The following is a 144179-nucleotide window of genomic DNA, read 5'->3' on the forward strand; positions in this document are numbered from 1 at the left end:
GTTGTACATGAAGGAGTGCTTGAAAGGTATCAGTCACCTCCTCAAGTTCTCCGATGGAACCGTCTGGAGAATGTCCCCAAGTGCTATGCTGCAACTATATAGTTTGTTTTTTTCTCTGCTTTTTTGCACTACAGCCAACCAGTATTGGCTAACGAAAGGGAAATAAGCTTACGCACTATTCAAAGCGTTCAGACTGAGGAGCTCAGGATTTTTTCTAGGTACTCCTCGTAGTGCGTCAACGGCGGCAACCATTGTAATTGGCAAAGACCATCTCATCAAGACCCGCGTCACAGTTGAAGCACTAAGAGTGCACATAAGGCGCCTTTCCCGCACTCCTCGTCATGATCTAGCCTCTACCTGCGGAGAGACCATGTGCTCGTTCTACCGAACGGTATCCGCACATCGTGAGGCTATATCATCTTGATTTGCACCTGCCGCGAGACCTTCGACTCCTCGTTGGTGCCTCATTGAACCAAAGATCAACCCAATAATACCTGGAGTCCGGCAAAAACCAGATATGCCATCACCAACTCTCAAACAGCTTACCCTACTCTTATGAAATAAAGAGTACCGGTATTACACCCACATATGCACCGACGACTCCGTCCTGCCGAAGAGTGCTACAGCAGCTGTCGTCATTCCAGAAAAAGCCATCACTATCAAGTTGAAAACATTTCTCTTGACAACGTCGAGGGCAGCAGAACTCGCAGCGCTTCGAGTCGCACTACAGTTTATTAATGACGAACCAACCCAGAAATGGCCGATTAGTTCGTGACTCGAAGGCGGTACTACAGTGTGTATTGCCAGCCTTACGGCGCGGTCCACATGAAGAGTTATTTGAAATCACAGAAGCCATACACCACTTGATTGAGAATGGACATGAAATAATTTTCAGTGGCTACCAAGTCACGGTGGTGTCATCAGCAATGAACGTGCTGTTCAAGCTGCTCGATCAGCTCATGTAAAAGAGAACCCCCTGTCTAGGACACATGCTGCAAGGCTTCTCCGCCTACTTCTACGCCAATGCATTGCATCAGGATGGAATGAACCACAATTTATGTACGCGCGTTTTTACACTCTGTATCCAAGCTTAAGCCCCGGGCTTCAACCATTTTTCCCCAAAGAGGCGCGATCTTTTTGTGCAGGCTATGGGGTGGCATCGCGTTTTACAATGCCTACGCATTCCGTATACGGTTGGCCGACACTGTAGCATGGGGTGACAGTGGCGACGCGGGAACAATCACCATGCTCTGCGCTAGTGCCCGCAGTACAGTGTGCCGAGACAATCGTTTTCTGTCGTGCTGAACCAGTTGAACGATCAGCCTCTGTTATCAAAATAATTTTACAACATCGATGCCACTTAACATGGTATGAGAAGCCGTGCGAGCGCTACTACGCTTCTTGAGATCGACCGGCCTGTGTGAGCGCGTGTTATTGGAAGGCCTTTTCTGTTACCTGTTTTTTTTCTCTCTCGCTTTTTGTCTACAGAACCCCTATGTCCCCCACCCCAGTGCAGGCTAGCAAACCGGAAACTCGCCTCTGGTTAACCTCCTTGTCTTTCCTCTCTCTCTTTTTGGTGCCCATGCTGAACCTATTCGGATGCCATCGACATATACAGAATAAAACAGTATGTGGTGTGACAGCAACGAGCTAGTTCATTTTGACAATAAAAAAGAGCACAGCTCAGCACACCACCTTTTGGACCACCCGCCTCTTGCGTAAAAGGACGAGAAAGAACGTTACCAATTCTAATACATTCATTAAGTTGCCTCGGATCCCATTTCAGACAGATCACGGATGATTTTAAAGCGCCATGCTGTGTCGTACGCCGTCATCATATCTATAAATACTGACAAGAAAAACTGGTTCTGCATAAACCCATCGCGGATATTTCTTTCGTTGCGGACAAGGTGATGTAATGTGGATCTACCTTCCCTAAAACCACAGAGTAAAACATCGAGTATTTTGTTGCTTTTAAGAAAACGGACAATGCACCGATTAATCATTTTCTCAAAGAGTTTGCCTAGGCCACTTCTCAGAGCTATAGGCCTGTAACTACTGGGTGAGGAAGGGTCGCCATCTTTTTTGAAAATAGGAATTACGATTGGTTCTTTCCAGGTGGATGGAATGCAGCTGGCAGAGAACGTGGAGTTAAAGAGCGACAGTAGCATTCTGTGGCTTCCAGGGCGCAAGTGTTTGATATCATACACTATTCTGTCACTTCCTGAAGCGGACTTGTTGCAACGATTCAGTGAGGCCATGAATTCCGCAGTGGTTAATGGGCGATTGTGTACTTCATTGTATGTGCCTTTCCGACTCAGGCGCAGTCGCTCTGCTTATCGCTGGTATTTGAGAAACGTATCTGTGTAATGTGATGTACTATAAATCTGTTCGAAATGTGCTACTAGACAACCTACCTGGTTCTGAAGAGCGCTGCCTCCTGCATTTATGACTTATAGACATAGGTTTCGCGACCTTTTATTTTCTTCACCCTGTTCCAGGCTTTTCGTTCATCTGTGTAAGAAGTAATGGTAACCACGTATTTTTGACAACTTTCCCGTTTAGTACGGCAGCGTGTTCTTCTTCCTTGTGACTTAGTTGTATTGAACCTAATTAGGTTCTCTGTGGTTGGGGATTTAAACAGAAGATTTCGAGCAGTCTTTTGCTTCTTCCACGCTTCCTGGCTCTCATCCTTCCACGATAGAATACGTCGTTTCGAAGTGGAGACTGCATATTAATGCAGCATAATTGCAAACGCTGTTAAGTATGCTACTGTATGGTCTATACTATGTGCGCGGACATCATCCCAGGGCAGAAGTGTTAGTTCACGAAACCGCGTCCAGTCGGCTGAGTCAACTTTCAAGGAACGTGTGTAGGGCACTCTCCCTGTTTTGTAAGGTTTAAAATGGCACGAAAATGGTGACTTCCATAAAGATTGCTAATCACTTCCCACTGCAGATAGGGAACACTTGTACTAAACACTGTGCTTCAATCAATGGAGGAACATGTTTTGTGTGCACGGCTGTAAACTATTGGTCCCTTCTTGTTAAACTCAAGCATGCCCTTGAGGATAGAAAGAAGTTTTCTGTTAGCAGTTCTCGCATCACAACGATAGTTGCCCCACAGTGTACTATGGGGCTTTGATCTCAGACGACTGTGTTAGGATGAGGAAGTTCATCAATAAACGTCAGAAACATTTCACCAGGGAGCTGATAGCTCGGGGGGATGTATGTAGATGTGATGGTGACTACCTTACTGAACATCACTCCTTGAATAGCAACTAGATCAAAGGAGCTCCGCAGAGGAGGCTAACGATAGGCAACACCTCTCTCGAATGCTGTAGCTACGCCTCCGGACAACATGACAACGTCTTCTAGGTCTCTCCGGAAAATGGCGTATTGCCTGGGAAAATTCGATTGCCTAGATTTAGGACCTGTCTCTTAAACACAAAGCACATTTGGATTGTACTTGTGTAAAGGTTTCTTAATGTCATCGAAGTTGTGGTAAAGAGATTTCACATTCCAGTATATTATTTGTTTATCCATATTCTTTGTTTTTTTGTGCTGTGTGTGAAGAAAAGTCAAGTTGGTTTAACGATTATTTCCAGGCCCCGTGATCGAGGCTTTCTCATCCTTGGAGCGGTCGCGAGATTCACGCCGCTCTTGAAACGCTGGATGCGCCGCCAGGCTTGGGGTTGTGTCCATCGACTCCTGGGAGCCGCTCGACTTCCTCTCACACAAGCGGGGTGTTGTCGGAGTAGCCCTCACCTGAAGAGATGAACGTTTGGAGGCCAGCAATCCAGACGTCGATGGGACGTCCTACAGGGACAGCGAAGCAGCGCTGGATGTTGCCGCCGGGGGGATTGATGGCACGGCCGTGGCCACACTCCTTGTGGACCGGGCAGATGCCGGAGTCTACTGCGGCGTTGTGCCCTTACTCTGTGGTATAAAAGACTAAACAAGCTTCTGCGCTTGTCGGAATTATATTTTTCGTTTACTATTAGTGCAATGATGTCTTTTTCTTTTGTCTATGGAGGGCAAAGATGAGAATATGCTGCATGGTCGCGATCGCAGTTTGGACAGTTTTCGCCGACAGTAGAGTTATCAGAAGTGTGTTTACGGTAGGCACACCTTGCGCATGTCAGTGGGGCTCTGCAGCTTTGCGAGCCATGGCTGAATCTTTGGCATTTTAAACATTTACGTGCTTTTGGAATATGTGGTATTACTCGAATTCTCGTATACATATACATGTGCTTTGACGGTCTCGGTCTCTGGTAGAGTACTGGAGCCAAACTTGGGGATTAGATGCTTCGTGAGAATTTCGACATTGTCTCGTTTGATCGTGATTCGTTGTACTCACGTTACGATTTCTTCTTTCCAGCCCTCAGTGAGCTCCATTTCGGTCATATTCAAGAGGTCTCCACCAGAAATTGCCCCTTTGGATGTGTTCATCGATCTGTGATAGATGACTGTGATTTGAACATCACCGAGTATTACGAGACAGGGGAGTTTTCCATGCTGGTGCTGTACGCGAACCTTGAGAAGGAGGTCGCCACTGGCCATTTTCGTTAGCTTGTCGCCGGGGCCTAGTGCATCAGTTAGACATTCTCACGGTGTTTTCAGGGTTTTCACTATGCAGGATGTGAAATCGTGGCAGACGGGGGACAGAGGGCAAAAGGAGGACAAATCCATAACTATTTCCTTAAAATAGGCGGCTATGCCAGCCACCCACAACCAAGCCCAACAAAGGGTCGCTACGACACCAGAAGGAAGCGCAGACAGCAGGTGTACATAACTACGACAACCTACAGTAATAGACCCAAGGTTGGATAGGCTACACTAGGTTAACCCTGCCTGAAAAATTGGAAGTAAAACGCAGTGAAGAGCAGACATGAGAGATGGGAAGTGAGAGAGAAAGACTAAGGTTGGAGGGACAGATAGTCAGGAAAAGGCAACTACCGATTTCCCCCGGGCGGGTCTGTCCGAGGGGGCCGTCTACGTGAAGCGGAGGCCAGAGGACCGAGAGGTCCTAAAGGTTCAAACTCCCGGCATCGGCTCAATCCCCAGGATCCCCTTTTCCCCGAACCTTGCTTAGCCACACACGATTAGGCGCGGGAGGTTCCAAACCTCGTGTACGTGGTGTCGCCGCACACCAAACGCCTGCTCACGTAGACGCCCCTGCGTGGTGCTTTGTTCGAATGTCGTCATAGTTTTGTTCTCAGAAGCATACATAATTTGTGCGCTTCACTTCAATTGCTAGCACTGTAACGAAGTTTCTTTTTTGTGTCTATACAGACTCTCAGCCAACTTTAATGCCTGAATCGTAAACAGACGACTCACATCACATATGCCCATTCGGGCTTGTATACCTTCAGGGCTGGGAAAATACGCTTTTAATTGAATCATCATACATATGTAATATAATGCGGCCGTATGTCTTTCAGGTTTATAGACATATAACATATTATTATTTACCTCCATTAAAATACTCACCATTGCCATCTTATGATACCTTGAGCCAAGTTATCGTTATAGCTCTAATGTAGGAGCCGTTGGAAGTTTACAATTGTTGCATTGCAAATTTCTGGACTCATAACCCCCCCCCCCCCCCACACACACACACACACATATTATTGTTTTCAACTTTTCTATGAACACGCACGAACGTCCTTGAAAGTATTGATAAAGTAATATATTCCAATGGTATACTTGTTTAGCGGGTGACCGCGTTTCATCGTCTAATGTATCTTATTGCTTAGCGCAAGATGCACTTGTATGTATCGGAAGTTTCTCGAATGTTATGGATGATTCTATCCGCGGTCTCCTGTCATCGACCGTTGCGCGATCCAATTGCACGCACTTCATGGAACACACGCGGGCACCAGTGAATACGCAGGAACCTTCCATGAATCGATGGCGATCGTCGAAAATCTGATCAGTGCTTTGCCCACTGATCAGATTTTCAACGATCGCCGAATGTGTTCTCCGCTATCATTGTTCTTTGAGTGTAGCTTGCTTTTGAGTGCACAGGTTGCCCAACAAAACGTTAGTTTCAACATTCGCAGTTTGCTAGCTTCTTCACAGTCATTACTACGTGACAAAATCACCATTTTCAGACAGTATGCGGGGCAGGCTAGTCGTATTGAAGTCTGCACATGCGCACTTCGCGATTGGAATATTTTTAAAGCTATTATGATCACAAATACAAGGCACCACTTACTGGTCTCATAAAACGTATAGACGTGTTAACGCCGTACCCGTTGGTGTATACAGTGTTTGATGATCCCATGCCAAGCTGCATTTCTTTGTAATCCACAACATTGTAATATTCCGTAAAGAAAGACACGTTAAAGAATGTAAGATTGATTGACTGATTACCTTAGATTTTCAGTATTGTATAAAGTATTCATCACTTTATTTCCTATAGAATGAAGGCAATACATGACATCAGTCAACGAAGAGAACAAGCTGGCTACAGGAAGAGGTATGTTCCAATGAACCACATCCATGTCGTGGTCATATGTGAATACGTCCAGAAATCGAGAAATCGGCGCAGTACATTCCACCTCTCTAATGGCTCTCATAGATTATAACGAAAATTCACCGACGATTACGATACTCCCCAATGCGAATATTGAGCCTAGCTGTTTAGGGGTTTTGAGCGCGCGATATTTTGTGGCAAATATTTAGAGTCTGGACGAGAGGGTCCTGGCGGTGGCGGCGCTCAGCCTCTGATGGCACAGCTCGTTTAACAGCAGCGGCAGGCGAAGTATTTCCATCGGTTGCATCGTTCATTGTTCAGAAAGAAAGCGTGAACACCGGAACGCACGACTCGCACGGAGCGCGTTTTCCTGCGGCGACGGCGCAGACGAACTAGCGCATGCGCAGTGGGTCTGAAGCACAGTGGAAGCGCAGTGGAAGTTACGAACATCAGGAACATGACGGGGACGTACGTGTGCAAACTACCAACTTGTTTATTACTCTTAAAGAACACGCTTATATAAAAGGTGACGTGGTGGGAGGGGATGCAAAAAGATATGACGAGGTGACGACACGTGATGATATGGTTGGCCGCAAAACATGGTTCACTTGCACCCGTTCGCTCTGGCAAACTCGACCTCAGCTTCGATAAGCATGATGGACGGACTGCTTATGCACTTATCCTTTTTTTTTGCTATCCCAAGTACTTCCAATGTTTCTCGATCCGTTTTGTTTTTGATGTGCCAATGACTGTAGTGTTTTCTAGTAGTGGAGAGCATTTGCACTGTTTGCAGTGAGCAGCCAACTTGCTAGGTACAGTCAAGTGCTGGCACGTGTATTTGTGCTCCCGTAACCTGTCGTTTGGACAGCCTATGGTTTGCCCAATGTACACTTTCCCGCAATCTAGTGGGATTGGTAAACCAGTGAACTAGCGCATTCCACATACTTTTCCGCATGCTTAGTCCGACAGAATGTAGCACTTGTTTTCCCTTCTTTTGATCCTGCGTTCACCCTCTTGCAAATGCCTTTTAGTTTTTGCGGAGCGGAGAACAGTACTTGAACGTCATGGCGTTGGACTGTCCTTTTTATTCTATGTCACAATCCATGCATAGAAAGCAACACCAACCGTTTTTTGAATTTTTTCTCCCGACGTTTTTTGCCTTTTTTTGGTGGCTCTCATTTCCGGCAACATGTTTTCACAGATTTGCACTACCATACTTTTCGGTTGCCCACTGTTCTTTAAGCGGCTTACTTGTAAATCAGTGCTCTCCCGCACATCAGAGCGGCATGATCTTTCAACTGCTTGACTGATGCAAGCATTGGCGATGCCTCTTTTTATGATTTTAGAATGGCATTAGTCATATCTCAGGAATTCTTTCTTCCCTCTACTTTTGTAGCCCCAGCACATGTGGGGGCCGCTGAGTCTTGCGTTTATTTCAAGGTACCGCAACCGACCTTCGGTAGGAGTCTCGTACGAGAATTGTAGACCTTCATGCGCTTTGTTGAACATGCAGATAACATTGTCTACGCTAACTGGTTCGCTTTGCTTTTCTTCCATGCACCACCAATAATCACAACAAAAGACAGGTAGTTATGTTAGTTTTCTCAAAAAAGACCGCAAGTTATCTGTATCGCACATTCAAAAATAGGTCGTAAAGCACGGTATCTATACACGAACCAATAGCGATACCACGCTTCTGCTCATGCACACTATCACCGTATTCGATAAACGAACCCTGTACAGCTTTAGCAGGTTCACAAAACTACAGATACTGCACTTGCACACGTGCTGAAATTTGGCGATAGTTAATATTTTGCTGCAACCACTGCGATTGAGAGTGTTCAGTGCGCGGATGGAAGACTAAGAAGGCAACGATGTGGCACACGTCAGCGCTAATTTCCAACTGCCTTTAATTTCGCAAGCGCCGCATTTGCATAGTATATTTTTTAAGGAATTTAGAAAAAAACATAGGCAACAAAATGATGCAATGGTCCAGAATTGCAAAAACGTGGCCACTGCTTAAGAACGGCTGCTTTCCTTCCTTTCCTACCATATTTACGTGGAAATCGCCGCTCTTTTCCTCTTATTGCTAGAGGCGCTTCTTTGAGGCATGGACCCAGTTTTCATTATATTTCAGGACACGTATACGAAATTGCGAACGTTCAGGGGTACAGCCGCTAAATGTTAGCTTATTCTTACGCTGTCTTCAGGCACGCTTCAGATGAAAACAGTTGGATTTTTCGGCCACGGTGGCCGCATTTCGATGGGGGCGAAATGCGAATACAGGCGTATACTTAGATTTAGGTGTAAATTAAAGAACCCTAGGCGGTGAAAATAACCGGAGTCCCCCAGTACGGCGTGCGCCATATTCAGATCGTGGTTTTGTCACGTAAAAACCACGTAATTTATTTCTGCAATTTGCATTTTACTGCTGGAGTCAAAAAGCAAGCCAAGTTACAATGCAGGTGATGCCGTGCCTTCTGTGACATGGAAGCTGTTTTATTCCTCAGCAGATCTTCATTTTACCGGTGGTATTGTATTCGAGCAATTGCATAAACTCCACACTGCTGCCTCGTTTTAAAGCACTTGATACTGCCTGGGATATGGCAATGTTCGGCCCTGCTTACAAAAAAAAAGAATCGCATGCTTTGTCCCATCGTCTGTGGTTTTAATTTTGTTTTCATTTTATGTCGACGTTTGAGAATTGCCGACTAAGACTGAGCAGAAGCGGCTATCTTTCTCCAGACAACCCTAACCTATATGTTGCGAATGGTAGTAGAGACTTGAAGGCCTCGTTTCAGCAGGCGAGACCTTTCAGGCCACCCGCCCGGAGATCGATGGTGTCTTCTTCTGGGGTGGTGGAACAGCACAAGCTGTAGCCACCAGGGGGCCGGATGGCGTCACTGCCGGCACACTGAGTGTGGGTCGGACAGCCTCCGGAAGCCATTGTGTCGCCGACCCCTGACGCATCACATCGGCAAATGTGTTCTTGGGCAGGTAGGACACCCGCCTGCGTGCCTCCTTGAAAATTATGTTTTCCTTTACTTTTATCGTCACAATTTCTTTTTCTTTTCTCCAAGATGGGCACGAACACGAGTGTGCGACGTGCTTCCCTTCACAGTTTACACAGTGGAGAGTGTTCTCGCAAGCTTCAGAGGTATGTTCATGGGCACTGCATTTAGCACAGGTATGACGGCCTCGGCAGCTCTGCGAACTGTGGCCGAAACGTTGGCATTTGAAATATCTGAGGGGATTGGGCACGCATGGCCTAACACGGAGCTTGATGTACCCTGCCTCTATTGACTCGGGCAGGGCACTCGAACCGAAGGTGATTATCAAGTGCTTGGTTTGGATTTTTTTGCCATCTTGCCACATCTTAATTATTTTGACATTCATAACATTCTGTTCACCGATGCCCTCCAAGAGTTCAGCCTCAGTGAGATCCAGCAAATCATCATCGGAGACAACTCCGCGAGTGGTGTTCATCGTGCAGTGCGGGGTTAATACTACTTGGGTCTTCCCAAATGACACTAGTTTACGCAGCTTCTCAAATTCGTTCCGATCGCGGAGCTCCAAGAGGAGGTCACCGCTAGCCACTCTCGACGCCTTATAACCTCGACCGAAAACTTCGGTAAGAGACTTCGATACAAGGAGTGGTGAGATTGTTCGCACGGGTTTATCTGGATTTCCCGAATGAATCACGTGGAAACAAGGGCAAGATTCTTTTTACCGACCAAAAAGCTCGAATACTTCATTTGTGCACCCTCTTCTCTGAGGGCGATCAGGGAGCGGGAGGACGGAGCTAGCCATAAAGATATGTGGATATTTCGGCAGTAACACCGGCCACCCACCATGGAGTCCTACAAGGAGACGCTGCAGGACCTGTGAAACACGGCCTGCAAACGCCAGCTGTATATTACCACTACAACCAAAAATGAAATAACCTAGGTTGGCTATTCACACAAGGTTAACCCTTGCTGCCTGAAAACAATTGGAAGTAAAGTGAAGCCAGGAGAAGACAGGAAAGATGGAAAGTGACAGTAAGACTAAGGTTGGAGGGAGAGAGACAGGTAAAGGCAACTACCGATTTCCCTCGTGTGGGTCAGTCCGGGGGTGCCGTCTATGTGAACCAGAGGCCAAAGAGGTGTGTTGCCTCCTCTGGGGGGCCTGAAAGGTCCTAACACCCGGCATCAGCTCAACCCCTAGGATCCCCGTTTCCCAAGACACGACTAAGCCACGCACGGCTACACGCCGGAGGGTCCAGCCCTCATGTGCTCGGGTACATGGTGTCGCAACACACCAAACGCCTGCTGACGCAGATGCGCCTGCGGGGGACTGCAGGATGTCATTTTGCATGAGAGGACGCGTAGCACCTCATCGACAGCGTTCTGCTGCACAGAATGTCATGAGCTATCGTGTGCAGTGGTCACCATCTCAAAAACCTGCTGCTACTTTCTTATTTGGAATGTAGCAATAATGTAAAGCACCTTTGATATTCTAACAAAACAATTGTGCCCTCTGATTCCCTGACCCTCCCTACTTGATGCGTAGTGCTCTAATAGCATGATACCATGAGAGTCAGTGTGTTGTATAATTGTGTGTGGTAAGGCGGGATGGGCGGGGGGGGGGGGGTACAAGAATTTTAGCAACTTTTCTGCATGACTTGAATCGGTATTGTGGAATGTTGTTTGTTTTACACTTGCTTAAAAATGACCCATTTCTTTGTTCAAGTAAGGCAAAGGTTACACAGGAAGACCGAAACCTAAAGCCATCAATAGCGGCATGAATATAAACAGCGCTCAACGTTTCGCATTCTTGCACCTGGTCATCATATTGTTCATCTCATTTTTTAACAGGCTGTTCTTTACTGTTTTATGATCATGTCCCGTTTAATTTTGATGCCCCTATTTTTTAATACTTACTAAATATATTTTCTATTCATCGGCTTTCAACAAAATGTGTATTAATAGTGTGCCTTCATTTACAGTTTACACTTATCTTAACCAGCTGCATCCTGATGCAAAATATATTTTCCTTAATGCTTCGTTCCTTTTTCCAAACGTGCAAGAACTTTATCTTATTTCCTTTTGTTACTTCTGGGAAGACTAAGTCTGCTGGAAAAATGATTGCTTACATTTGAAGACCGTTTTCTGTTTTGCTAACTCCTACTCTTTTCGAGAACTGACAGCAGTGATCCTACGTGCTCCTTCACGATCAACACTGCTAAGCACGCCCTTCCTTCCTTCCTTTATTTTAGCACTTTAGCTTCTCTTGACCTATTATACGCACCAGCTTCTCCTCCCACAATGAGGGTAGGAACCAGTGAGCTATGCCTAAAAAACGCTGCCAAGGAAAACGTTTGCTTTCCTGATGACAAGCACCTTTGTTGAAATGTCGGCAGCATCGACATCCCTTATTCCAACAATGTTGGTCTACGAACGAGTTTTCCTAACACGGAAGTTACTGCTCGTTTTGAACCGTGATTATACTTTTTGCAGCTTTCTTTAGGATGCAAATTCACGAATACTATTTGTTGCTCCTAAAAGCAGCAAGTTTCTCCTTGCAAGGCATGTAAGGTCAAGAACACCTTTCACCAGCAAAAAGTGCAAGACGAGTGATTGAGGAAAATAATGTTGCTTCTGTAATCTAAAGAACTTGAGGACTGAAAGTTTGCACCTGTTTTATATACACTATGCAATGCATTCATAACACAATGTGCGAAGTGTTTTATCTTTTCAGCTATGTCAATGTCTTGGCAAGATAACTTTCCCAATGGTGACATGCTGCTTCGGATATGAGCTGCCTCGACGACATTTGCATTTAAGGAGATGTACTATCGTGGGAAAACATGCCCAGGAAGTGTAAGCGTCGACCGAATTGCGTCTCCGAACTCAACACCGCTGGAAACAGTGAGTCGCGTATGCACAATTCGAACGCAGACGTTAGCGCTGCTGATCCCAGCAGATAGCACACCAATAAAAATCGGTTGATGATCCTGCGTCCTGGGCAATTTTGTCCCCAGTGGCAAATTCTCCAAACAATGAATATGCTCTGTCAGACGAAATACAGGAAGCACCTGTGCTTTAATGGTTGTAGTACAAATTCAGCATACAGAGTCTTCAGTTTTCTAGACACAAAAGTACTTCTGTATTGTATTACGGTCTCTATTTTACCGCTGACCGTTCTACCGAAATGGCTGTTCTTTATTTACAGAAAAACGCTCAGTCAGACATTACCAGCAGATTCGCCGTAAAACGAGGAAATTTTTTTACAATTAAAAGTGTTCTTTTATATGACGTTTAAATTTCATAAATCTTCCTATTGTCTTTATTTATTAGCTTTTATTCGACAGAAGTTCCTGCTGTTTTGTTATTTTGAGTGGTTTAAGAGGATCTGTTAATCTCGAATGCGGATCGCACAAACCTGACTGAAACTTACGTAACTTCTCATTGTAATTTCAGACAGACTACCGACTACAATTCGTAAATTGCCATGTGTGCTGTAAAGTAAAAAGAGTTGTTAGTTCACTAAATTGTATTATCTAGCCTTTGGAAAATTCTAAAATCTTCAGTTTCATTTCGAATGCAAATGATACCCGCTTTTTAAAGTAATTCACCTCAAGTTGTGTAGTTGTCTTTCATACCACGTGTGACTTCAAATTTTGGTTAGCAGTAACAAACACTCGGTAAACATTGCCTGGGAGCAGCCCGGGCAATCGCTATATCTGCATTTTTATACTGTGATTACTTTAAACAATTCAAGACATCTACAAAATTACAACTGGCATGGCATAATTCAAAATGTGAAGTAGGGGGTGCAGAGAATATGTCTATGTTGATTTACTCAGTTTTACTGCCATACCATCGTCTGCAACTGCTTTCTTAATGCGCAGATTTCAAACGGCAGCCGCATCTTCCACACATTTATTACATCTAAAAGGGAAGCTGGTGTCAATGGCTCATACAGAAGAAGGAGGAGGATGTGAATATGAATTGCTTCAAAATCGCATCTGCTATATCCCCTAGATGAAGTATTGAGTATTTCACCAGACATCCGTCAAAATTTCAACGGCAGTAACGTATCTGCTTTTTTAATTAGGCCTACTGTTTTTCTTATCATGCTGTAGCAATCATTTTTCCCTGTAAACAAAACTAGTGAAATACCTTCAATTTCTGCGTCATTGCAACAGACCAATTACGACAGCATTTTAATTGTTTTTCACAGTGTGTAACCGACATCATTTTGATGTGTGTTAGAGTACATTTATTTTTTAACATCTCTAATGTGTCCTATCAATACCAAGTTGGAAAAGTAGAATTCCACTTAAAAATATTGGCGAATCTCTCTAATAACAACACCTGATGAAATAATTCAACCTATCACATACTGTAATATCACAAACTTCAGACGACGAAAAGTCGTCTCGTCAGGAATAACTACAGTCAACGTGAGCCGCTCACATGACTAAAAAACAACATGACTTTTCAGCATCCGTGCAGGAGCGTTGAGCATAATCATTATTAAGAACGCACCCATATATCAGTTGAATCGTCTTTTCTTTACCATTTCGTATTTCTGATCAACGCCCTGATCTTTACCTGACTAGAAAATAATTTAGTCACATTTAACATGGCTTTCTACTAGGCTATTCCTGCGAAACTCAGTTACCCCTCTTTTTTTTACAACCTGCAGCAGAAGCTCAACACCATTCAGTTTGTGCTATCTTCTTAAATACACACTGAATTATTCCCTAGATTACTTATTCATGTTTATTACTAAACTCCATATGTTTGAACTGGAAGATGAATATTTTGGAATGGTGAGAATATCTCTTTCCTACAAGGATACTTATCCCTGACTTTTAACAGTGAGCTTTTGCCTCACTACTGGTAATCTGCAGTACCCTGCACTGATGTGGAATGAGTTACCTTGACAGCAATCAGTTACCCTTGAATTTGAACGTTGTAGCCTCGCCATCCCAGTGACTGTTGAAATTCGTACTTTTTTTTGCGCGAAAGTTCCAACATCTCACCCAACAATTTTTTTTGAAACAAGTTACGGGTGGGCCTAACGATTCTGATGGATTTTTTTTTTTCGTGATTCATACTGAAGCCTGCCGCTACCAATAAATTCGCAGCCATGAAGGCGTTTCCCAAGCCTACTAGAAATTTCAAGCCCCCAATGTGCCGGAAAACTGGCATGCTGTCGTCACCTGTTGTTCATTTGACACCGTGAGGGATCTCTTTAAATAATAAGTTTGATCTGCACAGTAAACAAAAATAATGCACGTCCAGCGCACTGTGGGAGCAGGTGTACTCAAAGTGTCTATGAGCTACCAAGCCAAAGTGGCGCATTATTACAACAGACGCGCTACAAATTTTAATAAAAAACTCGTACCTCTGGTAATATGGTCGACCTAGTAAAGGAAACGGAACATCTATTCGGCGCTGAAGAAGTGTTTAGCAAGCGCGGTGTATTTTGGCGGCATCGTAGAATTTAATTATAACCTATAATTTCTGTTTTCTTTGAACTTTAACTAGTATAACTGTAGTGCGGCCGACAGACGCCACAAACTTCAAGGGAACTGTAGGAACAGTTCGATTCCTATTGCTAGTATTCATTCACATTGTTCATTTGTTTATCTCTGGTAAGTTGTCTCAAAGATGCGATGGCCGTCAGACATATTTTCAATTGCTCAAGCGCTTTGGACAATTTGGACGTGTAACTCTCATGATATTGCAGTATTTCTCGGAAAATTTCGCAAAACTTTTTGAATGATATCGTGAATTGTTCTCTGGAGCATGATGGCTCTTCAGCGATCGCCAAATACACCTGTGGTACGTCTATGCTATTCCTGTATATTCGGTAAGCTCTTCCCACCACCTAAAGCTTAAGCATCTGCCGTGTGCAAGTGCGTCTTGCTCACGTTTGCGCCCATCGGGTTAGTTAAATATGTTGCTTCCTTTTGATGGTAAACATCATCAGTAAGGTAATTACTGTTTCAATAGATAACAATTGATTTAAATGAACTTTGGGAATATAATGGTATTAGGACAACATGATGAAAATTTAAATACATATGTCTATTAAATAACGTAGTTGAGCTTTCCCATTGGAATGCAATTATTAAACAAGAACATCTGTGAAATGAAATCAACTTCTGAAAAAGCAATTCATAGGGGACTAAATGGAACTTCGATCACTTAATCTAGATGTGACAGGACCTTTAGATTTAACAGTATTATTCACAATAATCATTTTTCATGGACCCTCGAACAACCTAACGCGTGAGTAGTGATGAACAGAGAATAACTACAGTAAAACAACTATGACCATTTGCCATGAGATAAATATAGAATGAAAATAAAAAACATCATAAGCCAGTATGCATGTATATTGAGCAGAAAATAACGAACGATTGAGCAACAGAGTAAATTCATTTATACACGATAGGTAACACGGTGAATAACAAATTTAAATATCAGTCTGTGGCTAAAAGTGCCCATTAGACAAGGTAGAATATGCGAAAGAGGAGACCAACAGTGACAGGAAATGAAAGGAGGGCAGCTAGAAAGAATATTCGAGAAGCAGCGCAAACTTAGAAAGAGGAAGAACAAAACAGGTTTTGAAAGCTATCTACACATAGAAGATGAGTGTTGTGTAGACTATTCGTTTATCGACAGACGTATATTTCCTCAAGCTGGAAATTAGAAGAATCTCTTTCTGGCTAGTTTTCTGCGGAACCCGCATCAAATCTTACTATTGCGACTCCGTTCATGGAATAATTACGTGAGATAACAAAAGAAAGGATGACTCTATAACTCCGTTTGCCGATAAGTAACGGAAGAGACGGACAATTATACGCATGCTGCGTAATATCAGTACGATATTTATTGTGTCTTCTTTCGATTCATTAGCAAGAAAAGACCATATTGGGAAAACAGTAATATCAAAATACTGATAAATTATACTGATGAAAGCCTGAATGAGATTTTCTTGACTTTCTCTGAGGCTATCATCGTATAGATGTTTTGTCTTCGCAGAATGACTTCTGTGCCGGCTAAGCAATGCTGAAATAACGCTCTTCCGTTCGAAACAAGATTGATTAGTTATCGTTCCGAATTGGGTATCACACGCCTCTGGAGGAATAAACTTCCCGCTATAAGAACGCATTTTCCACCGTTGAAGTGGCCAAGGTTTTACTGTTTTCTAATAAGCAATTAAAATGGCGTATGTAACTCGGCCACATCACAAAATGTCCAGAAACGCCCGTAGAGTGCCATGAAGGCGCTTTATCTCAGTCCAGTTATGATTTCCGCAAAAGCCTCGTAAGCACGTCTGTGAAGAAAATAAAGAAAAAAGGTAAGTGCTACTATTTCAACTTAGAATGACTTGTAAGCTTCTACAAAACGCACTGTTGGCGAATATATGAGGACGGCAATATTAAGTTCGTTGATTTATGCAAAATATATGTGCTGCGAAATGCGTTGAGACTAACGATGCGGGAAGGACAAAATAAGGTATGCCGAATACAAACGATTCAACGATCGCGTAGTTAAGGTGAAAATCAAACAGTCGAAAATAAAACATTTGGGAACAGATATGTTGTTTTTCTTTGCCCTGGTTTGGTGCCATCTTGTGAGACTTTAGTGCTCTTTAGCGGCATGAGGTCAATGACAGCTAAACAACAAATTATCGCTCTACACATGCTTCGAGAAAAAATTACGTGCATCATTTTTTTCACGGCTACAACCCCACTCGCTACTGAGATTAGTGCTACATAGATTGCTCACTGCTGTTTATAAACCCTTAAAATCGTTACCTTTTATAACCATCACTTTATGCAAATAGTTCAACCAAGCCAACAACCACCGTATGCAGAAGCACGCTGCCGTAAATAACCATTGACGGTAATCTTCAAAGTGAATTCCTAAATCTATATAGAGGCAAATGTTTTAAAGTGTTATTGTTGCACCTCAAAACGTATGTGTAGATCACTCGTTGCTAGTTAGCATGCGATACATAGACACTTAGCCAGGTGCTGCTATGCTAATTTTGCTGAACAATAAAATAGAACTACGTAGGTTGCAGTACTCAAAACGGGAAGGAGGTTACCTACTTGAAAATTTTGACAAATATTCAGCATAAGTAGGAACTTATGTCCGAACCATAAAAACACTCTACTTACATAATATCATCGCATTTTATAGTGGTCTGTAAGCTGACGCATGATTAACCAACACTATCATACGTAGAATGGACAAGCGAATACACTAGCACAGAAGATGAAAGAGACAGTGCATTGACTGCAATAACCAAAGTGAAACGTCTACCGAATCAAGATAACTGATCGTTCATTTTTGCCGTGACATTATTTAAAAGCCGACATAAAAAGAAAAATATAAAGTTTTCAATTCAGCGCATCCTCATGTGATGTGCTAGGGCTCACCATGCACGCCTCTTATAGAGAGCTACCTCTGGGCGTCAGCTCGACTATCTCCGGTTAGGAACCCACATTTTCGTCGCAATAACTAGGGGTTTCCTGCCTTCATTGCTGCACGTTTTAAATAAACCTTGTTTTGCCGACTACAACAACCTCGTTCCTGATTGGCACAACTAACCTGCCACAGTTGCATACACGCTAAGCGTTCTCCTTCTGAGTGTCATGACGCGTATTTAACTTCCAGACGCGGCAGCCGAATCTTGATGGCAGTAGAATGCACAAAAACTATTGCACTATAATTCAGGTGAAGCTTTATTGGGTGATTGAAATATAGGGCGTTTTTTATCTGAACCAAACTTTTAAAATTGTTTTTTTAATTTGTTTCGTTTGCGGCACAAGTCGTAGCAAGTGAGTTTGCAAGGGACATTGATTGGGAACAAATTCTGATGATGGCACTCCTTTAGAAATATGCTCCGTCAAAATTGCGGTGAAAATGCACTGCTGTTCCACGTATTTTTGTAAGAAAACGCCGTTTATGCATTGGAGCACAAAACGAACCAGAACGCCAATGCATGTCGTCGGACACATTCAAAATTATTATCTTAAAACTCTTGGAGTCCTAAGAACTTGCTTTAAGTGGATATGTCTTGCGAACTCATCGACTACGATTGTTAGATTGAGGTATGTGCCAAAAAGTAATCAAATAATTAATTAGCTTTCTAGGCTAATTATTTAAATAAGCATTTAGATTTTTTGTACGAGCAGTGACCGTCTCCTCGAGTAATTTCATGAAAGGCTATATTGCATGACCCACCAAAGAAACTTTGGGATCCAAAAAAAATTTGGAGATCCAAAAAAAATTTCACATAGAAACTCATCTAGAATTTCTTTAAGCATGCGTAAGCATTGTGCCACTTGCACATCTTCACGCAGCCCGGTGTCATTATTCATGCAGTGAAACTTAATCCAACCAGTGTAAACCGTTATCAACCCATATCGGTCGTTATCTTATCGGACTACATGATACCCATATAAACCCTTATCGGTAGGTATCAACCTTACCGCAATCGATCAGATTGTTATCATACTTATATGATCTTATGAACCATATCGGACAAGATGGGACCCTAATCACAACCAACGTTTTTTCATTACGAAGTTATATCGCTTTTACGTTAACTCCCTTAAAGCGATTCGTATTACACGACAGACAGACCAATGGGCGGCTTTTCTAGTTGGGCAAGCATAGGTATGCTTCCGCATTTACAGTACCCTGTAGATTCTCTATCAACCGCAGCTCACTTTGCGCTAAGCTGTTACTTCTAGAGAAGCGTGTACGCGACATGGAAATAAGTAACTTATACAATTAAACAAAGATTATAATACCAAAACTAATTTGTGGGAGTTACACGCTAATGAATGCACGTACGTAACTGAAAACTTTATTACGCTTTTCGACTCAGATATACAGGTGCTTCATCTTCCTTGTTCACAAACATACCATTCATTATGCGTCCACACATTTCTCATAGAAAAATTGTTCACAATTAAAATTTATGCACATTATTTGTCAACGTCAGCGGGAGTAGCAGAAGTTATTGACTCAATTTCATTATCTACAGGTAAACTGTGTTCAACGTTACGATGGCTCATAATATTCAAAAATGCACTCTCATATGTCACCATTACACGACTGCAAGTTCAAATATCACGCTGTCTTGGGTAGGAGGGATCCGCCGTGGTGACGTAGTGGCCTTGGCATTGCGCTGCTAAGTCTGCAGGCACGGCATCAAATGTCTGCCATGGCGACCGCATTTCGATGGGGGCGAAATTCAAAAACGCCACTTTTCCCGTGAATTGTGGGCACGCTAACGATCCCCTGGCGGTCAAAATGAATCCGCAGCCTCATATTTAAAATCGTTGTTTGGGTACGTAAAACACCAGAAATTCAATCAATTCATGTGGCCCTCGCAATTTAAATGGTGACTGATTCCTTTGATGTTTATATGCAGCCACAAATCTGAATAAATATTTCACAAAAGTGAGGTAATCCCCGTAACATAATTGTACCGCAAATCGCCGTTCTCTGCAATACCTAATAAATTTAAACTTCTCTCCCCGTATTCCTGTTGAAATAAAAGATGTGCCAGTTGTATCTGGGCAGTCATTTAAATATCTCCCTATGACGTTATACAGACCCGTCTCCATGCGCCATATTTTGAAAAAAATTATTCCATCATTTAACCTAATCCAGATTCAAAAACGACCCTACACTACCCTTATAAGTACGAGAAGTCTAAGGTACACAAACAAGAATACGCTTCGTTCCTCAGGAACACATCATGAATAAAGCGACGTATAGACCAACTTCAACAATGCGCTGATTAATAGTGGGCTTCTAGACACACTTTCAAAACACAAGGAGTATAACGCCTTTCTGAACGACGCCGTACTGCCAGCTTATGTCTGATGCTAAATACTTTCTACCGCTCCCTGCATTATATCGCTTAGATTGTGCACATGTTCTCCTCCCTCTGCAGCCATGTTATTTAACCACTCGCCCATGCTAAACCATTTCGGGCATCGTGATTTTTCCCAAGCTGCACTTCACCTGACTGAAATGATTTTTCCACAGTGCTGCCGCAAAAAAAGAAAATACCCATCAATGCTTTTCAGGAAGGTAAGATTTGTTTGTTGAAGTAAAATAAAGAGCGCAGAGTCACTTTTTTGTAAACGCGTAATTTATCTTTGAATATCAATTCGGGGCTTCTAAGTACCGAAACCACAATATAGTTGTGATGCCGTAGAAGTGAGTGACTACAAAATAATTTTTGATACCTGTGTTTTTTTTCCTCCCTCAGGGTACATGTCAATTTTTGCATTGACCCCCCATCAGTGTAATCCGTAACCACAAGAATAGAATCACCACGCTATAGCCACTAATCTACCATGGCTGGTGCGCATAATTTACGTGATGCTCGCAAAGTTGGCATTTTGAGGGGCATGGAGAGAAGTGAATTTTCTGTGCTTTTGGATATGCTTTTACACAAGCCCAAATAAAATTACTGCTTTGTGGACAAACGTTTTATATGCTGGAGATAATTTTTTGACGAATGCATTTGTCTTACCCTTGTGATATTACAGATCGTATACGGATGGTGCGGTACATAGCTGAAAAAAATTTTCAAGAGCACACAGTTTCCGCACAATACAATTAATGAAAAAATTATGGTATTTTACGCACCAAAACCACGTTCTGATTATGAGGCACGCCGTAGAGGAGGACTCGAGAAATTTCGACCACCTGGGGTTCTTTATTGTGCGCCTAAATCTAAGCACACGGGTGTTTTCGCATTTCGCCCCCATCGAAATGCGGCCGCCGTGGCCCGGATTCGATCCCGCGACCTCGTGCTCAGCAGCCCAACACCAACATTTAATGAGGCCTAAACGAATAGGCGATAGAGGCATGACCATTGAGGAAGCGATCAGACGAAAAGGTTGCGCCAAGTGTACGCGATTAAAAAAAAAAATAATTTTCATAATTTTCAAGGTGATGTAAGCAGGCACTGCGTGGATTATGGGGATTATTATGGGGATTATGGGGATTATTCGACTAACGTCGAATGAAGTTATCACGACATATCTCGCAATCCGATCCTGGAAGCTTTTAATATATTACCAGGTAAATTAAAGCATACATGTTATAGCACAACGCGATTTTATCTGTGGTGATTTATTGTAGTAAACTATCGTTCATTGTGTGCTAACATTTTCCTCTATAAATATATTCATATTCTGTCATAGGAAGGAAGTTATATACGCCGCTATTTACCTTATTTGCGTCACACGACATTCCATCTAGCATGCTGTAAAGTGAACAAAGAGTATTTGCTCCGTCGCTATATGGGTAGTCATATTCAGTGCTCGTCTCCGCACCATCGCGAACCTCGGAATCACTGGAACTGTCTCCATCTTCAAAGGTTAGGGTCACATTCCAGCAACATTGAATATCACATTCTTGCATATCCTCCTGTTAATGACATGGCAAAAAACACGCACTTAGGCGCACAAATACACAATATAATTTTTCATCGCGCACAAAATTGTCCCTCTGTCTGTGGGATCGGCTGCGCCAGAATTCCTTACAATTATTGAATAAGTATGCCAGGAAGAATAGAAGACTGCGGAAATGTATTCGCTTGTACAGGGTGTCGTAACTATCATGCGCCTAGATTTAGATATACGGGAATTCCTCGCAGCTGGATAGAGTCAAGGTAATGTTGTTTGCCGTCGCTTGGAGATACATTATTTGTTGCATTCCGTCTGCTTACATGATTAGTGTTAATTAATTATTCACCTTCTCAAATACTATAATTAGGTGAAAAGTGTCACTGGCAATATTGTAGCGCAACAAGAAAAACTCCCGATGCAGCTCTCTGTTGCTCAATACGCGCTACATAAAAGGCGCTTTTCCGACTGCGAAAGAAGCCCGCGAATGCACGCAAAATTGTCGCTTGACTCGCCGCTCGAGACACTATCTATTGTGGCTTATTAGCTTCCTGGTTGCATAAACATTTTCTTTTAAAACCTTTCTGGATCGTTGACGTTCTGAGTCCTTGTATTTTGTCTAAGTTTTCCTTTAAATGCGTGCTACTGTCACTACAATTTTTCCTTGCATAGCCAGCATTACACTTCTGCTGGCCTAATCAAAAATGGCTGTGGCTTAGGTAAGGTTAAGCCCAGGATGCGAAGCATACTAGCCTTTATTTTAGTTCTTGAACCACTGTTTAGCCTGGTGAACTGCTGTTGCTTGGCTATATTTGGTTCGGCTAGACGAAGAAACAACTCATGCGTTACTCTGCTTCGCCTTCAAGAGTGGAACGCGACAGCGTTCCCGTCGACCCGCCAAGGGGTGTAAGACAATGAGCTACGGCGCAGCGACTACGCGCCCCGCATTGGACGCGGTGAGCGTCGAGCAACGCAGCGTTCGGCGCGGCAACGAAATGTGCGCCTGAGCAAGCGACGCACGCCTGAGCCTTAGAAACAGCTCGTTTCTAAGGCAACACCGCATTCACTAGAGGCGCTTTTGTACCGCTTTGAAGCATCGTACTCGTGGCTCAGTGGTAGTGTCTCCGTCTCACACTCCGGAGACCCTGGTTCGATTCCCACCCAGCCCATCTTGCAAGAGTTGAGCCAAAGCCACTTCTCTGTCGTGACGTCACCGTGTCACGTGGTATTGAAGGCGACACCACCGCGCCTGAGGAGCTGGGTTGAGCTCTCGTAATATGCTTCGCATGAAACACTAACGTGCTTAGGATAGCAGCATTTGTACCTAAGCGCGCAACTGGTTATATATTCTTAGTAACATCATTATTGCTATTACTAATTTCAGGGCAGTTTCCCTCTCTTTCAACAGCAAACACGGCATGGACATTGTTCCAACTGATAATCTAGAAATTTGAAGCAAACAGCTGGTGCGAAATACTTCACGTGCATTTGTAATACGCAAGAAAACTGACACCTTTATGTTTTCTTTAGCAGAAAGCAAATACTAGAAAGTAAAAATAAAATAAACATGCATAAACCGGCGTACAAAAGCAACACGGATTTAAACAAAACATGGAAACATGACTCATTTCAAGCTTTGTTTATACACGTCCATTGTTCATGAAAGAAATTTGCTCTTAGCGTACATGAGAAAACACGTTTGATCTCTGGTATGACACGAAACTTACCGTGGAAGCCTCTACATCTTCCTCCTCAGGGTGCATCAGCTTACAAAAGGCCACGTGAGTGAGGTTCTCTCCTGGATAGAAGTTGTTCGTGAAATTTGCTGTTGTGTTGACGTGTATACATGACGGTGGTAGTTCGCTGCATAAGAGAAGCGTCAGGGCATTAGGCACAAATAAACTTGGCCATTTCGGCACTATCTGACATAGCTACCGTTAAGATAACTTTTGTCACATATGCCTATAAACTCAAATGGAGGGGCTGTAGTTGCAACGCATAATGTTCTGCAGAGCGATGAGTAAACAGAGAAAAGATCGTTTATGTACCTCTCTTGTATGCGTAGTGTGTTTCATTTCTTCCCATCGCGTGACCACCAATGTGTTGTAATAGAAGCTAGCATGCTCAAAGAAAAGACGTAGGCAGAAGGTTTATTTCCCTCGAAAATCCTACATCATCATCATCATCATCATCATCATCATCATTATCGTCGTCGTCGTCGTCGTCGTCGTGGCCGATTTTATGCCCACGGCAGGACGAAGGCCTCTCCCTGCGATCACCAATTACTCCTGTCCTGCGCCAACCGATTCCAACTAGCATCCGCAAATTTCCTAATTTCATCGCACCACCTAATCTACTGCGCTTCCCTTCTCTTGGTACCTAATCAGTCACCCTAATGGTCCAACGGTTATCTAATCTGCGCATTACATGACCTGCCCAGCTCCGTTTTTTTTCTGTCAATGTCTATGAGAATATTGTCTATAACCGTTTGCTCTCTGATCCAAACCGCTCTCTCTCGGTCTCCTAAGGTTATGCTTACCATTCTTCGTTCCATGGCTCTTTGCGCAGTCCTTAACTTGTTCTCAAGCATCCCTGTCTTATATATATATATATATATATATATATATATATACACATGATAAAGCATAAGTGTGTGCAACTATAACCGCGCCTGGCCATTTGCCAAGAATTACATGCATTTGCGGCATTTCGGCTACTGACACAACTGTTCGGCAAGTATTGCAGATGTATCTGTAATAAACCACAATGGGTGTCACACAATTGCACTTAAGGCATAGGAAACTTGATATTTCAACCATAATGAATAGTCACAAATATCTACGCGCACGTAGTTGTCTGAGCGGTAATCCCTTACAATTATCACATATCAGCAAACAACTTTCAAATATGCAGCGCGCGCTCATGCAATATAATGGAACTATGTTCCTTCCTTGTGGTAACTGTGCTGCGTATGAGATAATCAGTACACGCTGCACTTCATCTTGCTGTGAACTGATTTGTCCAACACCAACAAATTTTCGCAGTGGAAAGCACCAGCTTCTCGTTCATTATGGGGCTTAGAATGTTGCCTTCGTTGGCTAAAGCCTCCCCTCTTGTGGCCTTTACAGACGCCAAAAATCTCAGAGTCGGTATGGCGCCGGGGTGCATGACAGCGCAAAAAATTACCAAGCATCATGCCACGCGAAGGCACCGTGTACAGCGCATGAAGGCGCACTGCAGTACAACCAGCTCTTGACTTGACATTGTTTCAGGGGCTTGACTTCCAATGGTAGCTGATGCGTCAACGGTATAATTTTCTACGCGTACGTCGAAGAAGAAATTTCTTTAAGTGACGAGGCGATCAGACAACGAAGCGGCACCGACGACGGCTTGACGGTCGTGGTGACGGCCGTCGTCTATAAGGAAATATAACGGTTCCACGAACATAGGGATGGGCAAAAGACAAGTGACCTTTTATTTCTTTAAGTGATTCGGCGAACAATTCATCACTACCAGAGATGAAACAAACACATTTTCGTATCTAAATACAAGCAGCCACTTGTACCTTAGTGAAATAAATAAACTTCACCGGATACATTTGCTGAATATAGTTAAGGTTAGAATAAACGCAAATCATGCAATTTTAGAAATCCTAAGGTAGCATACGTTTTATATTCAAATCCTGGATACAGTAAACGCGTGTACATGACAGGAAGGTCTGGCCGATGTTAGAAGCCTGCAGACAACCACTGTTCGATACACTGCCCGTTCGACATCTCGTATAGATCAATTTTAGGTTGTTTTTCAGCAAGTTCTTTACAACCATAAGACTACCCAGTAATATATACAGCGCTTCGACGACAATATGGCCTTCAGATTCCCGAAGATGAGCAAAAGCGTTTCGGATCCTGGGGTTCGTGTGTCCAGTACTGCTCTCTCTTTGTCCACGACTTCTAGCGCATAAACCATTTCACAATCTGTAGGGCTCTCTATTGTGCGAGTGGATTTTTTTTTTCGTCAACACGTTTTTTTAATTAATTTTATTGAGTTTCCGTGTCACAAAGGGTAGGCTGTAGGTAGTCATTTATTTTCTGCTGCTCGAAAGCCGCCCCGCACGCACTGTTCCAATGAAACTCGGACAAACACTCTCTGCAGACAAACGATAGAAGAAGGCCACACCGACATTCGCCAGAGGCAGTTACGATTGCAACAAGGTCATCATCATCGCAATCATCACCATCATCATCATCTCAATCATCATCAACCCCACTCAAGAGCGAGAACGCTCCTTGATTGCCTATGCGAATATTACCGAAACAATTGCGTGGGAGCAGAGAAAAGTGTGCATGACCACCTACAAAATAAGGGCCCGTGTTAAAGGGACACTAAAGGTTAACATTAAGTCAGAGTGTACTCTTGAAAGACCATCCCAGAAACCTCTCAACGCATGTTTCGTGCGAAGAAGAGACTTAATTTAGGAGAAAATGCGTTCTGAACCGTCCGCGCATCTCTAGCGCAGTTCAAATCGCTCGCCCTACGATCGAGGAGAATTGACGTCATGGTCTCATAGTGACGTTGCGCCATCGGTGAGCAAAACGGCGAGCCCGTAGACGGCACTACGGCTTTTCTGCACAAAACGCAAATGCGGGGCCAGAAACAGAGCCAAGATAGACCCGACAGCAGCGCGAAAGCGGAATTATGGTGGCTAGCGGAAGGGAAAGCGCATGACGATAAGCTGTTTCTTTATTTTATGACGCCAACTTCGACGCTCATTGCAATGGATGACCTTGACAACAACACATTAGCTCGCGATGCTGGGCTCGAGTTCAGGGATTTAGGCACTGATGAACGTGACCTGCTGTTGAGGGCTCGCGCTGCTGGCGTCGTTGCGTACTACTACGACGACGGCCTGCTTTGAAAGGCACTTCACGCGACTTGAGTTAGTCAGCGTTGAACGCGTAATCCTCTGGACTAAAGTTCAGCGAGCACACTACGTGATTTTTAGGCTCTTTGCCAGCGCACTGTGGCACAGGTACGGCACTTAACCGCTTCGAACGGAGAAGTTCACTCGATGGCACACAGTGATAAGTAACGTTGGATTCGCCGCTGCAACTGCCCTTGGCCAAGTTCCGCGGACCGTTCGCGCATCCCACGACATCACATGGACATGGCATTCTCGCAGCTTGTTCCAAATGCAAGTTTCGCGAGCCACCAGGAGCACTGCAGCCCGACGCGATAAAGAAATAACTGAAACTCCAAAGCGCGCGCGGCGCAAAGTCGAGAGAAAACGAAACCTTTCGATCACCCATACTACTCAAGGGTAACATCAAAATCTTATTTTTTTCTTAGAATGGAATAGAAGTAGACAAGTAGCATTTTCTTCCGTCTTATAATCTAATGAAAAGATCTTTTTATTACGAGTATTTCGTCATCGGGCTAGTACCGGAATGTCGCTGGGGGGTCTCAAATCGTGTCATGAGTTTACCTTAATTTCTCGGTTACTAAAGCTCTGTTCGCGATTATATTGACGCCTTAGACGTTCTAGAGCGTTGCTTTATCACTTTAACTTCACTTTCTGGCAACCTTTAGTGTCCCTTTAAGAAAAAACTTCTTTATACCTGTTCACCAAAACAGAGACCACTCGGTGTTGATGCTGGACATATTACTGATTTTCGATTCATATTATTATTAAGTATTGAATTTATAATGACGCTGGACAATAAGAGAGCAGAGAAATTGCGATGAGCACTTACGAATGAAAAGCGCGGTGCATTCGGCTCGTTTTGTCCGAACATGCGTCACTGACCAGCGTGAGCGATTGATATTTGGAAGGTATGGAAGTCTAAAAGGATGCTCTGAGAAATTCTTTTCTTGAAGATATTATTGTCAGGACAACACAGAACTTTTCTTTATTATTATTCCATGATTCATTACACCTAAATTGCGTCGCGAGTTTTCAGTGCTATGAATTCTTTTTGGAAACGTGAACACGCATACATTATGGCATTTACATTATAATGTGAACTTCGACGGCAAGAGTTTGTTTTCTTACTTGACTCTACGACGTATCTGTTCTTGGCTGCAATTCGAAAGCCTCGACTTGTTTTGCATGCCTCTGTATATGCCGGTCATTAGGTTTCCGTATACCGCTGGACAATCCTCGGCACCTGGACATCCATCATGCTCGCTTCCTAGTCTGGGAAATATATTTAATTGGTTAGGCAGTATCAGGAACGCAATCACAAGATGTGCATCCAATGACTCGTGCATGCTGCAAAGTGTGTACGACCACTAGGGTAGACATGATGTAATATAATGCACGTGCTACATTTACTCATGAATTTGAAAGCATAGATGCGTAACCCGTATAACAGCTAGCGTAGTTCCTACAGTATCATTTCGAGATCGTGCTTGCTCACTATTCGTACTAATGTCATCTGTTTTGAAGAGGCTGTTTGGGCACTACGCTAAAGAAATGACCCTCCTATTGTTGGTGCCCGAGACTGCCCTGGGCTGCTCAGGTCTTCAACACTGGTAGATATTTGGGGCTCCCACATTTGCCTCCATCTCCTGTGCTTGTGCTCAGTACGAAGACAGGCACGTTGCGCGTGGTCAAAAAAATAGTTGTCCTTTGCTGCCTCCGTCTCTTTGCGCCCTCTCTGGAAACCACGTGGGCACTTGAGCGCCACAACGGAAGCAGTTTGAAATATCTGGAACAAATTGTGCACCTGAACACTGATAGCTGCCCATGTCCTGCAGTTTGAATCTTATGAGATATATCCAACTATGGTACAAAAACCAAAACAATTTATGACGAGATAATGCAATACAATATATTTGATGGTCTTCTGTGTGTCCTAGTCTGCGTCCCTAGTTCTAGATCAATAACATAATGTCAGCATCAATTTCATGTAAACATTAAAAATAGGTAATCTGATATACATACTTCAACGTAATTTTTTTTAACTACAAATAAAATTGTGCAGCTTTCTAATGAAGCTGCTGTATTTATTTCCAGACTTGTGCACCTACAAATAATAAGGAATCTTTACCTTAAACATCTTGAATTTCGGGAAACTTGAACCAATCTTGAGTCTGCCTAGTATTTCTTGTAGGCATAAGAAACATTGTTGAGAAACTTTGATTGGGCGTGGATAGCGTTTCTTGGATTAGTAAAGGTACTGTATTAGCCAGAACTTGCATAATTTAATTATGTTTAACTGAGCGAAAAGCTTTTCAGGGGTTGCGTATTAATTATACACTTCCACATACATAAATCTGCCGTTTATGAATCTACATTACAGGATCAGTGAATGAAGCATAAGTCAAATCCTATATACTATAATATATCGGAAACAGAATATTTTTTAAGCCATTGCGACCCTGGTGAGTACGTTTAAGCATGGAAATATTTATGTGGCTATAAAACGTGTAAGATTCAAAACAATTTTATTGCGATAGCAATGATATCGATACTCCAGGCACATTTCTGCCGTCGGCGTCGCCATCGCCGTGGTGTTCCGTATAGAATACAAGGGTGATAAAATCGTCACCGCGTGCCGTATACTGTATGAGCGAGCGGAAGCATGCGAAGGTGAGGCGGCGAACTCGACTCAATCCAGCATGTACGAGCGAGGAAGGCAGACCCGAAACACGCCCTCTCCTTTCGCGTGCGAGGCATCGGGGTAAGGCGAGGGATGGGGTGGGGGAGGCGTTTTGTCCGGTGGCTGCTGCTTACGGCGCGGCTGTGTGGCTGCGCCGTAAGCAGCAGCCACCGTGAGTGTGTGGCGCGGCTACGCGGCTGTGTGGGCGCCGTATGGTGAAAGAGATCTGTGTCGAGGCCAAAACGCGCGCCCGTGCGGGCCGCACCTTCAAAGCGATATGCGATGTTTTCGATGCTTGCAGATGCGTATGCGCTGCGCATTCGACGTTTCGTTTGCGTTGAAGCGACAGATACATGAAGATCAATTCGATCACTGCTGCTTCCGCGATTCCTCACTCCAGCATTTTGACAGAGAGGTTTCGCACTCATCGAGCGAGATGTGTTCACCTTATCCTGTGCGCGTGTAACACCGTGCTTGTTAACTTGGTTAAATACGTTGGCGGGCTATTTGGTCTAAATACATGACAGAATGCGTAAGCGTGACTGAACGAGGACGTAGAAACACACACACAGGCAGCGCTCTCTCTCTGTGTGTCTGCTTCCTTCTACGTCCTCATTTAGTGGCGCTTACTCTTTATGCCGTTTTTAATTTTGTTAGTAAGCGAATCTTTACAAATTTATACGGCGAATAAAACTGCTATCCTTACTTCGTATAGTTATCTAGTAATTCGCTATCGCTATCGGTACTTCGCCTTTGGTGCGAAACTTCAACGTTTTATTGTAACCTATTCAAGGACATTTGTCATGCTCATGACCCCGTGGAAAATGTAGTACTTCTACAGCCCGTTCTCTCCCAACATTCTCTCTCTTCCGCCGTAAGTAGTTGAAGTTGCAGAACGCCCGCCCTAAGTCGCTAGTAGAAACAGAACATTCGCCAATTCATTCCGCGGCGCTACAACATGAGAAAAGTTTTTTTTTTTGTAGAGAAATAAGCTAACACCTGATTGCGTGTAAGATGTGACAATAAGATGGAGCCACCGAATGCTGTGAGTTCCAGGTAGAATGCAAAGATTGAACTCACTCAAGCGCGTCCAGCTCTGTTTGTATGGACAAACGTACTGCCAAGGTACGCCTCTCTGTACGACACGACTCAAACAAAATTTACCTCCGACTACAGATTATAGGGTTTTACGTACCAAAACCACTTTCTGATTATGAGGCACCTCGTAGTAGAGGACTCCGGAAATGTTGACCATCTGGGGTCCTTTAACGTGCACCTAAATCTAAGTACAGGGCTCTTTTCGCATTTCGCCCCCATTGAAATGAGGCCGCCGTGGCCAGGATTCGATCCCGAGACCTCGTGCTCAGTAGCCCAACACCATAGCCACTGAGCAACCACTGCCTGTTACCTCCGACTACATCATGCATGGACCGACAGCGGCACCACCTCCACGTGTGACACATGCATCGTTAAACATTGCCTATTTTTTCTGCACAACTATAATATACTAAAGCGCATCGCATTTGTCCACGCATCAGAAAGCTTGCATTCTTTACCAATGAGACAGCTAGTGGGCGCCCTGTGCTCTAATCTTGCAATCGCGCTCGCTCCCTTCTTCGTGTTAGGCCCTTTATTGCGAAACGTGGCGGGCATGAATTCTCGTCCCTCGATCTGGCTGCGCGATCCTTTTTACGCCATTTCTGATCCCTACATGCCGAACGCGAAAGGGCACCTTAGTTAAGCAAGCGTAATTTCTTTGCACGCAATTGCAGGCTTGCGGGCATTATAACTTCTGATGAGCACTGGTCTGTAGCACTGGTCTGTTTGATAGATAACACCTACTATAGGTAAGTAGGCTGCTTCAAACGCCATCACTGCTGCTCGAATCGGCAAAAGTACAGCCATCTATGGATGTCTGAATGTCGAACGAAAGGATGCATTCTGCTCCGATTTCGTCATGCGTGGCGAATTTGTGAACAGCGGCATTTGAGGACGGAGCACGTGCGTGATCGAGGAACGGGTTCAATCACCCACACAACGACATTAACGCAACGCGTCTGAGTTGTATGTTAGTCCATATATAATAGACTACAGCATTACGCGTTTTCGTTAAATACGCTTTAGCAAGCAACATCCTCTGGCCGACTTTGAAAGCATTTCTCATTAAAAAAAGGAGATGTGGTACCAAATAAAATTAAAAACTACATCTTGTTTTAAAACAAAAATTATACATGGAACTCACAAACTCAGTTGCCATGGATTGCCCCTGTTTTTTTTTTCGATAAGCAGATAGTGTTGCGCAAGCTTCGTTCATATTGTCGGTCATTTGGATCTAGTCTGCAGCTTTGTAATCGTGTTTCTGATGTCAAGGGAGAAAGCACTCGCTATCATGTAATCGTGAAAACTTGAAAATTGCTTCCACAAGAAAGACGGAATTGCAGCACATGTCCATGCGTGTTTGTGTCACGCCCACTAGTTTGCCTGGTGACGACGAGCGCCTAGAGAAAAGGTAGCGATGTTGTCTAAAAGCGGCCCAATAGAAACAAAATACTTGGTTTCTAAATCCGCTGACCGCACTCTTAACAGACAACTGGACAAACCTGTGTTGTGCCTTTCACCTGATATAGCTCTGCGGTAGTTTATGGAGCAAACTCCATAAACTTGCGCAGAACTGTTTCAGCTCAAAGACACAGGATTGCGTAATTCATTGCTTACACCTAATTTTTTTCCCAGCCTGCTTGTTTGCATGTGTTTTCGACTGAAACAAAACGACAACACTATTAGTGCTGACAGCCTATTAGAAACTGTCAGCAAGGAGCTACGCTCGATCACAGCGACGCAACACTGCTACTCAGCATAACTACGCATACCATGAAGACGTGCAGAGGGTGTACGTTTACTGTAGTCGTTGGTAATAGCGTTGCTGCATTAAACGTCATCACAGGCAGTGCTAATCATTAACTATGCCAACGCGGTGCGCCCTCAACGGCATCCTGTGAGACCTCGCCCCCTTCGCTCGAATAGTCACGCTTACACACCGAATGTAAAATAAAGCCAAGAAGCCCCTTTTATTTTCGACTTGTCTCGCCGAGGAAGACAAAGATGGAGTAAACGGCCTATCGACGCCTTATATTCTTCCACTTGCGGGGAAACCGGTCCACTTCATCATAAATCTAGCTATGACTGGCTCTACGCACCTTCGCTATCGAAACCCATGTAATCTGCTGGCAGTGTGAATTCAATTTTTTTCACGATTGCAACAAATAATGCATCAGCCACATACGCATTTGCTCTCTGACGTACACATCGGGATTATAATTCCTTAAATTGTGAACAAAACGACAACAACGTAAAAGCGAGAGCCAACGTTTCGAAAAGTGTAGTTATCTTTTTGAAGGACTTGAAAAAGACAAGTCGACTTGTCGAAACGTTGGCTTCGGCTTTTGCTTCTTCTCGTATTGCTCTTTGTATTCAGTTTCCATCTCCCGCCTTCCCCGTGGTTCATCTGTATTCCTTAAATTCTGTATTTCCATCTCCCGCCTTCCTCGTGTTTCCCCTGTGTTCTCTAAATTCTGTTTCCTTCTGGCCGTCTTGGCCAGAAATCATCACGGTCGTCAACCGCAAGGAAGCGAGTTGGCTCTCCCAGTGACACCGAAAACACCGAGCTGTACTCTTTCGGGGAAGACGACTCATCCGACGACGGCTTCATACCCGTCCGGAGTAAGAGGGCGAAGAGAATCATCGTCAACATAGCGCCGTCAACTCCTGCGAGTACAGCGACTATGAAGTCAAGGATTGCGCGCTGGCCGCACGTCATCATCTTTATGCCAGAATAACCGTCAAGAAACCCTACGATTGCTGAACATTTTTCTGGAATGTGCGGTGCCGGATGAAATTAAATACATCAGAATGAATCCCCGCAAGAATATACTCGCCATAGACGTGTACAACGCGAGTGCGCTTGGAAAACGTCAAGAAATCACGGAGCTAGGCGGAATCAAAATGCGCCCCTTTATCCCGATCGGCGACACATCCATAGCCGGTGTGATTTACGACATTGACATTGCCATTCCCAATGATGACTTACCTAGCCTCATCAAGGCGGCAAATGACGGCACGATAATTACGCAAGTGCGCCACCTTGAGAATACGCGCTGCGTAAAAGTAATTTTCAAGGGGGATTGTATACCATCCCGCGTTAAACTCGGACATTTCCTACATCCGGTTCGACCATTGATCCGGAAGCCGCTTCAATGCCATCAGTGTTTCAGGCTAGGACACCTCAAGGGCGTGTGTCCCAACTCGCTACTGTGTCCCTGTTGCGCTGAACTTCCCGCAGAAGAGACCTGCGGTGCCACGGTTCTGAAGTGCGCCAACTGTAGCGGCCCTCACATGGCCTCGTCGAAAGGCTGTCCCCGCATCAAGAGGGAGGGCGCGGTTCTGAAGCAAATGGCCATAGACAATACGGCCATCATGGAGGCAGCCGAAGTAGTCCGCCGTCGGCGTTGACGCCGACACCATCGTAATTCCTCAAAGAAGGCGCATGCCCGAAGTGATATTACCCAGTCCACTGCGGTACCACTTAGTCGCGCCGCGAAAGGGCCCACGACTTCCACGAATGAAGCAGATAAGGCTCTTTCTTTAGATGAATGGCCTACGCTACCGAGCCACCCTCTTGCAAAGGAACCTCAGAAGGTCGTGGCCCCACCGGAGCCTTCTCCGGCCATGGATTACTCACCTAAAACAGACCGTTAAGCCATCCCGGTGCTACGTTCCCTCATGGAGGCCATCCGAGCAATTTTAGTGGACATGGGGACACCGTCTGCTCGAAGCGCACTTAAAATGCTGGACGCCTTAAGCCCAGTGCTTGAATCCCTCAACATAGAAAGATGGCTACCCATACCCCATCCTTCCGAAAAGAAGTCAAGGCAGCGTCCGTCATCCAGTGGAACGCCAGAGGGCTGAAGTAACGAATTTAAGATTTTCGTCAGTATGTGTACACCAATGTGTTTCCAGTCATCGTCATTTGTGAGCCCAACTTGTCGAACCAATCAGACTGTCAATGCACGTATTTATCATGTCATCAACAAATGGTGCATGCAGCAATATCGTCGTTTTTGTTCGTCGTGAACTCACCTATGTTTTGCAACCAATTGCGCCCCACGACGAAAATCAATATATATGAATCACAGTGAAAAAGAACAAACTCTTGTTTACTCTCATAGGTGTGTATATATCGCCTTTCAGATATTTCGATACTAAAAGATTGCCGGATAGCTTGAGTGTTTGTACCGCCCCATGGGCCATCATAGATTTCAATGTACGCCATCGAGAATGGGGAAGTACAAGGACAAATGCAAGAGGACGAAGATTAGCAAGCATCGCCTACAACTATGGCCTTAATCTCCGGAACGATGGTAGCCCCACTTTTCGTCGAGGCATGAAAACGGCATCTGCCTCTACCTTGCTTTCGTCTCCAACTCTCTCGCCAGGTGTGTTCAGTTCAGTTCAGTTCAGTTTGTTTATTCAGACATACATTGCCTGGGTTGAAAGGACTAAAAGGCAGATGAGCTCTGCCTGACTCCCTCCACCCATGCATTTGCTCAGAAGCAGTGAGAAAAAAAAAGGAAAAACAATGCCTTTGTACATTAAAGCGCCACAAAAAGATTTTCATGAACAGAGGTAATATCGTGATTAGGCATTTTAAATTGGGTAACGGAAACTCACAATAATGCAACAGCAACAAACCCATAAGAAGCACAAACGCGTACATAAATGGCAACATATTAAAAACTACAAAGTTTGTGCAAGCGTTATACAAAATGTAACATAATTCCATACAATGTATAACTATTAGAAAACGCAGCAGAACACAGAGGTTATAGAACAATAAAAAGGTTTTTTTTTAACTCAAGAACTTATTTAGGACAGAGCACCAGACAGTAAGTAAATTGTAACATTTTTCTTTAAGCTGTGGATAGAAGTACAGTTTTCAATAAGTTCGTGGATATGACTATTGTTGCGGAGAAAGTTAGGTATAAGGTAGAGCAATGTTTGATTACCGTAAATGGTTCTGAATAACGGTATTCTAAATCGCTCGTGTCGGAGACCATAGGGAACATTAGTAGGGTAGCACTGAGCCATATAACTAGTCAATTGATTTCCAATTTCCTTGCGAATATACAAGGCGAGCTTCAGATTAAAAAGTTGGTTAACAGTAAGCAATTTAAGCTTGATAAAATATGGCGCAGTGTGTTCAGTTGGTTCCAGATTTTCTATGCAGCGAACAGCTCTCTTTTGTATAATTTTTAACCTTTCAAGGTTCGTTCCTGAAGTCGTACCCCATATTAAGAGACAGTAATTGAGATGGGAATGAACTAGTGAATAATATAACTGGAGCTTTAGCCAGTTTGGTACTAGAGACCTAAGTTTATATAAGACAGAAATTGATCTAGACATACTGGCATGTACTTTGTTGATTTGCGGTGTCCAACTGAGATTTTCATGAAAAAGTACACCTAAGAACTTAAACAACGGGACACGCTCGATGTCATTATTTTTAAATCTAACAGAAATGGTGTAATCTTCGCGTTTATTTCTGCCTTTGAATAAAATATATTTACTTTTACTAACATTTAATTCTAGCTGGTTACACTCAAGCCAGTAAGAAAGCGATACCAACCATTCGTTCGCCGCGATTTCTAAATCTCTTAAACGGCTTCCAGAGAAAAACAAGCTGGTGTCATCCGCATACAAAACTATAGAGGAAGATTGTGGTACCGGCACGATATCATTTATGTAGATAGTAAAAAAGAGTGTACCGAGTATAGAACCTTGTGGTACACCGAATTTCAAAGGCTGAGCTGAGATTTATACCCGTGAAGAAACGTATACTGTAGCCTGTCTGTTAAGTAACTGCGCACTAATTGTAGAGCTACCCCTCGAATGCCGTAATGTGGTAATTTTTCAAACAGTATATTATGCTTGACCGAGTCAAATGCTTTTCGGAAGTCTAAAAAAATTCCTAGGGTGAACACCTTGCTATCAATATTCTTTGCTAATTTTTCTTTGATACTAAGTAAAGCTGTTTCAGTAGATTTTTTCTCGCGAAAGCCGAATTGTTCCTTGATAAGCAATTCATGTTCATCAAGAAACTTGGTTATTCTTGTTTTTATTATGTGCTCTAAAACCTTTGAGAATAAAGGTAACACCGAAATCGGTCGATAATTGTTAAGATTATTCAAAGGACCACCTTTGTGCAAGACCGAAACCCTAGCTATTTTCATATTAACTGGAAAAATGCCTGTTGATAATGCTCTGTTGCAAATATGCTGCAAAGGTGCTGATAAAAGGTTAGCAACGAAAATAATTGGAGTAGCTTTAATGTCGTCATTACCGGCAGCAGTAATTTTATTTAGCTTCTTAAGAAAAGAGTTTATCTCTAATTCACTGCAAGGAGACATAAATATAGAATTCGTAATGCAAGAGGATATATATTTCTGTGCATCTAGCTGAGTGCTGGAAGATGAATATGCGCCTGAAGATAAAAAGTGGGAATTGAATTTATCTGACAAAGTCTCTTTACTGTATTCGACACCATCAGTAATTAGTGTACCAGGGATGCTGTTCTGTTGTTGACCAATAAGCAATCGTAATGTGTTCCAAATTTTTTTAGGGTCATGAGAAACAGCAATAAACCTATTCTTGTAATATTCACATCGAGCTTTCTTGAGATCAGAGTTTAACCTGTTTCGAATTTTCTTATACTCAATTAGAAGAGAGATATCTTTTAGATTAATAAATTGACGGTACATCATATCACGGGCTTTTATTCTTTGAAGTAACTCTTTTGTTACCCATGGTTTTCTACATTTTTATGTGCTTTTTTCGCATAACGCAAAGGAAAAGCTTCTTCATAGCAACATTTAACTTTTTGCAGAAAGATGTCGTATGAAATGCTTGCGTTTTCTTCCTCATAAACATCCGACCAGTCAACACACTCGATCATCGAGTGAAAAGCAGAGAGACTCATTTGATTAAAACTACGATAAGGTACTGGGCGAATGCGAGCAGGATGTATTTTGTTTTTTGGAACAGGAAAGATACAAAACACAGGTAAGTGATCACTCAAATCGACTGAAAAAATGCCAGGTATAACATCACTTACATCATGACTAATTACACACAGATCAATCAAAGTTTGACTTAATCCTGTTATTCTTGTTGGCGAGCGTATAACATTTGTACAAGAGAATGACTCAATTATGTCTAAAAATTGTCCAGACTGTGAACTGTCTATTAGTAAGTCAATGTTGAAATCACCAACCAGGACAATGGGAAGCATTGCAGAGGACACATATTCAAGTGGTTTCCAGATATTGAGACACACGGGAGTGATCACATTCCCACCTATCTGAACACCAAACGCTTGTCGTCTAGATCTGGCCCACGGAATATCATTTGGACGATTTAATGGACCAACTTCAAGTATGATATGGAAGATGCCTGCCGCGAGGGCCTACCCTCTGGGTTAGAGCAAACAATTAAAAATACGATGCAAAGCGCCGCTCGCATGATGATTGTCTCTTCCACGCAAAACGACTTCGACGTAGAATTAGAGCGACTTCGAGCACTTCGTCACTGGGCGGAACGTCGATATCGGCGTACGAAATCAATCCATGACCTTAGGGTAGCCAGGAGGATACAAAAGAAGATTCAGCGTCATATGGATATATTAGCGTCAGAACGTTGGGCAGCGTTTTGCCAGACACTCGACGCCCGCAAGCCACGGTCTCACATTTGGAAAATGGTGCAAGGTTTGTATTGCCTTCCGGAAGAGCGTCTTCCATTCAAGGCGCTCGCGCTTTTCCAAGGGCGGCAAGACAGCGATGTCGCAAAAGACTTTTGTGCGCGGATCGCAGACCAAGCGACTCGTCCAGATCGTCCACCCCGAGAGGACGTCCCCCATTCCCGCGATTGCCGCATGGATCTTCCTTTTACAATGGAGGAGCTCGAGGCGGCGCTAGCTCTCTGCAGGCGCTCATCATCTCCGGGTCCAGATGGTATATCATACCGAGCCTTCTGCACTCTCGAAGAATCTGCACGGATAGAATTGTTGCGTTTTTACAAATCCGCATAGCAAGAGGGAAATCTTCCTGTCGATTTCAAAGTAAGCCGCCTGTTGACACTCTTGAAGCAGGGCAAATGCCCACTAGATCTCAGCTCTTACCGCCCAACAGCGCTGGCCAGCTGTGTAGGAAAGATAATGGAACGGACGATCCTTGGCCGCCTGTAATGGTACCTGGAACACTACAAGATTTATCCTAATTCCATGGCTGGTTTCCGACGTGACTGCTCTTCCATCGAAAATGTGGTTGATCTCGTTTCATAAGTCCAGCACGAATGGTCCCGCAAGCGTTTATTGGCACCTTTATTCTTAGATGTGAAAGGGGCATGCAATACCGTATTACATGAAGCCATTCTCGATGCTCTTTCGACGTTGGCCTGGGTGGTCCAGTGTTTTTGCGGATTGCAAGTTACCTGTCTGCAAAATCATTCTATGTTTAAACTGACGATGGCCCAACTACACGATGCTATACCAGCAGGGGTGCTCCTCAAGCCGGTGCACTCAGCCCGACGCTATTCAACCTCGCTTTTGTGGGACATGCTGAATACTTGCCAACCACCACCACAATTTCAATATACGCAGACGACATCTGTGTCTGGACTTCAGCAGTCACACGTCTTCAGATATGAGCGCGGCTTCAAAGCGCGGCAACTTTGACAGCGAGCTACTTGTGTAAACGAGGTCTCAGCATATCACCAGAAAAATGCGCACTAGTGGCATTTACTCGTGAACCAATGACGCCTTATGTAATATCAATCAATGGGCGGACCAATTTCTATGTCAGAGCCCACAGATTCCTTGAGGTAATTATTGACCGAGACCTCTTTTGGAGCCCTCACGGGGCCTACATGAAACGACGCGTGACAGCAACTTTCCAGTTGTTTAAATACTTGACAGGAAAGACGTGGGGGATGTCAGTAAAAGCCATTCTGAAACTCCGCAGAGCTCTCTGTCTCAGTTTTTTAAAGATATATTCTACCTGTACTGAACACGTGCAAGACAAATATTCGTGTTCTACAGGCAGCAGAAGCTCAAGCACTCAGAATTTGCCTTGGTTTGCCCAGATGCACGTCAACAGAGGCAACTATTGCGATTAGTCGGGACCATCCATTGCAAACTAACATTACGTGGAAGCCCCGAGAACGCACATCAGACATTTTGCAAGTGCCCCCTATTGCCACCTTGCAACACTTCCTTCAGACAGGCACCAAGCATCATTCTGTAAAACTATCGCCAAATACAATGACACACTTCCCTCGAGCTTCACCGCTGCATCTAAACCATCAATACCCCCTTGGTGTGTTATCAGCCACACAGTCCATCTCAGTGTCCCAGGAATCGGGAACAAGTCTGAGCTGTCGTCGCCTGTGCTGGAACAACTGTCTCTGCTCCTTCTGCACGAGAGGTACGCGGATAGTGTGCATATTTATACTGATGGTTCCACAAACATCCAGTGTTCATATGCTGCCGTAGTTGTCCCAGCAAGAGCTATTACCATCAGCTTTAGGACTGACCACCCAACGTCATCGACATCTATGGAACTAGCTGCTCTTCGCGCTGCACTTTGTTTTGTCAATCGGGAACCACCACGACAATGGTCAATCTTCAGTGACTCACAGGCAGCCCTACAATCTGTGCTATCAGCTCTGCGTCGCGGCCATTCGAACAGCTCGTCTTCGATATTAGATGCCTACTCCATACATCACATGAGAAACGACACCATGTGACGTTTCAGTGGCTGCCAAGTCACTGCGGCGTCATAGGAAACGAAGACGCCGTGAATGCCGCTCGGGCAGCTCTTGAAGACGCACAGGAAGAGGCCATACCACTTTCAGGGTCCCACGCAGCCAGCAGACTTCGAATGTTCGCACAGGAGATCGCACTCTCTCTATGGCGCATACCAAGCAGCCAGACCAACCGGAGCAATCGTCAATACGACCTGCCCTCTTTGATGCATCTCTGTATGCCAACTGGACTCCACCGAAGAGAGGCCACTCTGCTTTATCGCTTATGGCTAGGGGTGGCCTTCACGAAATCTTACTCATTTCGCATTGGAATGGCTGACAACGCTCTCTGCGATGCCTGTCTTTGCGAGGAGACGCTGTAACACACTCTGTGCGACTGTCCTGAATATAATGTTCACAGACAGTCCCTGGTGCCCGTTCTAGCGCACCTTGATAATAGACCATTGTCAGTTGCAACTATTTTCGCATATCGCCGACAGAAGACATCGCAGCTGAAGGCGTCGAAGGGACTATTTCGGTTTTTAAAAGAGATGGGCTTGGACAAGCGGCTGTGACAGTGATGTCACGTACCGCGCAAGAGTGACGGACTCTAACTGATGATGTGTGTGCTGTGTTATGGGCTCTCTCTCTCGCTCCTCCTCATCGTTAATTCGCCCCCTTCCTGCTCCCATGTGTAGGGTAGCAAACCAGTTAAGCTAAACTGGTTAACCTCCCTGCCTTTCCTTCTCCACTTTTTCCTTCCTTCCTTAAATTGCAATTGCACATTTCGATTTCACCTACCCGTTCCTCTGCCATTACATCCGTATAGCTACCTTTGTATTCTGCGTTGCCTCCACGGGTTAGCCGTAGCAGAACGCCCTGGTGATGTCATCACTGTATTCATGCAGTTGGAATATATATTGATAAATGCATCCGACAAGTTGGCTGCAGTACCGCAACAAAATCATAAATGCTCACAAACTACCCCACTTATAGCTCAACTAAACCACTCATAAGTTCGTCAATGAATTCGCAATTAGAAACTCTTATACTGGCAACGTAGACAACCGAAATACTTGTCTGCTGATAAACTTGTAGTGAATCACATTGTTCAGGTATATGAATGTTTTCTTTTTTCAGGTACCTACGAATGCCCAATTTCATGTGCCACTGTTACGAGTCCAGTGTACTTGGGCGGTTGGTCTTCTCCAATGCAGACTTTATTCGTTGTGCAAACTCCACCGGTGGTGGCCATACCTGAAAGTATATCTGTATTAGATGTCTCCACGAACTGGCACAGACATTGTCGACATGGTTTAGGTAACCAGGAAGACGAACAAGCAGGCTGTCATTACTTTAGAAGTAAAATATAGTATGGCGAATTTCAGTGGAAGTGTTGTGCTGCCATTTAAACTGAACTCAGTACGAATTTAGGTAGGTACAATAAATCATGGCGACATTAGCAATTCACATATTTTCGCAACGTAATCCAGCAAGATTATCGAACCAATGCACCCTCATGAGAGAGAATTTTATTGCGTGAAAAGCAGAGCATCTGATCACTGGACCTAACGGCTCAAGAGAGGTCAAGTGGAAAGCAAATCGCACAAATACCTGACAAGGAGCGTACCCGGTCTCCCATTTTTTTCTTCCAGACCAACTAATTCTAAATATAACCCGCTAAACTTTTTGTTATACTTCTAATTTTGTTATCACCGCCTGCACATAGCATATCACTCTTGCGAATCGACAAACAAAGTTGTAGTATTGCCCGACAGGTCCAGCAATGACATTTCCATCAAAGTAATGCACCAGCACACGAAGTAAGGCTCCTAGATATAGGATAATTTAGTTTTAAGTGAACGCGAATCAACCAAGCCTTCTACTGAAGGGGCAATCTCGGTTGCTTCCTGCTCGCCCGACAGCATGACGCAAACAGTAACATCACTCATGGGCGTCTACAAAGGGAGTGCCACTTGCATTCTTCATCTGCTAAGCTTTACTTTTCTGTTTGAAATTCTTCGGAAAAAATTTCGCTGAAGAATTTCGCATCTTGACTTCTTGTATTTCTGGAAATGGTTCTGAGCTCCTCCATTGGCGCACTTCCATTGTTGCATAAGGATCAGTTGCATGCCTCTTTATGTGACGAAGCCAATTTGTCTAATTTGCACCATTATTTGATTATTTAATTGATTGAGTTATTGTTGAATGCATGACTCTATGGAGAACGAGATCAACACCACACGTTTTTAATTATCTCACATTTCCTATTTTTAACGAATATCGCTCATATTTCTTAATACACTAGGGACGCTATAACGTAAAGCTATTCCAAACTTTTCTATTCCAATTCTGCAATCAGCCATCCGCGATTAGTCAAAAATTTTTTTGGACCACGCCCTTTTCAGCTCTGTCACGCGACGTCACGAATACCGCGATAGCTCCCCATCTGATATGACGTGCACACACTGATTATGCATGATATGACCAAACAAAAGAAAAATAGTTAACACTCATTTGACGCCTTTTCGCCATTCGTCAAAAATTTTCGGGCGACACCCAATTCACCTGCCTGTCACGAGACGTCACAAAATCGCAAAAACTCACTGCGTCAAACGGACGTGTACGCGTTAAAGATGCAATAATAAGCCGAACAAAACTGATTTTTTTATTTCTGAATAGCCGCAGGCTGCCCCGTTCCGAAAGGGATAAAAGATGGCTGTCTCCAATTGCTCAAGCACCGGCTGCTCGTACCTGCTGGAGAGCATGGGTTTATTGTCGTATAGTAAAACATTTTGCGTGGTCGTGTAGCGTTTTCGAGCACTTTCAGCATGTTTACGACCCCGTTCTGCCAACCCTTCTTTGCTGAGGATCCGTTTTCGCGTCATTCTTAAGCTTGCGTTGCATGTCGCCGCGACTGTCGACGAGCAACCACAAGCTAAGAGAAAGCGGACCAATCGCAGACGCCAGTCCCACCCTCTTCATTCGGTTATCGATTTTCAGTGGACTGGCTCGGCCCCATCTGATCCCTCTCCACTTGAGCGTGCTCCTCGCCTCCTGTCAGCCAATTAGATAAGACAAGCCGCTCAGTGTAGGCAATGTTATTCGTTTTTCAAGCAAACAAAAGAGACCTCCTAAGACCAAGGAGAGCGTTTGATTGGTCTGTTCAGACAACCCTGCCGGTGACCACTCTAGGCTTCGTCGGCGGTTACGCAAATTTGACGTCAGGAGAATGAAATAAAAACATATTGGAATAGTTTTACGCTATAGGGTCCCAGCTATACAACGGGAACATAGCAACACGGCAGTCAACGCCGTAGACTTTGTAATTGCACAAGCGACGTCCTTGTAAAATTTGCATCTGAGATGAAGATTGTTGCAGTGTTATGTGTTATGCTAGTAACTGCCTCATAAATTACCAGGCAGTATTAGAAGAGAACTGCGAAAGCTGTCATGCTTACCTTGGACTGCAGTATTAAGAGTACCATTGTCCATAAAAGTCAATTCTTCACTGCAAAACATAATATCAGCAACTTAGATACTACGATATGTCATATTACATCATATCAATATCATACACCAGCATATAACAGAATACCTTGAATCGAATGAAATTCTAACATAAAACATGGATTTCGTCGTTGTTTGAGCACAACGCAAGTGGTGCAATTTTCACATGGAATTACTAAAAATCTTGATATTGGCAATCAAATCGATAGCTTTTGACACGGTTATACGCAACAAGCTATTAAGTAAGCTATACGTAATTTTAAATAATCCTCGACAGATCGACTTGCTCCCCAGTCGTTTCTTTTAATTCCCCTTCGTATTTTACAGTAAACGTAACATCAGGTGTTCCACAAGGTTATGTATTGGGGCTCTTGTCATTTTTAATAGTTCTAAACGACCTTCGTAACAATATTAAGTCAAAAGTCAGTCATCATGCCGACGACTGCGCGCTGCACCGGGCAACTTCTCCTAGTGATCACGCGTTACATCAGAATTCCTTCAAGAGATTTTGCACCTAGTGTACGCACTCGCAGATGCGCATTAACTTTCAAAAAACCGTAGTAGTGTCATTTACTAGCAGCCATTCTCCTTCACAGTAGGTGTACGCTTTCAATAACACAATAGTTCTCCGGGTACAGTTGTACAAATACCTTGGAGTTATCTTCACGCACAACATGTAGTCATCTCAGCACATTGACCACATTACATCCATAGCACTATAAAAAATAGGTTACTTCAGACGAACATTATCTAAATCGCCAAAGCACACTAAATTTCACTGTATAAAACACTCATTCGTCCATTATTAAAGTACACTTCATGCGTCTGGGACCCGTATAAAGCGTGCGACGTTAACAAAGTTAAATCGGTACAAAGGAAGGCTGTTCGTTTCATTTGTCGTCGCTACGATCGTGATTTTGCGCCTTCATCCGCAATGAATTCTTTGAATAGGTCTCTTCTATGCACAAGGCGGCATATAGATTCCGTGAAGCTATTACATTCAATTATTTACTCATGCTGTATTATTTACGTATGTCATGGTGAATTCCAGTGATCAATCTAGAGCGATATGCCGAATACATTAGATAGGAACAAAGTGCGACATGGGACGACACAAGCCAAACCAACGAGCGAACAAATTCACCGATGATTATGACACTCCCTAATGCGAAATTGGAGCGCAGCTGGGGCGCTATAACGTAAAGCTATTCCAAACTTTTCTATTCCAATTCTGCAATCAGCCCACCGCGATTGGTCAAAAACTTTTTGGACCACCCCCCCGTCACCCGTATGTCACGCGACATCACGAAAACCGCGATAGCTCCCCATTTGATATGACGTGTACACACTGATTATGCATAATTTGACCGAACAAAACAAAAATAGTTATTTCTGATTCGATGCCTTTTTGCCATTAGCCATCGGCTATTGGTCAAAAGTTTTCGGGCTTCACCTACTCCACCTGCCTCTCACGGGACGTCACAAAACCGCAAAAACTTACCGCGTCAAATGAGGTGTACGCGTTAAAGATGCATTAATATCCTGAACAAAACTGAATTTTCTTCTGAATTGGCACAGGCTGCCTCGCTCCAGAACTAATAAAAGATGGCTGCCGCCGACCCCTCCGGCACTGGCTACTCGCCCTGGCCAGAAAGCATGGGTATATTTGCGCGTAATAAAGCTTTTTGCGTGGCCGTGTAACGTTTTAGAGAACTTTCGGAATGTTTACGACCTTGTTCTGCCAACACTTCTTCGCTGAGGATCCATCTTAGCTGCAATCTTCACCTTCCGTTGCATGCCGCCGCGATTGCCGAGGAGCCACCGCAAGCTAAGTAAAAGAAAGCGGACCAAGCGCCAACGCCGGCACCACCCTCTTCATCCGGTTATCGATATTCAATGCAGTGGCTCGGCCCCGTCGAATCCCTCTCTACTTGAGCCTCGCCTTTTGTGAGCCAATTAGGTAAGGCAAGTCGCTCAGTGCAGGCAATGTTTTTCGTTATTCAAGCAAACAAAAGTGGCCTCCAATAAACTAGGGGAGCATTTGATTGGTTTGTTCAGACAACCCTGTGGGTGACTAGCCGATGCTTGCGTCGGCGGTTACGCATATTTGACGTCAGGAGATTGGAATAAAAACATATTGGAATAGTTTCACGTTATACGGCCCCTGTTTAGGTGTTTTGAATTCGCGTTATACTCGGGCGAATAATTTGTATCTGGATGGCAGCGTGCTCTCAGTGGCGGTGCTGAGCCTCCGCTCGTGCAGCTTGTTTAGCAGCAATGGCATGCGAAGCACTTCCACTGGTTGCGTAGCTCATTGTTTAGAAAGAAGGAACACGGACGCACGTGGCTCGCGCGAGGCGCATTGTCTAGCGGAGGTAGCGCAAGAGAAGTGCCGCATGCGCAGTAGGTCGCTGCGGTGGTTCGCTGCTGTGCCCACACCCCTTTCCTCCTCCCCCTTTCGCCGTACTCTCTTCCTCCGCTTTCCGCCTGATGGTTTTGCTGCACCCTTCTCTTTCGCTTCCTTCCTCGTGCTCCCGTCGCTTTCGCCATCTTTCATCCATCATGGCGCTCCGCGATCGCTCTTGCATCCTTCGTTGTGCTCGTTCCTTCTGTTACGCCGAGGGATGAAGAGGCTCGGCGACGCTCAATGCAGGAACAAGCTCCTGAGAGCTGCGCTTTGAAAGAAACACGCTCCGACGAGGAGCGTTGCGGGAGGTGTGCCCCGCGTTCACCCGCCATTCTGCGTTTTCGCCTTCAGCCCACAGGTAAATACGGTCACACGAACCGGCCAATATGGAAGCGACAGCAGCGTGTCGCCGGAGTTCCTGGGAAATCCGCCGCTGTTCGGCGAATCAATGAGTTACGCTCCGTCGTGAAGCGCGTTGATCAAAATCGACCAGTGCAAAGCGAAAAATTCCTCTTGATGTGCCAGTGGAATTTGATTTCACTGCTACGGAGCAAAAAAGAAAAAAAGGGCGATGCAGTTCTACGAGTGGAATTCACCTCTAGCTTTTCCTTCACGTTACACGAAACGGAAACCATATTCAGTTTCGCTCCGTAGGGCTATTTTATTTCCCTAAACTTTAAACTACGTAGTAAACCAACACATTAGGCAAACAACTACTGTAGCGTTCAATTATTGAGCAAAGTGACGTGACAGTCCTGGGAAATGTTACAGAGCGGACTGTGCTTTAAATTTTGAATGCTTCCTAGACAAAAGTAGGTGTAAAACCTAAAGCACATGATGGTCAGCTCGCGATCTACCAACCCAGTTAACGTTTTTGTAATGGCGAGACATGGTAAGTTATGAGGTAGTGAAATTAAAGAAAGTCATATAAAGTGTGCATATTGAAGTTGAAATTGCAAAGAAGTAAGCACGAGTGAATAAAGAAAACGTGAAGCTGTCCCCAAAAGCCCTGCATACCTGATCAGGAGGTAAACAATGTCACAGCTTGCGGTGCCACATGCGTTAACATATTTGGTGGTCTTGTCGAATGATTCTTCAACATCAAAACCGCAGACAGTGGTGCCTTCGCCGTCCTCAAGTGCATTGGTGGCTTTGTCACAAATATTCTTTCCGAGCAGTAGTGATTCCTACAATTACAGAAACGTCATGCGCGCGAATAGCATTTATCAATTTTGATGCAATGATTATGCTTACTACGATGAGCTACACTAATTTAATTCTCTGAAATGCTAAAAAAATGCAGTTAACTATGGTATAATTTATTTCGACACTATTACCTAAGTCAACTGACCCGAAGAAGGGGCAGTAAGATATAGTACAAATGAGACTAAGAAACGCTATGTTAAAGATGCCGCAGGTTCCCAGGCAATAGAAAAAGCGTTGGATAAGGTTTTTGAAAGCCGATTACAACCTTAACAACATGGTCGTATAATTGAGCGGGTCGATAAATGTAAATACTAAAAAGATGCACCGAAATTGTACGAGTGGCGATTAACATATTCCAAATAAATAAATAATATTATAATCACTGGCTTACTTTTTTGAGTCAGTAGACTTTTTTCAGAAAAGCAACAGTGCGCCACTTATATATAATAAACCACGGTCCCCAAAAAGGCCACATACTAAGCCATTGCAAGAGCAGCTGATATTATTCCATATGTCAAATAATAATTTCTGTTGCAACTGCGCATGCAAGTAATCGATAATAAATGCGTAGCTGAGGAATGGTAAAGAATGCGTAAGGAGAATAGCAAAGAGCGAGTAGTGTGGCGCCATGAAGTAAGATAAGATGTCTCTATGATGATGATGATGTATGGGGCTTTGTGGCGCAAGGGCCAGGTATGGCCGAAGAGCGCCATGTCTGTGCTAATGAGTTTGCGGTGTAATTATGATGACTGTGAAGTTCGTGTGAGGTGGCTGTAAAGAGGCCTTAAAATATACGCTCTAAAGTGCGTAAAATCTGTATGATAAAATTATGGCGATGACGTATGACTTGTACTATGAACATTTAGATGCATTTAAAAAGAATGATATGATAGGTAAAATATATCTGATTGTAAAAAATCCTAGAGCACTACTGCCTCCTTAGAGCCCTTGAAACACAAGGGCCTGGAGGCATGTGCTATGCAAAACAATTATCGCAGTGGCATCATCTCGAGAGAGGAGGCGCTACGAATTCATGGGGCTAATAACATGTAAGACCACATCTTTCAGAAAACCTAGCACTGTGTCTGTATTAAAAGGCGGTTCTGGACCAAGAAGCATTGCAGGATGAAGAGGAATGTGCTGTCGGTATGCTAATGAAGAATGTCTTTTTCTCTCAGATTCGGCTTCCCGACACTCCAGGAGGACGTGGAGTACGGTCAGCCTCTCCCCGCATCTACCACAGGTTGGAGGCTCACTTCCGGTGAGTAGAAAATTATGGGTGCCAAACGTGTGTCCTATTCTGAGACGACAGAATAGGACATCCGTTCGGCGCGATTTTGTAGTAGAGGGCCAAAATCCTAACTGTGGTTTTATCAGGTGGAGCTTATTATCCGTTTCCGCATCCCGCATGTGTTGCCAGTGATCTCGCAGCCTCCTTCGCAAGAAAGGCCTCAGATCTGTGACAGGCACCGCAGCGGTAGGGTTAACAGCTTGCAATGAGATTGACGTGGCCATCTCGTCCACCAGAACGTTACCTTCGATTCCCCTATGGCCAGGGACCCAGCATATTATGATATTCTGATTAAATGAGTACGCTTTGCACAAGACCGAATATAGTTCATTAAATATGCGATATTTAAGTTTGCTGAGTGACATTAAGGCCTTCACGACGCTGAGAGAGCCTGTATAGATCGCTGCTTTTGGAATATTCGATTTTCTTATGTGCTTTACAGCAAAGAGTAATGCGTAGGCCTCGGCCGTAAAGATACTTGTTTCGGGATGCAGTACTTCGGATTCCGAAAACGATGGGCCGACGGCAGCATAGCATACCCCGGAATTTGACTTCGAAGCGTCTGTGTAGAACTCTGCGCATGAGCGCTTGTGCTGGAGTTCTAGGAAATGCATTCAGATTTCGGCCTCAGGAGCGTGCTTTGTAACTTTTATAAAGGATATGTCACATTGTATCACCTGCTACTCCCAAGGAGGTAGGAGCTTGGTTAGGTGCATTAAGCGATGCTCAAGGAGTGGGGCATGCATTTCATCGCTAAGCTGCTTCACACGCAGCGATAAAGGCTGTCCTATGGAGGGACGATTGCTGAAAAGTGTAGCGCACGTCACATCGGTAACGGTATCAAAACATGGAAGTTCAGGATTAGAGCGTATTTTAAGGAAATATGTAAAGCTGATGTATGATCTTCGTAGGTAGAGAGACCATTCATTTGATTCTACATATAGACTTTGTATGGGACTCGTTCTGAAAGCGCCAGTGGTCAGTCGGATTCCTAGATGGTGGACTGGGTCTAGCATCTTTAGCGCGCTCGGGGCGGCAGAGTTATATACCACGGCCCCATAATCCAATCGAGACCGAATTAGGCTCTTATATAGGTTCATTAAACACTTCCTATCACTACCCCATGTAGTCTGGGATAGAAGTTTCATTAAGTTCATTGTTTTCAGACACTTTTCTTTAAGATGTTTAATGTGTGGGACGAGAGTAAGTTTGTTGTCGAGTGCAACACCTAGAAATGTGTGCTCTTTGTTTACAGGTATCTGATGTCCACACATTTCCAAGCAAGGATCCGGAACCAGGCCTCTCTTCCTTGTAAACAGCACACAAGAACTCTTTTGAGGATTGATTTTAAAACCATTTTTCTCTGCCCACACTGACACCTTGCTCAAACCATGCTGTACCTGTCTCTCGCATACTGGGAGGTTACAGGATTTGAAGCCTATTTGAATGTCGTCCACATAGACGGAATACAAAATGGCCGGGGGTAAGGAAGCACGAAGCGTTGTCATCTTAACAATAAAAAGTGTGCACCTGAGCACGCCTCCCTGGGGTACACCAGTTTCTTGTGTAAAAGGACGTGACAGCACATGGCCGACTTTCTCCCGGAAGGTACGATTGGACAAGTAGCTTTTTATTACGTTGAGCATATTACCATGATGCCCATTTCCGATAAGTCTCGCTAGATCCCGTATCGCCACGTTGTGTCATACGCCTTTTCCATATCGAGAAATATCGAGAGGAAGAACTGTTTATGTATAAATGCGTCCCGGGTATTTCCTTCAATACGTACAAGATGGTCGGTTGTGGAGCGCCCTTCTCGGAAGCCACACTGAGAGGGATCAAGCATTTTGTTCTGTTCAAGGAAATGGATCAGTCGCTAATATATCATTTTTTCAAATACCTTACACATGCAGCTTGTGAGGGCTATCGGGCGGTAGCTTGCCACTGATGAAGGATCTTTGCCTTGTTTTAGAACAGGGACCACAATGGCTTCTTTCCATGCGGTCGGAAGGTACCCTGCGTCCCAGATAGTGTTGAAAAGTGTAAGTAGTGTCACTTGCGTGTCATTGTGTAAGTTTTTCAGCATTTCGTACATGATTTTATCAGATCCTGGTGCGGAGCTCTTGCATGTGCTCAAGGCAGCTCTCGATTCGGCAATACTGAAAGGACGGTTGTAAGGCTCATTCTCTCGACTTTTTCTTGTTAATGGCTTACGTTCTTCTATTTGTTTATATATGAGAAAAGATTGCGAATAATTGCTTGAACTTGACACGCTCTGAAAGTGCTCCACAAGTGAGTCTGCCTGATCTTGCAGTGTATCGCCTTGTGTATTTACCAGAGGGAGTGAATATGTTTGTCGCCCGCTAATTCTATTTACCCTGTTCCAGACTTTGGCCTCGTCTGTAAACGAGTTAATGCTCGATAAATACTTCTGCCAGCTTTCTCTTCTGGCCAGTCGGCGGGTTCTCCTGCCTTGGGATTTTACTTGCTTAAAGTTGCCTAGATTCTCTGCAGTGGAAGAAGCGCGTAGCAACCCCCACGCATTGTTTTCTTTCTTACGAGCGATCCTGCAGTCTTCGTTCCACCACGGGACCCGCCGTTTATATGCCAAGCCATTTACTTTTGATATGCATTTAGATGCAATATCTATAATGAAGGCTGTGAGATACTGCACACAGCATCAATTCCTAAACAAGACATGTCATTCCATGAGATATTAGTTAAGTTTCAAAACTTCTCCCAGTCGGCTGTATCGATCTTCCACCTAGGAGCCTGTGGTAGACATTCTTTTTCTTTATGTGTTTTTAGCAGTATGGGGAAGTGGTCGCTTCCGTAAGGATTCTTGGTGACTTCCCATTCGAGTTCAGACAGTATACAAGGGGAAACTAGGCTGAGGTCAATTGAAGAAAATGTTCTGTTTGTGAGAGAATAATATGTGGGTGTCTTCTTATTCAGCAAACACGCATCGGACGAAAAAAGGAACTGTTCAACGAGGCGACCTCGCGCATCGATACGAGAGTCTCCCCACAGGCTGCTGTGCGCATTGACATCGCCAAGAGCAACATAGGGTTCTGGCAATTGATCTATCAAGGACTGAAATTCATGTTTGTTTAGTTGGTAATCCGGGGGTATGTAAAGCGAGCAAATGGTGATCAGTTTGTTTAGTAGGACAGCTCGAACCGCCACTGCTTCAAGGGGTGTTTGTAGCTGTAAAGGTTGGCACGCTATACTTCTATGAGTGACTATGGTAACACCGCCCGATGATGCGACGGCATCATCGCGATCTTTGCGAAAAGTTAGATACTGTCGAAGAATCTTTGTGTGTTCGTTTTTTAAATGTGTTTCCTGTAAACACAGCACTTTTGGATTGTGTTTTTGTATAAGTTCCTGCACAACATCAAGGTTTCTGAGAAGACCTCTGACGTTCCATTGAATTATTTGTGTATCCATATTGGGAGGTAATAGGTGCTGTGTGTACAGAAACAGAAGTAGTGATTATGGAAATTACAGTGATTAAATTACAGAGCCCTTTCGAGGCCCTGTAACGGGAGTTTTGCTCTTTCTGGAGCGTTCGAGGGCGCCTCGCCACTCCTTAGGCGCTTGGCGCGCCGTGGGGATAGGTGTTATGTCCATTGCCTCTTGTGAGGCGCCGGACAAGTGCTCTTGCGAGCGAGAAGTTATCAGGGAGAATCCCGCCTTGGAGGGCAAGACCACTGCTCCCACCAGCCTGGAGGTCGATGGGGCTCCCTGGGGGATTTGGCTGCGCCGGCCGTTGCCAGCGCTGGAAGGGACCTGGGAGATTGAGGCAGCCTCGGCTGCGCCTACCTTCGGGATCGATGGTCCCTTCTCCATGGTCGATGGAGCAGCGCTAGCTGCAACCGCCGAAGGAGCAGACGGCGTAACTGCCGACTCACTGCGTGTGGGTCGGACAGCCGCCGGAGGCCGTTGTGACGCTGCCCCCTGACGCGCCACTTCGGCAAAGCTTTTCTGGGGCAGGTATGAAACCCGCATGCATGCCTCTTTGAAAGTGATATTTTCCTTGACTTTAATTGTAACAATTTCACTTTCTTTCTTCCAGGATGGGCACGACCACGAGTACGCGGCGTGCTCCCCATCGCAGTTTACACAGCGGAGAGCGTTCTCACAGGTTTCGGTTGTGTGTTCTTTGGCACTTAATTTAGCAAAAGTTTGGCGGCCTCGGCAGCTCTGCGAGCTGTGGCCGAAGCGCTGGCATTTGAAACATCGGAGTGGATTAGGCACGTAAGGCCTGACGCGGAGCTTTATTTACCCGGCCTTGATTGATTCGGGGAGGACACTTGAACTGAAGGTGAGAATTAGGCGTTTGGTTGCAATTTCTTTACCATCGCGCCTCATCTTTATTCTTTTCACACTAACAACATTTTGCTCATTGAAGCCCTCTAGGAGCTCTGCCTCTGTCAGCTGAAGCAGGTCATCATCTGAGACAACGCCGCGTGAAGTGTTCATAGTGCGGTGTGGAGTCACTGTTACTTGAACGTCCCCAGGTGACACGAGACTGGATAACTTTTCGAATTGTTTCAGATCCTGGAGCTCCAAGAGGAGATCTCCACTTGCCATCCTTGTCCTCTTGTAACCTGGACCAAGGGCGTCAGTTAAAGACTTTGATACTAGAAATGGGGAGATTGCAGCACTTGTGTGTCTGACTTTTCCGAGTGACTCACATGAAATCGTGGGAAGTTGGGTCTTTCACGACCAAAGAACATGAATACATCTTCGGTGCGCGCTCTTTTGTGAGGGCGATCAAGGACGGGAGGGAAGGAGCTAGCCATAGAATAATGTGATTTTCGGCAATAACGCCAACCACCCACCGTGGACCCCTACAAGGGGACGTTACAGGGACTGTAAAACAGGTCCTGCAAACGCCAGCTGTACATTATCACTATAACCAAATATGAGATAACCTAGGTTGGTTATTCACACAAGGTTAACCCTTGCTGCCTGGAAAAATTGGAAGTAAACGGAAGCTAGGAGAAGACAGGAAAGGCGGAAATTGAGAGAACGACGAAGGCTGGAGGGAGATAGAGATAGGAAAACGCAACTACCGATTTCCCCCGGGTGGGTCAGTCCGGGGGTTCCATCTACGTGAAGCAGAGGCCAAAGAGGTGTGTTGCCTCCGCCGGGGGGCCTTAACGGTCCGAGCACCCGGCATCGGCTCAACCTCCAGGTTCCCCCTTTCCCCGGACACGGCTAGACCACGCACGGCTACACGCGGGAGGGGCCAACCCTCGTGTGCTCGGGTCCGTGGTGTCGCAACGCACCAAACGCCTGCTGACGCAGACGCCCCTCCGAGGCAAGATGTCTCTATATAGCTATGTGAAGAATGAACAAACAGCCAGAAATACGTGAGATATTTTAAATGAATAGGCATAACGCCAATAATGGCGTAATAAACTAAACAATTTTCTCTTGTCATTTCCCGCCGCCCTATACCGTAAAGCTGAATATAGCAAACAAGAAATTCGCAGCAATATAAAATAGCGCAATAAAGGAATATCTGCAGATTTCGAAAGCATTCTCACTCTAGAAACTATTTAGAAATTCAAGAAGCAAAATTATAATTTTCATCAGAATATGCATGCGCAAATTTTTACTGTCTCATAAGAAGTTAGAATTGGCTGTGAGCGTCGACAAGGGTGTGGCTAAGAATTTCTTGGGCGTACAAACGGCAGAAATTGACCATAACAACTAAATACGCCAAGAAATAGGTAAAAATGCGAGGTACTTTGACGTCCTTAACCGTCAATGAGGCACAATATACCGCAGCCGACGTCCGCACAGGTTACAGTTGTACGGTTAGCTGAATAAACACGCATTCATCCATTAGGATGACCTGATACTAGAGAGCGGAAATAATGAACTGACAAAAAGATGCCATTGTTTTACAGCGGACTTGAACTAGACCTATAATGGTGTCATTGGTACAGTTTGCAAATGCTTTTTAAAGTAAAAGTATAAAGGAACCAACGTATTTCCTGTCATTACTTTAACGAATTCTGGTTGACAACATTGACCGATTTAAATGACAAGGGCTTCCTTAGAGCCGAGGCCACCATTACTTATTCTGTAGCGTTATTCTCCCACTCGTTCTAAGGGCACAATTCTGCAATAAATGAAGTAATGTGCAAACATCACCAATTGTATTTAATTTCAAATTGCACGTATTTCTCGTATTTTTATCTCAATTCCACAAGTGATCAAGCTATGTTGCTATGTATTGTATGTATTTCTGGCGTTACACCTTTCTTAGGACGACGACATTATAGGACACTTCATGATTTATGAATAAAAAAAATATTCGCTTGGTATATAGAAACACACTAATATTGAAACAAAAACATTCACTATGACATATGTTCGAGTGTACCTTGTGATGGCTGCGTCGTCAAAGCAAAACCAGAATACGGCTACCCCACCGAAATCAATCCTCATTTGAATAAACAGACAAAGAACTTAAGAAATTGACGTATGTGCATATCAGCAGGCAAGCTAGTTTAAGCGCAACGAGAATCTTTTGCCTTAAGCAACAATGAACAGTATCCTGAATTTGACTACTCAACTTCTCCGCAAAGAACAAGCTATTTCCATCCTTGACACTCGATGTTTATTCCCGACTCGTCTTTGTGTCGGTGCCGCTTAGTCGGAAAGCTTTTAAATTTGCTTAGGCTGGAAAGAAGCTCCGTTGTTCTTCTTTCATAAAATGTAGTTGACGGCTTGTAGCTATTTTATTGGGGTAGAGCAAGACACTGCCAAGAAACGTTCAGATTTCTTTAATATGTTGCATGCTACAAGAAAATACCGAAACCATGCAATATCACGCGAAAAATGTGCTAACGTGCTGACACTGGTTGCTCATGGCCACTGAGTCTGTTGTAGTCCTGCTCTGTGCCATAATAAATCACCCTTGGTTTCTATTCTTCTTCTCCACATACGACTCGGCCCTGTACGCTCAATAGCAGTGCTGTTTCAGCGTACAGCATTCGCGCAACTTATGCAAACGAAGATAGAGTGGTACACTGCGATGGAAGTCTCATATAGAGCATTTTTCATTGTAATTACATGTGACTTACCTCAACCACCTTGATTTCGTTGACTTGAAACAATATCTTGGGAAATTGCATGTCAATGTATCGCAGTGCCACCTTGAAGGACAAGAGACAATAAGTGAGCCACTGTTGCTTTGGCGTGCAGAATTGCAATAATACAATCATGAGACAAGGCACGTCGAGAGCAGGTCGCTTTAAATTTTTTTATGGCCTTGTTAATTTTAATAACTTATCCTTCACTTGTTTCACTTACTTGAGTTATTTGACTAAATGCCTTTGGAAGGTTTTACATATTCTTTTTCCTCTGGTATTAATTCTCAAGCTTTTTTGTGTCAACTTCATTTTCTAGCATCAGCGGTATATGTTCAACCTAAAGCAAAACTAAAAACTCAGCATCATGCGACGACCTTGTACGTCCTAGTTGGATAGTTCTTATAGCATTAATCAATTTAATTTTCGCCAAACGCATGTGTGCGCGCTGTTTGTGTACAGAAAGTTACTCCTCCAACGTATAATAGCAATCGTGTCAGCAAACACACCTGCTTACAGCGAATGACGTAGTATGTTCACTCAAGAAAATAGGGAAAGAGAAACCTGATTGATAAGGCAACTTTGTATGAATATGCGCCGCATTCACCGTACTGGTTCTCGTAATGGTAGGCGAGGCATTGGCAGAAATGTTCTACCTACGCGTGACAACTTTAAGCAAAGTTCCGCTTAACTACACTCTATAACAAGAACGAGAAGAAAGGAGGTGAACCGAGGGGCCCGATTTTTATTATTCTTATCATAAGAAGCCAACAAACACAGACACCAAAGGAGAACATAGGGGAAATTACTTGTGCTTAATACATGAAAATAAAGGAACGATAAATCAATGGAAATTTATGTGGATGAAAAAGCAACTTACCGCCGGTGGCAACCGAACCCACAACCTTCGCATGTCGCGTGCGATGCTCTACCAATTGAGCTACCACGGCGATATTTCCCCATCCACTTTCTTGGGTATTTATGTGTCCTAGTAGAACCCTGGGAGTGTTAGCCAGCGCCACCACTCATAGACCTTGGCGGCGGACGTGGAACGTCCTTTTTGCCGCAGACGTCACGAGAACGTGATCTTTTTGGGTGAAGGCAACTGGTCAATAAACCCACATACGCTACCTGAAGGCATATATAGCCGGATTCGAGACCCTCGTTATTTAATGAATACCCAAGAAATTGGATGGGGAAACAGCGCCGCGGTAGCTCAATTGGTAGAGCATCGCACGCAAAATGTGAATGTTGTGTGTTTGGTTCTCACCTGCAGCAAGTTGTTTTTTTTCATCCACTTTAATTTCCATTGATTTATCGTTTCTTTATTTTCATTTATTAAGCACAAGTAATTTCTCCTATGTTCTCCTTTGGTGTCAGTGTTTGTTGGCTTCTTATAATATTCTATAACAAGAGTGGCATAAACCTACGCAGACTGACATATGAACTAGCTGGACTACAACATTGCATCTTTTTTTTTTTTGGGGGGGGGGGGAATTCTAAACGTGATGTTGCTGCGCTATGGTCCTTGTGCAATATATTGCGAAAATAATTACCGGCGCTACGATGAATCGCTTCACAATTTTGATGTAGCTAATGGTAGAACTCATTCATTCATTCATTCATTCATTGTGTATTTTTGCTTTCGTTATGAAGGAAAAAATAAACAAAGCATTTTTAGAATCATGGCCAATGGCAAATACGGTACATAATTGTGACACGTGTCCGCAATGAACACGCAACTATCCGCGAAAGAGTCGTCATAATTCATAGTTGTATCAATGTAAACAATACCAGCAAGGTAAGAAAATCACATCTTTCTTTCACAAAATTGAAATACTAAGTCTATTGAAATTTGGTAAAATATGAACAAAAATAAAATCAATGCGGCAGAATGAAAGTATCACTTGCTACGTCACATTGAACTTGCATCTCAAATGACCAGGAAAACATTTCTGGTCGAACCCACATCACTATGACCATGGGCGGCTATGCCCTTAGAATTCAAGCATTGTGGCGACATACTGTATTGCTGAAGACATATTTATTTAGAATCTGTACTGGTCGTTGTGAGACTTTTGTTGCTTCGAGTATAAGTACATACACTGTTCACTGGTATTGTCCCAAGCTGCTATGACACTCGCTTGTCAACGTCGGCCATGAGCATCATGGCATGACGACGAAAGACTTACAAACAAGCGTTGATGTGCTAGGGCTGTCGAAGGCGTTATGATGACGATTGCATGAGAACTGAATGACGACAAATGTACGACGACACTGGCGCGGCAATGACTGAATAACGAAGACTGTATCATGGTGATGGGTTGAAGACGCACTTGGTATAACAAAGACTATGTGACGAAGATAAAGCGATGATGATGCCAGTGGTGTAATCGTATGTGACGATGATGTCCTGATGACCATGGTACAATGAGTTGGATGATGGAGCCAGAATGAGGGCCGTGGAACGACCAAGATGTGATAACGACAATAGCATGGCAATGGATGCACGACGACGACCGCATGACGAATACACAGTGATAATGATGGCATGACGATGGCAAGAAGGCGATAAGGTGATGACGAGGGTATGACGGCGATGGCTATACGACGGCATATGATGACAACATGATGAGAATTGTATGACGAAGCTGCAATGACGACGATTGAATGACCATGACAGCATCACGATGACGGTATCGCGAATAATACATGACGACTGTATGACGACGATGGCTTGACGACGGCGTGACGACAGTAAGATGGCAAAACTGGAATGACGACGATGCAGCAGCTACCATGTCATAAAAACTACGAGCACTTACCTACTTTCCCATTGTATTAGGCAATTTGGTACACTGGTTAAGTGTGAAAGCGGTGACCATGGCTCGACAAAAGTCATGTCAATAAGCTGGAATCACGAATATGAAACGAAAGCGACGGCATCACAACCACATACGGATGGACGGACGGACGGACGGACGGACGAACGGACGGACGAACGGACGGATGGATGGATGGATGGATGGATGGATGGATGGATGGATGGACGGACGGACGGACGGACGGACGGACGGACGGACGGACGGACGGACGGACGGACGGACGGACGGACGGACGGACGGACGGACGGATGGACGGACGGACGGACGGATGGACGGACGGACGGACGGATGGACGGACGGATGTATGGATGGAAGGATGGGCGGCAGACTGACGGATGATGGATGGCAAAGGTGCTTGGAATACCCTAAGAATGCTAACCAATTAAAAACGTTCCATTAGATTTTTCGTTGCTTAGCTAGAAAGTAAACATCATTGTAACAATCGTCATTAGCTGTAAAGAATTTTGTAAACTACTATACTAAAGCCTAACTTCCCATAGATTTTTGCGTGTGGGTAGGATCTGCATTATTTCCTTTGTTATGCCATTGTCCTCGAGAGCAATAACAAAATTCAATAATGACATGCTGCTTCCATTTTTCGGTGAATTATATACTGCCTTTAAGGTACGAGAATATAAAGCAGTGGAAGCTCGAGCAAAAGAAAATTCATCATGCTTTAATTGGTTCGTCTACTGCTGCCCATTAGCAAATGCTTGGCCTGAATTTCGACAGATTTCATCTGCTGAATTAAAATAGGCGGCACACCTCCATTTATTCTATGTCTTTCAGCATCCAAAATTTGCCATGCACGGTGAAGCTGCCTAGGTGATTTCTAATGCATGAGATACATTGGGCCTGATTACATGAAATCCCAAGAGTGCCATGTCATTTCAATTTTTCCCTTGGTGCACCGACGGTCTATCATGCGCCTTTGCTGTTTCAGCTTCATGCATAGCTATACGCGCAAACTATTTGGCATATAAATTAAGAAAATAATTGAGTCGCGGTACATTTTCACAAATAGATGTAGCTAGCCCATACAGCTTATCAAGAAAATTTATCCACTTGCTTGACGTATGACTAAATGTTTCGCGTGCGTGCATCTTATATACTCATATAAACATAATCTTAACTGCTCGTGTGGCACGTTATTCATCCGAGTGCAAAAGTTAGCGGGCTCATACAAATTTACCTAAAGGCTTTGAAGGTATGCATCATATAGTTACCAAACAATTCGTATAAAGCTATCAAACAAAAAATATATCTAAAAAAATACCGCGCAACTCAAAGGTGATTCTGATACTAGATTACTTCTCTGGTACGTATTTTGTTTCCCGCAAATATTCAGTATATATTTTATAATCAAAATGTGAACAAATGAATTCGAAGTTATCACTTCCCAAAAGCACAAAATTGCTTTTCGTACGTAACAACATGCCCATTACGCGCGCCGTAGTGGGAAACTCTTGAACACTTTTGACCATCTGGGGTTCCCCAACGTGTACCTAAATCAAAGTACATTTGCGTTGCTCTATTTTGCCGCCATCACAATACCGTTGTGATGGCCGTCATGAAACACATGACCTCCAACTGTAAATGTTCCATGAATGGTTGTTGCAAAATTTTCCATACATTTTGCGCACCTAGATAAAACCTTCTGTGTAAAGCACTCATTTATGCCCTGTTTACGTGCTGTACTTCCATTTGTGCTGTTTATTCACTAATAAGCGCAGCTGCGGCGTTGTCTTAAAAATGCTTGCGCCTACATACGCTTGCGTTCATTTATTCAAGCTTTTCGAGAAAATACTACAATTACGGCGATCCAGACAACACAACTCACCCAGTTTTGCATTGCAGCAATGTACTCAATGAGATCCAGTGTGTTATTAAACGCGCTCGCATATTTTCTGCCCACCATAAAGCACATTTCCACGGTAAATTCTTTAGGTGCTCTCGGCATCACTTTTGCGTCTCCTGAAAAAGCGACTTTCAGTAAAGATTTTCTTGTCTAATTTAAAAGATCAGGGCCCAGATCCACAATAACAGTGCTACGCTCTGGGACAAAATTTCCACAAATCTTGACGCAGGACATGCAATTATCGAAGGGGGCCAGCCAATGGCAATGAACAATTGCGAACGTACAGCTTTGTTATGCCGGCCCCAGAGCTCTAAAATAAATAATTAATGCGCTCACTTAACATTCACAGCATTATTGTTTATTATTGTTGTCATTAACTATTAGTTGCTGTTAGTATCGCTAATCTCCACTAAAAATTCGGAAAATATATAGAAAGAAAGGTGCATTCACGTTCTAACAATCGCAATGCCGAGAAGGCACCGCGGTGTTGGTTTGCGCTGTTGTTACATTGTCGAAATTGTAAATAAAATAGGATTCACGGTGTTCGCGTTCTATGTGAGGGAAAGCCTTGCTTTTCAGTAACGTTAGCTTGGTAGGGTTAGAAGTGTGACATTTTGATTTCATATTTTGCCGTAGTGGAAGGCCGGGGACCAAATACACATGAGAACGATGACAGTTCAACGCGATCCCGAAGAAACTGTGCCTATCGTGTGCATTGCATTTTAGATGCTACATAATCAAGAATATGATAACATGTATTTAAGCGATTTGCCTAAGCAGCGACTTCACTAACCACATGAACCTCATCGCACGCACCTCATAGCACCTGTGTTCCCCATAATGCCAGCTTGCTGCATCAACCAGTTTGCTACGCGAAATTTAGAGGAAATATCGCACTATCAATGCACACTCGATACGACTACTACAGTAAAACGTTACCCGACCACTATATAAGCACGTTCATCTGAAGTGATGCTCGCTGTGGGACGGAATATATAAAAGGTTCACCGTTGAATGATAATGTAACGATTAATAACGTACGTGTCTTATTGCTGCTACAGCTTAAATGGTAAAAGTGGGTACCCGCACTTCGCGTCAAGACAAAGTTTTTTTGTAAGATGGCCCAACATTCTCTTCACACGGTTGCACAGTCTCGTTGTTTCAAGTGCGCCACGTTTCTTTAAAGCGGAGATGCTTTTCTGTGCTATTGCAAAGGCTGATAGGATTCCTACGAGGCGATGGTACCCGGCCATCCACAACACATGTTAGCAAAGTAGGCGGGGTTCATTCTTGCAGATAGGCTGGCGTTTGCTGCCTAGGAGGGCACAATTTATTATCCATTTGTTGATACGTGAAGACATTCTCACGCTCTGGTTAATCCCGCTGCATATAAGTAGACTAGCGATTTGTGTTTTGAGATCAAGTCGCTAACGCGATGTTCAATATAGGAAAAACAAAATTTTGACGTTTCTTTTTTTTATCTCACTGGGCTAAGCCAACAGACGTGATGGCATCAAAAGTTTGCTACATCTACGTCTCTTTCCTCTATGTCATTATTTCTGCATAGGAAAATTTTTCAACCTTGTGACCCATTAGACAGCTAAGCAGGTCTGTCACGCGAGGTTCACTTACAAATATTACACTTATTAAGACACCGAATATATGGGCACTCCAGGCAAATTTATGGCCTCAGTCATTCAGTAATGTTCGAAATACATACGAGGAGTTTTCCTTAATTTTAACCAAGGATTTAAAAAAAAGTGGCTGACCACATCTGAATGAAACCAATGCCATATATAGTTCGTCCTCATATGGCACTTCTTAGAGTATACTTTTACATTCCGCTTAAATATTTGATTAGGCCAGATCAATTATGCAAATCATTATTATTCAATTTAGGGTCAAGTGTGTTTTTAAGCTGGGGGGTAATTGAGAAACGACCAATGCGATGTTTTGTGGCAACGTCCATGCTGCATGTTGATTTTTTTTTCTTCCTTTTTTGCATTGGCGTTTAAAGAAAACCTGCGAAATATACCAGTGCCCTCAACCACGCTTCAAGCGAACGGACGTGGAACTCTTTGACATTGGCTTCACAGAGCATCAGCATATTGGGCGGTGGCACACAGAAAGAAAGCACCGTCGTGCCTGATAAGCGATAGGATCAAGGTACGATTGAGAACGCTGCAATACGATATCGCATGAGCACGGTCTAGTGGTTTTATTTCACATTTCGCGGAATTTCTTTAAACGCCGACAAAAATCACCATACAGCTTCTACCATCGTGGGCAAATGAAACGCGAATAGCGGAGCGCGTGGCCGATAGTCCAATCAGCGCAACCTACTGGTCATGCTCAATTCAGGCGGTGAGTGCGAGAGTACGTGTTTCACTGCGATATGTTCGACCGCAGTTTCCTGTGTGCTAGTTTTGTCATACCGCTGCAACGGCGTGCCTGCTCGTGCCACGCGGTTTTGCCTAAAGGCAGCCCGCAATTGCGAGACGAACATATGCTTTGCTCACTATCAAGCGTGGCTTTTGCTTTGTGCATTTATTTTTGCCACCATCGTCTCCTCCCTAGCACCGGCGCTTTAGCTGCTGGAAGGCAACACTGCTCATGCCACTCACTTGTACCGTTAAAAACGCCGTTTGTACAGGAGCGGGATGATGTTGCCGTATCGGCGCTATTGTGTATAACTGCCGGACCCGGTGTTCCTAAGGCCATTAGAACCCAGCCATGCCTGATGTGTCGAAAGAATACAGAATTCAGATGATTGCTATTTACCGGTACAATGTGCCGCAACGTGACATTGCCAGCATTACAGGCCGCCAGTTGTCGACTGTTAATCGGATTCTCGACGCGTAGCGTGACGAGGGGCGGCTTGGAAGACTACCTCGTGGACACAGACGTCGAGGTACGACAGAGGACCAGGATTTTCAAACCGTGGCATGCACAGCTAAAGCCCCACCGGCGCGCCGCACAAGCTGTGCGCCAGTGCGGTGGTATGACAAAACTAGCGCGCAGGAAACTGCGGTCGAACATATCTCAGTGGGACACGTACTCTCGCACTCACCACCCGAATTGAGCATGGCCAGCAGGTTGCGCTGATTGTACTATCGGGTATGCGCTCCGCTGTTGGCATTTCATTTGTCCACGATTGTACGTTGCTACAAAAAAAAATTGGATAAACCATTTCAGAGCCCCCTCTACTACTTAACTACACGCACTTCGCCCTAAAGTTAATGTTGAAAATTTTGCAGAATTGACCTGGTTAATTTACTAATTAGGCGAAATATCAAAAGGTCTCCGACAATTAGGATGCAGCCTACTGCGAAATTTGAGTGCAGCTCGACACGTGTTGTCATTTTATGAGTGTGGGTTCGGCTTCCACCTCTGGCAAAGTGCCTTTTTGAAAACAGTTCCATTTTATAATTCTATCTCTAGAATAAAAGCCGCAGTTAATTTGGACGCTCTCCCTATCTTAAGTCTTTTTTTGAGGTCTGTGAACATGCTAATGTTCTTGCAGTTTACCAACCTTATAAAATATAATTGTTAACTTGCTTTTTCTACATAATGTTCTTTTCTTGGAGGCTGGGAAGCAGAGGTCAAAAGAAAATATCCCTTTCCTGTAGATTATAGACAACATATCCCTCAGCGTCCGGCAATGTTTTTAGGTTTAACACGAAACACGAAATCAGCTTCACTTTTAACACGAAATCAGCTTCAATTGTTTTTAGATTAAATTTCAAAGAATTATCAGCCCAACGAATTAGTAGCCCGGTCTCTCTTGAAGAGCCGCTGTTGCGGTGGTAGCGTTTTCTATAGAGCACGCCTCCAGGCCCTTACTTACGAAGTGCTCTGATGAGTCAGTATTGCTACTGACAGCGATACATTTTAGCATATCACTTCTTCACAACATGTCTTTTATTTTCGTGCAACATATCAATGCATACGCTATGAATCATGTTCATAATTTCCCGTAAGTGTATATTTTACGCACAATATAGCTAATGTTCTTGGGCCATTGTACAGCAGCGTCACACATTGACCACACCATCGACCACATGATACCATTATTTGGCCTTCGTTGGCCTACCTGGCCCCCTGCACCTTAAAACTTCATTATTATCATACTTTATTGAATTATATGCAGTTTATGGTATAACGCATTATCAAGCTCGAAGGCAATGTCTTTCTACAATGGCCTCTTACATTCTTCGTTTTTGTTTAAATGCAATGCCGAATGCAGAATCAAATAAACTTGTTGCGGGCCAGAACCACGATATCATTATGGAGCACACCACAGTCCGGAACTGAGGATTGATTTGGCCACCTAAGGTTCTATAACATGGACCTAATGCAAAGTACACAGGTATTGTTGCATTTCCGCCAATATAAAAGATGGCTACATATGAATTGACAGAGCCATTCAGTTCCAGATTGAACAATGCACGTTACGTACTTTTCCTTTTTCTGCAGAACCAATTGAGGAACAAAAATTTTGCTTACCAAAGTCCCTAGACTCACAGTACAAGGGGATGGGATCTTCAATATCTTCGCTGCCACCTAGAAGAAAAAGTACAAAAATACAAGAATACTTAAGAACCGTAGCTGATTTTCTTTTCTTTTTCTGCATTGAGCATCGCCTACGGACTCCCTCCACTCAGAGCCCGGGGAACTCCTTTGGATAAGCATGTAGTGAGAGCTTTTACAAGTGTAGCAGCTCTAAGAGCTCACTCGCCTGGTCACTTTGATGTCCGTCTACGTAATGGGTGGCCGTCGCTGGAATTCAATCATGCTTTCAGGAATCTTACAAATAAACAAGACAATTATAATATATTTTATCCTCTCTGTAAGCTTCCTTTTATAGGGTTACATGCAGCTTAGAAATAGGTTAGCAACGATCGAATAGTGTTTCATGCTCGCAGTCTGTTATTTTCTTGAAGAAATCAAACGAATTCTGCCGCGTTTTATCACGTGACGTCATTGTGCCTAATAAACTTCATGGCCAAACGATGTTGATGGGGGTGGAGTCAAATCAGATGAGCGAACTGCAAAGCATCGAGAGAAATAGTACGGTATCATTTAGGTATCAGAATTTTCTTGGAATAATCACTTGGTCTTGCGGGATACGCTTCCACTATTCTGCGTCAGTCCTGGCTTCGGAAACTTCAAAAAGCTGGGCGTTTTATTCTGGTGTTTGACGACGGGAACAAAAAATAGTTAACAATGTGGAGCCAAATACATCGAATACAGACTTCCTACAAAAAGAAATGGGGGCTTACTTTCATCGGACGTTGGTGGTGAACTTTCCGGGATTTCTGTGATCTCATGTGCAGTGTCTCCAGTACTGGAACGACTTGACACTGCCACTGGGGCTATCCTAAACTTGTGAGCGAGAATTCCTCGCTGAAATGTTGAGCATTGTAAAGGGGAGATATCTTTACGTTAAGCTTGGCTAAGAATGCAAAACGTCATAAAAATACCACAGAAGTATAAAAAATTATGTTATAATTTGCAAGTACATTCCCTCTACCTAGTGTAAATTACACAAATCATTGCCTAATAAGTAATCATCTGGTGGGCAAACATAAAGCACAGTGCGCTATGTACACGCCAATGCACTTGTTCAGCGACTGTTTCTGCAATTTGCGTACACAAATTAAGAAAACCAAAACAAGGCTATTATGTAACACTTCATGCTTGAAGTAACCAACCTAGAGACGTATTCTGGGAAGGTCATATTCGCCGATATCACTTTCACTGTGCGCTTACTGGCTGGTTGAGCAAAACTGGATGACTTGATTTACTGGCTTAGCACGACGTCATGCAAAGGCGGTAGTATCACAACCTCGGTCCCGACATGGGACTAGCCAGGCAGGTGGCAACACCTTGAACGGGACCAGAATAAATGTTTTTTCCTCCTCCTCCTCCCTCCTCCCCTACCGAAAGTGATCGTCCGAGAATACGTCCCCTGTAAACTATGTGAAAGAGCGGCGAGTGTAAGGGCACTCCCATTCGTCGATCCCTCGTCGACCAAGCGGTGACGATGCGTCTGGTTTCTCTTTTCTTGAATTGAAATGCACTCTGTCTCTAGAAACACTCTAATCTACAGCGCCGACCTTACTTGCTCCGTCAGCGGCATAATACAAAAGCGTCAGTGGCGCCGGCTACGTGAATACGCGCTGTTTGTCGGTGTATTTCTCATCGCAATAAAAATTGGACAACGCATCGCCTTCACCCCAGGAGTACGGGAGGAGTTATTTTTTTCACTAGATCGGTGCACCGTAATGCAGGCCTATCTATACTGCAGTTATATAGCGTATAACTAGGTGACCTTGGTAGTCCATTTGGTATTGCATAAAAAACAGCAATTTCGAGAAATCAAAGAAGAACTGCGAATTCGTCAATCCCCGCCATATTGTAACATTAAAACATTCGCTCTATCACTCACTCTAAACACCGACCTGAATTTTGTGTTTACAACTTTTTTACTTGACTGGGATGTATAGATGATATGTCGTAGATCCAGCATTTATTCTCTGCGTTCTTGCTACAGAACCAAGGGGCTCCACGAATAGAAAATTTTCGCCGAAGAGGAAAATTTAACAAAATGAGTATAGCAGTGACACATTCATAAGAAGTTTCGCCTAAGCAATAAAGGGGGGAAATCACCAGCGTAAATAGAAAAGTCACAATACGGAACTTTGCGTGGTTTGAACACGCCTAGTTGAACGCATTCATGTATCTACAAGGCACGTTCATATTTGTAAAAAAAAGTATAGGCAAGTAAACTGAGTCCTTGTATCTTTAAAAATTCGGTGATAACCTATCGGTAAGCTAATACTGACAAATAACCAATGGAAGAACACCAAAGCAGACACAAGTGGAAGGGATAACGAATGAATGGGTCATTTATACAACTTAATTTTGAGCGTGCTTGATGCTCAAAATCTAACATGCATCTAGATATACTAGTGCCGATTTCACCAGGATATACAAAGAGAAATTCTGGAGCTGCTTGTGTATTAAAAATATACGCATGAGCTTTTATAGAACGCAATGCCGGAATTTACTTTGCGGATCTTACCACGTGTAGCCGGCCTCCTGCACTGTTAACGATCAGAGACGACGTATGCGTGATATCATGATACAAGTTCCTTTGCAGTTCTTCCCCGTTTAGCTGGTGAGAAAACACATTTATGTAGAGCTATACAGAATAGCAGAAATACATTTCTGGCAGAGGCTGCTAGAGAAAAGGCAATAGTACTAATGGTGTTTACAGGTTCACATTATGTGTTCAATGACCGTACTGAAACATAAAAGCAATCATGAAGCATCATGCTAGGAAAGCCACAAAAAAGTAGTTAGTCATTGCTTTCTCCTACCAGAAACATTAGAGGGGCAGCCTAATTATAAAGCATCATGTTAAAAGAAAAGTCACTGAGGACATGGTTCTGCAATTGGTAGCTTCCATTATCGCGCGACAGCATTAGATTATGTTGTGCATAAAAAAGCGAATAATTTTCATACATGATACACTGGCAGCCTATGAGTCAGTGTGGAGGAAATTGGCTTCATTGAACTCTCTATCAGTATGTGTTACCCGTGGTTAATATATTGCGGTTGAGTTATTTCGGGGCATTCTTCAACTCTAGGGAAACAACGGTTAAACAAATACGCCTAAAAGGAAGCTCCATGAACCCTTAAATTTGATATGGATGAAATGGCTTTTCACTATGCTGGCTTGATTGTCTTCAGCACACATGTCTCTGCTGACTTAAGGAGATACGACAAAGGTATGGAGTTTAGTGAGCTTATTGATATACAAGCTTGAAAATTGTGCGTACGTAGCAAGATGGCGAGACCGAAATACATTAGTCTTAATGGTGAATTCATTTAGCATAGCCTCAGCAGCAGTATTTAGCCTACTTAGATATGAGCTGGCCGGTCAACGAAGACAGGTCCTAAGATTTGCTTTATTATTGGAAATTCCCGACCCGCCGTGGTTGCTCAGTGGCTATGATGTTGGGCTGCGAAGCACGAGGTCGCGTGATCGAATGCCGGCCACGGCGGCGACATGCCGATAGGGGCAAAATGCGATAAACTCCCATGTATTTAAATTTAGGCGCACATTAAAGAACCCCAGGTGGCCGAAATTTTCGGAGTTCACCACTAGGGCGGGCCTCATAATCATATCGTGCTTTTAGCAAGTATAACCCCGTAATTTAATATAAATTCCCGCTTAGTCAAAAAGACTTACCGCACCTTGTGCGCGAGGAAAGAGAACCTAGTAGCTCATATTGCGAAAAAAATACACTTAATTCCTTGAGTAACAAATCAGCTGATGGCGAGGATGACATTAAAGCCCAGCCTATTAAAGCAGTTGCTCCCATAACCTGGGGCCCCATGGTACACATTCGTAACAGTATATTATCAAGTGGAATTTTTCCTAAGACACCGAAAATAGCTCGTGTCGCTGTAATCCCTAAGGGTGGAAAACACAATGACTTGAATAAATATAGACCAATTTCGGTATTGCCGGTATTTTCCAAAGTGGCTTAACGTATTATATATAAGTGTCTGTATAGTTTTTTTCTGGATAAAGGCGTTATATCGGATAAGCAGTATGGTTTTCAGAAGAATGAAGTTACCGAAATGGCATTATTAAGAGTCCGAGATAGAATAATAAATAACATCGAAGAAAGAAACTTTACCATTGGTATATTCCTAGATTTTTGCAAGGCTTTTGATAGCATAAAACATAATATATTAGTAGAGAAACTCCAAGTTTATGGCATTAGAGGCATAGCATTAGAACTTATGCATAGCTACCTTGAATCTAGATTTCAGTACACTTCCTTGAAAGGTTACAGTTCTGAAAAGAGCATGATTAAATATGGGATACCACAAGGCTCCATTTTAGGGTCATTATTATTTATTATTTACATAAATGACCTAACTAACATTCCATTGACAGAGGAAATCATACTGTACGCTGATGACACTAATGTCTTTTTTTTCGGAGCAGACCTTCACGAACTAGAAGTTACCGCAACCCATTGGTTACAAGAACTTAGCGAGTGGCTCTATCTAAATAAACTTGACCTAAATGCAAAAAAAAAACGAAATTCACAGTTTTTTATTCCAAGAATAGGCAAACAGATTACGATGTAAAGCTTTTTTATTCTGGATCGCAACTTGAACATGTCTCAAGCCATTCGTTTCTGGGTGTTACGAGAGAGAGAGAGAATGAAGAGGAAAGGCAGGGAGGTTAACCAGATATGAGTCTCCGGTTTGCTACCCTACACTGGGGATGGGGGATAGGGGTTACAAAGATGACAGAGAGGAAAACGCTAAAAAAAGAAAAAAAACAAAAAAAAACCACGCAATGATGGAGGTACACACACAAAAGGCGTTCCAGTTAAAGTCGGTCACACAGGCCGGTAGAACGCAAAAAGCGCAATAGCGCTTGCACAGCCTTCTTCTGTGACGGTAGGTCGTTTCGATGTTGCAGAATTCTTTTTTCGGATAGCGGTTGGTTGTCCAGTTGGTCAAATTCCTGGCTGAGGCATGCCCTCTGTGGACTGTACTGCGGGCAGGTGCACAAAATATGGCCAATTGATTCTTCATGGCCGCAGTGGTCACAGGTTGGGCTGTCAGTCATCCCTATGCGGAATGCATAGGCTTTAGTAAAGGCAACGCCCAACCAAAGTCGATATAAAAGCGTGGCGTCTCTACGGCGAAGCTGTGATGGCGCTCGAAGACTTAGTGTTGGATCAAGTGAGTACAGTCGCGTGTTTCTTAAATGTGGCTCGTTCCATTGCGACGCGGTGCACTGCCGAGCAAGTAGGCGGAGCTTCCGTGCTGCGTCAGTTCTAGAATGAGGAATTGGGACGTGGCGCTCCTCAGTATGGGCTGAGCGGGCAGCGTGATCCGCCCGTTCATTGCCGATAATCCCGCAGTGACTTGGAAGCCACTGAAAAGTTATCTCATGGCCTGCTTCACTTATGTGTTGCAACGTCTCTGTAATATGGACTATTAGTTGTTCGTGTGGTCCGCGTCGTAAAGGTGACAGTAGAGACTGCAGTGCCGCCTTCGAATCGCAGAATATTGTCCATTTATGTGGTGGTTCATCACCAATTTGATCAAGGGCAGTAAAGAGCGCTGCGAGCTCTGCAGCCGTCGATGTTGTCGCGTGGGTCGTCTTAAATTTAATTGTTGTAGCTTTCGCTGGTATGACGATTGCCGCCGCGGAGCTACTTGGAAGGACAGATCCATCAGTGTAAATATGCGTAGAATCACGGTAGTTCTCGTACAAATGTAGTAGCGTGAGCTGTCTAAGGGCTGGCGATGATAGATCAGCTTTTTTCGAGATACCAGGTATTGTGAGGGTGATTTTTGGCTGAGCGAGGCACCATGGAGGAATCGAAGGTCTCGCAGCCGGGGTGAAACAAGCTGGCAATGATTCATCATATGCCGTTATCGTCCGGCTGAAAGATGTGTGTGGTCTGTCCGCTGTTAGGGAGGCCAAGTGGTGACGAGGAGTCCTGGTCAGATGCCTTATATGGGTCCTGAGTACTTCAATTTCAATGTGGGTCCTGACAAGGTGATCTCCAGCGATTGCTATCGTAGCCACTGTTGAAGCACTCTTAGGCAGGCCTAGACAGATCCGGAGCACTTGACCCTGAAGACTTTGTATTGTGCGTAGATTTGTTTTACCTGTGTTGATCATTGCTGGCAAGCTGTATCGCAGAAATCCTAGGAAAAGCAACCTGTACAGTTGCAACATCGCACTTGGCGACATTCCCCAGGTCTTGCCAGCTAAAAACTTGAGGAGGTGACAGATGCCTGTCAACCGTTTTTTCATGTATGATACGTGTGGGCTCCATGACAAGCCCCTGTCAATTATGACACCTAGGAACCTGTACGATCGGACCCATCGTATTATTTGGCCATTTATCATTACACTGTAGTTGGCCATGGGTTTGCGCGTAAATGGCACTAGTGCGCATTTCTCTGAGGAAATTTCCAGGCCTCGATTACGAAGGTAGAGAACAGTTTGTGTGGCGGCTCTCTGAATTCTCGCTCGTAACTGTAGGCGTGTTACTGCAGACGTCCATATGCAGATGTCATCGGCGTACATTGATAGCCTGACTGTAGTTGGCACGTGCTCAAGGAGAGCAATCAGTGTTAGATTAAATAACACAGGGCTAAGGACACCGCCCTGGGGGACGCCTCGGTAGCTGTAATGTAGAGAAGTATGGCCTTCTTCGGTGCTTACAAAAAAGGATCGCATGGATAAATAACTCCGTATCCATTTAAACATCCGACCACCCACTCCTACCTCTGCGAGAGCAGAGAGGACGGCTTCATGCGTAACGTTGTCATACGCCCCTTTAACGTCGAGGAATAAAGAAGCGCAGAGACGCTTACGGCATTTCTCATGTTGAACGTAGGTGACCAGGTCGACGACGTTATCGATCGATGATCGACCGCGTCGGAAGCCCGCCATGGCATCTGGGTAGGTGTTGTGGTATTCCAAGTACCACTCCAGGCGTCCTAGGACCATCCTCTCCATTACTTTGCCCACGCAGCTCGCCAACGCGATCGGGCGATATGATGAGAGTTCCAACGGCGACTTGCCAGGCTTCAGCAGTGGAACAAGGCGACTTGTCTTCCAGGTTGTTGGTAGTGTGCCATCTGTCCAAGAGTCATTGTACACCTCAAGGAGAAGTCCTCTCGCTCGCTCCCCCAGGTGACACAGAGCTCGGTAGGAAATTCCGTCAGGTCCTGGCGCGGAAAACGGATGAGCAAGTGCTAGCACTTATTAGGCCCTTAATGAATGCCATTCGCGTGTTGCTAAGCAACATGCACACACCGTCTGCCAGAAGTGCGCTTCAAGTACTGGACGCTCTGAGTCCGGTGCTTGCAACCCTTGAGTAGACCATGGCTCCACAGCCACGGTCTTTTAGGGAAGAGGTCCGACAAGCAGCTATTTTTCAGTGGAATGCGCGCGGACTCAGAGCGCGCCTTTCGGATTTCCGTCGCTTCGTGTACGCCAATATGTTTCCCATTATGGTCATTTGCGAGCCGAACTTATCGAACACAATCAGGCTTTCTGGATATGAATTATTTATGTCGTCAACTATTTATGAAAACAGTAAGGTTTTGGTGTGTATTCGCCGTGACCTCACCTACACTCATCAGCCTCTACCACCTAATGACTATAATCAATATATATGCCTAAACGTAAGAAAAAAGAATTTGGTGTTTACTTTTGTGGGCGCCTACATATCTCCGTCAAGGCGATTTGATTACAAAAGACTCCAAGACATCCTTTCTTCAACCTCCAATCCCTGGGTCATCATTGGAGATTTCAACGCCCATCATACACTCTGGGGAAGTCCGATGATCAACGCAAGAGGCAGAGCTCTGGTATCTTTCGCCTCCAGTAATGAACTTTGGCTGTTGAATGATGGAAGTCCTACCTTCTTACGTGGCTCCACCTACAGCAGCTGTCTTGACTTGGCTTTCGTCTCATGAAGCCTTGTCAGAGGTGCAGGGTGGTTTGCGGACATAGAGACGCACGGAAGCGACCACATTCCCACGTACATCAAGATCAGAGGATTGTCCCCTTCCAAAATACGGGATACGATCCAAAGAGTGGACTGGCCTAAATTTCAGTCTATTATGGAAGAACGCTGCGACGCCAAACCATCTTTCGACTTGGAAGAAGCAATCAAGAGCGCGGTGCAAGACACTATGCGCACTCTCACATGCTCTTCGAAACTGAACGAATTTGATGTGGAACTAGAACGACTTCGAGCAATCCGACGACGTGCTGAACGAAGATACCGACGTACGAAAACAGTGGACGATTTACGGACCGCCAGGCGCACGCAAAAGAAGATACAGCGCCGGTTAGACAAGCTCGAATCGCTACGTTGGAATGCCTTCTGTGAGTCGCTAGATCCACGCAAGCCTTTATCGCAACTATGGAGAACGGTGCGCGGTCTCCGGACACTCCCCGTACAGCGATTCCCATTCAAGGCGCTTGCCCTCTCTCAAAAGAGATCGGAGATTGACGTGGCAGAGGATTTCTGCGCCAGATTATCCGGCCAACTCACGGCTACCAACATTCGATCGCCTTCGAGTAACTGTCCGCCACCACGTGATCACCGGATGGATCTGCCATTCTCAATCCACGAACTTAAGGCAGCATTAGCTTTGTATAGCCGCACATCAGCGCCAGGACCTGGGTGTTACATTTCACAAAAACCTAAGCTGGACAGAACACATAAATAAGGTACGCACTAAGGTTGCACGATCTGTTGGCTTGCTACAACGGATCCGATGCATTGTGCCTATCGGGCTTGTCATACAATTCTACTTTTCGTTTGTGCACTCGCATCATAGCTACTGCCTCTTAGTATGGGGAAACGGGAATAAAACAGATATAGAAAAAATGGCAGTTTTGCAACGGCGAGCTGTCCGGTTACTGAACTTCTCGAAACAATACATAGGATCTTCTATACAAATGATGCGCTACAACATTTCTAATATTAGAGACTCTTACAAAACAAAGGTCTGCATACGGCTATTTAAGGAGATCTCCAGCAACAGGGAACTGTTTTCAACTCTTTACCTGAGTAGAGACACAGGATTCAACCTACGTCACACATCAATAGTAATAAAGAAAGCAAGGACAAAATATGGCACGCAAACGATCGAATATGAAACCGTTTCTTTATGTAATATGTACCCTAACATTGTTGACGAAGCTGTAAATTCTAGAACAATTCAGAAATTTGAACATGCAATACAAAACATATTATTTTCTGATCACTGTGTGTTTAACGAATGTTAATAACGTTTCTTTGTTTAATATCAATAGTAATGTTATTAATGTTCTATTCTGAATGTATAATTTTTGTTAATAACAGGTTGTTCTTATTTTTCCTGTGCTGTATTTATTCAGTTACTTGCTATTTGGCAAACGGTTGATACTTTTCATTGTGTTTAAAATTTTGCTGTAAATAGTTTTGAAGTTTTGTGTCATATTAGTTGTACTTTGTTATCACTTGACTGGTACTTCTGCTGCTCCAGCGAGGTAAAGGCCTTAGTCAGAGGATTACGCCCTCCTTTTGCCTTACCTTGCGGGCAAACCTTGTATTTATGCTGCCCAAATAAAACTTTGTACTTTGTAAAAAAAAAACAAGTAGCGTTTTCTGAAGCGGAACCAGCATCCTAATATTTTTCTGAACAGAAGATTAACAGTAATTTCAGTGATTTCATCACTTCTGTCCTACATATTTTTGGTAGTTCCGAGATGTGGTGTCACCTCGCCCAACGTACCATGCCATAACTTTTGAACAGTGTTATTAGCCTAAAACATTGAAGTCAGTATAACAATGGTCTCGCAAATTCTTTTTCTCTTCCGAAAATTCGAAAAAAGCTTTTAGACCTATATGTTAAAATTAGTATATAACAGTCAAGCAACATCACAAGAAATCGGTTGTGACGTCCAAAATAATTTGGTTGAGAAGTCACTTCTCTAGAAATTTGCCGTGTCATGTCGCTCGTGAAAGGCCAGGCTAAGCACGTTTGGCAAAACGAGACTTATTTAACATTTCGCAGGTCGCAAGCACAATAAGAAACCATATTCCTTTGCAGGTAGTCGTCTATTCAATATCTATTGAATTAGGGCAACTGCGGAGGCACAGCACCTCATTCATGGTATTCTGGCGAAACAACATAACAAACGGTTCTGTTGCAATCTTAGCCGGACCCTAAGGCGGTCCTATCCTGCGCTCGATGCGTAATCTCTCTCTTTTTATACTAATTGCTGGTATACGAATGCCTCGTTGTTGTGCTGGGCAACCATTTTATATGCCACCATTTCACAAATAATTTACTGTGGCGTCCCGGATAGAAAGGTAAAAACCTACTTACCTACTACAAGGTATCTTGCATGCGCCAAAGAATACTTCGACTAAAGATATACCGGAGATGTACAGCGAAACAAAGCTCTATCTTTTTCCTTTACTTTATGCCCGACTAAATGTGCGCGTACGGCCTCGTATATGGTTGGGTATTTCCAGAATACTAATGCTGTTTACTACCTAATGCGATGGTGCAGCCAGCTACCATAGTTACGGCGGGGTTTGTTCCTTCGCTCGTAGTATTGGTTGCATTGTCGACAAATTCTGCACCTGTGTGCACCTTTGGGATCTGTGTTCACAGTTGGTTAGTAATGAATGCTTAGGACAATAATGTAGTAACCGAAGTGTTAGGATGTCATAATGGCGTCGCTGTTTCTTTATTTCAGCATGAGAAGCGTGAGAATTGAGCCCGACCATGTGGCAACATACTCTATATAGAGCGCATTTTGTTAATGTGTTCGTTGTAGAGGCACTCGACCCAATTGGCAACACCTTTTCCGTCCCGAGGTGAAGATTGAATGTGTGACTAAGGGAGGACTAATTTATCCAGACATATAGTTATAGTCGCCTCTATATGATTAGTCCTTTATTTTTTCTAGAGAAATATTACCTCACAACAAAGACTCCATGTTTTCAGTTCGTGGCCTTAGGGGCGCTGGTTCACATTCCGTATTTCTTGACTGGTTTGCCATTAAAATATTTTTTATCTATAGGCTTGACAGAACAAGTTTGACAATTGTGTATGCAAATACCTCGTAAGACGACACAAAGCCGTTGAAATCTGCAGTGTAAGTACCTCGTTTCCACGTGTACCTAATTTGTCAGGTTTATTGTTCGTGCTCATGTATCTGCAGTTTGTTCGATTTGAGAGGTACTTCATCTATTTTGTGCACGGTCTTTAAATACAGAGTTACGAAGCCGGGCTGATTTCTTTTGCATTAAGACAGTGATTTCTGTAAAATTCGTGCATTTTAATAACTATAGCAATAAAGGTCTCTTGAGAAAATTCACAAATGCGAAATCTTGGAATGCTCAGATTTGGGAACAAATTCATCGTACATAATACATGTACACGTTATACAGACAGGGCAAGCAAATTTTAGAACTACATTGGTTCAATACAACAGACGCTTGAGACAAGGCGCAAAAGATGGTGACGGGCACCAGGGATTGGCAGGATTGGCGATATATATATATATATATATATATATATATATATCGCCACGTGTACTTTTTATCGCGTGGCCGCGTTTCATCGTCTAAGAAATGCCATCGCTCAGCACAGAACGCGCCTGCATGTATAGGAAGTTTCTTGAGTGCTTCCGATAGTTTTATCTACTGTATGTTTCCACCAAACTTTGTGCGTCTGATTGGCTGTACGCTTGATGCAAATGGTGTAGAACATATCGGAAGACAGGCGGGCACCTGTTGTTACTCTGGAACGTTTGATGGCTCATCTAAAAAGCGGACACGCTTGACCCACTCGTCATATTTTTCGACGATCGCCAACTGTGTTCGCCGCTTTCGCTGCGCTTTGAGTGTAGCCAGTTTTGGAGGGCACAGGTTCGCCCAATAAAACACTACTTTCGCAATTCAGTTTTGCTGCTTTCTTCACCTTTACTACCCCATGACAACATACACACACACGCAGGTATATATACGTGTGGGTCTCGAGATCGACACGGGCACCCACGCTCCGCTATTATATATATATATATATATATATATATATATATATATATATATATATATATATATATAGAGAGAGAGAGAGAGAGAGAGAGAGAGGACATCGCAGGGGAGCACATCCACTCTTCCTTGGTGAACTTCATGTGACTTTGCCTTCGCAACATTGGCGCGCTTGTCCTCGAGCACCATCCGTGTCGGTTTGTTTACGGCCAGACCCATAGACGTACATGTCCAAGTCCTATAACCGGAGGGACTAGCGGGGCAAGGTAACCCTGGTGGGTCTTTCACTGTCTACGGTCAACATAAGGTGTGGTGGGTGGTAACGAAATTGTAGGGACAGCCGCACAGGTATGACCGAAAATTTTCAAGCACCCAAATGAGAGACAAGAACCCCTGTTCTTTGACGAAGCAATCATATTCGGCCTTGGTTAAGTCCTGGTCTCGCAGGCTATGACATCTTCGCCGTATCCACTTTTGCGCTGAGCGAGCACGGCCCGAAGTCCTACGCCGCTGGCATCCGTGTGAAATTGCGTGGGCGCCATGTGGTAAAAATGGCGCAGTGCGGGCGGCGATGTGAGCAGATGGCACTAGGTTGTAAATGCATCGTCGCAAGCTGAGGACCAGGTATAAAGGTGGGTGTCGCCTCAAAGGAGTTGGTTCAGCGGAGCAATTACAGAAGCAACATTTCTGATAAAACAAAAAAGGCATGAGCATGGTCTGATGAAGTTGCGAAATTCCTTCAGGGTCGTGGGCTTTCGGAAATCGGTGACCGCGCCAAGTTTAGAAGGGTCGGGGAAAATTCCGTGTAGGGCAGCGACGTGTCTGAGTACCGTGAGCTGCTTGGCTCCAAAGCGACATTTCTACATATCAAGCTGGAGGACTGCCTTAGTCAAGCACTGCAATGCCTTCTCGAGACGACAAAGATAACAGGGTAACTCGGAAGAAAAGGCGGCCATGTCATCAAAGTAACATAAGCACGTCTTCCATTTCAGACCACGGTGGTATTGTTCATCATCTGTTCAAATGTAACAGGGGGCATTTCTTAGCCCAAACGGCATAGCGTTAAATTATTACAGGCCACGTGGCATTGCAAAAGCCGTTTTTGACTGATGGGCCGAAGCCAAGGGCACTCGCCAGTAGCCAGAATCTAAGTCAAGTGAGAAAAGGTACTACGTGCCCTGCTATTAAGTGAGAGCGTTGACCATGCGCAGTAAATGATACACGTCTCTACGCGTCATCCTGTTAGGACGGCGGTAGCCCACGCAAAACCGGATGCATCCATATTTTTTCTTCGCTAGTACTACAGGGAACGCCGAGGGGCTGCAAGAATGTTGAACAACTCATCGCTAGAGTATATCACCGACAGCGCTCGGATGCTGCCCGGATGCTGCTGCTCGGATGATGCTCGGAGCGCGGGTGCTCGTGTCGATCTCGAGAAACACCGTCGATGTGCGGCCCAAAGTGTGTTTACAATCGAATGTAGAATAATAATTGCGAAGTAAGCTAAAGGGCTTCGAAGGTTGTGCAGGGCATCCATGGAGCTGTCGATGACGTCCGGCATAGACAGGGAGCAAGTAGGGCAACGAGCCAATGTGCTGATGTCGAAGCGGGTGCCATCAAGAGGTGCGTCGAAGATGGTCACCGAGTCGATGGGCTCAACACGTAAGGGCACTCACTACGACCCAAAGTCAGGAAAGAAGCGTTAGCATTGGCGATGAGCATATGACTGAAGCTCCCGTTGACAAGGATGAGAACGAAAGAAAGAGAAACATCGTTGATGAAGAAAAAGTATGTGACAGTGTAAAAATACAGTTGTATCTGTGAAGAAATTGCGGCAGGCCGTCGCAATCACAGATGAGTGCCGAGGTATCCTAGTGTCCTCGGTAACGAACAATTTGTGGCTGGAATCATTGGCATCGAATTGCGCATCCGGAAGCAGCGAAAATTCCAATTAGGTGCGTGAGCAGTCAATAACGACCTTGTAATCGCATAGGAATTTCCTGCCCAAGAAGATGCTGTATGAGCAGAAATACATAAGAGAGACAATTGCTGTGCAGAGCACTTGACCAGCTGGACAATCTTCCACTATCAGAAGTGAAAGCTTTAGGTCAGTACTCCCCATAGAACGTCCACGCTGAAGGCCTTACTCGCGTTATTATGGTTCCTGTGGTCTTTGGGGCTACACTATATAGACTGTAAAAATGCCGCCCCCTACCGCTCTGTAGTGTACGCGGTTTGTTCGTGCTCGTCTCTATTTCTCCTTATTTCCCCCTTCCGCTCTCTTTCTCTTTTTATCACCCTTCACCCTTCCCCCCAAGCATGGTAGCCAACCGGAACTGCCTCTGGTTAACCTCCCTGCCTTTCTATGCACCCTTTTCTCTCCCTCGACTATGTGCGCGAATCCTTCAATGGCGATTCGGGTAGTGTATGCTGCAACAGGGGTTATGTGCTGTGTGCTTGTTACAGAGCGACTGTGCACACCTAGATGTCATTGCTTTCCTGAGTGAGTGACAAAGTTCTGTGGTTTCACAGAAACGATGGCTGCTTTTGCAAATCAAACAAATGCAATCTCCAGATACACCTCCAGATAAAACGCCACATCACTCTCGCTGTCGCTCTCTGAATCCTGTGTTATCTGCGCGTGCCTTGACCACGCAAGCTCTTCGCGTGCGTTTTAACAATACCTGCATTAGTTATAACTGCACCTCGGTAAGGCCAAATGAAAACGCGTCAAGCTTGTCAGCGCGCTCGCTTGCCCGCAAGGGGTTCATAACTCGAAGGACCATTCAGCGGCATTAAGCTGGACATAATTGTTTTCGGATTCACAAACTATAAGTGCTTAGGTGTCCTCGAATTGTTTGAATCACTTATTACAGTAGTTTGGCTACGTTAAGTTTCTCTTTACAGTACTCTCAAAGCCAAAATCTCTGCACTGAATCCAATTATTCGAGTTTGTTTTAGAGCGCAGCTCTTTGGCGTCCGTTCCTGGGTTTCGCGTCGTCGTCGGCGTTGTCGTCGGCGTTGTCGTCGGCCTCGTAACCAGCTCCGCCCCTCTTTCATCCTCCCAGCGCTAGCAGCGACTGACTGATACCGCTGGATGCCGCTGACGCCGCTAGAGAGTCAAGATAACGTGACTGCATAGAACACCGTCGCCGCCATGCAGAAAGAGGAGGAAAGGGCCCCCCCCCCCCCTGTTCTTGTGTGGCGGATAGGGTGCTCTTCAGTTGCCGACGCGCCGGTTATTTCACGTAGGCCCCGGCACGTCGACGAATACGTGACCACCTTCCCACGGCTAGACCTGGTTCTTAGCGCTGCGGAAGCGAGGGTATCATATTGTTTGTGTCGGCATCGGCGGCGTTGTCCCTGAAACCAACTCCGCAGCTGGGGTTGACTAACTATCGGCGTCAGCGGCATCAGTCAGTCGCTGCTATCTCTTCCCTCCTCCCTTTATCGTGTTGTCCGCTTGCTGCGCGCGCTTCTGCCCCCATCGTTTGCCGCTGGGTGTACACGCCGCCCCCCTCCCCCCCTAACTCCACACCGATGTTAGTAGTGGGGGACTTTAATGTTGACACAAAGACAAACAGCAATTTCCTAACACTTATGCGGGAGAACATCCCGTTCCTCTCGCTCGTAACGCGTCCCACGGCTGTGAAAACCTCGCGAGGCACTTGTATAGATCTCGTCTTTGAGAATCAAGCATTGGTGTACCAAGTCGAACATATATCAGTCTATTTCTCCGACCACAAAGCTTCCTTCATGACTGTCAAGAACTGTTAGTGGAGTCTTTGTTAAAGGAATACGTGTGAAAAATAAAAAAAAATTCTGTGATAGCGCATACATGTGTTGCTCGATTTCTTTGCTTCAATCTATTGAAAAGGTGAAACAGCTTATTTGATGCGCTCAAATTTCGCATTAGGAAGTAACGTAATCGTCGGTAATTTTTTTGCTTCCTACATGCCACTACGCTGATACAAGTCATAATTCACATCGAGGATATATGGCTGTCATCAAGCTTACTCTCACTTTGCAGTATTCATAAAACATTCTTTGAAAAACGTCTAGGTTTACTTTTTCTAAAAATCACTTTGCCCTAAAGTAAGTATTGTAAACGGCTTGTAGCACGATCTTCAAATGGCCTTGGTACCCTTACTATAGATGTATGGGAATCTTCAAGAGCCGAAGACACAAAGTGTAAATGCTTTCCCAGTATAGAGCTCTTTTCCAGAGTGAGGACCATATTATCGTGAACGTGTAAGATGAGGCGGCCATCATCTGCCCTGCTTTCCAGAAGCTTTGGGTACACGACAATGCCTGCAACAAAAAATGCAATATGCTATATAGCAGTCATCCCTCACAGTTTTTTTTAACATGCGCTGAAATCATTGTACGCAGCACTCATTACAGTACGTCTACGCCGATCTCATTAGTACATTGTTTATTAGCGTTATAGAGGCATGTGTTGGGCCATAGTTTTTGAGGAAGGGTAGCATGAGTACAGTAAAATTAACAGAGGGTCATTGTTTTACTTTAGGAATATTGGGTAGGGATGTCTTGAAATCTACGCACATATTTTGATTTCGTATTGAGTGATGTGAATTGAAAGTTGTATTTTGCACTCGCAAAGTGTCCAATAAATGTATATTCATAGAAAATAATCATCTACTCTGTGAGAATTGCCATCTTGCCTACGTGTCATCTTCCCTTCTTTCTGTCGCTGTAAAGTTTGTGCTCCTTTTTTTTTGTGTACACCAGTACAATAATGCAATTTACGGACTTTACAATTAAAAGAATCAAGGAATGAGCGTAGCATGATTATGATTTCTGGGCTCAGCTGTAGGAGTATCACAAAAAAATCATCTTTCCGAGCACATAAATTATTTATGGTTTTCTTTCGCAAAACTGTGTTGAACATATCAAGTTCCGTATTGTAATATGACATACCTTGTATATTCGTCTTATCAGGAGAAGTCAACAAACAAAGACATCGAAGACAACGTACGGGAAATTACTTGTACTTAATAACTGAATTAAAGAAATGAAAAATAATGGCAACAAAAGTTGAAGGAGAAACAACTTGCCCCCTGTGGGGAACGATCCCACGTCTTCGCATTACGCGTGCGATGCTCTAACCAATTGAGCTACGGAGGCGCTGTTTTCCATTGCACTTTCTTGGGGATTTATGTTTTACTACGAGAGCTGATTCTGGGAATGTTAGCCAGCACCACCACTCACAAACCTTAACGAGGGATGTGAAACATGGTTTGTGCCACAGGCGTCATGAGTACGGGATCTTTTTGGTGGAAGGCAACCAGTCAATGAACCAACAAATGCTACCTGAAGGCAATAATGTTGCCGGAATCGGGAGCTTCGTTATGTAATGAATGTTTAGTTCATAAGCCTTCAGGTAGCATGTGTGGGTTTATTGAGCAGTTTCCTTCACCAAAAAAGATCACACACTCCACATACTCGTGACGCCTGTGGCAGAAGGGATGTTCCACATCTGTCGCCAATGTTTGGGAGTGGTGCCGCTGGCTAACGGCCCTAACGTTAGCTCTAGTAGTAAAACATTGACTACCCAAGAAAGTGCATGGGAAAGCGACGCCACTGTAGCTCTACCGGTTAGAGCATCGCGCGCGTAATGCGAAGACGTGGAATCAATCGTTCGCAGCTGCGGCGATTTGTTTTTCATCCACTTTCGTTGCCAATAACTTGTCATGGCTTTATTTCAAATATCAGGCACAAGTAATTTCCCTTATGTTGCCCGTGGTGTCTTTGTTTGTTGGCTTCTCATGATATAAATAATACAAATCGGCGCCCCTTGGTTAACCCCTTTATTCTCGTTCATACCTTGTATATTGGTAGTCAAGGGCCCGCAAAAACAAAATATTATGCTTTGTGGTGCTAACCTTTGAGGTAAACAACAAAAGTAAAAGGAAGACAAGGAGGTCTGTTACATTCTTTCGAATATAGGCGGTATCACTATTCTGCGACTAAGCGGTTAATTGTTGTGAGCATCTCCTTACTCTTCTGAATAACTGCGCCACAAACGTGCTGCGACAAATGTAGATATACTATTGAAAGCAGTTGTCGTCACCAACGTTAAAGATGACTTAGAAAACATAATTACAGATTTGGACACAACAATTCGTAGTGTAGCTTTGAGGATCCGTATACACAACAGCGAAATATTCTTCAGTAGCTTTACTAGAGAAAAACCTGGTGTTTAGCGTCTAGACCCTGCGGAGAATTACTTTTACGTAGGCAATGTAGATAAATGGGCACGCATCATGATGGGTGAATATCCGGCGACACTCAATTGGGTACAGCGCCTGTGCCCAGCACTAAGCTTACGGCCAATTACTACGTAGTTAGAGGCAGCTTGTTAACATGTTTGTATAGAAAGCACACTTTGCACGTACAGTTTCCTTTGTATCAACATATTGGCTGGTTTTTGTAGGATAACTAATAAACTTGGGAAATGCCACACATCTGGCAGCTCCAAGGAAATGGAATAACATAGGCACACCTAGAAAAGGTCGGGTGGTGACATCTCATTTTCTAGCAGATAATAAAATGGCTGAACTTGATGACTTCTGGATAGAGTACGTACGTGATTGTCTGTTGCAATAAAATGAAGGCATACTAAGGATTTCAAAACGTTGGTTTAGAAGGCAGAAGAAAACATTTTGTTGTGGTAGAAGGTAAGACAACATAGGATTGAGGCGGCTAACTTGACAAAGTGTCATTGGCGATCACTGAGAGACCATCTTTTCACTGAACCTGTAGCAGGCTGACTATTATGTGTAGCGAGAAATTTAACCGAAAGTAAATATATCTTGCTGACACTGAGTATATCTAGGTGAAAGACCTGTCTCGTATCCTCGCGATAGAACAACTGGGCCTCTCTTACAACGAACCAGACGTATAACTGTAATATGCGGCCAAAAGGTATTTGAAAAATTATTTAGTTATTGGGGGTGTGGAAATGTTATGGCATCTCCTACCCTAGCACCTGTATGGCGTTTAAAGCTGGATCACGTGTCAGTACGACCTCTGAAGCGCCATTGCGTAATTCAATTTTTTTGTCGTTTTCGCAGTTAATAGTGTTACGCAACATGCATCACTTGTTCTGTGCTTTCATATAAACATCCACTATGCTGTTCGAGAATTTCCAGTGTTTCTGAGTGCCGGTTTGGTCCAGATTATGCTCTAGGTGCCACCGCAGAAGTAGAAAGCATAATCGCGTCTACAGAAGCCCAGTGGTCGTCAAATCCTGGGAGTAAATTATTACGCACGTATATCAATGCACAAAAGAAAGTCACAGTTTGGCCCGAAAAGGGAAGCATCGATTGCGATAGTTACTTAAATATAGATATACTGAAATAAGCATAGCAGTTACATCCTTTAACGGGCGCCCTCCGAAAGGCTGCACAATATAGCGTGCACTGCGATAAGGACAACGAGAACGCTTTCCAAGGTTTGAAAACGCTATTGCTTTCTCGTCCTGGGCTTGGCGCGCCAGACTAGACAAAGGAATTTATAGTTCAGTGCGGCGCAAGCGGCAGGAAGACGGGCGTGATTCTTAGTCAAGTAGGCAACGGCGATGAAAATGAGGAAAACACTACCCTCTATTCCAGCCGTAAACTGACTACGAGAGGAAGCCTACAGCGCTTCAGAGAAGTAATCTGCTTGTTTGGTTTGGGCTGCCCAGAAGTTATCTTGTTACTTGTACGGAGCGAGGTTCATCTTCGAGACGGATCACTGTCCTCTGACTTGGCTCAATCAAATCACGGCCGCTCGATGAAAACGCACAAGTGCGGCCTGCCGCGTCGCACCGCCGTCTATGGGTGAGAGCATGGAGGCGGAGTTTACAGTTGTTGCCGCGTTTCGTGAGGAGGGCGCTAGTAGTCAGGGAGTGCCCGCAGGAGCCCCCGCGAGGCACTGCCGGGAAGGAGTGAGGATTAAAATGTGCGCGCAGGTCAGTGTGTGTGTGTTTTTTTTTTTCGTGTGCATCGTTATCGGTGAGTGTCACTCGATACAGTACACGCCTGTGTGACCTTTTATGCTTGCGACACAATGCCGCGCAACTGTTGTGTGCCGCTGTGTACGACGAATGCTTCGAAGAACCCCCAAATCCACTACCACGAGTTCCCTAGCGACCCAGAACGCAGGGCTGCATGGCTGCGAAAGATTTCCCGGGAGGGACCTGGCGGAAAAGGAACAATATGGCAGCCAAATGACAGGTCATTGGTGTGTGCTCTGCATTTTACAGAGAGTGACTACAAGGCGACCGCCAAGTTGAGGGTGCTTTTGCCGACTGTGGTGCCGACAGTGTTCCCCGGTTATCCCAGCTACATGAGCACGAGGACCACGTCAGCTCCAAGGAAGAAGCGGCCGCGCTTGGAAAGAGATGATGATCCGCAGTCACGGGCAAAATGCGCGGGCACTGTTGATTCACATGACGAGCTTCCTGTTAGTCAAAACGGTTCACCGCCTGACAGCAATGAAACCGTAATGCCTAACAACACCAAACCAGTGGTTGAAACCTGGGCTAGAATTGCATCATTTGCACATGCATCATGCGAAACTTCTCTCGAGTTTCAAAAAATTACAGAACAATCAAAGAAAACAACGCGCCGCCTTCAAGCGTAGGTCGCGCGTCTTAAAGGAGCGCTGCAGACACTTCAAGAGAAGGTCGATGGAGCTGAGGAGCTCGCACAAGCTTTTGAAAAGAACAAGGGCATTGCCTGTTTTATGAAGGTACTTGATGAAGCTGCACAAGGAGACAAGACTGCCGAGTTCATTAGGAACCAAGTCCGCAGTTTCTCCACGAAGAAGCCTAACTATAGTGACATCATTCTAAGGGAGTGTGTAATTTAGAAGGCTTGCTCAAGCAAAGGATATGAGCATGTAAGATCCAGAAATCTTTTTAACCTTCCTTGCCGCTAAACGCTGCAAAAATATGTTGGCCATTCAATTCGTAAAATTGGCGTCACTTCGTTCATAAAGGAGCGGCTGTGTATCGAGTTTAAGGGGCTCAGCATTGAGCAAGAAGCTTCCTGCTCGCTCTTCATTGACGAGATGGCCATACAGAAGAGGGTTATGTACGATCGACAGGTCGACAAGCTTTTTGGTCTCATTGAATCTGGAGCAGGAGAGCACTCAACAGCCGTCCCTCAAGTCGCAAACCGCTTACTATGTTTTGTAATAGGAGGCTTGTCGACACCATACATCATTCCGGTAGGGTACTTTATCACGAGGTGTCTGAAATACGACCAGCTGTTCTCTATGACAATGGAAGTGCTGAAAGTAGTTGAGGACGTGGGATTTCATGTTGTGAGAATTGTTGCTGATAATCATCAGACAAACGTTACACTTTTCAAACGCCTGAATGAAAATGGCACACTTGATCATGCAGTGCCGCACCGAGAAGGTGCTCCTCTGTATCTGTCATTTGATCCGAAGCACCTGATAAAGAGCATTCGCACTAACTTTCTGGAAAGAGAGTTGATGGATGGCGATGAAGCAATACGAGGAGGTACGTATCTCAAGAAACTGCTGGAGATTCAAACTATTCTACTTGTGAAGCCAGTAAGATTTCTTGCATGGTCTCATGTAGAGCCCAACAATCTTGAGAAAATGAAAGTGAGGAGGGCAACGCAAGTTTTCTCGCCAGTTGTGACTGGGACGCTCAAGTACCTTCAAGAAAATCCTCAATGCCATACAGATGCTGAGGAATTTCAAGGATGTTCTGCCACCACTGCATTTATGCATATGGTGGCGAACTGGTACGCCCTCCGTGATATCCGCAGTGTCAGGCCACGTGGCCAATATGTTAAATCCCAAGGGCCGAATGAGGCGCCTTTCTTCACCACAGATGATGAGCGACTGTCGTGGCTAGAAGTAGACATTATTGCCTACTTAGAGGAACTTCAGCGTTCTGGCTGCAAATCAAGAAACAGAATGACAAAGGAAACATACGAGGCAACAGTTCTCACCACACGATCGACAGTGGCCCTAATTGAGTATCTTCTTGAGCACGGAAAGTAAATACCATTTTCAATCCTAATCTACCTCTATATAATTTTAATGGGTAAAACAATTTACAGTTCTCATTGTTTTAATTTGTTCCACAGCTTCCGCTACGTTCTGACCCGAGGTCTAAACAGCGACCCGCTGAATCCCTGTTCAGCTGCTTCAGACAGTACAATGGTGGAAATGACAGAGTAGACGCCCGGGCAGCAGTGTTCACAGCAGAGAAGCTTCTGAAGGTACCGTCGATTCTTGTATTGTGCTATGATTTTTGCAATTACTTTCGTAATTATTGCTCTTCTAGGTTGCAATACTGCAAGCTGCAAAGAATGGGAACGCCCCTGTCACTTCAGAGGCCAAAACATCCATTAGAATGGATGTAAACGACAACGGCCCTGTTCCCATGCCATCTGGTCTTGTGCTTGCTCCGAGAGAGCTGTCCAGCAAACTTGAATTCTTGGGTAGCTGGTCAGATACGTGGGCTGGCATAGAACTAGCTCGAATTGCTTATCTGGCTGGTTACCTCGTGCGTGCTTTTGAAGAGAAGGTAAGGGCACCTTCTTTTCAACAATAACATAATAGATGTGGATAACATCACAAGCCACCTTCCGGCACCTCATTTGTGATGGGCGCGGTTCTTGCTAAAAAAATCAAGATCCTCTTTAGAATGCGCACTTTTATATCACTTCAGAGGGTGGTGACTTGGGCTAGTTAGAATTCAGTCATATTGGTTACTTAGCGCACTTGCAACGAAATGGTCAAACAAGGAGGTGACAAAGACTCACCGCTTTCTTCCAACTAAATTTGTCACCGCTTTGGTTTTTGAACCTTGTCTTTCGAGTGCGCTAAATAACCAGTATGACGTACTTATAGTACGAAATGTGTTACTCATTCCTCTGATTTGTAATTGCCTTTCACACAAGTGCAGTGCAAGGCTTGCAAAGCTCAGCTGCAGCTTCAGAAGACAGACGAGGCGCTGTAGGGGCTAATCGATAACATTAGCAACGGCGGCCTCAAATACCCGGATGGAAATTATTGGCATTTGCAAGCTCATATGCGTCTTTATTAACAGGGTAATGAAGGTACCGGAAGTGAGAAGAAGTGGCAAAATTTGCGGCCTCTAATCGTCAGCGCTTCTTCCGCACCTGTTGCATGCCGGGAGCTGACTTGTGGAGCGGAGGGCCACGCCATGGAAGTGTGCAAAGTTTTCCTGAGAAAGCTCTTGCGACCGGTCCTTGCAAACTGGGCAGGAGATATTAACCTGTCAGTTGAGGGATTTGTACGACTGGCGCAAAAGCCTCTCGCCAGGAAAATACTGCGCCTGTGATTACAACACAGTACACTTTCTCCGACAAGGAGAATAAAGCAGCCGTACCTTCACCGTTGCTCTCAACGTCCTCTTTTTTCTAGAGTGAAAAACATAATGTTTCAGTAAATACAAGCGCGCTTGTCAACAAGCAGCTGTGCTGTTGCACAAATAACTGTTCCACAAACAAACATCTTCGAGAGTGCACAGCACAACGGCAACATAGGCGGAAACAGATATGCGGACAATACGAACCAGCCCAAGCAACCACTTTAGTTATAAACGAACAGCTGCTATATTTTGGGGGAAACATTGCCGACCTGATACATTCAACAGACACACTTACTAATATGATTGACGCTATAAAAAGATTTATTACCGCCCTTTAAATAGCGGCGAGAGCACGCGAGCTGCGCTGTCACGCCGCGATCCCCCGCAAATATCTCCGTCTGCTTTCCCCTACCGGTGGCGCCGCTGCGGTGGCCCGGAACACTAGGCGAGCTACGCCGTCTCCGCCGCATACGGCAGGCCGCACTTGTGCGTTTTCATCGAGCGGTCGTGATCAAATGCCACACAAAAATGGCTGCTTGCTCCGATGTAGCCTCACTCTCCAAGAGTACTTCTCCCTTAGATATAAGGGAAATTGCAAAGCAATGCGGATCGTTTGAGCAGGTTAACTTGAATTGTGCGTTTAGGGATCCCACCTAAATTTTGGTGTTGTTATTGTTAATTTGGTTAAGCCAAGAAGATCCCCTCTCATTTAGCAGGGCTCCTTTCATGATTGCTCATTTTGTCACCATGAAATTCCTTTAAAATATTGGCATAGCGATATGCAGAATTTGTTGTTTCTGCACTTATGTTTTCTTTGAAGCCTGCCGGGTCTAAAGTGAGATCCAAGATACGTCATCTCGGCGCAGAGCCGAGTTGCGGAGTTCACTTTGCATTTGCCTGTCATTGTTGGATGTTTTGGGGCGGTGTCATCATTTCACAGCTGGTGGCTGCAAGCCAAGTCACCCCCTCCCTTTGCTAACAGCTATTTTCTTCCGGCCCAGCGGTTATCGGCACTGGCCAGTCGAGATTTTCCGGACCATGGAGGAGCTGCTACTATCGGCCTGCAAAGGGTGCTGACCTGCAAACGCTTCCCAGCCAACCGCAGTTGTTTATATTGACGTGCGGGGGTGGCGTCCTTCGAAGAAGCGACCTTTGAACCCTTTCCGGCGCACTTGCACAAGTCGCTTTGTGAAGCCAACAATGAGCCTCTTGTAGAGAAGCGACCTTCGAACCTTTCCAGGCCCCCTACGACAAGTCGTTTTGGGTAGCCAACAATGCGCCTCCACGGACAGCCCAGCTGCGCCAGCGAGGCTAGCCACGTTCGGCGGACCGCATATTGTTAGTTGACACGCCATCGCTTTCACGGTCTACTTGAGGCAAGAGAACTCCTGGAAAATGGTTTTTCGATGCTTTGTCCCGGGCCCAAGAAATCGTCCCAGTCAATTGAGAGACGCGGGGGCTAACTGCTGGGTTAGCTCTGGAATCAAGAGGCACCTGTTTGGATCAGGCGTTTCAACCCCTGTCTACGAGGACCCCTTCACCGCGTTCGGTGAAACCAAAGTGCGGATGTGAGTGTGTGAACCTTCCCATCAAATGCGTGACTTCGGACACTTCCATTGGACGAAGGTTGAACCGCAGTTTTACCTTTTCCTACGGATCTAGGGAGGACAGTGTTTTTAAGCAGCCCGTTTCGGCTGTTCGATGTGCTCACTTTTCAATCTTGCTAGCCTGATGAAATGTATCTCCTGTGTTCTTCTAAATATTGTACATAAAACCCGTATTTCTCGTTCTCGATGAGAACAAGTCCCTGCCTTCAACAACGTCCTTAGCATGGATGAGTTGGACGACGGCATGGGCCGGCTACCACTTATTATGCGAAGCATATTACGAGAGCTCAACCCAGCTCCTCAGGCGCGGCGGTGTCGCCTTGAAACCACGTGACACCGTGACGTCACGACAGAGGAGAAGTGGCTTTGGCTCAACTCTTGCAAGACGGGCTGGGTGGGAATCGAACCAGGGTCTCCGGAGTGTGGGACGGCGACGCTACCACTGAGCCACGAGTACGATGCTTCAAAGCGGTACAAAAGCGCCTCTAGTGAATGCGGTGTTGCCTTGGAAACGAGCTGTTTCTAAGGCGTGCGTCTCTTGCTCAGGCGCACATTTCGTTGCCGCGCCGAACGCTGCTTTTCTCGACGCTCACCGCGTCCAATGCGGGGCGCGTAGTCGCTGCCCTGTAGCCCATTGTCTAACACCCCTTGGCGGGTCGATGGGAACGCTGTCGCGTTCCACTCTTGAAGGCGAAGCAATAATGCATGAGTTGTTTCTTCGTCTAGCCGAACCAAATATAGCCAAGCAACAGCAGTTCACCAGGCTAAACAGTGGTTCAACAACTAAAATAAAGGCTAGTATGCTTCGCATCCTGGGCTTAACCTTACCTAAGCCACAGCCATTTTTTCATGCCCTACCCCAACTCTTACAATCCACGCCATAGCAGCTGCTGGCGCAGGCTTCAGCAGCGGAAAGTCAATATAAAAAATGGCTGTGGCTTAGGTAAGGTTAAGCCCAGGATGCGAAGCATACTAGCCTTTATTTTAGTTGTTGAACCACTGTTTAGCCTGGTGAACTGCTGTTGCTTGGCTATATTTGGTTCGGCTAGACGAAGAAACAACTCATGCATTACTTCTTCGCCTTCAAGAGTGGAACGCGACAGCGTTCCCGTCGAACCGCCAAGGGGTGTAAGACAATGGGCTACAGGGCAGCGACTACGCGCCCCGCATTGGACGCGGTGAGCGTCGAGCAAAGCAGCGTTCGGCGCGGCAACGAAATGTGCGCCTGAGCAAGAGACGCACGCCTTAGAAACAGCGCGTTTCTAAGGCAACACCGCATTCACTAGAGGCGCTTTTGTACCGCTTTGAAGCGTTGTACTCGTGGCTCAGTGGTAGCGTCTCCGTCCCACACTCCGGAGACCCTGGTTCGATTCCCACCCAGCCCGTCTTGCAAGAGTTGAGCCAAAGCCACTTCTCCTCTGTCGTGACGTCACGGTGTCACGTGATTTCATGGTCACCGCCGCGCCTGAGGAGCTGGGTTGAGCCCTCGTAATATGCTTCGCATAAAATTGGAGGACGCTTAAGCTTCGCCTTCAAGAGTGGAACGCGACAGCGTTCCCGTCGACCCGCCAAGGGGTGTAAGACAGTGGGCTACAGGGCAGCCATCACTTACTTTGGCTATGTACCACTCTTTCACAAAAGCAACGGAAATTTTCCCTAGAAGGAATGTGATCACGCCTTTAAGTTAGCCTAGGGCATTCCAGTACACGAATTAGCCCCCATTATTAGCAGAACTCACGCTCAGAAATGCGTCGCGGTGAGCGTCGAGCCATATGGTCGAGCAACGCGGCGTTCAGCGCAGCAACGAAACGTGCGCCTGAGCAAGCGCAACGAACCAAAGAACTCGGTATCTCGGAGGGGGAAATGATGCACGCCAGCCAAACGTCGTGATCGGCACGGGCAGAGAGATAGACAGATAGTGATCTAAAGAAAGGAAGGACGCTTGATTTTGCAGAGGGAGCAAGGCGAAGCGTTGTCAGGGGAGAGAGAGTCCGGCCAACGACCCCCCTCGCACCGGTCCTTCCACAGCTCCAATGCGCGCGTGGCGCGCCATCTGTCGAGGCAGCGCCCTACATGGAGAGGAGGGGGTCTTCTGTGTTTGCCGCAAGATGGCTCTGCGTGTGCGGAAAGCGCAGAAGAGAAATGCAGCGGAAACGCACTTCGCTACTCGTGTAATTGCGACTTCTGTAAGTTACATGTTCATAATTACCTATATACACTGCAGTATAACTTTCCACGGCTCGTTTCGAAGGCAACACCGCATTCACTAGAGGCGCGTTTGTACGGCTTGGAAGCATCACACTCGTGGCTGAGTGGTAGCGTCTCCGTCTCACACTCCGGAGACCCTGGTTCGATTCCCACCCAGCCCATCTTGGAAGTTGCTTTTTATTTATGAAGTGCCTGCCGTTATTTATCGCTCACGGTCAACGCCGCGGACACCGACACCCGACGCCGACGACACCGGCTTTTCTGCGACACGAGCTCCTTAACGCTATCGCGTTAAAACATAATGAAGCATACTCGTAGGAGGCCACAATCGTCCTAGCTAGCACTAACGCAGATGTGCTTAAAAGCACTTAAAGACGTTCAGCAATCGTGACAGCTGACGTAGTCTTTTGAAAGAGCGAGAGAGTTCGCAAGTGCCGGTCATCTGCGAGAAACGTCTCGCGTTCACAGCGAGCAGGAGTCGTAGCAGACGACATTTGTAGCATTCCTCTCAAAGGCGCAAAACTTTCTCCGTGTTCAAAAAAGATTTAGCCCTGACCGCTTCACTGTTCTTGCTTAAATTTGCAGAAAAATCGAAGTTTGGCGAGGTCTTCGTTTAGTATAACCCTTGGCACAGTTGACACCGTGGTTTCGAAAAAAAGCTCGAAACTTGCTTGTGCTTATGGGGATGCAAGCTGCTGCCGCGACGGTGCAAGCGTAAAATTGCGTCGCCAGCTGTCGTCGTATGCAGAAAGCAGCGTTCCAAGGAGAGCAGTCGCCTTTTCCAAGAGCGGGCAACAAGGAGCAGCCCTCCCTGAAACGCTGCTTTCTGCAGATGACGGCAAAAGGAGACAGAAGTCTGTGCCAGGGCCAGCTTTTCAGACGCCATTTTTCCCAACAACAAAAACACTTTCTCATTTTTGTCTAAGAACACAGCGATTAATCGTGCTAAGCGTTATACTAAACGAAGTTGATGCCAAAATGCGATAGTTCTGCAAAATTTCAGGAAGAACAGTGCAGCGGTGAGTTCAAAATCTTTTTTTGAACACGCGCAGCCAAATATTTGGGACCCTGTACATGCACGCTTGTTATTGCTGTTGTAAAAATAAATATTGTATTATTCTCCGGCGCTAAATCGGGAACATAATCGCAGAAGAATGCATACCTTGATGTGCCCTGGTGGTAAATCGTGCTTCAATCTCAAAATCATACAAAATTTATGCAATGTGTGTGCATTATATATGATACTCCAGAATTTAGATTATATTTTACGCGATAATATTTGCGTATAGCTTCGATTACTGCGCCGCAAGCAACCGCCACTACTCTAAAGATAGAAGTCAATCCGAAGCCTGTACTTCCCATCATTCACATGTAGGTTGAGGCTACGCTCAGGAGAACCTCCGTAGACACTAGCGCCACCTTTCCCTCTAGGGTACTTATTTGGAAACTCTATGGTCGTACCATCTTGGTAGCCTCGTGTCGCAGCAAGTCACTCAACTAAGGCGCACCAAAGGCTCCCATGGGCATAAAGTTTCATACAATAATTACTACAGGGAACTCTGGCGCTGCAGTCGTTGTACCACCACGGGAATGATGGGAAGTACATGTATTCGACTGAGCTTCGTGCTTATGGATTCCGACGTTCTTGCAGCTTTGTATATTACGTTATATAAATAGGTATATAAAATAAGTTAGAACGAGAATAACCTTAAACAATAACTTCTGGTAGGTCTAACAATATGTTTTATACGAGAAGAAATTGCCTTTTCATTCATTACCCTGTACGGCGCTTTCCCTTTGTGCTGATAAATTCAATTTCGGATTAATTTCTATCATTTTGTGTTCCAAAACGTTGCGTTTTCTGGTGACACTGCTTTATGTGCGTTGCTATCATGTATATCTCTTTTTGCATTCTGTGTTCTACCGTATCCAGATGTATGCATATAAGATATACCTTATGTGCTGCTATACCTATTTGATGTTCTCAAGCTATGGCAGCGAGAAACTAAGAAATATACAAAATGGCTTATTTTCTAGAAATTCACATGTACACGCCTTTCCAGGAGTTGTGCTTCCTGTGTACGTAGCATATCTGGGTGGAATAATCAGTGCTGATCCCAAAATCTGGGAAATAACACTCATATTTTTGTCATTATTGAAGAAGAAATTCCAAATGGCTCACAGCATCGCAAAGGAATTGCGCCATCGCATTAGGGAAATGGGCAATACACAATGAGCTTTTATTGTTGCAGGAGCATCGGCTAAGCGGTACCGAGCTGCCTAATGCATACCGCTTAATCCGCACTTATCAAAGAGTGATAATTCGTTTGCACGCACCATGATCTATGAATGCTCGAGTGGGGCAAAAGCCAGTGTCTTTGCGCAAAGAGAGAATGCACCTGGCGGCTTACTTTCTCATGGAATTAAAATTGCCTTTTTAGTAGTGATCATTTCTGTTTTATGAAATTTTTAGGAATTGCCTGCTGCGGAAGAAATAATGGTAGTCCTTGAGCTGAAGTATAGAGAGAGGCGGCCATAACTAGCACTAGAAAATAAAATGTATATTCAATTAGGTAAGAAGTTGTAATTACCTTCTTAATGAATTACTTCACGGTGCATATTGCAATTTACAAATCGGACCCGTTGAGCTTGCAACGCATATCTATTTGGAAATAGATTATATAATTACACCATCCTGAAGATATGCGCCATCGGCTGACCATGGAAATGCACTGTTGTCCAACTTACTTCTTGAACACAACGCATTCTTATACTTTGAAGCTCAAAGGCAACTGGAATGGCTATTTATTTCTTCCCACACTATGGGAAGTGTTATCATGCAACTGGCGCCATCCTGTAGATATATTTCAAGTGTATGCGTCTTGCAATCTCACCAGCACCAATTCGTAGATTGCAATGTGTGACCTAAAAGAAATATTTGGGAAGATAAACAGCATTTTTGGTAAGTAGAGGAGCATATATTTCGACTTCTCGTGCTAGTAGTTTCCACCTTTTCGAATATCTCAGCTCAAGGCCTATGACATCAGCCACAAGCATCTTTGAAAAATTCCAGAGTGCCTAAAACTTATCAAACCGTAGTCAACCGCAAACAAATTCAATGCAATTGCTGTTTTGCTTACGGTCCCAGAGCCTATGTAAAATAAACAGGTTCAGAAAACTGCCTCGTACTTCATGAACTTGCTAACTATTCACTATAGTCCACTCTAGACTTCAAATCAAATAATCGGGTTCAATGTGTCAAAGCAATGCACTTGCTATGAGGGACGCAGTCCTGGAAGACAATGGCTCAATAAAAACCATACGAACGCCTTACTGTCCAGCCCATTTCAGACGTATTGTGCAGCATAATGATGCTGTGACGCAGCCACTACGGCGATTAGATTGTAGTATAAAAAGTGCAATACTTACCTGCGCAAACCTTAACAATGAAGAGCCAGAAAAGGACATAGTGACACGTGAAGCGTGCTTTGAAGAGTCTAAGAAATAGAGGCCCATGTACGGCGCGGTAGTGATCTTGATGACACATGGAGAAATTTTCTGAAGAATGCCAATACGATCGTCGTTTAATTTTAAGCAGCGCTTTAGTTCTCCGAGAACATGCCATCATGAGCATCTGCTAGCACGAAGGAAAGCTGCTCATAGACGACTGTTTCTGTTCATTGGTGACATTTTATTGCCCTTTTCTGGCTCCGAAGATTTTCTACAGCATCGGGACTTGTTCCCGTCCAATCGCGGCTTTCGGTGAACGTGTATCTATGTGGCCGCTGTGATGATGAGCAGCCTTCACCGCAAAACATACAAGGTGCACCTTACGCCATCAAAATTCCTCTTAGGTCACCAGGCATTTGCTGCGCGCCCCTCTAAATAAACGTGGTCTACGTGTATCTCGAGAGGCGCGCGGAACAAATGGATTCGCGTGACATTTTTCTCTCCGCTGCCGAACTTTTCCGCTAGCATTCGCCGCACGTGCTATGCCTGTATGCTACCGTGCCACATGCGTGGGTGAGTCGTGCGAGTGCCGCGCCACCAGTGGCAGAGAAATCGCGGCGTTCGGGAAGGCGCAGGTGGCCAGCAAGTTTGTCCGTTCGAGCAGGAATGGTCGCGTTTGAGAGGGACGACACACCTGTTAGGCATGATTTGTTAAATGCAAATTTTGGCGCTGAGCAGGCGTTATGAAGCATACAAGTGCGCAGTTTATTGCAGAAAGTTCAGGCTTGCTCTCTATAAAATATCGGTAGATATCCAGCACTTTGTCTGTCTCAGTCTGCCGTCGCGCTTTTTTCTTTGTTAGTCGTATTTTCCGACATGTACCAACCTACCCAAGACAGCACTTTAATGCAACCTGTGCAAACATCCTCAACCTAGTCACTTACATTATGCTTTCAAGAAATTACATGAAGCGCCAATTTAAATGCTGTAAACACCAACTGAAAAATTCCGGCATGCACTGCCATAATTCCACGTGTTTCCTATCCGGGACTTGTGGACATTAAGTAAATTCAAGCGCAACTCATACACATTCCGCAACAACTATAGCAAAAGCATACGGAATAATTGGAGTGGCATCACGGAAGTTGCGGCTGATAATAACAGTGAGGTCCATGTTTTAACCGAGAATCTTCTCCAAAAATGTGAACGTCAATTGTGAACGGATGACTGAAGTGAGTAAGATGCACATGTACCTTTATTTATTTTTTTCAAGCGTGAAATAGAAAGCAAACTGTAAGGTACAGCCCAATGCGCCCAATTCGCCGAGGTGAAACGGTGCCACAACCCAGAATAACTTGAGAAATATTCGAGGGCAGGGACCCAAAATACGTTTCTTTGCGCAAACTAGGCAACAGTCGCTTCTTTTATTTAAGGATCCTGTAAACTGTGACAATTCTCCACAAAATACGTTGAGAAGTTTCCCGTACGAACGCAAATCTTGATCCCGCCCTTGTATTAAGAAAAATACCAGTGCAATCTATTATACAAACATCATGCCAGATCTTAAGCATAAAGGTTTAATTAACCGCAGTAAAATGTTGTGAAGTATTAATCGCAGTGCCGTGCTTCCATGTTGATAAATGTCGATGCTGGGCAATGCATCAGCTGCGAACTGTTCTTTTTGACAAGCATTATACTTCTGAAACACGTAATGATCGCATAGTATATGCCACGATAGACTTTCTGCTTCGCATACATCCAAAAGACTCATTTTGATCGCGGTGTATTCTGTATTAGTAACGCTGATTTTATTGCTTTGTCCTTCTCATCATCATAAGCAGCAGCCTATTTTATGCCCGCTCCAATTACCCCTGTCCTGCGCTAACCGATCCAATTTAGCACCTGCAAATTTCCTAGTTTCGTCACACCACTTAGTCTTCTGCCGTCCTTAACTGCGCTTCCCTTTCTTGATGCCCATTCTGTCACCCTAATGGTCCAATGGTTATCTAATCTGCGCATTACTTGACCTGCCCAGCGCCATTTTTTCTCTTAATATTATTTAGAATATTTTCTACATCCGTTTGCTCTCTGATCCAAACCGCTCTTTTTCTGCCTCTTAAACTTATGCCTAGCATTATTTGGTACATCGCTCCTAGCGCGGTCCTTAACATGTTCTCAAGCTTCTGTGTCAGTCTCCAAGTATCTGCCCCATATGTCAGCACCGCTAAAATGCACTGATTGTATACCTTCCTTTTCAATGATAACGGTAAGCCTCCAGTCAGGAGCTCACGATGTCTGTCGTATGCGATCGAACCCGTTTTCATTCTACTGTAAATTTCCTTCTCATGGTCAAGGTTCTCTGTGATTACTTCACCTAGGTAAACGTACTCCTTCACAGACTCTAGAGGCTGACTTGCGATCCTGAACTCTTGTTCCTTTTACCATCATTACCTTTGTCTTCTGCATATTATTCTTCAACCTCACTCTTACACTTTCCCTGTTAAGGTTCTCAATCATATATGGGTAACTCGTCAGCAGTGTTGCTGAATAGAACAATGTCATCGGCAAAGGGAAGGTTGCTAAGGTTTTCGCCATCGATCCTTACTCCTAAGCCTCCCCAGTTTGATAGCTTGAATACTTCTTGCAAGCACGCAGCGAATAGCATTGGAGAGATTGTGTATCCTTGTCTGACCCGTTGTACCTTGTTAAAACTCTTCCTTTTCTTTAACAAACAGTTCCTTGCATTAAATAAATTAAGTTTAGAGTGCGCACCCTCTCCACCGACTCTACTTAGTCTATTGTTCTCACGCCTCTCTTTACAGAACACGCAAATCCTACCCACTGCTTCTACCATCTATCAAAGGATGCGCCGCACAATGCAAGAAGGAATGATTTTGTCTCTGCTTCTTTTGGTTGCTCCTCATCATCGAAGAGGCTCAGCTTCACATGTTGCAATGCACTTCGTTTCTCGTCACCCCTTCACCTCTGCTGATTATCTCTCAGCACGATGACGCACTTTGTTTGGCATCTGTGCCTTTGTTCACAGCAAAGAGGGAATTGCTCATGACAGGAATGAACAAAATCGTCCAGATATTTGAACAGTGATTGCATAGTGGCATGTCGCGTTTATATACAAGTGCAGGGTCCAGGGATGCAGAGTACGCCGTAACCTGGGGATATGAATTAGGAAAACTTGATTGCCGAGTGTCGTGCCGTCATATCACTTACTCTGTTTATGACAAACTTCTATTCATGCAAGTTGCGTGTTTCCGTAAGTAATTAAGGGTGTTTTACATTTAAGTATAATTCACATTACACCCTTTTTAAGTCTTCTACTTGGGCATGAACTTTCACTAGGAGTGTTAGCCGCACAAGCCAAATGTGCATGCTTGTAGCAAGTTATACGACACGGCATATTTCGAGCAGGCTAGTGAAAAACAAAAGATTTGCTAACTTTTAAGAATGGCTATATATTAGTTCACGTTTAGGGAATGCATTTAGCTCCTGCTCATGGGAGCGACAGTGCACATATAGAGTAATGGTTCCACTCCCTGAATATGTGTATATGCGTCCCTCATGGCTACATGAGCAACTGTAGCTCTGGCTGTTAAGGTGAGTGGCTAAAATCGCACGCCAGAATTTATAGCCCGTTTTGCTCTACCATGTAAAAAACAGTGCATATGATTGCGATGATGTATTGCAAACTTTCACGATACTGTAGAAGAGCTTCTGGCATGACGTAAATACTTCGCTGCTGCGTTTAAAAAAATAGAAACGGCGCAGTGTATATGGACACCACAACAACTTGGCCTTTAATATGTACTACCGATGCATCCATTATGTATGTCAGTTATTTTTACCACTGCCATTCCACTTGCTTATTTGTACGCAGCGAGGATAAAATTAATTAGCACATGCTTCTTGAAATAGCATCATTTTTGTCGGTTGCTTGTTAAGAAACGTCGTTCTTTTATAATATTTTATTTTCATCAGTGTCCTGTACATGGCTGATCCTTCTTTCAAGCGATTACGATAAAGTATACTTTGGAGATCACTGATAAATTGTAAAAAGGCAAGAAATCAGTCTTATGTAACCCAAGCTCGCTCTTCATGCGACACCGAATAGTTCACTGTTATCTAAGCACGAACCACAGATACACATACTTTACATATTCATTCAGTTCTAAAACGCGGTTTACCGGGCACATGACTTTCTTTCCTTGCTGGGATTTTGCAAATCCAGCAAATTGCGCAACAGCTGTTTGACAAGTTTTTAAGCACGACCATCAGAACTATATTCGCAAAGCAACACCACGCAACCTATGGAATAAAAACTGCACGATAAATTTGGGTCACATTTGGCACTACGCGCTACGTGTCACTTTTGTCTTTTTGCGCTGCAGATGAACAGTTTCAACTTTGAGCACAGAGCCTAATTTTCATTTTCAGACCAGCTCCATATCTACGTGATATGTGACTCGTGATAGTCCAACACAAAGACTAGAGAAGTTCACATGAAGATGGAGGCTAGAAGTGGTAAACAGTGGTCGAACAAGAAATGTCGGCTCCAGTCGACGTTGGCACAAATAAAATTCTCTTCATGAGGATGGCAACTGCCCTCACGAAGAGAAATGCCCTTTGAAAGCGTTGGCGTAAGCGACATTCCTGGTCTGCCCGTTAGTCATCCCGATAGATCATTTTCTTTACACGTGACACTTTTGGACAGTGGAACAGAAAAGAAAAGTAAAGTAACAGAAAAATATAGAGAGAAAACAGAACCGTTTCTGTGCCTCATAATGTATAATTGTTTAACACATATATTTTCTGTAAAATAAAACTGACAATGTTATTAAAACAACAATTTTTTTAACTGAAGCCAGAACTTTTTCTTTAATACAAAACAGATAACTGTGTTTAAACACAAAATTTTTCTTAACGTAAAACAGAAACAACTTGTTAAATAACAGAAAACGAGATAACAGAGAAGCGAGCCTTACAGATATTTTCTGGCGAGGCAGCAGCCCAAAAAGTCTGTTTTTTACCTAAACATTTTTCACATTGTACGTACGTGCTGGCAGAGTCGAAGCCGCCGCCCCCTTTCTCCCTCACTGCGTCCCCGCTTTCCTAAACATATGGCGCGCGAGGGTGCGCCCAGTCGCCAAATTCTCTGTTGCTGCCGGAGCCCAACGCGCCCCCCCACCCTCCTTTCCATCCCCTACGGCCTATTGCGCCAAGGAAGACGGTGCGTTTCCTCTCCATTTCCTTCGCGCGCTCCAGATTGAACTGCGATCGTCAGCTTCCCTCGCATATTTTCACTCGCGCACACAGAATACGACACGAGGCGACAGTGTTATCGCCCTTGAACTTTGCAAGGAACGTCACGACGGCGGTGAAAATGCGCCTGGAGTGTCCATATAGTTGCTAGCGAAATAAAAGTGCGTGAGTCTACCTGATTCTCCCGCGTGTAGCCCATTAGCACGGAAATCTAGCGTGACGTTCAATAATGGCTTAAGATATCGCTATAGGTCAGAAGTAACGTCATTCGTTCTGTACTCCCAGCCCTTCCCCACCGAGCTGCTCGATGGTTAAGCTCGCGAGCCGCCGGGTGAGTGCGGTCGTTGGCTGGCAATGCCCGGCGCCCAGACCAGGTTGATGAAGTGAGTGGAAAGGTGCGTCACGAATTACTTTTGACCAGGGATGCTAATGAGACGGGACATGCGCACCCTGGCGGCGAACGAAGGCAGGGCATACCGGCTGTCAGTCAGTGATAATATATTCATTCCCTTTAGGTCGAGACGTGCGTAGGATTGCCAGAGTGATCGCGAGCATTTCCGCGTGGGCCACAGAGAAGCTTTGGAGGGAACCTGCCGTGATGAGGGTCCCCATTCCGTTCAGTACAACGGCAGATGGTTGATTGGGAGTCTGCGTCGCATCAGCGTAGAGGGTGTGCTCGTCTGGTACGTAATGCAACAGGCGACAGAGGCGCTCCATTCGTGCGTCGCCGAGCACGAGTCGAAGGGGTGCATGGAAGCACGTGCACGAGGTGCATATTGATAGGGATCGGTTGCACGAGAACAACTTTTTGCGCCTGGCGCGGGAGGGCTATTCCGGCCGTCACGTCGTCCGAATTGAAATGACTGAGTCTGCCGCAGTGAGAGGGGTGGAGCTCATTGATCTGGATGATTGCTCGCCCGTGCTCATCTGTGAAGCGGTGCTCTGTTGAGGGCCTGCGATATGAGCGCTGGCGCAGTGGCGCACGCCAAGCGGTGCTAATGTGAGCAAGGACAGTGGATGTACGTCCAAGACGAGCTTTCTGCCGGTTGAACGAGGTACAAAAACAGAGTGTATTTGAGACTGATGAAACTCCAGGCGTTCTTTCAGAGAGCCAGTGGCTGCTGCAACTTGGACTTTTCATAAAAATTACTTACTTCGTGCGAAATTCTTACGCCTCGAGCACAAGAGAATAAGGGGACCCAATGGACTCGATCCTTTCTTTGTCGCAACCAATAGAAAATAAAGCAGTAATACCCAAAATGTGTAGAACACATAATTTTTACGTTTAATTAAACTGGATAAATGATAGTGTAGGGAATGATAGAGCGGACAGAAACAACTCGGCAAAGGTCGGCACTGAATGCACATTTTCCACAATACCTGTGCAGTCGCGTGCGGGACATCACCAACTGGGCTACCACGTTCGCCATCTTTGCATCTTAATTCTTAGGTATTTGTGCAAGGCCGAATGTTTGCCTTGGGAGTACTATATGTTTACGTACAGGGCAAGCACAAACACTTAACATGAAATAAAGATGGCACTACATGAGCGTTGATTCACGACTAAAATTTTGTTGTGAGTCAGCACTCGGGTAGTGAGGCCTTTTTTTACAGCGAAGTTGTATGTGGCTAGACGATTCAACGTCCGTCTGTCGTCTGTACGCCGAAAACTCCTCCCGCGCAGCCCCACGCGCATGCGCGAAAGAAAACAGAGAGAGAGAGAGAGAGACGTGCGATTGGCTGCGTCAGTAGTGACTTCGTTGCTCTCCGTCGCGATTGAGCGGAGCGCGTGCGCAGCAGTTACTCTACGCCTCGGAAATAGGCAGGCCGCATATCATACGTGCCCCTGAGGAGGAGGCAGCTTTCGATTAGCAACGCCACGAGCAGAACCGGGAATGAGCTCGTCTACGCCATTCTGTTGCTGCAGCCCAGGCACAAGAACAGGCTCGTGCCACCGAGCGCAAGCAGCAACCGCGTACCGAGGATCCGGCAGCCTACGAAGCCGTCGTTTATTGAAACGTCCAGGTGAACCCAGAGACAAACACCGGTGTCGTACGTTTCAGCCTGGCTGGTTAGCCATTTTTATGGAGTGATTGGGCGGTGATTTTGTTTTTCATATGCAGCGTCTTTTGTTTGCGCTGTAGGTAAAGATGCAGTCGAAACAATCCGCCCACCATGCTTTCCTTCTACATCTGTTAGGCAATGCAGCCAATGGTCGAGGCAGAGTATTTTGATACATTTCTATCTCTACCAGCGGGTCTGCCTTACTGTCCAGTGTTTTGGGACTCTTTGTGCGTAATTATGCACTCAAAATACAACACAGGTTCACTTCGATGAATAAGATTAAATTCGAGCAAAGCCACAACAAGAATGCCATATAGTTGAGTGACTAGTTCGGCAATCCCGTTGTCGTATTGCTCAGGTTCTGTATTTTTCCGCTGCTTTTGCTTGGAACCATTGTGTTGTTTTCTTACAGGAACACACAATCATCTTTTCTAGACAGCTGCAGCGACGACGCACGGTTCGACCTTTCACTGTTGACTGCACTCGCGCCCACTGGGAATGTGATGTAGGCTTGTTTCAATATCATGACGAGATGATAGCCTAGCGCACACAATACCAGGACACGAAGTAAACGCATGAACAGGAGCCACGTGTGTGCTCATGCTCTTTTCATATCCTTTCGGCTTTGTTACGCTATACGATTATCAAGGTAGCTTTCTTAGAATCACTCCCTTCGCAATGCATAATGGTTTTGCCAGGATAAATTGGCCGGCCGCTTTTTATTTCTTTTTTTTTACAACACGCACTTTTTTAATGACAACCTATCACCACGAGATACCTGTCGTCTTCGCATGTGAGCTCTACAACGAGGTGCGAAGCTTTGCCGCTACTTAGGCCACATCAGAAATTGTAATTAGGAAACATTTTTTATTGCCGTTCTATAAGTAACCTGAGGGCAATTTATGTGAAAAACTTGCAGGGCGTCACAATTTATGGCTTACACACTTTTTAGAAATCAGAAAATGTCGAACGTTATTTGAGATATTCACAATAGAAATAGAAGGCCAAATACAGGTAATATTGAGGCTGAGCCTGTCCATGCTGGGTGTAAGTCGGCAACGCCCCGTAAAGAAGTGCGGGGTGGGGGGAGCAAATTTTAAAGACAGCATGCCGCGGCAAATGTTGACCCAACACAAAGCGGCATACATTAGCCAACCAAAGTGCACCATATCAGCACGCGCTGCGACTGTCCCAGACGTTCACTTTCGAACTTCCTAGCGCTTGTCATTACGGGGCGTTTAGCTCGGACAGGGGAGGCGCCTTTTCTGCGTTCCTGCCGCGTTCAGTTTCAATATTCCTTGGAACTATCTCTGAAGTGCGATGATAACTATCACCGTTTGGGTGCGACTGCCAAGATCTTTAAAAACAAGGCTGCATTAAATTATGACATCCTACAAGTGCGGCATTTAAGCAAATGCCCCCCTAAGGCATTAATGAAAAGGTTAATCAACGTTCGTTAGTCTTCTGAGCCTCACTTAATTAGCGGTCAAGTAAGTCCACCTCGCCTGGGAACTCCTGTACAACAACGCCACGTTCGTTGCACTTATAGCCTATATATAAAACAATATTTATTGTAGAAAAGAACATTTATGCATGCATGTGTGTAAGTATACGCACATAAGATAAACGATAGCACATTGGACGACTTGTCGTAACAGAACCCCTAAAATTTTTTTATGCCAACAGTTCCTATAGAAAAATTGTCTTCGTCAGGGCAATTTCGGTTTTTTGTTTTTTCGTCATCGTAGCACCCTTGAGCACATTTGAAGAAAAATGCGGCACGCGCTAACCAGCCACTTTTGCTGGGCTTCTTCAATGCAGGAATTACATTGTATAGGAACTGTATTTTCAAGTCGTGGTTGGTTTCAGAACCGTCTCTCTAATGCAGAATCCCCATGCTGTAAAATTAGGAAGTGGACGTATTTATAGAAAGCGAAATATAATATCCTTGGAAATTCCCCTCATGCAAGCCAGCGCCTTGAGGCACTTGGGCAGTTCGCAGCGTTACATAGCAGCAATTTACTTATGCGTACTTATGCGTGCGAATGTGCGTTTCTTCTAGCTGTCGATGGAGAATAGAAGCCACGCGAGGCATTCGTCACTCAAAATCGCTTCGCCTTTCCCGCCGTAACACGCCGCTGTGCTGCGTTTTAAAAGGTCGAGCATGCCGTGCCTTGAGATTCAACGTAATTAATGATGAGAACTTCCAGTCATTCTGCAAGGTCAAACATGATTTAGCCGAAGGAATTCCCAGAGCGCCTGTCATTGTACTGAGCCGTCGAATCGCCGCATTGCTTTTCTTTAGACCCCCATGCATTTACATTCCATCAGCGAGCATTTCAATTAACCTTTCTCATCACGTCCTGCGTAGACAGGGACGGCCGGAAACCGATCATGTTATAGGGAAAGAAATTGTTACCCTCGATGTGCCTCGAGATAGGGTTGAGTTTAACGTACTCTGCCACCTTATCTATGCATTACGTGAGGGAGAGGGTCTGAGGTTAGCCAGCCCCGGACGCCGACCCGGCTTGGGGAAAAGGACGACCGAAGCAGTCTTCCAGGACTCTGGGACGGACCCCTGCTCCCAGACGCGCGCCTCCACTCCCGCGCACTGACATGAAAGTCATTATCCGACCGACCCCGGGCCTCATCGTTCGAAAACTACAGACCCACCAAGTGGCCAAGGCGATCGTCCAAGCCACCGGAGGTGCGCCGACCTGCAAGGGGGACGACTTCATCGTCCGCCTGCGACACGGCTCGAACATCATCATCGTGAGCACACCTCACGAGGCCACGGCGGCCACCCTCATGCACATTATAAGCCTCACCTTTCACGGACGATCACACCCTGTGAAGGTGTATCTTTCAACACCCGAGGGCCTGCTTAAAGGTGTCGTACACGGCATCGACGCAGGCACCGGCGAAGAAGAGCTTATGGCGAATCTTCGGGTCCGCACACATGGAGTCCGCATCGTGCGGGCCCGTATGCTCGGAAAATCCCAGACAGCCCTACTCCACTTCGAGGGACCACAGGTGCCTAGATTTGTGTACTACTATGGAGGGGAGATGCCCTGCCGAGACTACCAGCCGACAAGGCAGTTCTGCTCCATCTGTAGAATCACCGGACACAGACCAGACGTCTGCCCCAACCCAACGGTTCGTGCGTGCAACGTTTGCAACTACATTAACCCAGACGCCGGACACACTTGTGTTCCGAAGTGCGCCCTGTGCGGAGGGGCCCATCTCACCGCCGCAACAGAGTGCAACAACAAGCTCAAACGCATTCCACCCAGATGGAAGCCTGCCTCCACCACCACACCCAAAACCCAACGACAGCCCCGCCCGGTCACTCACTCGACCAATGCGGCTGACCTTCGCCCGCGATGGTTCAGCTCCGAGCGGGAAGGCTCCGACTTCGACTACTCGGAGTCTCCGAGCATCTACGGATCTCGGTCCGGTTCCAACCCGAGGTCCAGGTCCAGGTCCCGCTCCTGTTCTCGCCCACGGTCTCACTTTCGGTCGCCCAGACGGCGATCTCGGTCGACGCCCAAGCAAGGACAGCAGGCAGCACCAGCCATCGCGGTACTCAAAGACAAGGGGCCCCAGCAACACCACCGAAAGACCAAGGAAGCCTCAGTCAAGAGGAATACCAGTAAAGAACACGAGGTAAGCTGGGCAGCAGTAGCCTCCCCCTCGTATAAAAAACCACAGACGCCACCATCGGTGAAATTGGAACAGGAACTCGCCACCATGCGCGCACAGATACAGACACTCACACAAGAAAACAGACAACTCAAACAACAAGTGACACAGCTCACACAAATACCACAAGAGGCGGCTCCACACAAGGACATCATTGACCTCCAAACCCATGTCGATGCCATCCGCACCCAGATGCAAGCCTTTATGGACGCTACACGCGCCCAGTTGGAACAAATAACACAGACTGCAATACAACGGACAGATGCAGCAATAAAACATATGGAAGCCACTGTAGACAGCAAGCTTAAGAGCCAGCTTCACTCCGTAAAACTACGAAAGACACTACGACAGAACCTTTACAAGGTCACACCTGTAGCAGCACCAAACCAAATCGTAACATCACCGACCACAACGTCCAACAATGCCTAGACCATACAGGCAAGTCAAAGAAAACTTAGAAATTTGGCAATGGAACTGCCGTGGGTACCGCAGGAAGAAAGGGCTGCTGGCACAATTGATCGCTCATTCCTCAAAACCACCAGGGGTCATAGCCCTACAAGAGCCCGGTACCCGACCAACACTACATGGCTACGAAGAATATCACACAAGTCAAGACGACAAGTGGAAGGTAGCCACACTAGTAGACAGAAACATCACAACCATACAACACAAACCCATAGACGACGTGGACGTACTACATGTACTTCTCGAAATAATATACAAAGGCAACCAGAAACAGAGCGCCTTCGTACTCAACATTTATTGCCCCCCTAGCCAAAGGCGCGCAAACATGGGAAAACTATTTGGGGACACCCTCCGCCTCGCTAAAGACAGTCCCCTGGTAATCCTGGGCGACTTCAACGCTCAGAACACCCTGTGGGGGTACCAGAGGCAGGATTGGAAGGGTCTCCAGCTACAAACACTAATTGAACAGTGTCACCTTACACTCATCACAGACCCGAACATACCGACGAGGGAAGGGAACAGCGTAACACGCGACACCACTCCCGACCTCGCCTTCATCACTCAAACCACTCGAGCCGAATGGCTCAACACACTCGAAAACCTAGGCAGCGATCACTTCATATTAAACATAACACTACAGACTGGACGCCTACGCAGGCAGATCGGCACAGCTAAACTCACTGACTGGCGAAAAATCAGGGAAGCCCAAGAACAGGACGCCGACACAATCACGAATCTGGAAGATTGGTGCGACAACCTCCGTCGACATAAACAACGCCACACAAAGGAAATCGCCAGAACGGAAGAGACCCCAGAGGTGGATCCCCACTTACTACACCTGTGGGATGCGAAACGGGGCCTTACCCGCCGCTGGAAAAAACAGAAACATAACAGGAAATTGAAGACGCGCATAGCACAAATAACAGCGGAAGCAGAGGAATATGCCATGCAACTCGCTTCCGCGAACTGGTATAGATTCTGTGACTCCTTCGGTGGCACGCTGGACACGGCGAACACGTGGCACATCCTCAAAGCAATCCTGGACCCCACCAAAACCAAAGGAGAAGGACACAGGGCTCTGGAACGGTTACTACACACCTACCCAGGCAGCCAACAAGACCTCATCGATGCCATCAAGACCAAGTGCTATGGAGATCCCACTCCCACACAACCATGTAGAACACCCTACACAGGACAACCCAACCCGCTAATGGACGAACCTATCACCGAAAATGAAATGAGAGCGGTTATCGCAGCCACCACCCGTAACACAGCGGCGGGTAGGACCAGATCACAAATTCGATGATCAGAAACCTGAGCGACAAGTCTATCTCCGCGCTCACAGCCTATCTCAACAAACACTGGGAACAAGGTACGGTACCGGCGATGTGGAAACACGCACGAATAATTATGATCCCCAAACCGGGCAAGAAATTGGCAATTGAAAACCTCAGACCCATATCGCTCACCTCCTGCCTCGGCAAGGTGTACGAAAAAATTATAAACACGAGACTACAGAGACACTTGGAAGATAACAAACACCTGCCGGACACCATGTTCGGTTTCCGCGCAGGCCTGTCCACACAAGATGTGCTACTCCAAATCAAGGAAGAAGTCCTCAGCAACGTTTCCCGCTGCGGCGAACACGTCCTCCTAGCAATCGACATCAAAGGGGCTTTCGACAACGTCAGCCACCAAGGAATCCTAGAAGGGCTGGCCAACACCAACTGCGGCGTGCGAACGTACAAGTATGTTCAGAGCTTCCTGAGCCACCGCACGGCGGAGCTGAAGATGGGAGAGATCCAGACCCCAGTGTACCACCCTCCCAACAAGGGAACACCACAAGGTGCTGTCATCTCTCCCACGCTGTTCAACGTCGCCATGATCGGCCTCGCAAGCAAACTGCAGGACGTAGCGGGTCTGCGGCACGCAATCTACGCAGACGATATAACACTCTGGACCACAACAGGGTCCCTCGCTGAAAAAGAAGAACGCGTGCAAACTGCAGCAAATCTAATCCAAGAATACGTCAGCCAGCGGGGACTACAATGCTCGCCCGAAAAATCTGAGCTCCTACGAGTCTGGCGAGGCCGGGGTAACCACGCAGTCCCCACAGACCCAACAAGAAGACTCGAGGTACGCCTAAACGGGGGCCTCATACCAGAGAAGCCATTGCTGAGGGTGCTGGGCATGTGGTTGCAGTCCAACCAGCGCGCTACACACACCCTTACACTCCTCAAAACCAGTGTAAAGGCGATATCACGCATGATCTCCCGCGTAATATCCAAGAACAGAGGAATGAAGGAAAGGGACACCCTCCGACTGGTCAGTAGTCTGGTGGTGAGCAGAATGACATACAGCCTGCCTTACTACCACCTCACACAGTCCGAGACGAAGCAGGCCGACACACTTTTGAGGATGGCATTCAAGACCGCTCTCCGCCTGCCGATGAGTACATCGACTGAAAAATTATTGGCGCTAGGGTTGCACAACACCCTCAGCGAACTGACAGAAGCCCATTACGTCTCGCAACAACAGAGACTAGCGCGGACTCACACGGGCCGGCAGGTCCTACAAACCTTGGGGTTCCCAGCAATAACAACACGAACCCAAGAAACCTGCTTAATACCTCGTCACGTCCAGGACAGGTTTCACGTTGCCCCGATACCACGCAACATGGACCCTAACCTACACTCCGGCAGGAGGAGAGCAAGGGCCCAATACATGGAGAAAGCGTTCAGGTTCAATACCACGGCCCGTTTTACGGACGCCGCCATGTATGGGACGAACAACAAGGGCGCAGTGGCAGTGGCATGCGACCACCGAGGCAACGTTACCTCCGCTGCATCGACCCGCCCCTGCACGATCACGGAAGCCGAAGAGATGGCCATCGCGTTAGCCATCCGCGAGGGCCTACGCGCAAACCAACCACTGACGATCCTTACGGATTCCCAGCAGGCCTGCCGCAACTTCCTACAGGGAAGAATTGGAAGACCTGCAGCACAAATCCTAGCACGAATACTTAAGGAGGACCCTGAGGACTTCACCACCCAAACCATCATCTGGATACCGGGCCACACTGGCATCACGGGCAACCTGCAGGCCGACAGAGCAGCTCGAGGATTCGTACATAACCGAGCACTCATCACGCCGGCTGCAGAAGACCCGGACCCTGTCGACCTCGAGTATTCAGCCATCGTTAACTACCACAGAGGGCGTCGCTTGCGATATCCACCACCCCATCGAAATCTAAAGACAGAAGATGCCGCTGCCTGGCGTAGGCTCCAGACAGGCACTTACACGAACCTACACATATTACATCGGATACACCCCACAGCCTACACAGACGAATGCCCATGGTGTGGGGCCACGCCAACCCTATACCACATTACGTGGGAGTGCACACTACAAAACATAGAACACCTAGACACGAACACCACGAGGGGGCAATGGGAGGCACTGCTGTCCAGCTCGGCCCTCGACGACCAGCTCAAGCTGATAAAGAGAGCGGAGAAGATGGCAAGAGCCAGCGGAGCCCTGGACTAAGGGCCCCGACCATTAGCGGTTTTCTGATTATTCTTTTTATAAAGTTTATCTATCTATCTATCCCAGACGCGGTTGATTTCTTCAGTGAGAGATTCGATGGAGCCGTCTTCCAGGTTTCGAAGCGCCCTGCAGGAGATGCCATCGGGGCCCGGGGCCGATCGGATGTTGAGGTTCTGGAGAACTTTCCTGACCTCGTTGACGTTGAAACGCTCGCTGAGCTGCAGGCAGGGGAGCACTCTATAGGACGCGTAATCCACCGGGCCGAGGTACCGATAGGCAGGTACTTTTTTACCAGCGCTTCCAAGATGGCGTCTTCTGTCTCGGACTGCCTAGCCTCGCGGAGTACTCTTTTAATAGCCTGACTCTGATTGCATTTGGAGTTGGACTCGTTCAGCAGTTGCTTGAGTACATTCCACTTGCCGCCGACTCGCATTGGGCCGTCGACTGAGTTGGACATCTCGTCCCATTGCTGCCTGGCGAGGGATTGGCAGTGTTATTCGATGGTTCGCGTCGGCTCCGAAATCTTCTTGCGGAGCCTCCGGTTGAGTCGCTGCCCATACTACCTGCCAAGAAGCGCCTTTTTGTCCTCCAGAAGGTGTGCGAGGCGCCCATCCATTGTGTACATCTCTAGGTCAATCTGGACCTTCTTTGTCGCCGATTTGACGTCTTCTTTGAGCTGAATCACCCAGAGCTCCAGGTCGATAGACCAGTCCTGGATCTGCACCTACTCCTTTCTGATCTTGCGAAACTGATCCCGGTCCGTGATTGTGTATGGCATAAGCAGTTTGCTATCCACATTGATGCGAGTCGCGAGTAAGTTGTGGTCACTGCCTGAATCCTCGTTCAGGTTTAACGAAGACACAGCCCCAACGTTCTTGGCAAAGGCCTAATCCAGGGGGGTATCCTTCGAACATGAGTTGCCAATACTGGTAGGGAACGCCAGGTCCGTGACCAGCGTGAGGTCATGATTAGCCGCCGCCAGTCATAGGTCATCTAACTGCGCGTCGTTCTCGAGTAAACCCATGCCCGGTGCGTGGGCGTTGAAGTCGCCGACAACGATGAGAGAACAACCACCGGTTTTACCAGCTGCCATTCTATAGAATGGTGCGAACCACTGTTTAAGATCCTTAGGTGAACTGCAGATGCATAGTATAAAGATGCTACATTTAAGCTGACCACTCAGAATGATTTCCACAAGGAAGTGCTCAACATTGCTGGAGTCTAAAAAAATCGTGGGCAATGGAAGTGGATCCTTTGGAGGCGACCGTACAGAAGCCCCGCTTCCCTTTACCGCAAAAGACGTGCGATTTGTAACGCGGTAGTGTGACCGCGTCGGAAAGTGTTTCCTGGAATAGAATGACGTGTGGCCTCTCCGGATCCCGTCTAATGAACTGCTGGAAGACAGCCCTCTTGCGCTGAAAACCCCAGCAATTCTATTGCCAGATTCCAACTGCCTTCAGATGAGCCTCCATGATTGTATCTGCCGGTTAGCCTATCCTGTAGAATGCTACGAGGTGTAGCCTCTTGGACGTTTTGGGTACCAGAAGGTGCTGAGCTTCCGGCTGAAGAAGGCGCATTGTTGACAAGAGCACAATACTCTACCATCCCTCTCCTTGCCTCCAATGTGCTCATTATGGCCTCCAGCAGGTTGAACCTGCCGTCAAAGACGTCAAACTCCACATGATGCATCGCGACCGCTTCGCTGAATGACTTGAGCATAACCCTCATTTCACTGTGGAATTTGTTGACTCCTTCGTTACAAACAGACTTCGCTAAATCCTTATTTTCTGTACGCGCCCCGGAGGGTGCCTCGAAGGAAACCTGCATGGGTGGTTTCCACCCTGGCGGATTGCGAGGGTGGCGGAGGCTGCGAAGCCTCGCGCTTACTAGCCGACCTCAATTCTGCCACCTCTGCCCTGAGTTGTTCGATAGCGCCCTTCCACACCGCGCTTTGCCTTTCCAACTGTATGATTCTGACGTTGTTTCGCTCTGGAGGCGTACCCCTCGCTACCTATTTTGGGGCTCCCTTGACTCGATCGGCCCATTCAGTCCCCTTGGCAGCAGGCTCTTGGATGCCAACCGCCGAGGCCCCGGAGCGGGAGCGGCCCCTGGAGGCAGCCCGCGGCAGCTGGTCCCTGGAGTGCCCTCTCAAGGGCGCTCAAGTCACGCCCGGTTCCCAGGATCCACTCCCGGCCCGTCGTTGAACAGACGGTACAGACGGTGCGCTTATCGGAGGACAATCCTTATAATAGTCGCGTCGCTTTTTTCTCTGTCGAACGATGTGACACACTCGATAGCTCTGCTGACAGGAATTGTCGCCTGTGGGATCAGGCCTCCCGCAGAGCGCGCACTTCGGTGAACAGACGTAAGAGGCGATTGGGAAGATTAGGGGAAGAAAAGTAGAGAAACGACAAAAAACGGAGACGAGAAAAGCAAAGTTCAGAATAGGGGGTCGGAAAATTTGGTTGTGGGAGTTAGTGTTTTTTTACCCACGTAGGAGATTAAGCGGTATAATAGCAAGAGCTTGGTGGCGCAGCGCACCGCTCCGTTCCAAAAGGGACGCTCATAAAATTCATCCATCCATCCATTCATCCATCCAAGTATTGGTCGCATGGGGAACTGACTCCGCCGCCCCTGGAGACCATGCTTTCGGGAGTCAGGCAGATGTCAGCTCAATGACAAAGCCTGCCACATGCGTAGCAGACCTCCGCTTGTTTTCATTGGAGCGGGCTCTTGACCATACTGAGGCCGCAATGACGTAGCTCGGCAGCTTGACACCATCAAAGAGTATGACGACCGTGCTGGAATTGTTGATTCTTCTAGCTTCGAGAGCCTTAGCATGTCTGCGGGCTGATCGCCCTCGGAGGGCAGGCACTTCTGGAAAGATTTACGCTTGGTAATCGCCTACGTGCAACCGGCGCACTGAAACTCTTCGGGGGTTATGCCTTCCCCTTCCACTGTAACTTACACGGTCATCTTCAACGAAGCAAACGAGGCCGCATAGGAGCTAGCCCACCGAGCCTCCACCGGGAGAGGTAGGCTTAGGGTACTAGACTTATCGCGTCTGCGGCGTGGTAGAGCAAAACGACTATCGAAAAACTGGAAAACATCCACTCACCGTGGAAATTTTGCTATCGGCATGGTCCTGGTGGCGTTTGGCGTCAAATTAGGCAAAAATCACCAAGAACAGAGCAAAATTTCCGACCGAAAACATTTAAAGAAGCGGGATCCGACGTTTGCAATGGGCGCTCAGTGGGACTTCTTCATTAGCTGTTCGACAACCTAAAAGAATAGAGAAACTTCGCAGTGCCAAGACAGGATCTAATTTTTCAGAGAAATATTCTCACTATTGTTTACACGAACACTCGGGACATTTTGCAAGCACTAGCAGTTGAACACCGTGTGCAAGGAACAAGGAATACATGGAATTAGGTAAACATTCTGTGATATTGATCCTTTTAGCTCCCCAGTCTCTCAGTTGCGAGTTTGGCCAGTATGCGCTTAGGACTCCTGAGAACAGATGATACCTTTCAAATAAAGGCCCAGCAGTTCACAGGATATTTGCCTACACCGTAGTTCTAACTTAGACTGCTGAAAATGCGCTAGTATTTTAAATTGAAATTGAATTTTATTCAAAATAGGAAAGTACACAGGAAACGTTGTATAGGACATATGGATCCCTAGCTCAAGGCCAGTTGGGATCCATACTTGTTATTATTTCACAATCTTAACATCAATACGAAAAAGTATAAGTCAGTCATACATACATAAACATTCATTTAAAACACAAGGAAGGGTACGTGTATTAACTACGAGAAACCCACAGATAGGAATTTGTATTTAGTAAATTATACACTGCAAGTGAAAAAGGTAAACATGTGTACACAATCCAGATGAAAACTGTGCAGATAATAGTAATGAGTGATAATGGGACTTCACTGATAGTGAAAAACATTTTGCTTGTTTTACTTTTGTTGGTAAGCTGTTCCATAGGAGTGCTCCAGTGTAGCTTAACCTTCGCCTTCCATATACATTATGCATTTTTGGCAAGAGAAAATTTCCCTTAAGTGCGCTGCGTGTATTTCTTCTGGAATGTACAAAATTTGATACACTCAAAGGACAGTTAGTGGTTATGCTGTTATGAGTATGCAATATAGTTTTAAGATTCAGTAATAAATTAAAAGGCAGTATAATGAAACTCTGAAACAGCGGCATTGATTTAGCAATGTAGTCTGAAAAAGTCATAAATCGCAAGGCCCTTTTCTGAAGAAGTATGATACGTTCAACATATGAAACGTACATATTACCCCAAGATGCAATACAGTAGGATAGATGGCTATGGATTATGCTAAAGTAAATTGTTCTCAGAGTGGCAGGGTCGAAGTAATAACGGCATTTATACAATGGTAACCGGTAGACTAGCAGCTATCAATAATGCAACAGTTTATTTCTCGCCAGGGCACCTCCCAAACGATCTGATATAACCACTTAACTGCATCAAAAACTCTAAGGCACTAGGCTTACCTGTTAAAAAAAATTTACAACGCAAATTAAAGAAGTGGCTACACAACATTCTTTTAAGTACATTTATTTTCATCCAAATACTCCAGAGTCAAAATGCACTTACTTTAGCACCTATGTAATCCCAATACATAGGCGCACGTAACGTACTATGAGGGCAAGCGTCTGACTTATTTCTCGCCATCATTCATTGAAGAGGTCCGTCAACTCAGCGCGTGTCTGCTGCCTAATTCAAGAGTACATAGCGTCAAAATAATTGACTGCGCTTTCCAGAGACAAGAAAGCATCTCAGTATGATGTGCGAAATACGTCGCTAAGAGCAAATTACAGAGCAAATTTTATCCAGCTCAACTTATGAATAACCTGACAAAAGGCAAGTACTCTAACTGCTAAACTACGGTCCATTGCTTTAATATCGAGGCCCGAATAGACCACCTTTAAAAATTGTCCGCGCCCAAGAGACGCCTGGCAGAGACTAGGGTGCTGTGCCTTGTACCCAGTAAGACTCCTTGCATGCAGCGTCATACCCCCATGCCGCACCAGCGTATAGTTTGCACACCATTCGACGATCTGTTGTTGTAGTTGCCCACCGAGGCTGACACCCATTACCGTGCATCGGTCAAGAAATGGGTGGCTAATTAAAAGCGGTAATTGAACATAAACTTTGAACACAACTGCGTATTAGGTGCTGTTGACAGCCAAAATTTCACGTTTACTTGAAAGCAACAAAATTTGGAAGAATAACTATTTATTATGATCAGCACGCTTAAGAAAATATTAAAGACAAAATTAGCTTGAGGCCCCAGACAATGGAGTTCAACGGTAGTGTTAAACCATGCTATTCTTGACAATGCTTCGCCTTTCGGGCGACAATGCCACTTTGTTTTAATACTTTTAGTATTGCTACCAAATGGCACAAACCACTTCGTACTAAGACCTGACAATCTAACGCACACACGTACGCTCTCGAATAAATTACCCCTCAGTGATCAGTTTGAACTAAGTGTAGATCAGGCCAAAGTAACATAGCAGGCAAAGTAACATAGCAAGAAGAAGAAACCAAGGCGCTAGGGCGTCCATATTGGTCTCTTTCCTTTTAATGTTTTTTGGTCGATTTCCGTTTTACCTTTCACTATGGGCAATCCCGACCAGGCGACTTTCCTTCGAACTCTTTATTTCATGGCAGACTTTCGCCTGAAATTAAACAAGCAATTTTTTTCTTGAAGACTAATTGCTGTGCGTGCAAGTCATTGTCAAGTTGGGACCTCTTACATCAAGCTTCATGGTTTCACAAGCCTCCTTTCTTGCGTTCTTGGTGTTCAATATTACTTGCAATTGTCGATTTTGGAGACCGCAAAACATCACAAAACATTCATTTCTTTATCGTTGATGACGTCACCACAATGTGGTCTATACAGAACTCCTTATATAGCTACGGCTCCTGTTCTTTTTTTTCTTAATGAAGATATATCTATAGTATCACTAATAGCACAATAATGTTTCGCAGAAATACCCAGCCATTTTAAGCACTACAAACCAGTGTCCCTAGGTGCGGCTGTGTGGTCTATCACAAACGTAACTGTGCTCAGAGATTCATGATTAGCCACCTTCGAAGCCTGACCAACCCGGGAAGCTGACTGTGGTCTGTATCCTTTATTTTCTGGCTGATGTCACGAAATATTGCCATCCTAATGCAGTGTTGACTCTCAATTACAATATGTATTCGTGCTACACGTAAGTAAATGTCATACAGTTAAACTTATTGAAACAAAAACTAAGAATACCATTGAAAATTACATGAATTCCCAATAAAACAACATATACCCAATATCAAATATTTCTATTTGACCATATGTGGATGATATATACAAACACTGATGCTCCCTTCTTTAAATGAGGCATGTCCCATATAAGTAAGGGTAGCGCACATCAAATCTGTTTCTTCCCGTTTATAGTAAGGGGCCTGTTTCGTATGAAATTTAGGCATATCATATCACATGGTGTGATATGGTGATCATATGCCATGTGGCATATGATCACCATATGCCACATGGCGGTCTCATAACAAGACTAATTTTATGCAAACGTTATGTACACTCGTGAGAAAAAGTACAAGGACCACGGAGTTGCCGAAAAATAGAATGTCTTCGTAATTAACACGCATAAGCCTAAACTGACGACTGCACTAGAAAAATTCGTATTGCCAAATTTTTAATGTAGTCTTTCATTTCAAGTTGCGCCCACAGAGAGAGGAGAAAATGAGTTTTACCGAGCAATCCCTTATCCGTAGACATTTACTTCCGGATGTATGGCAACGTGTCGTCCCAGTCACTGTAGTCTGGAGAAACGTGCATGGATGGCACGTCCTAAACGTCCGGTTGAGCTGCTCAGTTAGTCCATTGGCCTGCAGGTGACACGCGATGGATGGCTGGTGCACGGCAGAACAGGAACGAATATCTTCGACAACGCAGGAACAGAAGGTGTGGCGGCGATCAGTGAGCAGCTGCCTCAGCTCGCCGTGATGCAGGATGACGTCATACAGAAGGAAATCCGCGAGGTCCGTAGCGCCGCTTGTCGGCAATGCTCGCGTGATTTCGTAATGCGTTGTGTTGTCAATCGCGACAGCGACTCACTTGTTGCCGTTGCACGTAGGAAAATGGCCTCAGAGATCGATGCCAACGTGAAATGATGGTTTGGAAGGGACATCTATGGCATGTAGACGTCCAGCGGGTAATACAGCAGGTCATTTGTGGGGCTGACGAGCGCACAGGCAGCAAGGTAACGGCTCACAGAGCGATACAGGCCGGGGCCGTAAAAGTGGCGTCATTCACGGCCGTAGGTACGGGAGACACTGAGGTTGGCCAACGGTGGGTGCGCCATGTCTTCTACTACTCGATCTTCTACTCGAAGATGTTGAGGTAGGACGAGCCAAAGTGCCTGGCCTTCAGGGCGAGAATTGCGTCGGTACAGAACGCCGTCACGGAGTACGAATGCGCCGACAGCGAGTTCGGGATGCACTGAAGCTACGCGATGGGCGAGACGACAGAAAGAGTCATCACCGCACTCTTCATGTTCACTGTCACGCAAGCCTGAAATGGTTAGGAATTAAGGATCGGTTTCGTGGGCATCATGGTCCAGAGTGTCGACTGGGTGGCGGTTGACATTATAGTTATGGCCGCATGTCCATCAAAATGCCACGGGGCAGAATTAGCGAAGCGTAGGTGTATTTACCAGGTATATACAAATTGCAACAACACTGCATTCAAAAAATGGCGGCATGAAGCAGCTGCACACTCGTCTCCCCAAATCGTCATCTCTCTTCATACTCACACCACGCCCAGCTGCTCCGTAACAATGTTCTTCGATTACCAAAAAAATCATTTAGAGGGCAAACACTGACGTTCATACTTCCTCAAAATGGAATTTTACTAGCCTACCCTATTGGATTCCTTGCAGACATGCAGAAAGGGGTGTTTGCAGAGCCCACAACTGTACCGATATGTAGAAGAGTTGGCGCACATTTGATAGCATATACTAATGCATTTACTTCACAACAGTTGTAAAACCACAGCTGTCAGAAGTTCGCTGAAGTTAAGTTTTGAGGATCGGAGGTATGGATATCTGAGCAATGCCTTCAGAAACTAGGCATTGCATTTCGTCTAGACTGGCCCACGATGTGACCGAAAGGCCAGGCGTTTCGGTCCCGATGTGGGAGCGGCCGGCTTCGGGCTAGGAATCTAGCGTGACCCGAAAAACGTCAATAAAGTTTTTCATACCATATCATACCATACTATACACGTAGTACACGAAAATCCATACGTCTTCGGTGAGAAGGAACCTGCCCAAGTTCCGCATAGGTTCCTTATGTCTAATCATAGCGTCAGCAAAACACAATGGTGGCCTATGTTTGCGAAACGAAAGCCCAGCAGATCTTTTTTCGCTTGTTCAGAGCAAGATAAAATGAAATCCAAGAAGCTAAAGTCTTCTGAATGATTCAAAGAAAAAAAATGAAATGTAGGCTCCTTGAAAGCCAACGAGCTTACTTATAGCCCACAGCTTCTTTTTAGCGAAATTTAGGGGACAGTTACTATGTTTAGTGATATTTCTCGAGGCCTCTCGCAAACCTCCGTTACATGGAAACTACGCTATCGGCCAACATGGCTGGAGACAGGACCATATGCACATATTGTGTGGGCGTATACGTATAGCCATCTGCACTATCACTGCAGATGTACCGGTTGCTGGTGCTGTTCGCCACGAAATTGCACCACAAAACAACAAAGGCTACTTAAGTATCATCTGTGCAGCAAAAATGCACTTTCTAGGCAGTCAACCTCTAAGGAAAAAAATTATTCCTTTTTTTCGATTTTCTTGCCACTCTAAACAAAATAACCTTCATAAAAGTTTAGCCTATTCTTGTGCTCAGACGTGGGCGTTCGTGGCCGCACTCGAAGTATGACACAGCTTTTTCAGACGTTCGTGATGTCATCACGAGAGTTTGTGGTGTCTGGAGGTTTACATGCCAAATATTCGCTTCTGGTCTTCTGGTCTATGGTCACAACATGTACTAGGCTTCGCTGGGCGATACACATTACAATACCGCAGTTTTCGTAGCCCATTTGTCATTACTTTCACTATTTCTCTGGCACTCATCTGCGGCCGCTAGGGTGATAACCTAATTTGGCTTAGAAGTCATATGGATCTGAAATGTTACTAGCATTGCGACCTTTTTTTTCAGTGATGTAAAAGGCAAGTAAAGTGTCCTATTAAAAGTCTTCCTGATATTGTCGCTATGTAATATAATCGTCGTTATCGTCATCATCATCCTACTTTTAAGCCCACTACAGGACGAAAGCCTCTCCCAGCGGTCTAGCCGATTCCAACTTCCGCCTGCAAATTTCCTAATATCATCAGCCATCTTCTTCTCTGCTGTCCTCGACTTCGCTTCCGTTCACCTGGCACCCATGCTGAAACTCTAATAGTCCACCTATACCTCTCCCCTATTCTATCATAAAGAAGGTAAATACGATTTCACCTGTCTCTGCTTCTAAAGACATTCCGAAGAGCTTAGTTACACGCCATGCTCACTCAAGTCACTGTTCTTTAAGCCAAGCGCTATCCCGAAGTGATCACCTTCTAGAAACTCGGGGTTTAATTTCTATTTTCGGATTCCAGTAAATGACTCGCCATGGGGCAAGAGGTATATTAAAGCAAGTGTTAACTAATAAAGGAGACGACCAGAAATAATTAAAACACGAATGAGACAAAGTAGAGAACTGTGTATTGTTGCTATAACGTAACGATTTTTCGGTGTAAGCTCAGTGTCTTGGGCTCCACCTGGCAACACTGCCCAAAAACAAAAGCTACCAACACGACTTTTGAGCCATGATTGTTGTTGCCACCGTCATGGTAATGTATGCGCGCCTAGATATTGACAATAAACGCGAATTTTCATGTAAACTGTAACTTCCGGCCATAGGAGCTGCCCTACTCACTATAAACTGCCTTTATCAATTAACTGCGCGGTGGCTCCACAGTACCCGCCGAAAACCATATTCTTGTCACCTTTTATTGAGGCCACGGTGACTCAGGCGTCGCGTCGCACATTACTACAACAAAAGATGAAAATTTTCTCTGAAAGCGAGTTAATAAAATGCGGCTCAGCGGTTTCAATGCAGGTGTAGAGACTCCGCCAGCAAAGAAGCGGCACCTATCGGCAGCTAGTGCTATCAATATCTTCGGTTGGCCGCGTCAGTTTCATCACTGGCAGGTAGATGCCGCGTAGCGTCTGCTGGTCGGTTCAGCTCCGAGTGAGCAAAGCTCCCACGATGTTGACTACGGACACCACTTGCTTTCCGCAGTCATGGAGTTCACAACATGGAGTATTACACAGGAGTCTCCTCAGTGTTTGTTGATCTGTGCAGTTTGGCGATCACAACGGTTCCGTTTGATAAGTTTCGGAGAAGTATAGGCTTTATGAAGGACAATCGTTTTTTTATGGTCATCCCAATGACAATACAGCAATAATTTTTATGAGGCATGCTAACAAGGCTAGACCCGTATTAAGCGTCAGGTTGCTTCTGTTTTAAGAAATGTGTGCATATATTGAGCTTATGCGAAGGCGAGAGTACACTTTATCATGATGATAAGGACGATTTAGCAAATACTTTATTTCTGATATATTTGTACAAATGGTAAATTTTTGTTTTGTTCTTTTCTCTAAAGCCTCTGTGCTGCGGTGAGAAATATAAAAGCAGAAACAATGCTAATTTCATTGAGGCACCGGGACGAGCGCAGTGTTGCCAACAACGGTCGGTGCACGCAGCTCAATGACACCGCTTTGCAAGCGCTGTGTGTGCAGACGCACTGAAATCACGATATATATCTTTTTATGAAAAAAAGCTAATGCTTGAATCGAAGTTATAATGTGAAACACATTTACATTTTGTTTTGAGAACAATGTCTTAATTAAACGCTGCGAGGCAAGCGTGTTAGCCGTGTTCTAATTAAAGGTCTCTCTTGCAAATAGTGGTTATCCACGCGCGATAAACCACACGTTTTGCATATTCTCGCTTTTTTTCAGCAAGGCAGCGCACAGTTGCGTCGTCTGCGTCTCCTTTTCTTGCCTTGAAAAAGAAAATAGCTTAATAAGAGACTAAGCTACGCAGGTTTCAAAACAGGCAGACGTGAACTTCGTGTATAACTGTTTGTTAATGTGCAAAAAACTGTCAAACTGATGCCAGAGGAGGCAGAAGAGAAAGGACACAGACGGGATATAAAAAATTGAATTGCTGCTTAAACACAGAATACAAAGAACAGGTAGTTCGCGGGCACCGAACCAAGGTACCACATCCATAAACTTAGAAGTCATTACCATGTTAGTTTTTTTCAATTTATTTCACGAAAACTTCCCATTTTAAAGTCACTGAGCGAGCGCCTTCATTGCATCATCAAGTGTATTCCGATGTAAAAATAAATTTTGTGCAAAATTTTCTCACAATGCGTAATCTTCACGCTGGAAGCGCTTATGATTATCCTACAGGCAGCGCACTTCTAGACATTTTCGGGAACACAAAGGTCACCAAATAGCAAGGTCTATGTGGTCACACGTTCTATGCGTTTAGAGCAATAAAGACCAACTAACTAACCAGGGGACTCATATCCCCTTGGGAAAGGATCGTTCTTCAAGGCTAATAACAGACATTACCTGACAACAGAGTGTTATTGACTGCAGCTACGCAATTATATATGAGGTAGAAGAAAAATTTGACGCAGACAGTTAAGTCTGCTAGCGTGTAGAAATGCCCAAGCTCTTAGTTATCGTTTGTAGACCTCGGGACGCCATGAACGCGCTCACGTTGAACACTCATGACGTGGCGGCACCTCTTCTCCATTGGCTACTCCGTCACGTGTTCAATGACACAAGCACTGGCACGCCTTTAGTTAGCCACAGCTGTGGAGCCGCCGTGGTGCCATATGAGCATGTTCGTCTCGCACCCCGGACGTCCGGGCTTGATTCTCCGCCGGACCGAAATTTCCCAAATTTTCATTTCAACGCCATTGTATTCCTCGTTTACAGGAACCTGCCTGTGAAACGTGATGTCAGTATGAGCGTATTTTGACACGTTTCTGCTCTTTGTGCTGTCGGCCATTTTTAGTACCTTCTGTCACACCCACTACAATGAATTTTCGCTCAAAGGCGTATATAATACATTCTCATTATTACCTTTGAGATGTTCTTTGAAGCGCTCATCCCCTTGCGTTTACCAAAGCATCAAGGCTAGCCCGCTTCTTGAAGAGACGATTACTCTAGCTGAAGTCCCCGTCCAACAACTGCCGCTACCGTGCCGAATAATTGACCACCGTTCAGTTCAATTATATGTATTTTTGCAACTTATAGGTTGCAATGGTGATTTTTAAAGCACGTCCTCGCTACAAAAGAATATTGTGAGCCATTTTGTAGGATACCGACATTTCAATAACGGAAGATAAAGAAGAATCAATTCATAAAAGAATTACGGCTTCTTCATGGTTCTGGCCAAGCCATTCAGGCGAGTTTAGAAAGAAGGTTCGGGAGGACGTTACAAAGGATATAAACGTATGTGCATTATCACGAAAGACTAAGACCCTCAAGATCTCTCCGATGGCCTCTCTCATCTTGATTGTATAACTATAACATGTACAGTAATTTCAGCACACATAAAATTCCATTAACATATATTAGCCAATCGTATTTGCAATGTTTGTTATATCAATGTTACATCACACGCAGCACAGCACATGGTGATATAATTCACGGCTTGTTTTTAATGTATCGCCACGAGTCTTCTAAAGCAATATTTCGTCATACATAAACATCATTAAGGTAATTTTACTTATGTAAGCCGCCTAACCAAAGCCTTTGTATGAACGCTTGCAGTTCAGGAATTCCCGAGTTTGACGTTATTCCCACAGCCAGATAATAATGGTTAGATTATAGTGCTTTCTCAATTCAATGGGTACACTGCCGCTGTTATTCATGCAAGTGAACACAAGTACTTCGTATATCATATTAATCAATCGTACCTCTAGCGCACTCAGAATTATTGAATTCACAGAATGTTTATGCCGATGGAATTTCATTCATTTCATTCATTTCATTTATTGATACTGTGAATCCCATCAGGGATTGTAACAGGAAGGGCTGTATGTTATACAAAGGAACATGGTATAAGGTGTTACTTACTAAATCTTATACAATAAAAAACTTGGGCATATAACAATTTGATTACGGAATTATACAAGAGAATAAATAGAACTGAGAGGTTATGACAAAGATAATTGCAGTTACAGAGACCAGTTACAAGGTCAGTATTGACGTAATAACAATCGCGCAACAATCAAGGTTACAATAATGCCAACAAGAAAAGAAATGTATTGCATCATTGCCGTGATTATAGTCAAGCACAAACACAGTTAAAATATTAAGGCAACAAGGAACTACGTAAATAATGTGAATAATGTGAAGAACTATTGCTGCAATGCGTATAGTTGATGCGCAATCAGGGTACCAAACGTTTCTAAAGATGAGCTGTCAGTGGTACTTGTGCTAAGATTATTCCATTCGCGTGTCGCCCTTGGAAAAAAAGAGTATTTGAAAATATCAGTGTGGAATGGAAATTCGCTTAATGTGTGTGTGTGTTTATGGCGAGTTATTCTATTCGAGGACGTTGTTATGTATTTCATAATAGGCAGTTTAAGTTGATTGTGTATTAACTGATACATGATTTTTAGTCTTGCAAGCTTAGCTCTGTTATGCATGGTTAGGAGTTCTGCCCGTTTCAGTAATGCTGTTGGTGAGTCTGGGATGGAGTGTTTATTATATATGCATCTCAGCGCTTTTCGCTGTACCCCTTCAAGTTTTTTGATCAGTTTGTTAGTAAACGGGAACCAAACGGTGTTGGCGTACTCTAGAACCGGTCTTATGAGTGTTTTATATGCGATTAACTTTGTTTCGGATGGTGCTAGTTTAAGGCGTCTGTTAATGAAGAAGAGCTGTCTTATTGCGGTTGATGTGATATTGTTAACGTGAGAATCCCACCTGAAGTCAGATGTTAGTGTCACACCAAGGTACTTATGCTCATGAACAGATACAAGAGGAATGTTGTTAAGGGTGTACTGGAAGGCTGAGGTATGTTTTTTTCTGGTTATAGATAATAGAACAGACTTTTTTAGATTTATATCCATCTCCCAGTCCTTGCACCACTGGGAAACTGCTGTTATGGCGTTATTTAAAGTTCTATGGTCATCAAGGCAGTTAATTTCCTGGAAAAGAACGCAGTCATCTGCAAAAAGTTTGATATTCTGTGAAGCATATGCGGGTAAGTCATTAATAAAGATTAAGAATAATACTGGGGCTAAGACACTTCCTTGGGGTACTCCTGATGTAACGTTAGTTGTCGCGGACCTCTCGTTGTTAATTTCAACAAATTGCGTGCGATTACTAAGGTAGTTTTTGATCCAATCAAGGATAGGGCCGCTTCCCAAAGTTAGTTCTAGTTTTGCAAGAAGTTTTGTGTGTGACACGCGGTCAAATGCCTTCGAAAAGTCTAAAAATATGAGGTCTATTTGTTTCTGGTTATCAATGCTCTTGGATATGTCATGTGTTAATTCAATTAATTGCGTAATAGTGGAAAGGCCTTTACGAAAGCCGTGCTGACAAGGGGTTAGGATATCATTTACGTCTAGATATGCGTTTATGTGTTTTAAAATAATATGTTCTAATATCTTGCATACTGTACTGGTTAATGATATGGGCCTGTAGTTTGAAGGATCAGATTTATTTCCTGATTTGTGTATAGGTGTTATTTTGGCAGTTTTCCATTCCGTAGGAAGGGTACAGGTGGATAATGATTTGTTAAAAAGGAGTATTAGGAATTTTGCCATCCACTCGGCATATCGATGAAGGAATATGTTAGGGATGTTATCTGGCCCTGGTCCTTTTTTTGTGTCGAGAGTTAGTAAAAGATTTAGTACTCCTGTTTCTGTTATGGTTAATGGTTCCATCTTCACACCAGTGCCGGAGGTTATTCCTGGTAGTTCTCCGTTATCAGATGTAAAAATAGAGCAGAAATAATTATTCAAAGAAGTCGCAGCGTTTTTGTTATCCGCGGGAGATGTCGTTCTTTCGTCTCGTTTTTTGGGGTTTAAATAACGCCAGAATTTTTCGGGAGAATTCTTTATAAAGTTAGGAAGTGTGTTTGTAAAATAGTGTGATTTGGCCTTCTTAATTTTGGATTTCAAATCATCCATGGCGTAAGTTAATTGTTGAGCAGTTCGTTGTGAGGGATGAGATTTTTTATTTATTCTGATTCGGCGAACTTTCCTTTTTGCATGAATAACGGTCCGAGTTATCCAGGGGTTATGTTTATGAGTTTTCTTAGTTTTCAAAGGGACGTAGTTACTGATGCAGTATGACACAACGGACTTAAATTCGTGCCATAAAATTTCTATATCTGTGTTTCCATCATGTGCGAGTTGTTTGAATGACGATAGTTGAAATGACAGTGTATCAATGATGCTTGTATCATCAGCTCTGTTGTAGTCTTTGTACGTAATTGTTGATTGTGAAGAGGGTAGCGAATCTTGATACGGCACCTCACACAATATTAGTTTGTGATCTGACAAGCCGGTTGAAACTTCGAATTTAGCGTTATGGGTGGGGAAATGATTGCTTAAAAATACTAGGTCTAAAATGTTAGAACTGGATCCTTGTACACGCGTGGGTTCAGTTATTATTTGGGTTAGGTTAAAAGAGAGCATAATGTCAAAAAGAATATCTGCGCAAGGTGAACGGTGATGCAGTGTGTGCCAGTTGATATCAGGGAGATTAAAGTCGCCTAGTAATATGAGCTTGGTGCTCTTCACATGCTGCTGCATATACACGTGCAATGATTGCAACACATTCAAATCAGTAGAAGGACTACGGTAAATGCATCCAACAATGAAGGTGGTAGTGGCAAAGCAAAGTTTGCAAAATACAGCTTCAACCCCCTCAACGTCAGGCAACTTAACGTACGGAATTTCCTTTTTTATCAAAATAGCAACGCCACCGCCTCGTGTTGGCCGATCTTTACGAATAATGACGTAGTTTGGGGGAGTAATTTCGAAGTCTTTGACGTCTTTGGTTAGCCAAGTCTCTGTTATGCCTATAAATTCCGGTTTGAAAGCTATTAATATTGATTCGAGGGGTCCGAGCTTACTACTAACACTTCGAGCGTTAACATTACCGAATGTTATTTTGGATGCTAGGGACGGCGGGGACGCAAGGTTCGCGTACCGACGTCCTGGTTTTTTGTATCGCTTGAAGTGGACGTAATGGGGGTCACCTCATTATTTTCCTCGTCCCAAGAATACAGGCAACTATTTATCTTTAGTTTGTCGTAGACCAGGACCACTTTATCACCGGATTCCTTCCTTGTTTTTCCATATTGCCATAGCTTCTTCCTAATATCTCGAACTCGCGGTGAGAAGTCTTCGCTGATGGCGTAATCAGTATCCTTGAGCTTTTTACAGTTACACAAAATTTTTGTTTTGTCTCGGAAGTCTAGGAGCTTAAAGATTATTGGTCTTGTTTTGTTTGCCATTGGTTTGCCTAGTCTGTGGATGCGTTCCATTGCCACTGCTTCTAACTTCAAGGTATGCCTAATGACCTTTTCATTCACCGCGCGTTCCAGGGATTCGGTATTTTCTTCTGTATCTTCCTGCATACCATACACAATAAGGTTCGACCTTCTGGATCTATTCTCTAGATCGTCTAGCCTTAATTCCAAGGACGATACAGTTTTTTGAAGGCTAGCGATTTGTTTAGTGCAAGCTGAAACATTGTCTTCAAGGCATGATAGTCGTTCTAGTTTTTTTTCTATCGATGGCAGTCGTTCTTCCTTTATTGTCTTTATATCAGCGGCGATTTGAGTTAACTGTTTGGCAAGGCTCGAAAGGTCAGGCCCGGGATTTGTCTCGACATCTCCGGCAAGCAATAACAATTTTGCTAGGTACACCATGTCATACAGAGAATCAAGAAGCACCGTAGGGCACGGCAGCACGACGAGACAGCGCTCACTAGAGCGAAAACACTTTCCAAAACGTCTTCTTACCTGCATAAAGAAGACAAGCGGGTGAGCCATCTGCGTGCGCGCTCTGCTGCCGTGCCCTTTGGTAAGTGCTGGGTCGTCGCCGGCTTTTATGCTCCGGGTAAGGTGAGGGGCCGTGCTGGATGGCTTCAAGAATCTTCTTCCGCTGGAGGTAGACGATGACGGGTTCCCTTCCGCAAATGGTAGGAAAGGAAACGACGAAAAGGTGTCGTTCTGAAGCACATGCGCGTCGAGAATCACGAAAGGCTGTTTTGGTTCTTGGTGTTCCGCTGGTATCAGCAGCAGGCTGGCAATAATCTGCATAAAGAAGACAAGCGGGTGAGCCATCTGCGTGCGCGCTCTGCTGCCGTGCCCTTTGGTAAGTGCTGGGTCGTCGCCGGCTTTTATGCTCCGGGTAAGGTGAGGGGCCGTGCTGGATGGCTTCAAGAATCTTCTTCCGCTGGAGGTAGACGATGACGGGTTCCCTTCCGCAAATGGTAGGAAAGGAAACGACGAAAAGGTGTCGTTCTGAAGCACATGCGCGTCGAGAATCACGAAAGGCTGATTTGGTTCTTGGTGTTCCGCTGGTATCAGCAGCAGGCTGGCAATAATCTGGACGAAGAAGCAAAGCAGATTACTGAGCCACATCACAGTGATGTTCATGGGCCCAATAAGGATGCCGGGTTTCCGCCAGCGCTTTATGTAGGTAGCAGAAAATGATGTCGTCGATACTAAAATCCTTGTTGCGGTAGAGGGATGATCGTGAAAATGTCTGCTGCATGGCCAAGGGGATCCTCACATGTTGTTGGATTGACAGGGCAACTTGCTGGTATCATTGGTAGATGAGGATAGCAGTATGGCGCTCAAGTAAACCCATGCTGTAACCATAAACGCGCTCCAAGGCATAAAGAAACGAGCTGCTCCAGCGTTGCGCCCAAGTGTGGCTCGAGATCGCAAGCTCGAACACCATCCGGTTCTTCCAGCGCAACTAACTAGAACAACATTCTATCACACAACACAGTAAGAAACCGTAAAATTCTGTTTTAGCTAAGCTGAAATGCTGAAGCAGCTCCAGCAGCGCGCGCAAAACTATAAACCGACGACGCACTTGAGCGCCGTCCATGATCCACTTACGCATAAAATATTCAAGATGACTACTTACATGCTGTGTCCTTTGCCGAAAGTTGGAGATAGATCATCCACGGCGGACATCACACATATACTTGACAAACGATGTCGCAAATGACGACACGAGCATGCTCTCGCACTTTTCAGCCTCTCCGCGGTGCATTTCACTTTCAGAGCACGTAGCAATGAGCCTTCGCGACTCGTAAACACCTACGTTGGGAGCACGTAAGATCTGTTTATGGAGTACGTGCGGGAGTAGCGTGTTCGTAAACACACGTGCTAGATCCCTAGTAATTAGCTTGAGGGTATGCCGCCAAGTACGCTCGGGAGGACTTTGAATATTTATCTAATCACTGAACGTTCTCCTTCTCCGAAGTGAGCTTGAAGCTAGATGTGTAATGTCTGGCGTGCCTCTCATACGGTTTCATGAAAGTATCTTTAATAGGCCGAGACACCTTCAGTCACCGTAACTTTCTCATAAGTGATGCGTAAACATGCACTCACTCATAACATGCAACTTCATCTTTCAAGTAAAGCGACGTTGGAAAACAGTGAGATTCCACCGCATGCGTCAGCGATAGACCATTCCTTCTGCGCATGGCAGTATCTTGTTATCCGGCAGTAAAACTGCTGTATTATCCGGAAGTTGTCTATGTCCGCAACTAAGATGATTTCTCCGCAGAGAAAGCTCGCATTTTTTAGTCTGTCAAATACCAACGCACAGAATGTGATCGTTAAATAATTACAAATAATGCCAACACATGAGCAGACAGGTGACGGTAAAGAAACGTTTACATGTTGCATGCGTCCTATGCTCAAGATGCCCTTTACTACGTTACCTTCAGAATTGCGCTTACTGAACATGCCGGTTTGCTTGGTTGGTATTCGTGTGTGTGTGTGTGTGTTTGTGTGTGTGTGCTTGTACGTGTGTGTGTGTGTATTTGTGTGTGTGCGTGTGTGTGTGTGCGTGCCTGTTGTGTGCGTGTGTGCGTGTGCGTGTGTGTGTACATGCATGTGTCTGCGTGTGGGTGTGTGTACATGCATGTGTATGCGTGTGGGTGTGTTTGCACAACTTTTTGCTGATAATAGAGTGCAACTACAAGTCATCCAATCAGCGGTGCTACTCTTTAGGTCATAACTTTTTTCCAAACTGCCATCCCTATTGTTTAAGATGTGTTGATGCAAAGAGCAATGCCTCGTTATGTCCATATGTGGCTATTTCTTTCCGTCGCTGGAAGAAAGCACAACCAGTAAGTCAAATTATGAACATGCCAGAGCCGCCACTTTAGATAGGCCGGAACAGTGTTCATCCGCAATAATTTTGACGACCTGTAGTTCTATGCATAAAAAAGTGGTTGCACAGCCTTCATCTCATTTCGTCTTGTCCTATCGCAATGTGGTCACAGTAGACGGGAATTGAACCCACAGCAATGTTGTCAAAAATAAGAATGCTACAGTTGCCCAGCAAAGGGAGGTGGTGAAAAAATATTGAGGTGATCAAGCTGCCTAGCAAGCTTATGCGCTCCAAAGATGAAAGATATTCGAGAGGCAAATACACGTAGCAAAAAAATGACCTAGATGAAGCAATCAACGGGGCCAGTTGGTGGGAATTCACGATTGTATTGCGCTTAGTCTTACACTGGTGGAACAACTTTACGAACGAGCATAAAAAACAAGAAATAGACGTACGCAGAAACGCAAGTCCAGTCCTTGTTCGATTATGCTCGTTCTTCAAGTTATGCCGTCCACATATTAGTAAGCTACATACAATCACGGACCTAGCTGAAACCTATCACACTGGGTCCAGTACGTCACTAGCACTGTGAAGGAGAATACCATAAGTACTCATAAGCGCTGCTGACGTCGACATCCGTGCCTTACTACAAATTCATCTTCTGTGAAGTACAGAGTCAAGATTTCCGCCTAGAGACCACATTGCCTCGGTTTTCATAGTAAGCGTAGTGAGACTCAAAGTGAACTAACAGCAATGTTGTATCACTATTAGGGTGTACATTCAACTTGTAGAGTTTTCGCTTTTTATTCATTTCAAATAGAGCCAAAAAAAGCAAACGGACAAGGAAGAGCACAGCACCAGCGCTGCTGTTTAGAATGCATGATCCCTACCAAGAAGCTCGCAGCCAAACCCTTCTAAATCCATTTTCATGTTCCGCGTGTCCGTCATCTTCTAGCGTTCATGTTCTTGGTATTTTTGAACCCAAGTTCAAAAGCGATCTACTCTTACAAGAAGTGTTGAAGCAAGAAACCTTAAAGAATGCTGCAAAACTAATGTTTCAAATGAGTAACTTCCCTGAAAAAAAATTGATCACTTAGCGCTAGCCATCCCAATCAAAATATTTATCTATGCTTCTTCGAGGGGTACGTACTTTTTATGGCATCCTGGTACGCTAAGTTAGAAGGACATTAGGTGCTACTTTCAGTTAACCTTTAGCATTGTTCAAAGAACGTTCCTAACCAACCTTAACATAAAGGTAATACCAAAACTTTGAAGGGGAATTTGGTGGCACCGTCATTTACTACTTCATATTTGTCTCTACAGTGGCGCGTACCAGTTAAATAGTCATTGAATAGCTAACAAAGATGGTGTATTATGACTAGCCGTGTGTATTACGACTTCGTGCCAGTAAGCTCATAAATATGTTTTTATGACCTCTGGGTTCCTAACCACGAAGAAAAATTAAATGATTAATTCTTCGCTTCACTCCATTAGGAACATGACATGTCCCACCCCGAATCCAGGCAGCGACATCGTTTTCTGCAGAAAGCCATCGACATTTAACTACCAAGCCACGTGCTTGTCTATGCACAAAATGTATAGAAAAAGTAACTGCACACAATCCTAAACAAGCCTCGAATGATGATGGGGTTTCGAGTTTCTTACGCCCTTGCATAATGTAAATTTCTGCAGAACAAGCGAAAATCGATAAGCTTGCGGAATTTCAACAGCCGTAGCTTACTCCAAATGTTCTTATAAAAAAAACTGCCTATTTCAAGGTGCCATGCACCCGTGTAGTCGCATTTCCGTATACGTTTCCCTACTTCCAGTCCTATTGCATCACCATGCAAGTGCAGTATGCGCTGAGCAAATAGAAGGCACCTCTGAGACAGCAATGGCATTACTATTGCACGAACCGGCACGAAGCAATACGGCTGTCACAAACAAGCGCAAACGGGATCGTCTGAAGCAATATACATATATGATGTGCGTGGGAAGGTACACGCAAGGCGTATGAGACTAGAACCTTTACAGTACGCATTAGGTTCCATCCGGTTTAACGACTGTGGCTGATAGTTGCCTGCTTCGGAATGTATTCGCATGGCAGTAGTCTATTCACGCTGGCCATTGTGTATTCGGTATGAGTTCATGATACGCAAGAATCCCGAATATTTATGTCTGCAGTATAGGCGTAATCTGCGGTAGACTGCTTTGTCTTTAGTTCACGAGGGTTGCAATGTGGGCTTGTTGGTAATGCATCTTCAAGGGGAGTATGGTGAGTATGGGGAGATTCCCAGCAAATTGCATATAGGTACGAGAGGTGGGAAGTTACGGTATACTTGCGTTCTTGTGGAACGCTTTACATTTCTTTCGTAGCAGCTTATGCTGCGGAATGTTTATTCGAGAAATCAAATTTTTGCTACTTCTAGGGATTGAAACATTCAGCATCAATATTCTGATGACTCTAAAAGCTAACTAAAGCACCCGTTATGTATTTCACTGCAGAGTGAAGAGTGAAGAGTCGCTTGCCGTACTGCGTTGCCAATTGAGAAAGCAAATAGCGGTAAAGATTTTTCTTTCCTTTATTTATAAACGCTTCGGTTTAGTGAAGATTACATCTTTAACGATGGACCATCGATAAGGAAAGGCACGGAGGGTGGCTCAATTTTCGTTCTTTGCGCGTCAACGGCTACATTTCTTACTATCGCAGCCTTCGAAGCATGTGGAAATATAGCGAACTCTTTTTTTTTCTTTTCTCACGTAATTTTCATAGCGACCGCAGTTTAAAGATCGAAAATATGCTTCCTGTGTCTGTTTGTTGTTCCTTGTCTCGTTGCCAGTAGACCTCATTTCGTTATCTCTGTCTGCTTCACCTTCACCGTTGGCACCAAAAAAAAACTGCATGTTATCACCGCTGTTACTCCGCTTGGCAGTTAGGTGCATTTGAGAATCCGACGTGGTTACCACTAAGCTATATGGCAGTGCTCGTGATGAGTAATAAAGCGTGGTCTTCCTTGCCGTGGAACTATTGAGAGTGATTGTGTTTCAGCATATATTGCGAAGGCACGAGCAGGTGGCGTTGTAGCGAAGTTTGCTGCTGTACTCCGCATGGCAAAATCGAGGTTGTTTGGAAGAACTACATTGGAGCGTTTGATACATTTCCCAATACCGAAACGTTTTCGTAGTTTCACTGGGAGAACTCCATCCGAATCGTGGCCCGATCTTCAGTTGTGGGTATGCGATGTCGGTAAAGGGAAAACACAACAAAATTATAGTTTTTAAGTGCAAGGAACGTGTATTGCTGGACTTCTCGTTTGGAGGTATCGTTGAGAAAACTCTAGAGGTGTGTTCAACGTACGCGAGTGCGTCACAGTGTGCACGCAATGACAAGACTGCAATGGATGCATGGTGCCGAAACGTGACTTCAACAAATGAGACTTTGCAAGGTCGCCCGTAACTCATGCAGTCAAAGCTGTTCAGACATCACAACTTCAGTATGCCTTGGACGGTTAGCGTTGCTAATTATCGTGCATGGTTCGATATCTAGACTGGTGCACTTTTTTACACTTGCATTGTATACGTTTTCCTTCGGTCCACCCATAAGCGATGGCCGTTATAGCTGTGCTCTTAAAGCGGCCATCAAAGGCGCTGAAACCTAGATTTTATGTGCTTCTGATCTAATCTGAATCCACGACTGCTCCACCTGCGTGCAAGAAAAAAAGTCCGTACACAACCACATGTACAAATAATGTCAAGAACAGACAGCGGCATAAATAACACGTCTGATCGTTACAGGAAGGCCCAGTTTGCTCGAAATAATCCGTGACGTTATTCGTACGTTACGTATTGTGCCTGCACCTCGTGGCCCGTCCCGAAGCTAATTTTATCTCCACATGGAAGGGACAGCGAAACAGGAAAATCTCGCCAGTGGTTGCAAAAGCACGCTCACCGATACAAAAAAAAAGAAAAGAGCTTCGCACGTTGCCGGAAACGTTGCCGTTTTTGGATTCGGAAACGCATGTTGCAAGCGAGCTTCTTTTAGCCTGATGACGTGCCCATGGAAGGCTTATAGTTCGGGCTTGCGCGTGCGTAAACATGCCCGTTTCGTAAGGAATGCATGCCTTACGGCCGCCAGGAACATGGAAAGGCGTGTACGCCTGCGTGGTTGCATCATTGTTTTCGGATTTCATCCTGGTAACGATGCAATAGCGAGAAAGTGCTTTCTTTAGAAACGTGCTACAAGGCACACAATTTCCGTTTAGTTCCTGTTTTCTGACTGCCTGACTGATGGGAGTACGAGTGGCGCGTGCTTTCGACTCCTACAAATCTGTTCGAACCAGAACAAAGTATCCAACTTTGATAGCACGGTTCTTTGTTAAGCGAACACGGCCGTAGTGCCGCTTGCAGGGATGTGATATTCCTTGCATTTTAAAAATCTCTTGTGTTCATAAAAAGTCAACCCTTCTTTGAGGCCAAGAAGGTGTTCAGCTCGAAGCGGTTTTGATTTTGTGTGGTAAACAAATATGGACATCATCCTAAAGTAGTTTTATGAGAGTGACTAGGCGGATTAACAGCATCTTCAGGAGAACACTTTGAACCATCTCGGAAGACTGTGATGAACAGTTTGAAGTCTCTTATAGTTTTCTGGGCCAGCCCATTGGCTTCCGGGTGATACAATCGCAGTAGTGGCGTAGTGGATGTTGTGTGTAGCTACTAAGCCCGAGGGCGCGGGTGAAATTTGAAAACGCTCGTTTATCGTGCATAGGTGCATGTTAGAGAACCCCCACGTGGTCCAAATTAATTAGTAGCCCTTCACTACGTCGTGCCTCATAACCAAAATATTGGTTTTCGCACGTAAAACCCCAGAATTTACTTTAGTCTTTTCCGGCTGATAGGCTGCAGCAAAACTCAATTTCACATTTCGTTGTTCAGTCCATTATTTGAAGCGCTCGCTTCCCAATAAAACGCCATTCTTAGCTACCATCACTGACATGTATTCAGATCTCTCAATTTAATAGAGATATGACGCTGTTGGGATCTTGTTTTCCTGCACTACACGCAATCATTCGCGTGCATTTGCCGATGGCCAAAAGAGAAAAAGAAGCGTGTGTAGTGTTCACTCTCTCGCAATTTTTTTGTGAGCACCGCGAAATTCAGGTGCACAGTTTGGAACAGCTTGCTTGAAAACATTGTTACCATGATTGCGCTCCCGCGGGGCCTTAATTTTGATTTGATGATTTGGCGGTGGTGACAATTGTGATATATTCGGATGTATCCTCTTTCGTTTTCTTCCAGTGGAAACGTGGCTTGATTTCTTTGTATGTTTTCCAAAGACAGTCGTGCCCGGCATACGTGGCAAAGCTGTAAGATTCTTACGAAGCTAATCTTATCAATGTGCAGCAGACCATTCTTCAATGCCATGTCTTCTGTGTGATCACACGGAAGTTGGTTCACATCCCTTGTTGAGTTCGAATATATTAGTCGCCGTCACATTGCATCGGCGTCCGTCAACTTCTCCCCTGGCCTGTGGGAAACGTCGAGCCGGAATTTCGTTAAACTGATCCATCTGGCAAGTGTTGTTTTGGGTGCATAAATGCACATTCTATAGGTCACGAAATGATTGTCTGCGCATAATTTGAAATGTGTTTCTCCAATGTACGTACAGAAGTACCCAAGAGCTACTACTATAGCTGAGGTCTCTTTTCCAGTAGTCGGGTAGTTCATCTCTGCCTTGGTGAATGTGAACGAACTGTAACCAATGACTTTAACCCCCCCTTGGGGGGGGGAGGGGGTTCGCTCTTTTCGGTTTGCTGTAGCACTGCACCTGTCAGGTAAATTTGTTCGTGCTTGTTTATTTCAAACAACTTTGTGAAATGTAGGATTGTTATTACTCGGTCGGACGATATTACCATGATGAGCTCCTGATACGTCATTTAAGTCATGTGTCCACACGAAAGGGCTTTTCTTGCGTTGGCAATGTGAGGAGCTACGTAGGTTTTGAAGGTTTACACCTTTATAAACCGCTCCAAAATGTACCGCGAGCCCCTAGAACACGTCAAGCGAGTGCATATCATATTGTTTTGTCAGCTGAGATATACGCTTAACAGTATTCATCTTTGCGTTCTTCGTAGGTCCACCAAAAAGAAGACCTAGGAAATAGCCGGAATTCTTGAATAATTCGATTTTTTTCATAGCGATCATCCATCCATCTTCACTTGATCCATATAACATCTTTCGCAAGAGGTGCGAGCAATGGTCATCACGTCTTGTTGAGTAAATGATGGTGTCATGGATGTAGACATTAGAGAAGAGATGTATGATAACATCAAGTAAATGTTTATCGTTGTTTGAAACCAAGCACCAGGATCCTTCCATCCGAACTGCATTGTGTTGTGTTTGAACACATCGAAACGGGTGGCAAAACTTGCTTGTGAAGTGTTTGATTTCTTGCTCGAGTCAACCTTGTCAGTATCCCTTGGAAAGCTTTATACGAGAAAACCAGTGTCAATCCACTAATTCCCCCGTGAATTTACCGATTGTTGGTATTTGGTAGCGAAATAAATCCGTCTAACGGTCTACAAGCTTGTAGACCATACAAAGACTAAAGTCTAGTCACCTTTCGGCACTATCGTTATCGGCAACGCAAACGAAGATGTAGAAGGCCGCACAATATCAGCATCGAGCAAACGTTGGCCTTCTGACTTCAGACCCGTTTTTATTCATAGTGCATGCGGTAAAGTTTTCTTTAGATAACAGCAGTGCCATTCATTTCGAAAGGCACCTTTGGTGCCTTGGCTGCTGGTAGATACTCTCTGACGCATATTAGCTCTAGGTACTGCATTAGAACTTCTTCACTGACCGTTACCAGCTACTTTGCCGCTTGAGCATCAGCGTTGGTTTCAACCGAGAGATCCACTTTTACCTGATCAATCTTTAACTACAGTTCCTGTTAAATATGGAGCAGGACGAGCTCCCCATCATGCACAAGATACTTTTTTCTTATAGTCCGAATGGTAACAGCGTTAGCGATGAGATAATGCGTTAACAGTGCAATTCTTTTACTTTGCAAGCAGCGTGCTTCCAGCTGGATTTTATTTTTGGGAATGTCACTGTACGTTTCTTAAGTTATCGGTTGAAATACGGTAATCGGTTTTGTCACAGTTACCGTGCTACCTACAGTGCACCAACGTGTGGCTGAATACAAATGATAAAAAATACATACATTGCAGGATTAACACCTTTAACGTTGCAGAACATTTTTCCCTTTCTTAAGGCAAACGAGATGCAAGCTTTCACTTTTGATCCAAGCTTTTGCACAAGCCCGTTCGTTAAGTCTAGCTCAATATTTCATGGATGAATGTTACGTGACGGTTGCCAGTACAACTCAATAAACAAACGACGATTTTAAATGTAGTTCGCAATGGAACATAAGTATTCTAAGAAAACAAAAACACACTGAGTTTCACAGTTATGAATTTCTCACTTTATTCGGCTTTGTTAACTTGAACAAGGAACCACGGTTTAGAACAAACACTGGCCTGCCGTAAGTATGTTACTCTGCCAAAAAAAAAAAACGTTTATTTGTGTTTGGAGATTAAAACTTTCGCTGAGCTCTTCGCCTACTAAGCCTGCCAGCAGTTTGATGAATAATGAAGCAGTGTAATAAAGGATCGTATATAAAGCAGAAGCATTTGACTAGCATCCTCGTGACGCTCTTTGCTTTGGTGCACATTAACCGGTTTCCCAAAACAATAGCGACAGTGTGGTTTGCGCCTATCCCATGCTTTTTTTTATACACCAAATAATTAAGACCTTGCACTGGCTGCCTTATTTGTGGGACATCTCAGATAGAAAAAGAATACTTATATAAAACCAGTACACGAGTATAAGCGTTCTTTTTATACGAATGAAGGCACTGTCCAAAATACCTGAACCACGCGAGCAAAAACACTGTTAAGCTCATTTGTTGACAGGCCAGCGAACATGTGCAAAGCTGAAGGACAGTCTATGGAAACGAGGCAGAAATTAACAAGAGCGAGAAATATGGGGGAGAGGGGGGGGGGCGTCTTAGGGCGCTGAGAACACATGAATCAGGAAGGAAACCAAGGCGATCTGTGGCAAGCAGTTTCAACACGACACATCAATAAATAGACATAAACAGTTTGCTTTTCACCGGCCAAATGAGGAAAACAGAAATAGAGGGTGCGGAAGTAAGAATTGATGACTCGTCTGCGAAGAAGTCAAGCAGATAGCTTTGATAAGAAGAAATTGAGAAGGACGTAGTGATCCTAATGACGAGAAAGGAGGTGACGTCGGCCGGGAGAACCTGTCTCAAGTCGGCAACTTCCCACCGAGTTAAAGGCAAAAACATGAGACCGGGAAATAGAGAGGGAAACAGCAGACGACAGTGCTTGTGTACAATGAGCAATGTAGAAGTTGTCAAATATGTGGTATGTGCACAATACACGTATTACACCCAGAACTAGAGCAGACGCTCATAACAGTCCGCGCAAATGCATTTCGCACCTGTTTATTTACTGAAGGTATATTCCAAACACGAGAATCTAAACCCGTTTCATATCGAAAGATCAGCAGGTATATTAAGCCACGCTGGTCAAGATCAACCTATCTCCAGGTGACCAACATCTTTGCATAAAGCTGGCGGCAGCCCGGACGGTCTACTATAAGCTTGAGTGGTGTTTCGTTCAACCACATATTGGGGCACACGCAAAATATCGGGGATATTGTCTCAGCAGTGTCAAACAATTTCATTTTCGATCTTGCGAAAGTATCGGGTAATGTGCACAACACCCAGCTGGTAATCGATAAAGTATTATTTGTTTCATGACCTCCCGGCAACGAACCTCAAAGCAGAAAACAAGTTAGCGTTTCTCACTCGCTGGCCGCTCACTTAGTTCACACAACATAATGATTGCAGTTCGGAGGTCCTAGAACGAGAAGCATTCTTGGCAAGATTTTTTTTTAAAGTTGGATCGAGGACGAGGCCAAGAATTTCCCATGCCAAATAGGAAATACGAGATTGCGAGATTTGACGACGAAGGTATATTTCCCTACCTGCCTCTTCGTTCGTTTAGCTGCGTTCTTTCGCTCCTTTACACCGTCTGCGGTGCACTGGCGTGGGCGGCCACGTGGATCGCTACTGCCGCGGTTGCAGCAGGCAACGATGCAGATGCTGCGAACTCCATAGCGGCACGTGCTACCCGAGCCACCAAGCAGAGGCAACCTGTGGCGCCAACGCCGCCTGCCACCGACGTCCTGCGCGACGAGGGACCGAGGAAGCAGAAGCGGCAACCAAGACAGCCGCGCACCAAGCCCGCACAGCGGCTCAGTTCAGTGAGGGTGACAGATTGAGAGAGAGATACGGACCACGTGCCGGCTTCCGAGAGCCCTCTCCCCCCACCCAACACCATGTGGGCTTGCGCGGCAGCAGTTGTTCCATTTCGCCCGCTACACTCCGTCAAGGTGCACTCGTGACATGTCCCAGCCAATGGAAATTTAGGTGCCGCTTCGCTGCTACGGACTCCGGCTTTTTCGCTCAATGGGCCACTTGATGCTTTCGCATGAATAATCAATCCACGTTGGACGCTTTACGTACTTTTAACCCATAAACAAAGTCTACGCTATTTGTGCACACATCGTCGCCTACACATTACCCGGAGAGCTGCCATTTATTTAACAATACCACAGTAAAGGCACTTTTCTCAGTTAACAACACACTTGCCTACACGCTATGTAATGAGAGTCGATCGACCTTCCTTGCGCTAGTCCTTCGACCAGCAGAAACGTCGTAGTATAAGAAGAGCATGTACTTCCTGCACACTTCTTTTAGTAAGTTTACTTCAACTCCTGCAATTTCTCAGCAAATGTTCATAACGGCACTATTTTTCTCATGCCATGTCGTCAGCCTCCGGTGTCCGTGGCATTCATATGACGAAAATCGATTCCTTGACTGTTTGCATTATTGCGTTAGCTCAGAAGCCAATGGAAGCATTTGATGCATTGCGTGAAATTGTTTCAGTGCACTATGAGTGCTTTCCCTCCTGGTAGGTGCCGGATAAAACATTAGAAAAAAAGCATTAGAACAGTCGTCCAGATGATTACTTTCTTCTCAGCCTTCGACGCCGTTTGTTGTTCGCCGCGGGCAGACCACTTGACGCGTTGCTATACCGCTACAGAAAGGTGCACTTAGGGATCGATTCCAGGCATTATACGAGCCCCAGAACGAGGCCGTGGACCACTGTGCCCCTTTCAACGCCTAAGCAAGAAGGCTGTGAATAAGCGTTCGGCGTGAGGTGATGTGTACAGCGGTACAACATATATTTTGTGCCTGTCCATTTCGTACGCCTTCTTCATTCACAAATAACAAAGCGAAATCGTAAAGCATAAAGAAAGACAAATGCTTAAAGCTTCCTAAGACGACCGTCAGATCCGTTAGGCGGGCTTGTATTCTCTAGGACCTTGCGCTACCAGCATCAACAAGATTCCAACTGTGCGCAGACCTAGTCCCTATGTTTTCTCGAAGCGTAGCCTAACCGCTACGGCCACTAAACGATACTCGCAACGTTTACTGCCTTGACAAAGATTAGATCCTATTAATAGAAAAAAAACTGGCGCATTTCTGTTTTCGCACATGTGCATCTCGGCGCCGGATACGATTTCTGTGTACCAATACAATAGCGTTGTTCCAGGAAACGTGCTGTTAGTGGTGCAGACGCAATTCACACCTCACTGTCACCATGTAACCGAAAGCACACCGGAAAGACACATAAACCGAGGCATGGGAGTAAAAGCGTATTTATAACACACATGCGCCTATCATACCAGCAAACATGCGCAATAACTTGAACCAACGTGTTCATCGTTTCTACAAAATACTGATCTGATATCGGTGCCACTAAAACAATCTTCCTACGATGCTCTAGTTAACTCCAGGCGGCCATACTTTAATCTATTTTGGGCACAACACTTTCGAATAATTACCATAGTCTTACTACTAAAAAGAGTGCTACGCACAATTGGACAAAATTACCGTGGGTCTGAGAAGGGCCGCACAATTCTGTTTTCAATTAGGAACTTCTGACGGCCAACCACGTGTTTGTTGTTTGTTTACTACCATACGTACCCTGAACCCAACTGCATGCAAGCTTTCTGAATTGTCCAACAACTATAAACTCACTCTGAATAGAAAAAAAAATATAGTCCTGAAACAGTAACGAATCGGGGCAGACAATAAATAAGCTATTGCGAACAATTTTAAACAATCTTGAGTTTCTCATGCCATCGTGGTTCATCCATAGAAAGATGTAGAATAATTAAACGATGATAAAAAACAAAGCAGGCTTATCTATACGAACTCGATGGCGCCGTGATTGAAGCTATAAGAAATTATTTATGTGTATAGTGGTGTGCTAATTCATTTATTTGCCTTTGCTGAGAAAACAAATTTCACGCCTACTTCATCATTATACGTGACATAATTTCTAGTCAGTGGTCCGTGTTGCTCTTATACTTTTGTATTGTGTCGTATGAGAGGTTCTATTATTTCAATTCATGTATACGCAGTGTAGCCATAATTCGGAGTCAGAATTTTAAAGTTTTACAGAACCTTCTTGAAAATTGCCTGCGGCAGATGGTAAAATTCATGTCCTTGATCTAGAATATTCGAAAAGGTGAACGTTAATAGCACAAGGAATTGAAACACACATTATACCGATTAAAGAAACTGCTAATTAACATTCATAATTATTTACTGCACGGCACATAACGCAATTTGCAAAGTGTAGCAGGTGAGCTTGCAAGACGTACCCACTTGAAATGGATTTATAGGATAACATCTGTTTGCAGATATTATTTTCCAAAGCGTGGGACGAAATACATGGGCATCCCATAAATTCTAATCTTCAGTGGATAAAATAGTGTTTGGTTGAAAAGGTAAGTGAAAAAGACAGTGCATTTTTACGGCAAGTTCGATGGCGCATATGTCAAAACTGGTGTCTTTCGGAAATGCATTCCAACCGGAAGCGCCTTCCGGGCTCACCGGCTACGATTCGGAAATTCAAATACGCACCCTAAGGAAATTATTGATAAGCTCATCAACGACGTTTTGTCGATTCACTGAATATGAGTTACGATTTCTCGTACCAGTAATGTGCGCCTAACTTACTAATCCAGCTCAAGGACTAGAACTACGTTATCCGTAAGAGGCGATCTTGTAAAATGCCGCAAAGCTCAAAAACGATCACCGCGTAATTGCATACACACTGTGTTTAGTGAAGCGCGACATTACGAATACTTGGTCCCTGTGGTCTTTTTAATACCCCTGGCCGTTATATGTCTCTGATTATTCTATACGATTTGAAATGCAGTCCTCTAACACGTTTGGTAATGTATAATTTCATGTGTTAAGATTTTGTATTTCAAATGCCATTGCGAACTGTATTGTTGGATTAGCGATGGGTCATCGTGCGTATCTGCCTTTGGCTTTAGCACCTTCTTTCTTTGCTCGAAACTTACCGAACGCGAACGGCTTGCAGAGACCTTTTGTGAGACATACGTTTATACCTGTCCCCGCTCGAGCCACTGTATTTATTTTCATTGAAGTATCCGCATTTGTACCGAAGGCATTAGATATATTTGAGCTGCTTTTTTTTCAAAAACGAAAGGGAAGAGATTGTGTTATTGTAGTTTTATTTCGTTCATTTCAAATTCTTTTTGACAGGGCTGCTGTCAGGCCATCAACTTTTTCGAAAGTAGACAACTGTCGCTCTAGCAACCTGTCACGAATGATGAGGTGGGGACGCTCTGGGCATCTTGACGAGGATATTCGCCTCGAGGGGGCGTGTTAAACGCCCAAGCACGTAGCAGCGCCAATCCGAGACGAAAAAACCAAAATCACCCGCGTATGGGTCCTGGCAGAGTGCAGGGTGATGACTTGCATTTAAACTTTCGTGCGAGGGTCTGGAGTAATCTAATTTTGCTGAAATGACCTGCTCCGCTTACGACAACCCACGATGCTTATTCTATCATGAGATGCTGTCATTCAAAGGGGCGCTGACGCTTCGGTTAAATTAATTTTTGTTTTTCCAGAAAGCGTGAAATTCATTTACAAACTTCCAATAACCCTTCCGGCAGTGGTATTATGGAAACATGACATGAGACACGATGCGTAATTTCACGCAGCAAGTGAAGTCACGTCGAAAATACATTCAGCATTCACTTGGCTTATCACTGCGAAAGTTCACAGCATTGCAGTGACATTCGGTACAGTGCTGGCGATATTCAAACCGATTTAAATATTTCGCTGGACGCTATGGTGCTCGCCAGGGGTCTTCTATGTCGTAATCTGGGGGTACTTTCTTTGGAAAACAATAGGGAGCTCGAACCATGGCTACTTGCATAGCAGGCTTATAAAATATTTAACGTAGGCATTACGCCATGGGGTAACCCCATGATATCGTCTGGCCAAAGAGACTGCCGGCCTCAGAGACAATACCGCAGGTCTTGCAAATAAGATTTTGTTTTACATGCAGATACCTATGCACAAATGGAAGAACACTTGACTTCCAATCACCAGACACGTGGGCCAGGAATGAACAACAACGAGAACTGCCCCATGCAACGAGAACAAGCACAAATGAACATTAGAGGCTGTATTACTCCGGTTATTTTTTCGC

General features: G+C 44.9%; 1 protein-coding gene and 1 non-coding gene across 2 annotated transcripts; both read right to left on the reverse strand.

The window, feature by feature from the left end:
• Nucleotides 1–16524: 16524 nt before the first annotated feature.
• On the reverse strand, nt 16525–96120 carry LOC135912091 (venom metalloproteinase antarease TserMP_A-like). Its single transcript, XM_065444472.2, has 14 exons — nt 95920–96120; nt 81437–81597; nt 67743–67835; nt 65938–66061; nt 65162–65218; nt 60638–60771; nt 55907–55978; nt 47321–47490; nt 43848–43897; nt 41535–41643; nt 27984–28127; nt 23659–23794; nt 21756–21953; nt 16525–16818 (listed from the first exon to the last, which is right to left on the reverse strand). The coding sequence occupies exons 1-14, from the start codon at nt 96116–96118 to the stop codon at nt 16729–16731; spliced, it is 1737 nt and encodes a 578-aa protein (XP_065300544.2). The 5' UTR covers nt 96119–96120; the 3' UTR covers nt 16525–16728.
• Nucleotides 82362–82434, reverse strand: TRNAT-CGU (transfer RNA threonine (anticodon CGU)). Its single transcript has one exon. It is a non-coding gene; the product is annotated as a tRNA-Thr (tRNA).
• Nucleotides 96121–144179: the final 48059 nt, after the last annotated feature.

Source organism: Dermacentor albipictus, chromosome 10, assembly GCF_038994185.2.
Source record: "Dermacentor albipictus isolate Rhodes 1998 colony chromosome 10, USDA_Dalb.pri_finalv2, whole genome shotgun sequence".
Taxonomy (NCBI): Eukaryota; Metazoa; Arthropoda; class Arachnida; order Ixodida; family Ixodidae; genus Dermacentor; species Dermacentor albipictus.

Excerpts from the sequence above, each read along its gene's own strand:
- LOC135912091 (XM_065444472.2), bottom strand. The coding sequence starts at position 96,118 with ATGATGGCATGTTCTCGGAGAACTAAAGCGCTGCTTAAAATTAAACGA. Across the intron at positions 28,128-41,534 it reads GCACATGAAATTGGGCATTC|ACTAGGAAGCGAGCATGATG; the intron begins GTAGGTACCTGA and ends TATATTTCCCAG. Across the intron at positions 16,819-21,755 it reads TGTCGTGTGACGCAAATAAG|ACGTGCTTACGAGGCTTTTG; the intron begins GTAAATAGCGGC and ends TTTTCTTCACAG.